The following is a 144,179-nucleotide window of genomic DNA, read 5'->3' as shown; positions in this document are numbered from 1 at the left end:
CGGCGGGGGACACATTTTGTGCCCATGTCGGGAATCGAACCTGAGTTTTCGGCGTGACGAGCGAACGCTTTAACCACTAGGCTACCCGACCGCCCCACATAGCAATAAGGGAGGTAACTCAACCACAATATAACTTGACGTCCTGTAATGGATTCTATGTCTGAACTATAGCTGATGAAAAATACTTCCGTCTAGAGTTTCTCCCACGCCCCATCAGAGCTAATTGATCCCAGTTCCTCACCACTACATCAAGAGACCTCGTTTGTGTGTGGTCTTGAATCTGACATGTGGATGGTTCGTGATTCCTCCCTGTGAGGTTTTGCTATGGGATGCCTACTGAATGGTTCTACAGACATCGCTGGTAGCCAGAAGGACTTTGTATCAATTGTAAATAAGTCTTTCAGGACATCGATTTTAAACTTTCTCAGTGCACATGACGTGCATCTGACACACCATTATTCTCAATACACATCTGACATTTAAGAATCTGGATTATTGTCTTACGTGATTTCTCATCATGGTAATGTCTTCGCCCGCACATCAGACAGAGAGACAGAGAGCCATCGGTATGGTCGAAACGGGGGCAACACAGGTCCAAATTGCCAGAAGGTTTGATTGTACACCATTGACAGTAGCCAGGCTGATGCAACGGCACAGGCAGACAGGGAGGACACAGGACAGACCTAGAACCGGACGACCCCGAGTGACTGGAAGACGGTCAGATACGGCTCATTCACCTGCGAAACAGATTCGTAACGGCGACGGCGACGGCAGCAACAGCGTTGGGACATCCCATTAGCCAACGTACAGTACTACGACGACTTCGTGCTGCTGGAATCCGAGCGTATCGTCCTTTCCGAGGAATGGTACTGACTGCTCAACATCGACGCCTGAGACTGCGATGGGCGAGGCAGGTTCGACGCTGGCAAGTGAGAATTTGGCGTCGAGTGCTGATTACTGATGAAAGTCGGTTTTACTTGTTTCGAACGAGTTCATCGACGCAGAGGGAAACGTTTGGCCCCGGCGTGTATTCGAGAGGTCCATCCATTCGGCGGGGGAGGTGTCATGGTGTGGCGCGGTATTTGTGGAGATCAGTAGACTGATTTGGTGATTATACAGGGAAACCTGAACGCTGTGCAGTACAGAGACCAAGTGTTGCAGCCAGTTGTGCTTCCGTTCCTACAAAACCAACAGCAGGGGACATTGTTTCAACATGACAATGCCAGGCCCCATACTGCAAGACTGACTCGGAACCAGCAGAACGTTGACGTTTTGCCCTGGCCTGCCCACCTCCCGATATGAATCCTATTGAACATCTGTGGGACCATCTTGACAGACAGATTAGAGCACGCCATCAGCCTCCCGTCAACAGACAAGAATTGCGGCAGGCCCTCAGAGACGAGTGGCAACGGATTCCAGTCCACGTCACCAGAAGACTGACGTCATCGATGAGGCGGCGTATCACAGCATGCATTGAGGCAGCTGGAGGTCATACACGCTATTGAAGGCAACTGTGTCGACAATGAACTTGTAGTGTGTCTGACAATTGTTTGGTGACATGTCAGACAACTTTTGAAAATGAAATTTCTTACCCCACCATTGTTGACATTGAGCTTACATTACCTGTGATTGCACCATTTCATTCCAACTGTGGTTAATCAAGCATTTGTTACCCCTCCCTAGATTATATTATAATTCACAACAAAACCTCTTCTTGTTATTTTCTTATCGACCATGGAACGCGACCTATACTTTCTTTTGTCGCCCAGTTTATAAAATGTCAACACCAGTGAAAGAATAATCAGACTCGATTATCTGCAGAAACAGAACTCACTGAGCGTAACACTCGTAATGACGAGATCGTGGGATGGATTTGTTAAAAAACACGAGCCTGCAGAGAGGGGCGTCTGTGGCTGTCGATATAAAGCTGCTATTCCAATGAAAACGATCTACTCGTACTCATGACATACACGCACTTCGTGACAACCAGTGTAAACCGGATACGGAAAACGACGAATTGGGACGAAGATTGCACAGTTATTTCCATGTACTGCAGATGCATGGTCATACTGTAACACTTTATTGTAAATAAATTGCAACCGATTTCGTGGCATTTGAAATGAAAAATGAAAGCAAATGCCATCTGAAGTTTAGTGAGAAAATAATATGTGAAATGCTGTACTTCCTCATTGATGACATCTATGTCAATGTTGGGAGTAAGACGTTTGGGCAAGAAGTAGAGGTCCCCATTGGCACCAACTGTGCTCACCTCCTTGCTGGTCTGTTTCTTCATGCATATGAATCAGAATTTCTGCTCGGATTGGCAAAGGTAACAAGGTAATTTGGCCAAGATGTTTTACTTAAGTTTCAGGTATTTCGATGGTCTTATATCGTTCAATGCCCACTTATTCACCCACCTGAACTAGAAATACAGGAGACCAGTGTGACCGCCTCATTTGTTTCATATTTAGATCTATGCATGACAGTCTCCACAAGTGATTCATAAACAAATGCTCATGATATAGTCGGAATCGTACAATTGACTCTGCTTTTGGCAGAGATTTCTAACGTCACTTTTTTGTATTGGCTAGCCAAACATTTCTTTTGGCTTTTATGTTTTCAGAAACTGAAATAAATAGGCCATGCCTATTATTGCGCCGTACGATGTCATTGATTTCGTACTGTTGAGTACCCTAGTGTTAATGAATAAAGAAGCAGTCTGTGAAGTTGTTATTGTTGAAGGGCGGTCGGGTAGCCTAGTGGTTAAAGCGTTACCTCGTCACGCCGAAGACCCTGGTTCGATTCCCCGACATGGGTAAAATGTGTGAAGCCCATGTTTGGTGTCCCCCGCCGTGATATTGCTGGAATATTGCTAAAAGCGGTGTAAAACCTCATTCACTCACACACTATTATTGTTCACGTATTCATTGATAAGAATTGACTTCATTATGTTTTTGCGTTTATGGAGGTATAAACGCATATCTACCTCAACAGCAAAACATAATGAAGGTAATTCTTACGTAACATTTTGTAACGGTGCATGGAAAATGAGGTGATGCTATACAAGTATAAGAGTGACGATCTGTACCATTAAGTAACATTATATTATTTGTGCAGAAATTCTGTATTAAAAACCGCAATTCTCCGTTTACTGTAATTATTTGTATGCATTGATGGATGTTATGTCCAGAAATATGACGGCTTTTCAAACAGATACTTTCAGCGCGAACACACGCAATTCTTCCGATTCGATTCAAATTAATTTATTCGAATCTTTAAAACAAATTTAGTACTGGAGGAGCATTTGCGCCATGTTCCATACACCGATGACCACGTAACTATCTGCTATGAGCCATAAATTATAGTTTAATACCAATGCATTGCTTATAGATCTGATGAATATAGTTTGAAGCAAAGCAGTGATGTACATGTCCGAGTGGATCACTACCAATCGCCATTCCTAGCATCTCCTTTTCTCTTCTGTTTATTATTATTATTTTCATTTTTATAAAAAGACATACAGAATCAACTTCATATATTCATTGAAGATTACTTAGATTTACCCGGCCGTCAGCAATATTACAGCTATATCATTGCGCCCTGTAAATGATCGAGTTTGGATCAGGCAAACCAGTATCTAACAACACCCACAGGGATCTAAGCTGTTGGTACGATGACATACAGCCAGCCAGGTTGCACATTGCAATATAACTGTAGTCGGCTCATACCTAAACATCTGGTACTGGTGATGGTCTCAGGCCGTGAACCCCTACTTCTATCTTGAATGCCTACAGGAGTCGCAGCAGTATGAATGCAGCATGTGGTTAGCATGTTTGTTGCGTGAGTGCGGCGTGAGTGCAGAATGGATGTGACGTGAGTGCGACGTGAGTGTAACTTGAGTGCGACGTGAGTGTAGCGTGAGTGCGACGTGAGTATAGCGTGAGTGCGACGTGAGTGCGACGTGAGTGTAACTTGAGTGCGACGTGAGTGTAGCGTGAGTGCGACGTGAGTGTAGCGTGAGTGCGACGTGAGTGCGACGTGAGTGTAACTTGAGTGCGACGTGAGTGTAGCGTGAGTGCGACGTGAGTGCGACGTGAGTGTAGCGTGAGTGCGACGTGAGTGTAACTTGAGTGCGACGTGAGTGTAGCGTGAGTGCGACGTGAGTGTAGCGTGAGTGCGACGTGAGTGCGACGTGAGTGTAACTTGAGTGCGACGTGAGTGTAGCGTGAGTGCGACGTGAGTATAGCGTGAGTGCGACGTGAGTGCGACGTGAGTGTAGCGTGAGTGCGACGTGAGTGCGACGTGAGTGTAGCGTGAGTGCGACGTGAATGTAACTTGAGTGCGACGTGAGTGTAGCGTGAATGCGACGTGAGTATAGCGTGAGTGCGACGTGAGTGCGACGTGAGTGTAACTTGAGTGCGACGTGAGTGTAGCGTGAGTGCGACGTGAGTGTAGCGTGAGTGCGACGTGAGTGCGATGTAACTGCGGCATGGGTTTAGCTTGAGAGCGACATGTGTGTAGCGTGAGTGTAGCGTGAATGCGACGTGAGTATAGCGTGAGTGCGACGTGAGTGCGACGTGAGTGTAACTTGAGTGCGACGTGAGCGTAGCGTGAGTGCGACGTGAGTGTAACTTGAGTGCGACGTGAGTGTAGCGTGAGTGCAACGTGAGTGTAGCGTGAGTGCGACGTGAGTGTAGCGTGAGTGCGACGTGAGTGTAGCATGAGTGTCATGTGAGTGTAGCATGAGCGTCACGTGAGTGTAGCATGAGTGTCACGTGAGTGTAGCGTGAGTGCGACGTGAGTGTAACATGAGTGCGACGTGAGAGCCACGTGAATGAAGCGTGAGTGCGACGTGAGTGCCACGTGAATGAAGCGTGAGTGCGACGTGAGTGTAACTTGAGTGCGACGTGAGTGCCACGTGAGTGCGACGTGAGTGCAGCGTGAGTGCGGCATGGGTGTAACTTGAGAGTGACATTCGTGTGGCGTGAGTGCAGCATGGGTGCGACATGTGTGTAGCGTGAGTGCGACGTGATTGCGACGTGAGCGTAGCGTGAGTGCGACGTGAGTGCGATGTAACTGCGGCATGGGTTTAGCTTGAGAGCGACATGTGTGTAGCGTGAGTGCGACGTGAATGCGACGTGAGTGCGACGTGAGTGCGGCATGGGTTTAACTTGAGAGCGACGTGAGTGTGGCGTGAGTGCAGCATGCTTGCGGCATTCATGTGACGTGAGTACGACGCATGAGGGTGGCATCTGTGCGACACGTCTAATACGTGATTATTTGTAAACCTCCCGTACGTCATCCGTGTATGATTCTGCACTGTATAATGTACGAATCCAAACCCTTGGAGTGATATTGCCGGATTATGGCTAAAAGAGGCCAAAAAACCATCCCATCATGGTCTGGTCTGGCAATTCAAATGTTTACTGAAAAATGGATAAGAGCAAACAAACAAATCTCCACAAAACCCTAGTACATTTCTTCAGTAAGAATGTTTGAGCATGTATAGAATGGCTCCAAAATCAATTAAGAAACTCCTGCATAAAATCCAATCATTTCCGGAGATTGTATTTACATTTCTGAAGAAACTATTTGTCATAAGGTAAGAATAAAGCAACCTGTTTAAACTAAATACCAAGATTCTAGTTTATAATTTAATGTCTCCATTAGTTGATATCAGTGACTGACAATGATGATGACCTTGACCTACATGCAAGCACGGCCACGTTAAACGTCTTCTTGCGACTAATTCCTTTCCAAATACCTTCTCTCCGTGAACGTATTCCCTGTTAAGTGAAAGCAATACATCTGCAGTAGTTAATGGGTTATCAAATTAATCGTAGCTGTAATATTTCATGATGCCCTGTTCAAACATTCACTTTCGTTAAATCAAATCAAGTTGAAGATATTTGCTTTCGCCAAAGGCGTCAAAAAGAGGCAGATAACTCTAGTAAATTGGCGGGAATTGGTGTGAGTGGTTTTGGCGCGGATCCCCGTCGGGGGAACATCTCTTCCTAATGGAGTGAATGTCCAGCGAGAAATAAAGTAGGCCTCTGGTTTGGAGAATCATGGACCGTGCCATCGCATCGATAAAACACACACGGGAAGAAAGCGACTCCACTTTGTTAGAACATCAAATAGTTTACACCGATTTCACCACGGTATTTCGTTTCGTTTTAGATATCAATTTGATGCCAACCATAAAAATTGTCTGCGCATTAGCACATCAGTTGTCTAGGTAACCAATCAAAGGGCCTTCGCGTTATTTCCCATCATTTGATTAGCCTTCTAAAACAATACAACGCTGTTCCACCAATTTCGATTGAGTGTTTAGTTTCTGCCTGTTCCCTTGCTGTGTTCTAGCCACAAGTCCGGTTCAAGCGGAAAATTTAAGATTTGATTAAAAAAGTCAGCAAAAATGATGATATGTTTTTAATCCCGAGTTGAACTAATGGCATAAAAATGGTCGATGACGTAATATTAGGAAACGTATCTTAGGCTGACATTCTGAACCAGGCGATATAATCTCGCTCACAAACCACCACGGTAGGGAAATCTACTCTGTATTGATGACAACCAGTATTGCGTGTTAAGTCATTTAAGATCGAGTTGTTTTCACGTTTAGGCAGATGTATGAAGGATTTAGTTCAAGTATTAAAACATCTCTTAGACCAACACGAGCTCATAAATACTCATTTCCAGTCTTATCAAATTACACAGGTGACCAGTGCATCAGTTTAAAGTAATGACGCTCCTGCTGCCGGTGACGGATTGATGGGTGTTACTATATCTTTATATAAATAATGAAACACTTCAAATTCAATAAGGATGTTGTTTTGACTATGGGAATCATATACATTTAAGAAGGTAACAACGGGATGCTCACGTCGATGTGCATATTACCTTAATATTAATGCATAAAAACTATCTAAACATCGAAGAAAAAATAATCAGATAATCAGGTCGACATCAAATGATATTTGCTTGCATATGTCTTATCAGTAAAATCGGACAAACGCCTTTATCAGATTTAGATATCAATTGTGAAAAAGGACTCTTTGAAATTGAATGGCATTTTCAGAAAGATTTTTTGTGTGATTTCTATTTGTAACGCAAGTGCGTAATGCTTTGAATGTGGAGTATTAAAAACAGCGATCGAAATTCGATATACTTCTCCACTGATTGGTTCTGAGAATCAGTTAACGATATTCGAATATTGACAAAACACGAACGAAACATGTTTTTATTTGATAGTTTCTCGACTTCATTTTAATTTAGTTACGATCGACTAAATGCCCTTATATGGAAGTAAATTTGGCAAGGGAAGAAGAGAAGCTTGAAGCGAAAATGGCCATTGATCATCTGGTAACCAGTGATCTTTCATTTTATTCCCAAATAGTTTCCGCGTAACGCAACCTCTTGAAAGAAACAGAAGCAATCTCCAAACAAACTCCTAACTTTTTTCAATAACTTAAAAGGCGTTGATAAAATTTCCTGGCAAGTCAATATGTTTTAGTGATGTGGGTCCGCCATGAAAGTGAGGCCCAGAGAAGCGTTGATTTCATTGATTGGAGCTCTCTCAACTTATCCCAACTTTGATGTGATCATCACCACTTCGCCCCGCCATAAAATAAAGATAGCCTCTTCATAGGCATTGAGACGGTGTTAAAAGCAGCGTTCGTGTAACCCGTTACATTGCCGGCTGAAGAGGCTAGAGATTGACTGAGCCATCTACCGACTTTATTGTCGAAATACTTTTATCCCAACAACTATTCATTCTCTAGCATCTACACCGGATTGCCAGGAACGTGGTTACCATGGTACCGGGAGTACTCACAATCTGCCACCATCAAGCTCCCTTGTAATGTGTCACATACCATCAAAGCGACAATCATAAAATCCAGACACGTTTAAGTTTCTGGAGCTCTCATGAACCGCCCGCCCAAACATGTCTAAAGACGCTATATCGTTGCTAATGTGTACGGAATCTGTCACGAAGACTCCCGTGATGTAAATAATATCCAGATGAGCCCCAGAAGCTTCTATAGCATCGAAGTGTCCTCATCACCAACCCTTAGAATGCTAGGGAAGCTTTCATATTACTCGTAAGCTTCCGATAAGAATCAAAGCATACGACCGAAGCATTTAATTTAACTTTGTTTTTATGTTTGCCTACCACTGTAGCTTAAGGCGGAAGATTAGCCTTGCAAATTGTAGGAGAGATATAATTTTTCTGCGTACTCATTGATAATAGCTGCAAGCATCTTTAATTCAAACACATCTTATTTTTTTAACGCGTTTTTGTGTTGACGTAAATTCTTTCTTAAGGTCCGTGCAGCGTGACTCGTTCCCTACTGCGAGCCTAGCGACTGTGTCTTGCACGGGAGTGGGACCCTCCTTACACAGACTGGTGTTTGGCAGTATATGCGTTGCGAAACGTTTATGACGTGTGAAGTTAAGCAACGGTAACTATACATTTACAAACAAAACAGTCATTTGAAAATAAAAAATCGTATCCTGTAATTTCATGTGAAAACATTTTTTTATTCACAAAGTGATACTCATCTTGAAATACAGAAAGTATTTTTTAGGAAAGTGATTATCCGATGACATGTTTTGTATCTTCATCACGGCCTTGGTTATTTGAGGAGCCTCTAAGTTCCTTGCACTGCTTTCTCTCGTGGTGTGACCCAGTCTTTTTGGACTATCTGGAGGAAAATACTCTATTCCCGTACCATCTGCAGTAACATCACATTAATCTTGTACCATCTACGAGAACAACACGGTGTACTTGTACCATCTGCAGGAACAGCAAAGCGTTCTTGAACCATCTGCAGGAACGGCAGTGTTGTTGTACCATATGCAGGAACAACACGGTATTTTTGTACATCTGCAGGAACAACACAGTATTTTTGTACCATCTGCAAGAACAACACAGTGTTCTTGTACCATCTGCAGGAACAACACAGTATTGTTGTACCATCTGCAAGAACAACACAGTGTTCTTGTACCATCTGCAGGAACAGCACAGTGTTCTTGTTTCATCTGTAGGGACAACACAGTGCTCTTGTATCATCTGCAGGAACGGCACAATGTTGTTGTACCATCTGCAGGAACAAAACGGTTCTTTTTGTACATCTGCAGGAACAACACATTATTTTTGTACCATCTGCAGAACAATGCAGTGTTTTTGTACCATCTGCAGGAACAGCACGGTGTTCTTGTTTCATCTGTAGGGACAACACAGTGTTCTTGTATCATCTGCAGGAACGGCACAATGTTGTTGTACCATCTGCAGGAACAAAACGGTTCTTTTTGTACATCTGCAGGAACAACACATTATTATTGTACCATCTGCAGAACAATGCAGTGTTTTTGTACCATCTGCAGGAACAGCACAGTGTTCTTGTACCATCTGCCGGAACAACACAGTGTTCTTGTACTATCTGCAGAACAATGCAGTGTTCTTGTACCATCTGCAGGAACAGCACAGTGTTCTTGTACCATCTGCAGGAACAGCACAGTGTTATTGTACCATCTGCAGGAACAATACAGTGTTCTTGTACCATCTGCAGAAACAATACAGCATTCTTGTACCATCTGTAGGGACAACACAGCATTCTTGTACCATATGTAGGGACAACACAGTATTTTATTACATCTCCAGGAACAACACAGTGTTCTTGTACCATCTGCAGGAACAACACAGTATTATTGTACCATCTTCAGGAACAATACACTGTTCTTGTACAATCTGAAGGAACAATACAGCATTCTTGTACCATCTGTAGGGACAACACAGTATTTTTGTACATCTCCAAGAACAGCACAGTGTTCTTGTACCATCTGCAGGAACAGCACAGTGTTTTTGTACAGCTGCAGGAACAACACAGTGTTCTTGTACCAACTGTCCAGGAAGTATCGTCAAAATGAGTATCAGTGTCCAAAAGATGCATGGAAGTTCGAGATACATAAAACTATTAAAGCTGTGGTGCTAAGATTTTTCCCACGTGTATGTTTCTTATGAATCAATGTTCCAGCAAAAAGCTTAGAATTCCTTTCCAACTTTTCCTTGCAAAGGTATGGGCACTAAATGCCGTATAAAAATGATTTCAACACTTTTAGTACATGTCCGCCGTGATGAAAGAGAATATTACTAAAAGCGCGTAAAACCATATTCACTCGCTGATTTTTGTATATAACGAAGAAATAAATAAAACTGTAATGTTGGAGTATTAATGTGACTTGTCCCCAAAACTGGTGAATACTCTCTTTTTTTAATTTCACACAATATATTTTTTAAAATCCCAAAGAATTTTGTAATGTCCACATGTCCAGTTGTGTTTGTTTTTCTGTAGTAGCGGAGTAGTAGATTACAGTGGTGGGGGCTACCGGAAGAGCAGGTCATGCTTGCTCTTTTCACGAACACACGGTGACATCACTGGTTTTCCGTGATCCATTCATGGAGTTTTCAGTGCTGTTTACCCTTTACGCTCAATGGAATCTGTTTCAGCCGATGATCGAGACTGTTTGATCTCTGGCATTAACGTTTTATATTTACACAGAAATCAGCTATTCATCAGCTACATCGCGGCGGTCCGTATGCTACGTACAATGTATCATCAAGTCTGGCATCTTCAAGTGCCATTAGAAGCAGTAGCATGACAGAAGACAAGAGGGACTTATGGATTTCAACTTATTTATTCTTTTAATGCAACAGAACAGAACAGAACGGAACAGAACTTTATTCTCTCAAGGCTACATAGAATAGCATAATGATGTAATCATCAGAGATCAATATACAGGTATATGGCGGCAGATTACACATTACTTAAACTGATTATTTCATAGCAAAATCTGGAAAGTTTCTTTTATATAAATGGTATTGTTACTTTTAAATACATTTATCATATTGAACATAAAGGGCGCTTTTGACAGTATAATGGCAATAATTACTCTCGTATTTCTAAATATTCGAATACACATAAACAGTGATACTGGTCTCCAATAGCATTAACTGGCAGAAGATATATTCAGGTACAGACGCTGGTACCTGTACCCGTATCAAGCAAGTGTCAACAACTGGGTAGGACATGGTTATAAGCAACTGGGTAGGATATGGTTATAAGCAACTGGGTAGGACATGGTTATAAGCAACTGGGTAGGATATGGTTATAAGCAACTGGGTAGGACATGGTTATAAGCAACTGGGTAGGACATGGTTACAAGCAACTGGGTAGGACATGGTTATAAGCAACTGGGTAGGACATGGTTATAAACAACTGGGTAGGACATGGTTATAAGCAACTGGATAGGACATGGTTATAAGCAACTGGGTAGGATATGGTTATAAGCAAGTGGGTAGGACATGGTTATAAGCAAGTGGGTAGGACATGGTTATAAGCAACTGGGTAGGACATGGTTATAAGCAACTGGGTAGGACATGGTTATAAGCAACTGGGTAGGACATGGTTATAAGCAACTGGGTAGGACATGGTTATAAGCAGCTGGGTAGGACATGGTTACAAGCAACTGGGTAGGACATGGTTATAAGCAGCTGGGTAGGACACGGTTATAAGCAACTGGGTAGGACATGGTTATAAGCAACTGGGTAGGACATGGTTATAAGCAAATGGGTAGGACATGGTTATAAGCAGCTGGGTAGGACATGGTTATAAGCAACTGGGTAGGACATGGTTATAAAGCTGAGATTTAACACACACAGAGATTATGAACACAAACAACAATAGGGGCCACATGATGACGGGAACGGAACATGTAACGACAATGTTGTTTTGATTGTTGTGTGTTGTCAGTGTGTTGTTACATAGTGGTACCAGCGAATCTAGCTGATGAGGTGGTAGTTGGCTGAGGGGATGAAGTGCCACCTGTCTCTGTTGTCAAGTCTGGGCCAGGTGGCGGGCTGGATGAGTTACTATCCCTGCAGGCAGGACAGGATAGCATTCATTAGTAACCTTTAGCTTTCCAGCTCATCAGAATAGACAACATACAGTAAGACAATATTGCTTATTACTGGAAGTATAGCAATGGTAACAGTATAAGTATGAACTTTCCATGTTACAATGGGGAATACAGTTACTTGTTTAACTCAGCTCTACGTTCACTTAACTTGCTTTATATAGAAATGTTCCTATGTTAAACAATTGCTTGACATTCTGTAACATGAAAATGTGGACCAGTTAAAATACCGATGACAACCACATGACAACCAGATGGCAACCTGATGACAACCCGTGACGACCCCATGACAATCCGTGACAACCCCATGACAACAAGTTGACAACCCGATGGTAACCCTGTGACATCCACATAACAACCCGTGACAACCCCATGACAACCCGTGACAACCCAATGACAACCCGATGACAATCCGTGACAACCCCATGACAACCAGATGACAACCCGATGACAATCCGTGACAACCCCATGACAACCCGTGACAACCCTATGACAAGGCCATGACAACCAGATCCTCATCAGTCGACAACACGCATGAGATACTGGGGACCGATAATTCTACACCCGTATCCCCACGTGGTCGTTTCAAACCCGAGATCATATTCGACATGTATGTAACTTATTCCCTCTTCACTGGACCCGTGAGCATCCGGGGTAGAAAAAGTCTTCAGCAACCAATACTTGCCGTAAAAAGCGACTATTCTTGTCGTGGTCAGGCTTGGTGACTTGGTTGATACTCATGATATTAATCACTGGATTGTCTGGTCCAGACACGATTATTTACAGACCGCGGCGTTAAACAAAAAAACAAACCAACAACCAACCAGCCTTCTTCACGGAGAGTACAAGCCAACAAGTGGTTAACGCGTTCGCTCGTCACACCGAAGGCCCGGGTTCGATTCCCCACATGGGTACAGTGTGACAAAACCCATGTTTGGTGTCCTCTGTCGTGATTTTGCTGGACTATTGCTTAAAGCGGCACCCCAACTCACTCACTCACTAACCAACAGACTAACCAACAGAGTAACTCTACAATGCTGCACACTCCATCATTTACCAAGAAACGTGAAGTCCGCGCTGTTAGGAATATTTCCTATCTTGTGATTGGGGGTGTCAGTTTAGTTTTATGTCACTTTCAACAGTATTTCAGTAATGCCACAGCGTGTCCAGGATTGTAGCGGGTATTTTAACAAAACCCGCAGCTCCACTCGCAGAACATGGAAACGGGATTTGCACATACATAGGTTATGCCGAGTTCGTGTCCTCGTGGAGTTGATTACATTCTCATTTGTATTCTCTGAACATTTCAATAACATAAGCGTTTTGCAAAACAGGTTTGGAATTATTTTGTTATTAGAACAAAAGTTTATTAGAACAGGTCGACAGTAAGTGTCAGCAGACAGCGAGACAGGACTAGGTATTGCATGGCAACAGCTAAAACTGTTAAAACTTAATTTAAGTGAGTGAGTAAGTGAGTGAGTGAGTGAGTTGGGTTTAACGCCGCTTTTAACAGTAGTACAGCTATATCGCGGCGTGTCAGCTTAATGTGGGAGGAAAGCCCGAAGTGATGGAGGTCTCCGACGTTTACCACTTAAGGGAAACCCAAGAGCACAGGTATGGTGCTGACAAACCTAGAAACATAATCGGGGCGAACCGGGATTCGAACCCACAATCATAGGTTTCTGGCGTGCCTAAGGGACGCAACTGGGCGGCGCCTTAGACGACTGGGCCACCCGTGCCCCCACTTAATTTAAGTATTTAGTTGATGGTTTAATGATGGTATGATGAAATATATCATACTTTATGATACATAAACAGTAGGGGCACTGAAGGAGGAGAAGTAAGAATACTGGGCCCCGTTCCACAAAGCTATCTTAGCGCTAAGTCGATCGTATCTCCCATTCTTTAACACTGACTTACGACAATCGAAGCGCTAAGATCGCTTTGTGGAACGGGGCCCTGTACGATATTTGTTCCAGGCTCCTTGCAGTGTTTGTCAAGGGTTCCCTGCAGAGAGTAGTAATATACTCAGAGAGACATCACCTCTTGCACCTCTTGCGCCTGCGCACACAGAGACGACTCAACACGGACCTGGAATCATCCTAAATCGACATTTTTACTAGGGTGAAAAACATTTTTTGGTCAATCCTCTCCGTTCCGGGGTAGTGCAGCCATACGTCATTAATCCCTTAATGACCGACGTTAGGGGTCGACAGAATCATAACGGCCCTGAAACTGCCAAACTCGCCGGGCGGTTTCGGTCGTTCGGTGTGGCATTATTCTATTAAATTGCAGTACACGGGGCAACGCAGGGTAACTGTTGCATAGTTAGGGAATGTGATCTTCCGCAGTGAATAAAACCAGTTCTTATTGCTGCACTCCTGTGGTGATGCACGTTACAAGAGTATTGAAGGTTGTCAGATAGTTGTGCGGGCAGCTACACGCGATACAGAAGGTAGAACATAAACCGCCCAAATATGTAAGTGTACTGCCATCAATCACCAGGGACTCTAGAGCGTACTGCTTTTTAACCATTATGATGACGTCATGCTATTGTTGTAGCAGTTGATTCTGAGCCAGGAATCAATCCACTGACCTTTCTGAACGTACATTTAAACAAGTATATCTGACGCAACTATAGGTCATTATGCAAAATTGTAGAGAAATTATATTCCAACCATTATATGTTTCACCACAGTTTTGCCTTTTGTCCAATGGAATCTGTTTAGGCAGGTCATCGAGACTCGTTATCCTGGCGTTAACGTTTTATATCGACGTCGGAGAAATCAGCACAAGTTTTACCATGACCCGGAAGGAAAATAGGAGAATAAATAGGCTGTTCAGTCTGTACAATTGTTTTAGAGTGACATGTCAAAGCTTAAATGAAATATTAGAAATTGTATTTTGTTGCATTTTTTTCTGTATAATTGCGTGGATCGATGGTCATTATGTCAATCACTGGATTGTCTGGTCCAGACTCGATTTTTTACAGACCGCCTTTCATATAGCTGGAATATTGCCGCGTTAAACAAGAAACAAACATGGTATTGGCTCTAGCTTCCCATGATTTGACACCAAGTTCAAGGCCGTTGTGTGTTTTGGTTTAGGTGACAAGTGGCGGGTTGGTCAGCATGCAACAGGAGAACAGCCTGCGACCAATTTAATTATGGTGGCCTGTCAAGTCACTGTAGATATCAAAACAGGAAAATAATTGTGGTTTAAGGCCATCTGTTGATTCGTTGCTCGTTGATTCTACTCCCGGGATCAACAGATACGAGTTATTTCTCCTTTTTGTAGTGTGTTGTGAAAATAGAGAAAGAACGAGGGTATCTTTGATCGGCGCAGGATTCATTTTGAATCAGATTCTTCATGTACGCCCAGTGCCATCCGTCATACGGTTTGTGTCATCTTACGTTGTGACGTACACACATTTGTACCGCCCTTCAGATGTTGGGACGTACACTCACGTTTGTGCCATCATACATTTTGACGTACACTCTTGACGCATGTCTTGTGCAGTTGTCTCTCCAACCATACGGTGTGACTAGCATACGTTTGTTTCGCCCACCATACGTTGTGACGTTCATACGTTTGAGCCATCATACGTCCTGACGTACACACGTTTGAGCGATCATACGTCCTGACGTTCACACGTTTGAGCGATCATACGTCCTCACGTACAGACGTTTGAGCCATCATACGTTCTCACGTACAGACGTTTGAGCCATCATACGTTCTCACGTACGGACGTTTGAGCCATCATACGTTCTCGCGTACAGACGTTTGAGCCATCATACGTTCTCATGTACAGACGTTTGAGCCATCATACGTTCTCACGTACAGACGTTTGAGCCATCATACGTTTCAACGCACACACGTTTGAACCATCATACGTTCTCACGTACAGACGTTTGAGCCATCGAACGTTCTGACGCACACACGTTTGAGCCATCATACGTTCTGACGCACACACGTTCGAGCCATCATACGTTCTGACGCACACACGTTTGAGCCATCATACGTTCCCACGCACACACACGTTTGAGCCATCATGCATTCTCTCGTACAGACGTTTAAGCATCATACATTCTCACGTACGGATGTTTGAGTCATCATACTTTCTCACGTACACACGATTGAGCCAACATACGTTCTGACGTACACACGTTTGAGCCATCATACATTCTCACGTACACACGTTTGAGCCATCATACATTCTCACGTACACACGTTTGAGCCATCATACCTTCTCTAGTACAGACGATTGAGCCAACATACGTTCTGACGTACAGACGTTTGAGCCAACATACATTCTGACGTACACACGTTTAAGCCATCATACGTCCTGACGTTCACACGTTTGATCCATCATACGTCCTGACTAGCATACGTTTGTTTCGCCCACCATACGTTGTGACGTTCATACGTTTCAGCCATCATACGTCCCGACATACACACGTTTGAGCGATCATACGTCCTGACGTTCACACGTTTGAGCCATCATACGTCCTCACGTACAGACGTTTTAGCCATCATACGTCCTCACGTACAGACGATTGAGCCAACATACGTTCTGACGTACACACGTTTGAGCCATCATACGTTCTGACGTACACACGTTTAAGCCATCATTCGGTCTCACGTACAGACGTTTGAGCCAACATACGTTCCCACGCACACACGTTTAAGCCATCATACGTTCTCACGCACACACGTTTGAGCCATCATACGTACCCAGGCACACACACGTTTGAGCCATCATACGTTCCCACGCTCACGCGCGTTTGAGCCATCATACGTTCCCACGCACACACACGTTTGAGCCATCATACGTTCCCACGCACACACACGTTTGAGCCATCATAAGTTCCCCCCCCCACACACGTTTGAGCCATCATACGTTCCCACGCACACACACGTTTGAGCCACCATACGTTCCCACGCACACACACGTTTGAGCCATCATACGTTACCACGCACACACACGTTTGAGCCACCATACGTTCCCCCCCCCCACACACGTTTGAGCCATCATACGTTCTGACGGACACACGTTTAAGCCATCATACGTCCCAACGCACACACAAGTTTGAACCATTATACGTTCCCACGCACACACACGTTTGAACCATCATACGTTCCCACGCACACACGTTTGAGCCATCATACGTTCTCACGCACACACGTTTGAGCCATCATACGTTCTCACCCACACACGTTTGAGCCATCATACGTTCCCACGCACACACACGTTTGAGCCATCATACGTTCCCACGCACACACACGTTTGAACCATCATACGTTCCCACGCACACACACGTTTGAACCATCATACGTTCTCACGCACACACACGTTTGAGCCATCCTACTTTCTCACGTACACACGTTTGAGCCATCATACGTTCACCCGTGCCCTCTACAATATAAAGACACCCTGAAGGGCATATTGCTGTTTAAATACGTTAACAATCACAGATGGTAATATTTTTGTTCATATTATTTCCAACCACTCAACATTATTACAAAGACAAGTAAGATAATCATTTGATATCTGAAGGCTATTTGAATAAAAACATTATCTTTGATTGTGTCCACATTATCGCCAAACGTCTTTACTTTGCATTTGGTCGTGATTAATGTTCATCGATACAAAAAGGACACTTTCACAAAGAACGTCTTCAGGCTGCGACCTATAAAGGAAGTAATTTGTTTCTTTCAATCACAATAAGAAAGTAATGACATAATTCTACGAGACGTTTTACTCGCTCACTTGTTGTGAACAAAGGACTATGAAGAGTCGAGCAACAGAAAAATCATTGGCCCCAACAACCCTGCCAATTTCACGTTCAAAAGAGGTGCACGCGGGGTCTAGAGGCTGTCAGTATTGCTCCATCAACCATAGACATTCGATCTCGTCAAAATAACACGCTGTTGAAGAAAATAGCCGCACCTCCGCGGGACTGGCCCCGGTAATCGATGTTCTGTGTGACCAGTGGTGTTATTAATACGCAGCCCTGGCCATGTGTAATAGTCAACGTTTCAATTTGGCTGAAAATAATGTTTTCGTCGGGCCTGAATCAAATTAGTGCAGCCGTCTTTCTCCTTTCCCTTCGCATATTATTTAATATTGAATCATAAATCAGTTTTTTATTGGGCAAAAAATAACTTTATTGGATTTATTTTAGCAAATGCTAGTGGGAGTTTTTTAGAGGATCGGGTTAAAGGATGTCCACGAAGTCTATGATCATTACTAGATTAGACAATGGAGGTATTTCTGTGTTTTGGGTAGACCTACGTCTGTTTATTTAGGAAAGGCCAACTTAAGCCAAGCTTGAGTGGGCTAGCTTGTGGTATACAGCCACCCTCACAACCTTCCTTGTTGACGGACGATAAGATAACGCGTGTCCTGTTGTGGTGGGACGTTTGTAGCAGTGTCAGCTTTCAATACACCCGTGAAGGAAGACGGCTGGAACATCACGCATTACCTTCCTGTATGAAACCTATAGCACGAATCCCGGGTGGTATTTCTGATTAGTATTGGTTATACCGTAAAATTTAGTTTAATTTAAAAAAAACAAAACCCAAAGACATGGATAATCTTTTTTTTCATTATGACTCCACGCAGTTTTACCAACGTGAAACTTTAGCCGGAAAATGTGATATAAATATTACAACAGGAAAATATGATTTGTATGTGAATGCAGTAAGGAAAGCTGTTGAGCAAATGTCCTTCCTAAATAAAATAATTTACCTCTTGAAGTTAAATGATTACACACACACACACGCACGCACGCACGCACGCACGCACGCACGCACGCACATACATATATATATATATATATATATATATATATATATATATATATATATATATATATATATATATATATATATTACACTTGCCAAATCGAAAGATTGGTTTTATATTATACATGTTGTAACACTTGACTGTAGACATTAAAGTACTGTAAGCTCTACACAACACGGTTACTGAAAAATACTGACATCACCGTTTGAAAATTCATACCGTAAAACTTACAGTAAACAGTAAGCGTAAACTAACTGTAAGATCTTAATATATCATAATTGAACAATGTAATTACCGATTGCATGACTGCCAAGATAATGCGGTACGTTACAATTCATAGTTAACATGTGCGTTCAGACTACCATATATGTACTGTAGAATTATTGGCAACATGGTTTAATACCAAGACGACACTGCAAAAAGGACCATATACGTTAGTGTGTACTGTATACAACGTTAATGCCATGGACTGGTTTGGATATATGCAACACATTGGCTAATATATGATAAACCACTACAAGACCTACCAAAAATGTTTTTAATATAACCATAACAGAGACATGCGTAAGGGAATATTCACAATTACATACCTTTCTTAGAATTTTACTAAAGTCGAAATATCAGTGATAGTAATGCTTCTTCATTGCAGCTGGGATTCATTGAGTTGTATCCCTTAGGAGAACAGTAGTCGCTGATAACTGATCTTGGGTTCGAATCAGAGATTAGTTTTAGTTTGTAAGCTCTGAACCTGTGGCAAATGTCCACGTGATATAACTGAAACACTTTTCAAAGCGGCGTTAAACATATCTCCCCGTGAAGATCCGGATTAGAATTAGTCTTCAACAACCCATGCTTGTCCAAAGAGGCGACTGACGGGATCGGGTGATCAGGCTCGCTGACTTGGTCGATGCATATCATCGTATCCGAATTGCGTAGATCGATGCTCATTATGGTAATCACTGGCGTGTCTGGTCCAAATTCGATTATTTACAGACGGCAGTCATATAGCTGAGTCCGCGTGCGTGCGTGCGTGCGTGTGCTGGTCCTAAACCGGAAATGTGACTCCGAGCTGACCACTACTCTTTTTAGCCCCTTTATGTCGAACGAACGTCTAGGTAACACCAAGTACAATCATTTGAAGTCTTTTGGTATGACGCAGCCAGGGATTCGAAGCACCGACCTTCCGTTTTGGGGGCAGACGCTTTATTCACGATACCATGGAGACGGTCTGTTCATTTGAAAACTTTGAAATGATAAAAGTTACATTATGCAGTTACATATTCATTGAAGCTTAATATTACAATGAAAAGAGAATTAAAAAATGAAATGATCAAAAATGATTCCTTGAAAAACTCACGAAAAGCCCCTTTTTTAATTAATTATTCGTGATCACTCGTGTCAGTTCGGGACAAGCCGGTACTTCACGGAAAGACGGTGCCAAATTCCCGAGGCAAGGGAGGTAACTCACTACATAAGTCCAGTTTCCATCCTTGGCGAACAAGACCGGAATTTCTTGGCTCGACAGTAGCGCTACCAGTGGATTTAACGAGTTATGTCCCTTCTTTGTCCCTCCCATTAATCAACAAGCTTCCAACTATCACTCAAATTACATTTTCTTCAAAGAAAAAAGCAGCGCCTAGTAAAGACGATCTGGTCGATGTTCAATATCTATATTGTAATAAAACGGATATTACCTCGCAAAGTGCATCAAATTACTTGAGTACCGTGATAAAAAGCATGAAAAGATTTGGAAAATATCTGTCGACGCCCGGTTGACGGTAAATACGCTTTGCAAGTCCTGCAATCGACCAAACTCTGCACATCAGTTTACAAAGCGGATGCCGATTTTGACTGGACTGTGCATAGACTCGTTATTCCAGTCAAAACATTACTCCGAAATTCCAGCCTAGTTTGGTAAGGGTGGAAACTGGACTTTCATAGACAGTTAACTCCCTTGCCTCGGGAAGATGGACGAACGCACGAGTATCCGGGGAGAACTGAATGTGGTGCTGGATGAGGCACCAAATTATCACCATGCACAGTTGTTCAACAGCTCTCATCAGACAACATATTAAGAACAGCTAAACGTTCTGAAATAAAAATGTCTTGTTTCACTCCGAGATACACGAAATTGCTTCCCCAAAGTGCATTTTTGTTTTTCAGATTGATTTATATTGGAATTAGCTTCTTTATCACTATTTCCACGCAGGCCGAAACACATAATCGATAGATGTGGAAAATACATCTTAATTCTTTACTTAAACATGGTGTAAAAACATAGACGGTTAACGTATTTGACATTTTGAATCCGAAAAAAATTGTATCTATTAAAAAAAGACGCCATGACTTTCAATACACACGTTTTAGAGAACAACGAAGAGGATTAAGTAATAATTTCAATTTACTGTTCGTGTATCCAGTGAGATTAAGTCAACACAAGCGCTTTTGAGCAGTTGTTTCAACTGGATTGTAATGATAATGATTATTATAATAATAATAACAATAATAACAAAAACAACAACAACAACAACAACAATAATAATAATATGTCGAGGGCGTCATGAAAATGATAAATACAACATTCTTTGGAATAGGCCCATATGCAGGCCAATAAACCCGATCTTTTTGATAAATCCAATGAAATATTTTATATCTTTGAATCTTCTGTCCCCTTTGACGCTAATGTGATTGACAAGATTGAGGAAAAACATGGCAAATATGCGGACCTCGCTTTCGAAATGTCACGCTTGAATCACAAGTACCAAGTTGTCCGACTCCCCATTGTTCTCGGTGCCTTAGGTTTGGTACCTCCCAATCTGTTGACTGACATTGGGAGATTACCCGGGTTTGCTACCAGGAATACATCCCTTCTGACAATCTGGGTAATGTAGAAGGCTGCAGTGTTGGGGAGTTCTGGGTGGGTTTGACTAGGCAGCGCTTCCTGGGAGAAGTCCCATTCGCTGTCTGGGCTGCGTGTAGAGGGGGCAAGGGCCCTGAGCTGATGATGAGCCTAACCAGCCTAACTGTGCCAGGATCACCCTTTGCTGCATTTTTTATTTTGATCTAATAATAATAATAATACAAAAATTCAAAGCAAAACGATTCAAATAAAAAAACAATTACCCCATCCCGTCACGTGACTAAGTGGTCTATATAAAAATAAATGCGACAACATTTTCCTTGACGTGAGTCCCTAAAGCCCCATTCACATGGACATTTTTACTTACGTGAGTATATATACTTACATAAGTAAATTTACTTATGGTGGCGGCATGTGAACGCATTTGCTTACGTGAGTAAATATACTCCAGGAGTAAAGAGACATGAGTAAAAGTATATTTGCTACACCTGATGAGGTCTAGTAAAAGTATATGTACTCATAAGTATAAATGCTCCTGGAGTATTTCTGGTCATGTGAACAGATTCTATATTTGCTTACGTAAGCATATTAAATCCAAGATACTGATAATCAGTAAAGAATTCCGAAAGAAACTAAACTCCGCAGAGGACGCAAGCCAGTAAATTGTTATGGCCACCTTGTGATCCAGCTCCAATGGTTCCGTCACATACATTTCCTGTGCAGGAAAATACGGCTGTAGTTCCTTGCAAAGAACATAAAATGTTTCGCGTGTCATGCGAAAGTTATCGATCCACAGTTTATCATCAAATGATCGTTTGACGACATTGTTCCACCAGTGTTGAGAACGTTCTCTCTTCCACAGTTCTCTTTCCTGGCATAATCCTAAGACTAATCCCATACTAAGAAAGTATGGAAAGTCTCTCTTTCGCCTCTGGTTGACTATCTTCGACAGCGACATGGCCTCAAATGATAAAAGTCCTCAATTTATTTATGAAATGATGTTTACTTCTGCCTTGTATAAACATCATGTGAACGCAATGTAAATATACTTTTGCTTACATGAGTAAATATACTCCATGAGTAAATTTGCTTACATGAGTAAATATACTCCATGAGTAAATTTGCTTACATGAGTAAATATACTCAATGAGTAAATTTGCTTACATGAGTAAATATACTCCATGAGTTACTTTGCTTACATTAGTAAATATACTCCATGAGTAAATTTGCTTACATGAGTAAATATACTCCATGAGTAAATCTGCTTACATTAGTAAATTTTGTCCATGTGAATGGGGCTTAAGCCGTCCTGGTGATAGATGTCTAAGCCCAACATCACCCTGTCTCTCCTACAACATTAGAGCAGCACGTATTGACTAACATGCTGTCGAAGTCGACGATATGCCAAATTCATTCCCCACTCAAACCGAAGGAAAAGTTAACATGAAGTCAAAGATGGTCGAACTCTTTACAAATGGCGGCATTTGGCGCAACCCTTTTATTGGCAAACCAGTTTATGGGCACATCGAATACTCGATAGTATGATCTAAGATGACACTCTTCGATTCCCCACTGTGAGTGAGTGAGTAGGGTTTTACGCCGCTTTTAGCAATATTCCAGCAATATCACGGCGGGGGACACCAGAAATGGGCTTCACACATTGTACCCATGTCGGGAATCGAATCCTGGTCTTCGGCGTGACGAGCGAACGCTTTAACCACTAGGCTACCCGACCTCCCCTGATTCCCCACTGTGACACGGTTATGGGTCGGGAACGCCAGGTTAGAATATCAGATAGTCCCGGGAAAGCCGAACACCGGTTCCGCTTTTGGTACTGCGAGCGCAAAATCGATGGATTGGCCGTGAATTTATACCACTTTATGATATATATGAGGCATACCGAAATACATTAGTAGAAATACGCTTTATAATTAAACGAATTATTCAGTAAGAATACAAATACATAAAATGCATAAAACATAATAAAGTTAATTTAAACAGATCCCGAGATTATCAACTTACAGGCAGTGAGTCTACTCAGGATGCGGAAGTGTTGACAGATAAAGCGCTTGTTGTAGAAGATCAAACATACCGAACAGCTTTAATTTGATATGCTGAGTTGTAATACTTGTAAAACATCGTTACGTCTACAGAAGGAATGACTGGCTATCACTTTCAGTTTCAGTTTCAGTTTTATTTCTCTGAAAAAGCACCAACGGTGGTACAAGAGTATATACATATATATATATATATACAACGTATAATATACAATGCCGATCAAGAACGTAATAAGCCTCAATAAAAAAAAATACATAAATAAAAAAAATAAAAAAGAGAAGAAAATTAGACATCTTAACGTAATAATATGTTCAAATGTACGATGAATCTGGACAGATGTTTCAAAGTGGATATATTTTTAGGTGATAACGTTTTACGCAATTTACACATATTTGGCCAGAAATAACAATTCTTTGGGATGTAAAGAAGGCGTCGTTGGAGAAGTGCTTCACACCTAAAAGATAATGAAATTCGTCTCCAACAGCAGATGAATTGCATAGTGAGCAGACACGGTCTTCTCTCAGTAACCCTCTCCATCGGCCGGTTTCAATGGGCAAATGATGATTGGATGTGCGGAATTGTAAAATTGGCAAGTAGATAGTTTTGTGAAGTAATAGAATTTTTCGAATTTTGGTAATTCTTTTAAATGTTGGTAGTATAAACCTTTTGAACTTGATAATATACATTCTCGCCAATGTTGAATGAATTGGTCTTTAAGAGTTCTCTCGACCTTTGAAACCAGCCATGAAATAGAGCAAATAGACGGGTTTATGAATACTTCTGACAGTCCGACATCATTTAGTATTTTTTTTACTGTAGCTATCCACTTAAACGATTTTGCGTTTGCATCATAGTCTTTTATCAAATAATTATACAAAATATTAGATAACTTTGTGGGTCCGTTATAATTCGTTAATTTATGCCAGAAGGAAATCATCCGTTTAAATACTTTAATTTTGATGGGTTCCCTGCCAAGTTCCCCTTAAACCATAAAATTGGGTGTTGAATTCCTCAGACCAGTTACTATTTAAAAAAAATTCAATTGCATTTTCTCTATTATTTCTAAAACCCCATATTTCGGAGCAGTAGAGAAGGATTGGCACAACCATCACATCAAACGCCTTCAATAAACAATCTAATGGTAGGTTAACATTTTGTGCTCTTTTTATTAGGCAGTACATTGTTTTTGTCGCTCTTAGTGATTTCATACAAAACACATTTTTTTATTTCTGTGCAGATTTATACCTAAATATGTAAAATTATCTACAATCTCGAGTATCTTTCCCCCAAAATGAAATATTGATTTGGTTGATTTGGCTGGACCCCTTCCAAAGATTATTATTTTTGTTTTTGAGATATTTACGTTTAGCTTCCATTGTAAGCAATACTGATTAAAGGAATCTAATGATTTTTGTAATCCAGATTGGGTATCGCTAAATATGACTGTATCGTCTGCATAGAGTTATACTAAAATATGTAACCATACTGTATATACAATCAAATGAGATCCCTTGGCATCCTTGTTTTGTAAGACACGATTCAAGATCATTTAAAAATATTGAAAACAGTAGTGGTGATAGATTTTCGCCCTGTCTTACACCTGATTGACAAGAGAAGTACTCCGATTCTGCATTATTTGATTGTACCATTGATTTATTCTTACTGTACATATTTTTAACTAAAGTTAGAAATCGGCCCTTAATTCCACTGTGCATTTTAGACAACAATCCTACTCTCCAGACAGTATCAAATGCTTTTGTAAAATCTATGCACGCACAATAAAGGTCTTTTTGACAGTTTCAAAATATGCATCAGCGAATGGATAACGAATATATTATCAGCAGTTTGAAATTGTTTCCTAAATTCCGACTGTGCTGGAGTTATGATAGTATTGGCCTCTAGAAATTTTGACAGTCGTTCGTTTAGGATACTTGTGAATAGTTTTCCGAAACAGCTTCAAGGGAGACCCTGAGGTGAAGAAGGGCCGCCACCCTGTGGCACATGCGTAGGCCTAATCCTGATGTCCTCGACTATTTCTGGACTTTTGAACAGTGACGTAAACCTAACAGTCACGTGAACCTAACAATCACGTGAACCATAATCAAACCCCTGACGATCCGGGGTGGAACAGGTCCCCAGCAACCCATGCTTGCCGTAAGAGGCGGCTATGCTATTCGTAAGAGGCGACTAACGGGATCGGGTGGTCAGGCTCGCTGAACTGGTTGATGCATGTCATCGTATCCCAATTGTGTAGATCGATGCGCATGGTGTCAATCACTGGATTGTCTGGTCCAGACTCGTAAGAAGCGACTGGCGGGATCGGGTGGTCAGGCTCGCTAACTTGGTTGATGCATGTCATCGTATCCTAATTGCGTAGATCGATGCTCATGATGTCAATCGCTGGATTGTCTGGTTCGGACTCGATTATTTACAGACCGCCGTTATATAGCGCTTTGAGAGCGGCGTTTAACCACAAACAAACACCCATCGAATCAGCGCCCTAGTTCAGCTACCCTATGGCCGTACTCATTATGCATTAAATAATAGGATCAAGGGTGGCTCAGTCGTCTAATGCGCCGCGATTCGCCGTGCAGGGTTGCGTTCCTAGTGCACGCCACAAACCTATGATTGTTGGTTCGAATCCCGGCTCGACCTGATTATGCTTCTAGGTTTGTGAGCACCATACACATGTTTGGGGGTTTCACCAAAGTGGCAACCGTCTGCGACCTCCATCACTTCGGGCTTTCCTCCCACATTGAAGCTGACACGCCTTGATGTCACTGGAATACTGTTCAAAGCAGCGTTAAACCTAACTCACTCACTCATTAAATATAATTATCATTTAGTTTAGCGTCCATTGTTCGTTTACATCTTACAGCTGAGTTGAAGAGCTATGCCGGTTCTTATCGTGGACATGCAGACATTATTTTACCTTCATGTCAAAGAGAACATCTTGCACATCACCCTCCTTTCATCGTTGCCACTATTCGATCTTCAGCAACATATCACTTTGGACATCCCTTTCATAGCAGCAATGCCCAATGCCCCCTTTCGTATTCACCTAATGAATCATGTTTACCCATTTCTATGTTATTACCGTTCCTTTGCAGTTTTGGACATTGATATTCATTATATACATCTCAACTGCAGCAACGGCTCAAGTAATGCATGAAATGCAAAATCGTTGTCTTTACTTGAAAGGTGAATTTCATCCTGTCTGCTTCATTGGCCACAGACACAAATCTTTATCCCCGATGCTGATCTAATAAAACAATTTCGATTTCATATCTGAAGTGTAAATCTATTGCGATGCCAGTTGCTTGTGTCTTCCTCGTCGTTCTTGCGTGATAGGTTTGGATGGGTATCAATGAAACTCAGAGGACGTAGTGGATCACATACACCGCCCACAGGATGTTGCGTGAGTGAGTGAGTGAGTGAGTGAGTGAGTGAGTTGGGTTCGACGCCGCTTTTAACATTATTTCAGTTATATCATGGCGTGTCAGTTTTATATGGGAGGAAAGCCCGAAGTGATGCAGGTCTCAGACGTTTACCACTTCGGTGAAACCCCGGAGCATGGGTATCCTGCTGACAAACCTAGAAACATAATCGAGTTGAACCGGGATTCGAACGCACAATAATAGGTTTCTGGCGTGCCCAAGGGACGCAACCCTGCAACACAGCGAATCACGGCGCCTCAGACGACTGAGCCACCCGTGCTCCGACAGGATGTCGAGGACAGTCAGGTTTGCTAGCCAATCCTTCTTCGATACTGAATTATACGCGAACACACATCCGTGTTGAAGAGGTATAGGATTTAAAGTTTGTTCGCACTTTAATCACACTTGCAAACCTCGTGTAACATCATCTATTGTTTCGAAGGTTTCTTTTGTTCGTGTAACGTGTGTATTGCCTGGTTGAAGAATGCTCAATGACCGAATGAAGTCCACGTCATCACTTATGGGTTTTTTAAATCTTTTTAAAGATTTCCATAATGATAAAGTGAATTTCCCACCTGATGTTCATGACATTTCAAGGCAACTTACTTGTATACTGCGCGTCTCCTTGTAACCTTTAGTATTTCGCGGACGCCTGGGCCCGTTTGCACAAAGCCATCTTAGCGCTAAGATGATCTCAAGCCTATGTTAAAGTATGGGAGTTACGATCATCTTATCACTAAGATCGCTTTGTGCAAGTAGGCTCTGGCGTCATCACTGCTTTTCACTGATCCATTCCTATGATTATCACCGCTTTTTTGCCTTTTGCCCAATGGAATTTCTTTCTGCAGATAATCGAGACTGGCGTTGACGCTTTATATTAAGCCACTGGTCGAGGTTCGAACCCCAGATTCGTCTGATTGTGATATTCGGCCTGTTACTATTTTACGGAGCGGTCGGGTAGCCTAGTGGTTAAAGCGTTCGCTCGTCACGCCGAAGACCCGGGTTCGATTCTCGACATGGGTACAATGTGTGAAGCCCATTTCTGGTGTCCCCCGCCGTGATATTGCTGGAATATTGCTAAAAGCGGCGTTAAACCATACTCACTCACTCACAACTATTATACTGGTTTCACCAAAGTGTCAAACGTCTTCGACCTGTGCTGGTTTAGGCTTTCAGCCTACAAGGGGCTGACAAGCTGTGAACTTAAATACTGTAGAAAAAATAGCTTTAAACCCAACACATAAGAGCACTAAATCGAACGCTGTAGCAGCATCCTGAGGCCTGAGCTTACAGCCCAGTTTGTTGCCTTAATGGTGGGATCTCGATTGAAAAGACATTTTTCAGGAACACCACTCATACATTTCTCAGATTTTATAGTGTTCCTGTGCCATCGCTAAGATGAAATTACCGTCGCTTCGAAAACGTCATGCGTGGAATGGGATATGAAGTAAATTAAATACCAGTTGTGATACATTACTTCATACTCATCCAATGTCTGGTGGTGTTATAAAAAATTAATCTTCAATGCACACCTTAAGGGGTGATCTGTATTAATACACTGAAACCGCGTTGTAAAATGACGACTGTTGTCATCAGACATGTACAGATATCTCCGTCTCAAGTAAACAGTGGGAGAGCGATGTTGTTCAACACTGCAGTCAACAACATTCGAGGCTTATCACGGCATCTTGTAGTGAGTGGGTGAGTTGAGTTTAACGCCGCTTTTAAAAGTATTCCAGTTATGTCGCGGCGTGTCAGCTTAATGTGGGAGGAAAGCCCGAAGTGATGCATGTCTCGGACGTTTACCTCTTCGGTGAAACCCACGAGCACAGGTATGGTGCTGACAAACCTAGAAACATAATCGGGGCGAACCGGGATTCGAACCCACAATCATAGGTTTCTGGCGTGCCCAAGGGACGTAATTCTGCACAGCAAATCGCGGCGCCTCAGACGACTGGGCCACCCGTGCCCCCCGGCATCTTGTAAATGTTCCAGTCTTGGATTGGCCGAACAGAGACTGAAGGCGTGCGCGATGATGTGGACGATGACACGCAATCAACAATGTCATCTTTCGATAAGCATAGGTTGATGTTAATCAATTCAACCCCGGAATCCCAACGGGGAGTCAACATTATATGGCGCATATAACACAAAGTTGCATAAACTTATATATCTATTAAATTAAATAACATTAACACCACACATTATGTGGGCGTACTTGCATTTTGGGGGTATTTACAGGCGCACCTGCATTTCAGGATACTCGCAGCATCATTATATATGATCTAATATGCGGATTTAAACAAGTTGATATGCACAGACAAACATGAACATCTTCAAAGACCCGTTTGTTTCATGATCTGCACAGACAAACATGAACCCCGTTAGTGTCCTGAATATGAACATCTGTATAGTACATCTTTCATGATCTGCACAAACATTAACAATTATGTTTACTACGGTGTTTCATGATCTGCACGGACAAACACGAACATGTTCATATCCCCGTTAGTTTCATAACCTGCAGAAACACGAACATCTTTTATATCCCCGTAAGTTTCATGACCTGCACGGAAAAGTTCATATCCCCGTACGTTTCATGACCTGCACAGACAAACACGAACAAGTTCATACTCTGTAAGTTTCATGATCTACACAGACAAACATGAACAAGTTCATAGCCCCTTTAGTTTCATGATCTGCACAGACAAACATGAACAAGTTCATAGCCCCCTCAGTTTCATGATCTGCACGGACAAACACGAACATGTTCATATCCCCGTAAGTTTCATAACCTGTACAGACAAACACGAACAAGTTCATAGCCCCGTAAGTTTCATGATCTACACAGACAAACAAGAACATGTTCATAGCCCCTTTAGTTTCATGATCTGCACAGACAAACACGAACATGTTCATAGCCCCCTCAGTTTCATGATCTGCACGGACAAACACGAACATGTTCATATCCCTGTAAGTTTCATAACCTGCAGAAACACGAACAACTTTTATATCCCCGTAAGTTTCATAACCTGCACGGACAAGTTCATATCCCCGTAAGTTTCATGATCTAAACAGACAAACATGAACAAGTTCATATCCCCTTTAGTTTCATGATCTGCACAGACAAACACGAACATCTTCATACACAAAAAACATGAACATCTGTAAAATACCCACAGCTACATAAGCACGGTCAAAAATCCACAATAAACGTAAGTTTATTGTGGACAAATGGCAAAGTACAATCCATCATGACCTACGTTTTTCACATACCGCACAGCTAATTACATGTCAAAATTGAACCTTCAATATATAAGTCTACAATCACAGCTATGTTTGAGACTGGATCGGAGTTTCCGCTTAGGAGTTGCGTGTCCTCAATGAGCAATGTCCCCGTGAAGATCCGGGTAGACAATAGGTGATAGCTTATCGTGAGAGGCGACTATGCTCTCGTAAGAGGCGACTAACGGTATCAGGTGTTCAGGCTCGCTGAATTGATTGATGCATGTCACCGTATCCCAATCGCGTAGATCGGTGCTCATGATATCAATCATTGGATTGTCGGTTCCAGACTCGATTTTTACAGACCGCCGTCATATAGCTGGAATATTGCTGATAGCGGCGTTAAACAACAAACAAACAAAATCAATGAGTAAAATAGTCAGTACATGTAACAGATAGGGCGTGCTAGTTCCGATCTCAACTGCTTGAGACAGTTCACGAGGCTTCGTGTGCATGTCATGTCGTCTGCTCTCATGCATAGGGAGAACAGCGGACACAGTGAACATATGACTTTTGGTTTGGTGTGTGAACTGTGAGCGTCACGACATTGTATCGGATATTATAGGGTTAGGGTTATTATAAGTTGTAGTGTAGCGTTTTCCATTTAAAACGAACACGTTGAAGCGTAATACATGGAGACGGCCGTCTCTTGTGAATGTTTACACATACACATTGGCAGAAATTCTGAAAGACGGGAATCGAATAGGGTAAGGAATAGTTAGTTTAGTCTATACATATTTTATTCAGTTAAATGGATTGGGGATACGTTATTACGCCTCAGAAAACTCCATTTCATAGAAATGACATAATAAATATATAACGTCAACGGCAGAGACTGAACAGAGTCCATTGGGCGTAAAAGGCGAAATAGTGGTAAAATTTAGTGTGGATCAGTGAAAATCTGTGATGACACCTGGGCACACTTGCACAGAGCTATCTTAGTGCTACAACTATTGTAAGCCTATGTTCAAGTATGGGAGTTACGATCATCTTAGCGCTAAGATTGCTTTGTGCAAGTGGGCCCTGGTGTTCGCGAAAAGGGTAAGTACATCCTGCAACACACAAAGAAACAGAGACTGAAAATGATGGGTGATAGTGACATGAAACTGTGGAATGAGGTTCACAGTTACACAATTTATTTAGTCTTAGCGATATAGTGATGTACAGCTTAAACATCAGCTTCCATGAATAGTTCCAATTATTTCCTTGAAATGAGTCACAAATTATAATCCCTGACAGCATGCTTACACTGATTACCTATGGGATAACATGCAACGATGACGTCATCATTCATGAATAACCAAAGAGAGCATTTGAAGATAACATATTTAGAATCGTGACATTTGCATGTCAAAGTAATACGTTCCTTCAGAGATCACTCCAGTCTAAATCGGAGGCTTGATACGAGAACGACGCTCTTAAAAAAAAAGGCTCATAAAAACACTCTTTGAACATTTATTACGGTCGTTTTTTGGCGATTCTTCTCGTGGTGATTCGTGCAGTAAACCGAGGTCGTATGTAAATCGTCGTCCTAATGACGGAAGAGGGTTTTGCCATAAGTCAATGGGAAATGCTAAGGAATACGCTTATCGTCAATACGCTTCAACATACAGAGCCGATAGTGGACTAATTCAGCACCAGAGAGGACCGGTAGATACAAGAGAACATCTTTCATTCTCGGTTTTTGTGAGTTAGGATCCCTTCCCAATTATCATCAGCTAAATAAGCTTAATCGGTGAGAATGATAGATGGCTGTGTGTCGCGAGTTTTACAGAGTCAGACAGCTATCATGGTGATGAAAGGTTGAAATGTAAGAAAGAATTCCTAGCGTTTTCTAGATGGTTGAAACATCGCGTGAATCAATGAACAGAAGCGAGAGAGGTATAGCATTGACTGCATAAGAACGAGGTCTTGCCCTGCTTGAAACATTGACGGTAATGACTACGCTTACCCTATCGGATCTATGCCCTCCCCTGATAGCGGCGCGGACTAATTTCCCTAAGTGGTGTGAAAACGGGTTCTTCTAATTACTGGATCGTGATGTGAATTCGGATTTGAAACCACGACTGCGTCTCCAGAGTCGGAAACAGAGTGGTAACACAATGAACTTATGTCCCAGGATTAGCTGTTGGAAAAGACGAGGGTTTTCAAATATTGATGGATTCTGCTCGTGATATTAGAAGCTTCTCCATGAATATGCCCCTTCCTCTTGAGGGTACACAATACGGGCATTAGCGATATCGGCAAGTGGATGTCCTCTAGCCCCAAGACGCATGTGCCATATGCCTGATTTGTCGGTCCTTTATTATTGATACAACATGATAAGAGATAGAAGTACCCTCGTAGAAGACAAGCGGCACGTACAGACTCTCCATAGGCGAGGTTCCAGGAAGGAATAATTTCATTTCATAACGGGCGTCTCACTGTTCTGAGACCGTAAATCTAATTCCACACCTCTCTCAGTAAAATCACATGGTATGATGGAAAACGTATTATTTGATTTGACACGAACATATTTACATGACTCGTACCTCTGGTTCCCATCTCCTAACTGCACGTGAAGATATAAAAGGTGGAACTGAATACAGATAGCCACCGGGATCAAAGGGAACTTCGATTTTGTTTTTCTAATTGTGTGATTTTGCAAATAAGTTGACTTAGCGAGAATAAGTTTTATTTTGTTGATTGTATAACTGTGCTGAACGAATCCTGGTGTCTGGCGCTGGAACAATCAGAACCTAGCCAAGGCTAAAGTTGTATATATCAATACCTGCCTTTGATAAAGACACAGTGAAGGCGTGTCTTTATCATCCATTACAACACAACACATTGCATATATGCGTTTATGGGGCGTGTCTGTATCCCGCAATGCAATACTCTGAATACAGGCGTTGTCAGGGCGTGTCTGTATCATCTAACAAAAACACACCAGCGACAAAAGCATTTCCATAATCAGAAGACATCTCTACTGACAGAGTCCATTGTATAACTCCGACTTCAGTATAAGCGCGGGATGAAAAAAATATTAAATGTAATTTGGCCAAGAAGTGTAACTTGTTCTTCAGGTATATCGATGATCTGATGTCGTTCAATATAACATAGCTACGCAATAAATCACAAATAAAACGAAGAACGAAGCGTGGTTTATTTCACGATAAAACATTGTTCTATCATGACGTCATTTCTTGAAATTCGAACATACGCTCGCTAGTTGATAGCGTCGTAAATTGAACGACGGTTTTTTTAGAGGGAGGTATCTAGTAAGTTGTTCCCCGTAGATATAGCTGGGCAACGTCGATAAACGCAATGGCCGAACAGCCGCATCCAAAAGTGGGAGAAGTATGACAATCGGGAGGATAGGTACAGAAAATCGACGGGCAAATAATAAGAATATAAATTGGAAAGACCAAATATGCACCCACCTGAACTAGAAAAGGAGGCGACCACTATGACCGCCTCACATGTTATGTAGTTAGATATATGCATAAATATTAATATATAGTGACAAAACACTCACCACAAGACTGTATGACAAGAGGGATGACTTCAACTTTCCAACAGTCAACGTATCCGTGCAGCTCCATCCCTTGGTGTCTACATTTCACAACTTTTGAGGTACAATCAAGCATGATCGTTCTACCAATATTTCAAATAGCGTCATACGCCTCTTGCTCAGAAGTTATTTGATCAAGGTTACGACATTAAGACCTCAGTAAAGCTTTCACAAAGTTTTATGGTAGACATGTGGAGGACATTTCCAAATTTGACACATCAGTGACAAAAGTGATGTCCGATGCAATTCCCTATTTTGACTTGTACGCGGTTCTTTCAGGCGAACAATTCACTTGCCTTAGCATGTGTTCGTGACGAGTGCCACCAAACACCTGTTATCATCACTATTTGATAGTGATTCATGAACACATGCTCATGATATAGTCGGAATCGTACAATCGACTCTGCTTTTGTCAGAGATTTCTAATGAAAATTGAAATAGTTTTGTCACTTTCATTATTATCCCAATAATATCCCAAATTTGACATAGATGTTATCAAAGACGAAGTCCATCATTCACATATCAATCAATCATATTTTATTTTTCAGTTGATTTTATGAAATTATTAATATGATTAGACGATTTACCATCCGAAGAGAATGTTATACCGTGATCCTTATGAGCACTTACAGTTTGTATTTCTTTAGAATATAATATCAGTCTCGAGCTTGTAGTAGCTTGTTTCAGAATGACGAGTATCGCTTCTGTTTTGTCTGGATCGCATGATATAGGCCATTTTTTAGCCAAATCGTTTATGTTGTCAATATTTCTGTTCTAAATGGTTTCTATAACATGATGCTCAGTAGAAGAGAAGTGGCATCTGCAAACAATCGTGTTGCACGGTCAAGACGATCCGCAATATCATTTACACATATAACAAATAAGAAAGGCCCAATGACCAAGTCTTTCGCACTCCAGTGGTAAAATATTGAAGACTTGACAATGCCCGATTTAAAAATATCTTTTGATGTCTATGGCCTCAATAATTTTCCAGCCAGTTTTACACGTTACCTGGTATACCATATGCTTTAAGTTTGCACAACAGTCCCCTGTGGAATACACGATCAAAGGTCTTTGAGACATTATAAAATATCATACCATTATATTCTCGTTTTTCTTAAACATAGGTAGAACGCTTTGAAAAGTGCACACAATTCTCAACTTGTAATTTACACGACTTTTACGAACAACTTTATGGAAACTCACAGTGGCAAAACGATGCTGAACTACATCATGACCCAGGTACCCCGGTTGTCTGCTTTGTTTACAGGCCACCATCGCATGGCAGGAGTACCGCTATGTGGCTTCCGGCAATAAATACTTCAGTTTTTAAAGGAAATTGTGTGAATGGCGGGTGCTGCCAGTTGGGCGGGACATGTTTACCCCTTCCGGTCAACTGTTTTGTTTGTTTGTTGTTTAACGCCTCACTCAGCAATATTCCAGTTATATGACGGCGGTCTGTAAATAATCGAGTCTGGACCAGACAATTCAGTGATTGACATCATGAGCATCGATCAACACAATTGGGATCAATGACATGCATCAACCAAGTCAGCGAGCCTGACCACCCGATCTTGTTAGTCGCCTCTTACGACAAGCAGAGTCGCCTTTTACAGCAAGCGTGGGTTGCTGAAGACCTATTCTACCCCGGATCTTCACGGGTCGGGACAACTGGTGTCATCACTGATTTTCAGTTGTTCATTCAGCTATTTTGTCCTTTGCACCAAATTTTATTCTGTTTCGGCGAATGATCAAGACAGGTTATACTCTTGCATTGCCAATCTATGTTTAGTACGGATGGATTTAATACAAAAACGTTGGAGGCAGATATGAAGTAGCAAAATAGATTTTTTATCACATTGAGTATTCAATATTTCCAGACATACATAATTGTTTGTTGACAAAAAATATCTGTTTTCCTGCTGCTAATACATAAGTGAGACAAAATAACGTCATTGCTATATCCATGGGTAGAATGAAAGATACAATTTTTTATTTCTCGCTCATTGAAGATTCCAATGATTAATAACAATAAGCTGACGTTTCAGTTTTAATATCAAATGTCTCCAGCAAATACCCAACAACGCGAATAGGTATGGTATCTGACGAGCAAAAGCGGACTACTCACTCGTTTAATAAAATTAGTAATACACGGGAGCGAGTTTAGTAGTCTTTATAACAAGTGTATGCATGGATAGAATATTTGATACAATCTTAACAGCGAGTTTAGTAGTCTTTATAACAAGTGTATGCATGGATAGAATATTTGATACAATCTTAACAGCTATCTATATACATGGATAGAATGATTGATACAATCTTAAAGCTATCTATATACATGGATAGAATGATTGATACAATCTTAACAGCTATCTATATACATGGATAAAATGATTGATACAATATTAACAGTTATCTATACACATGGATAAAATGATTGATGCAGTCCTGCTCCTTTCAGTTCACTCCTGTACTGGGTAACATCCTTATTGATGTAAAAATCCCACTGTTCATAATTCGCCTGTTTGTCCTCACCATATTTCTATTCCAGTAGCTGACAAACTACACCATAATCTGTCTTGTGTTCCCGGGTACTTCTCACCCACACGATGGCACCAGTCGATGTCTGAAAAAGAAAGGGTGGATAGCCCCAAAGCTTTAATTAGAGTGCTCGCTATTTCTTCCTGATAAGGATGTAACTATTTCTATGGTCGCCACGTTTATTGACATATATTCATTGATCAAGGAAAGAAGTTTTTCCTTAGAGTTGAAATGTTTCGGCATAATTGGACATGGTCATTAACTGAGATGGCAAAAACGCAATTAAATCCTTTAAGTTTTTGAAATGAATTAATTCCACGTGTTTCAAATACTTTATGTGAATATACAAAAAGTCATTCCTTGATTGAAGTTATGATTATGCTTAGTCTTTGAGACAGGGATTTGGTGTTACATTTGCTGGACCCAGCAATATATCTCTCTCCGTACGGTGTGTGAGTGAGTAAGTATGGTTTACGCCGCTTTTAGCAGTATTCCAGCAATATCACGGCGGGGGACACCAGAAATGGGCTTCACACAATGAACCCATGTCGGGAATCGATCCCGGGTCTTCGGCGTGACGAGCGAACGCTTTAACCACTAGGCTACCCGACCGCCCCTCTCTCCGTACGGAGTTTTATGGGGCTTTGTCACTGCGAAAAACTACAAATATTTTATTTAGCAGCCAGACTTTGGATGGCAGCTGGCTGGGAGAGAATGGGTTGATTCCAGTTCTGTTTCCTCTTTTTTCAGTTGTGCATTCCACCAATGACAACATCACGCACAGACTTCAAAAATATCGTGTTTTCCTATTGTTTGTAGATCCACCAGAACCAGTTGCTGAGTCGTTTCATTTCTCAAGGACACATGGTACAGCCTTTTGCAGTCCTACCCTACTGACAAGAGGAAACACATCAATACAGGTGTTGACTGGGCGTATCTATATCACACAACACAACACAACACAACACAACACACTGAATACAGGCGTTGCCAGGGCGTGTCTGTATCACACAACACAACACATCACAACACAACACACTGAATGCAGGCGTTGTCAGGGCGTGTCTGTATCACACAACACAACGCACTTAATGCAGGCTTTGTCAGGGCGTGACTGTATCCCACAATACAACCCACTGAATGCAGGCGCTGTGAGGGCGTGTCTATATCGCACAACACAACACACTTAATGCAGGTGTTGTCAGGGCGTGTCTGTATTAAACAACATGACACACTGAATACAGGTGTTGCCAGCGCGTGTCTGTATCGCAAAACAGAACACACTGAATACAGGTGTTTTCAGGTGGTGTCTGTATCACACAACACAACACATTGAATAAAGGTGTTGTCGGGGCGTGTCTGTATCACACAACACAACACACTGAATACAGGCGTTGTCAGGGCGTGTCTGTATCAAACAACACAACACACTGAATACAGGTGTTGTCAGGGCGTGTCTGTATCAAACAGCACAACACAACACACTGAATACAGGTGTTGTCAGGGCATGTCTGTATCACACAACACAACACATTGAATATAGGTGTTGTCGGGGCGTGTCTGTATCACACAACACAACACACTGAATACAGGCGTTGTCAGGGCGTGTCTGTATCAAACAACACAACACACTGAATACAGGTGTTGTCAGGGCGTGTCTGTATCAAACAGCACAACACAACACACTGAATACAGGCGTTGTCAGGGCATGTCTGTATCACACAACACAACACTACACACTGGACACAGGCGTTGTCAGGGCATGTCTTTATCACACAACACAACACAATACACTGAATACAGGCGCTGTCAGGGCATGTCTGTATCAAACAACACAACACACTGAATACAGGTGTTGTCAGGGCGTGTCTGTATCAAACAGCACAACACAACACACTGGACACAGGCGTTGTCAGGGCATGTCTGTATCACACAACACAACACAATACACTGAATACAGGCGCTGCCAGGGCATGTCTGTATCACACAACACAACACACTGAATACAGGCGTTGTCAGGGCGTGTCTTTATTAAACAACACAACACACTGAATACAGGCGCTGTCAGGGCGTGTCTTTATCAAACAACACAACACAATTCACTGAATACAGGCGCTGTCAGGGCGTGTCTGTATCGCACGTCGGTGTTGCCACATGGGCAACGATAAACGTTATGACTCTCGCGGCGCCTATTTGTAAGCAGACTAATTTAACGCTACTCTGTGCCGGAGACGAGTCACGAGTACCGGACAGATTACCGTCTAGGAGACATCATTGACACTTTGCCGGTCATATAGCTGGTGGAGACACGCACATTGACTTGCATCCAGATGTGACCGCTCTCCAACGGCACTGTTGATATCTGAAGAGTTGCTTTTGAAAAAAAAACCTCAACCATTGCAACCCAAGGCTTTATTGTATACGGTATTCAGAATACTTATCTTGGCATCTCCCGCTTTGGCGATGACATAAAGTGCGTATTGGTCACACGCAATTCCTGAAATTATGGTTGAAATCTTGTTGCAGACATGTAAATAAGGGCCAACCTCTCGTGTTGGTATGTACGTTAGGTTACTGGATAACTCTCTACACCATACATGTATGTGCATGCATGTGAATACCTAACCTTTGAATGCCCCTATTACCCCAGACATGAATACCTCAGATTTGTTAATCCAGATTACCCTACTGCCGAATACCTCAGAATAACACGCACTTTATTACCCTACACAGAACACCCCACATCTGAATACCTCACACATATTACCCAGAGTATCCTATACCTAAATACCTCAGATTATCTCCCCACTTCATTACACAGAATACCTCATGATTGATTACCCAATCCCACACCTGTTTAGCACGTGCTTCATTACTCAGAATACCTCCGTCATGAACACCCTACACTTTTTACCCAGAATACCCAACACATAAAAACCTCAGAATACAGCGCACTTGATTACCCTAAATACCCCAGAATAACTCACACGTCATCAGTATAAACACAGTACATATGCCACATCTGAATGTCGTGCACTTGATCAACCAGACTAATCCACACCTGAATACCCTACAGCATCGCGAACTTGATTACTCAGGTCACCCCATACCTAAATACCCCAGAATACCACATACTTGAATACCACAGAAACCGTCACACTTGAACACATGACGCCAGAGTACAGTTATGCCCGCGCACTTGAATACCCCAGAATACCATACTTGTCAGCACCTCCCACTTGAATTCCCCAGAATACCATACTTGTCAGCACCTCCCACTTGAATACCCCAGAATACCATACTTGTCAGCACCTCCCACGTGAATACCCAAGAATACCATACTTGTCAGCACCTCCCACTTGAATACCCCAGAATACCATACTTGTCAGCACCTCCCACTTGAATACCCCAGAATACCATACTTGTCAGCACCTCCCGCTTGGATACCCCAGAATACCATACTTGTCAGCACCTCCCTCTTGAATACCCGAGAATACCATACTTGTCAGCAACTCCCACTTGAATACCCCAGAATACCATACTTGTCAGCACCTCCCACTTGAATACCCCAGAATACCATACTTGTCAGCACCTCCCTCTTGAATACCCCAGAATACCATACTTGTCAGCACCTCCCACTTGAATACCCCAGAATACCATACTTGTCAGCACCTCCCTCTTGAATACCCCAGAATACCATACTTGTCAGCACCTCCCACTTGAATACCCCAGAATACCATACTTGTCAGCACCTCCCACTTAGATACCCCAGAATACCATACTTGTCAGCACCTCCCGCTTGGATACCCCAGAATACCATACTTGTCAGCACCTCCCACTTGAATACCCCAGAATACCATACTTGTCAGCACCTCCCGCTTGGATACCCCAGAATACCATACTTGTCAGCACCTCCCACTTGAATACCCCAGAATACCATACTTGTCAGCACCTCCCACTTGAATACCCCAGAATACCATACTTGTCAGCACCTCCCACTTGAATTCCCCAGAATACCATACTTGTCAGCACCTCCCACTGGAATACCCCAGAATACCATACTTGTCAGCACCTCCCACGTGAATACCCAAGAATACCATACTTGTCAGCACCTCCCACTTGAATACCCCAGAATACCATACTTGTCAGCACCTCCCACTTGAATACCCCAGAATACCATACTTGTCAGCACCTCCCGCTTGGATACCCCAGAATACCATACTTGTCAGCACCTCCCTCTTGAATACCCCAGAATACCATACTTGTCAGCAACTCCCACTTGAATACCCCAGAATACCATACTTGTCAGCACCTCCCACTTGAATACCCCAGAATACCATACTTGTCAGCACCTCCCACTTGAATACCCCAGAATACCATACTTATCAGCACCTCCCGCTTGAATACCCCAGAATACCATACTTGTCAGCACCTCCCTCTTGAATACCCCAGAATACCATACTTGTCAGCACCTCCCACTTGAATACCCCAGAATACCATACTTGTCAGCACCTCCCACTTAGATACCCCAGAATACCATACTTGTCAGCACCTCCCGCTTGGATACCCCAGAATACCATACTTGTCAGCACCTCCCACTTGAATACCCCAGAATACCATACTTGTCAGCACCTCCCGCTTGGATACCCCAGAATACCATACTTGTCAGCACCTCCCACTTGAATACCCCAGAATACCATACTTGTCAGCACCTCCCACTTGAATACCCCAGAATACCATACTTGTCAGCACCTCCCTCTTGAATACCCCAGAATACCATACTTGTCAGCACCTCCCACTTGAATACGTGTGGTTGTTCTGTATCCAGGACAAAGATTAATGCATCGGGGACCATAATCAGTAGCCCTGGGAATCACGACAGACCAGTGTCAGTATGGCGAGATGACATCCAAGCTGACTCCTGGATGTAATGCAGCATGTGTCGTTTTATGTCTACCAGGGGAGCTTAAGTAGCCTGAAACATTTGATTTGTCTCAGCTTCTGCTTGGAGACGGCCCCAAGTCACAATCTCATGGCCACGTATTCTAGTCACAGCCACTACGTCAATCCTGCACCAAGTAGGGGATATTATGTGCGGTGATGTTAAGGATGGCATCCGTTATGTGCGGTGATGTTAAGGATGGCAATCATTATGTGCAGTGATGTTAAGGATGGCATCCGATATGTGCAGTGATGTTAAGGATGGCATCTGTTATGTGCGGTGATGTTAAGGATGACAATCATTATGTGCAGTGATGTTAAGGATGGCATCCGATATTTGCAGTGATGTTAAGGATGGCATCCGTTATGTGCAGTGATGTTAAGGATGACAATCATTATGTGCAGTGATGTTAAGGATGGCATCCGATATGTGCAGTGATGTTAAGGATGACAATCATTATGTGCAGTGATGTTAAGGATGGCATCTGTTATGTGCGGTGATGTTAAGGATGGCAATCATTATGTGCATTGACGTTAAGGATGACAATCATTATGTGCAGTGATGTTAAGGATGGCATCCGATATGTGCAGTGATGTTAAGGATGGCATCCGTTATGTGCGGTGATGTTCAGGATGACAATCATTATGTGCAGTGATGTTAAGGATGGCATCAGTTATGTGCGGTGATGTTAAGGATGGCATCCGTTATGTGCGATGATGTTAAGGATGGCATCTGTTATGTGCAGTGATGTTAAGGATGGCATCTGTTATGTGCGGTGATGTAAAGGATGGCATCTGTTATGTACGGTGATGTTAAGGATGACAATCATTATGTGCAGTGATGTTAAGGATGACAATCATTTTGTGCAGTGATGTCAAGGATGCCAGTCATTATGTGCATTGATGTTAAGGATGACAATCATTATATGCTGTGATATCAAGGATGACAATCATTATGTGCAGTGATGTTGCTGATGACATTCAATATGTGTAGTCATTAGCCATGTACAGTGATGTTAAGGACATTCGCCATGCACTGTAATGTTAAGGACATTTACCATGCACAGTAATGTTAAGGACATTCGCCATTCACAGCAATGCTAAGGACACACGCTAGTGTTATATCATAGTACATCTTCTACAAGTCAAGGGAGTTAACTGACTTTACAGTTTCAACCCTTGCCGAAAAAGGTTAAAATTTCGTATTTATGTTTTGGTTCTACTAACGAGGCCAATAAATATCGCGTAACGAAATCAGCATCCGGTTCGATTGACAGGATTTGCGAAGCATGTATACCGCCACTTGGGCGTCGACGGATATTTTCCAATTTTTTTGCGTGTTGTTAATCAAGGTGCTCAAGTAATTTCATACACTTCGCGAAGTAAGACCCGTTTTATTACAATATAGATATTAAGATAAGATCTCGATAAGACCGTCTTCACTGGTCTTTTGTTTGAAGCAAATGGAATTATATGATAGGTGGATTCTGATTGGTTCATAGGAGGGACATATTTCGGAATAGCCTAGTTTGGCAAGGGTGGTAACGGGACTTTACAGACAGGGATCCCTTGCCTCGGGAAGATGATCAGAGTAAGCCCGTTTTGTGTTCTCCAGATACACTCAGACACAGTAAACTGACTCATAGCCGACCAGTCCTTCGTTTAGCCCCCTAATGCTTGTACCATCTTTTAACGTTTTTTGGTATGACGCGGCCGGGGATAGAAGCCCCGACCTTCCACTTTCCTGACGGACACTCTACCGCTAGACCACGGAGGCGGTATTACACTACACTACACTATACTACACCACGCCACACCACACCACTGACAAATGTCGACCAAAATAAAAAGAATACGTTTGCATTATAAGATTTCCGGTGATCAAATGTGTTGTGGTGATGGTAATATTCCTTCTGCGGACAGTCAGTTATAGCGGAAATAGGCGCAGCATTGACATATTATCAGGTCAAGTGCAAAGACACAAGTTTTATGTGTTTGTCCTTTTCAAAACACAACAATGCCCTTGATAAAACCAGGTACTACCGGTCGTGAAGAGAAGGCAGAACTCCAGCTGAGTGGGGGAGGTTATATCAACAGGGGTAGCCTTTAAAAAGACAGGGTAGGTGTTCAATACCCGATAAATGACGTTTATTTACGGTTTGGACTTATTGACTTATGTTGTGGCGTGTCGGACGAATATGTAAGGAAGGTCCTACGCAGTTGCCTGACTTTGATAACTTTAGCGAAACAAACCAAGGACCATAATCTGTGCGAATTTGGGATTGGAACACATAATCTGTGGATGTTATTGCGTCTAAAGACTAACTAAAGCACGATTGACCAATCGTTTCATTGTCGCGCTTTGAATAATATTTTCCTCAGAAGGACGACAATGCGACAACGCGACACTTGGTCAAATTTTGACATATTTTGAATGCTTTTGTAAAGGCAACTTGACTGAATCCTTTCTAGGACACACCAAATTAATGGGCAGTTTATAAAACACACATTACTCACAAAACCTTTCAAAATACCATATTGTGTGTCCAAGAGTATTTCAAACAAATGGTACAATACATTTAGACAGAGAAAGTGAGTGAGTATGGTTTTACGCTGCTTTATGCAATAGTCCAGCAATATCACGGCGGGGGAAACCAGACATTCTGACAGTGTCCCCATGTGGGGAACTGAACCCAAATGCAACCTAATCGTCCTCATATAGACAGAAAACAGATGACAGTTCACTTATACAAACACACTCACACATACATACATAGAAAACAACTCAGAATGGACTCACCATTTCATATATTCTGTCACTGCTTCAAAGCGTGCAATTTTGTTCTGTCAAAACACAACATATTTCTTTTCACCACACATTTTGGGGGGATATCAGTATATCCAGGAAACAGTTTCGTCTTGTTCAAAAACTGAGAAAGCAAGCTCTTTCAAATCCGTTTTTGTGACTAATTATTTAACAGAAAAACGAGACGCCTAGGTCCCTGAGCAAACCACTCATATCATATCTAAATCTGATGGGTGAATCTGAAAGCTATAGGGTATCTTCGAATTCACAACACTCACTTTTCTCTGGACGTGTCTTACAATAAATACCAAGCAGTGCATATTTTTTAAGGTTTCTCTTTCAACATCACAAGAAAGCTGCTCGCAGTACTAACATGTTTAAGTGGTATTGATGTTGCACTGAGGTGACCTCAGATACCGGAGAAGGGAGATATGCAGCAAGTCTAGACATTGACGACCATGATTTAAAACTTGAAGGCAGGGGTGTTTTATATCAGCACTCCTTTCATCATGTCCAGTGAGAATGGTCATCACAGTAATGGGATCCAATTAGTTTAATTTACATGGTCAGTTTGCTGACCAGTCCTCTCATCGCCCGCTCGTCGCTCACTGACAATGGACACTGATATTTGGATAATTGATGTTTTCATCTCACGAGTGCTGGACAGAAGCCAACATACACAACCGACGGGTCAGTGTTGTGGACATGCAGGGCGCTGTGCCTGACAAGAAGGGACAACGAAGTGAGTCTTAAAATAGGTATTGTTAGGCCCTGGTATGAGGAGATACTGGAGGGTGTGGTGGAGGGGAAATTGTAGGGCGTGTTGGGAGGGATATTGTAAGGTGTGGTGGGAGGGATATTGTAAGCCGTGGTGGTGGGAGGGATATTGTAAGGCGTGGTGGGAGGGATATTGTAAGGTGTGGTGGGAGGGATATTGTAAGCCGCGGTGGGAGAATATATCGTGAGGCTCTGGTGGAAGGGGATATTGTAAGCCGTGGTGGTGGGCATATTGTAAGGCGTGGTGGGAGGGATATTGTAAGGCGTGGTGGGGGGTATATTGTAAGCCGTGGTGGTGGGAGGGATAATGTAAGGCGTGGTGGGGGGCATATTGTAAGGCCTGGTGGGAGGGATATTGTAAGGTGTGGTGGGAGGGATATTGTAAGGTGTGGTGGTGGGAGGGATATTGTAAGGTGTGGTGGGAGGGATATTGTAAGCCGTGGTGGTGGGAGGGATATTGTAAGGTGTGGTGGGAGGGATATTGTAAGGTGTGGTGGGAGGGATATTGTAAGCCGTGGTGGTGGGAGGGATATTGTAAGGTGTGGTGGGAGGGATATTGTAAGCCGTGGTGGTGGGAGGGATATTGTAAGGTGTGGTGGGAGGGATATTGTAAGCCGTGGTGGTGGGAGGGATATTGTAAGGCGTGGTGGGAGGGATATTGTAAGGCGTGGTGGGAGGGATATTGTAAGGTGTGGTGGGAGGGATATTGTAAGGCGTGGTGGGAGGGATATTGTAAGCCGTGGTGGTGGGAGGGATATTGTAAGGTGTGGTGGTGGGAGGGATATTGTAAGTCGTGGTGGTGGGAGGGATATTGTAAGGTGTGGTGGGAGGGATATTGTAAGCCGTGGTGGTGGGAGGGATATTGTAAGGTGTGGTGGGAGGGATATTGTAAGCCGTGGTGGTGGGAGGGATATTGTAAGGTGTGGTGGAGGGGATATTGTAAGTCGTGGTGGTGGGAGGGATATTGTAAGGTGTGGTGGAGGGGATATTGTAAGGCGTGGTGGTGGGAGGGATATTGTAAGGTGTGGTGGAGGGGATATTGTAAGTCGTGGTGGTGGGAGGGATATTGTAAGGTGTGGTGGAGGGGATATTGTAAGGCGTGGTGGGAGGGATATTGTAAGGCGTGGTGGTGGGAGGGATATTGTAAGCCGTGGTGGTGGGAGGGATATTGTAAGGTGTGGTGGGAGGGATATTGTAAGCCGTGGTGGTGGGAGGGATATTGTAAGGCGTGGTGGGAGGGATGTTGTAAGGTGTGGTGGGAGGGATATTGTAAGCCGTGGTGGTGGGAGGGATATTGTAAGCCGTGGTGGTGGGAGGGATGTTGTAAGGCGTGGTGGGGGGGATATTGTAAGTCGTGGTGGTGGGAGGGATATTGAAAGTCGTGGTGGTGGGAGGGATGTTGTAAGGCGTGGTGGGGGGGATATTGTAAGTCGTGGTGGTGGGAGGGATATTGTAAGCCGTGGTGGTGGGAGGGATATTGTAAGGCGTGGTGGTGGGAGGGATATTGTAAGGCGTGGTGGTGGGAGGGATATTGTAAGTCGTGGTGGTGGGAGGGATGTTGTAAGGTGTGGTGGGAGGGATATTGTAAGTCGTGGTGGTGGGAGGGATGTTGTAAGGCGTGGTGGGGGGGATATTGTAAGTCGTGGTGGTGGGAGGGATATTGTAAGCCGTGGTGGTGGGAGGGATATTGTAAGCCGTGGTGGTGGGAGGGATATTGTAAGGTGTGGTGGGAGGGATATTGTAAGGCGTGGTGGGAGGGATATTGTAAGGCGTGGTGGGAGGGATATTGTAAGCCGTGGTGGTGGGAGGGATATTGTAAGGCGTGGTGGGAGGGATATTGTAAGGTGTGGTGGGAGGGATATTGTAAGGTGTGGTGGGAGGGATATTGTAAGTCGTGGTGGGAGAGGATATTGTAAGTCCAATTAACGGGAGGAGATAACGCAGCGTTCCTGGCGGGAGGAGATACCTCTGTATCGCCCGAAGTGAGAAGAACTGTACGCCCGAGAAGGAGATATTGCTGTAGCATGACTGTATCGCCTGAAGTGAGTCGATATATTCTCCTGACAGGAAGAAATATGACGATATGCCCTATGGAGGGAGAAACAGCAGTACTCTTAACAAGAGGAGATACGACTGTATGCCTAACGGGAGGAGATACCACTGTACGCCTAGCAAGAGGAGATACGACTGTATGCCTAACAAGAGGAGATACGAATGTATGCCTAACAAGAGCAGATACCACTGTATGCCTAAGAAGAGGAGATACGATTATATGCCTAACAAGAGGAGATTCGACTGTATGCCCAACAAGAGGAGATACGACTGTATGCCTAACAAGAGGAGATACGGTTATATGCCTAACAAGAGGAGATACGACTGTATGCCTAACAAGGGGATATACGAATGTATGCCTACCAAGGGGATATACGACTGTATGCCTAACAAGGGGATATACGACTATGCCTAACAAGGGGATATACGACTGTATGCCTAACAAGGGGATATACGATTGTATGCCTAACAAGGGGAGATACCACTGTAAGCCTGACGGGAGGATATATCACTGTGCGCCAAACTGGGGGTACACGCAGCTGTCTGTGCTTAATGTCCAGACACATGGGGATTGCGTGACCTTTTCTCACACACAACCAGCTGCAGTACCGTCTAAAAACGTTAATTTAGAAAAAAAACGAAATCAAAAGAACATTAGTTTCAATATGAACATTGGGATTATGCCTTGTGTAGTTGTGTTTTGCAAAAAGGAGCCTGTTTCAGTGAGAACTTTTCAAATTCTATAAATCTAAGAAAACAAATCTTAAAATGCCACAAACAATCTCAGTATCATTGTGGTACTTTTCAGTACACCATAGCTTCAGGATTCCTGAGAGTGTGGCTTCTGAGAAGATACAATATTCAGTTCTACAATTTCATTTGTTGCTGGACGCCTTACTTAAGTTTCCATTTTCAATGTCATCCTTCAGGGGCCGCCGACGACCATTGATGCTCTTGGGGGATGGGAGGGTTAGGTGAGTGGGTGGAAGATTGTGAGTGAGTTTGGTTTTACGCCGCTTTTGGCAATATTCCAGCAAAATCACGACGGGGGACACCAGTAATGGGCTTCACACATTGTACCCATGTCGGGATTCGGCGTGACGAGCGAACCCTTTAACCACTAGGCTACCCGACCGCCCCGGTGGAAGAGAGAGGGTGTCTCACAGCGCACAGTACCTGAAGCTCAATTGAACCTGTGGTCTTTGTCATGACGGACTGCAAAAATAAACAACATGACCATACACTTTATTAACACTCGACGTGCGAGGGCTCCTATAAGAGTTTATCCCATAATAAAAATTATAAAAATAACAGGAACGTTCATGAAATTGTTCCCGTTCACAGAAATAATCACAGCAATAAACTGTTAGGCTGATCTTCAAAAACGATGATTGCAGGTTGTTTATTTAGAATGTCATCCTGTATATCTGGTTGTTTTACTTTACGATCTTCATTCAATAAAACCATTATTCGTGTCCAGATCCTGTTTGTAATAAAACGACCCCGCACAATTTGTTTGTAGCAAATCACGTTCAAATTACAAACAGAACATGTAAAACCGCTCCGATTTCCATATAGATTAGAGAATGTTATGGGCGTTCAAAGCTCCACCTAATGGTTACAACCCTGAACATGGATGTAGCATTAGGAGCGCGTATGGTTAAGACTGATGTAGTGTCACAAGCAAGATGAGGTCATCGGTTTGAGCTTGTCAAGCGTGCATCGACTGCCTTGGGGCGTTTAATCCCGCAAAATGACATTCTTTAAAGGCTCCTGATAAAAAGCCTTGAAATAGGGATGTAATCCTCCACTGGGAGTACGGCAAAACAAACGCTAAGACTGTCGACCGTTCCATAGGCTGGCGATACCGCGATTTCTTGTGTTCTTTCTCGATACTTCACTGGCGATTGTTGGCTGCAGGGCAGTGTGATAACTGTGTATTGATCTTCATCTTAATTATAGCGCAGTGACTACAGCTTTCCAAACTCTTAACAACTATACTTCTTATACAATAGCTTCATGTTAATTGAGGTGATATGCTCATTTTTATTGATGGTTTATCAATATAGTGCTGTGATGATTTTTATTGCTCTTCATTCCTTGATTAACTAGAAATATAAAAAAGCAACATTAAAAGAACAGATTATGTCTTTTGGAACATTCTAAACCTGGAACGTTTAATAGTTCAGGTTCTTTGAACTAAAGGAACAGAAAATATAGGAGCAATGTCGAAGATCTTAATGGAAGGTTCCTTTTTCTTAGCCGTGTAGCCAGAAGAGCTATACATCTGATACGTCTGTTCGTTTCATGTGAATTTAATGGATCCTTATTCAATAAATATGCAAGAGAGGCTGACTTTTTAAACAAAAACAAGCAAACTGTAAACAAAAAACACATCAGTTTATAATGTTTAAACCATTTCAGCTTTAATTTCCATGCTAGCCTAAAGATGGACGGTTATTTCCCTCTTTTAGTGAGAACAACTGCACGTCACGCTAAGTCAGCAGTGACGGGATTGCTCCGCGATTCCCACAGGTCCGAGAGACGCTGATAAATACATACTCCGTGTGTCATGGCCGGGCCTAATTGACTTCTTGCTACCTAACAAAGTACATTTTCCATCACTGAGAACAATAGTTCTCGCTCAAAAGACCAATGATAAACAAGGTGTGAAGCACAGCGAGGCTTGAAGTTTGGGACTTCAGCTACATTGGAACTGACAAGCACTATAGGTCGAAGTGATTGCAAAATCGATCAACGACGTGCAAGTGACAATAGAGAGTGGGGAGGGAAACAGCACAAGAAGGGGAGCAGTCATTGTACCAAGAGAATACTTATCTTAATTGTGCACCTAAATTTGCAATGGTTTTTTAAAATCAGTGGTCTAGACCAGGCGACGTGGGAGCGTTTTTGTTTGTTCCTGAATTAAGGCACAGAACACGGGATTCTGGGTAAAAAGGTGAGGAGATTAGGACTTCGTGGAGTTTTATCTCATCACACAGCGAAACATGTATGTGTATAGAAGGCTCTCTTGTTTGGTATCTGATACCATGCATTTATAAACAAGGGTCCCTTTCAACACAGTTATGCTAGTACTCTGAGTGATGTTGGTCGACCATTAAGTAGGAGTTATAATAGGCAGCCAATTGCTCTGCAGAGCGTGGCCCAACACGACCAAGATTACCACAAAGTGTCTAAGACATCGATATATACATATGGTGGTGAATTATAGAACATGACCCTTTTCATATAAAATGTTCTTGAAACTTTAACATTATATCACATTAACATTATAACTTTAAGTTATATCTGCAATATACCTAATTTCAAATATTGTAAGCTACATGTTAAAGTGGTTCGAAACTTGATCATGTCAATAATCAATTAATCGATACATGTTGCAAATTTGAAACAAAACACAACGCCAAATACTTCCTCCGACATGTTTCATTCATATCATCTGGGAGAATTTTCATCAAATTGTTTTACATTTTAAACATATTGGACTGTACAATCGAACTGCAAGTACTTTTATATATAAACACACATATTTCTATATGCGGGTATAAAACGTGGCAGTCCTGTAAAGGACAGTTAATGTCCATCGAGTAAACTGGAGTCTGTTTCCTGCCTCGGAATACTCTCTTTCTCCTGGCTTCCAGATAATCAGGTCTAATGACTCCAATGTTGCCAGATTAGGCCAGGACATTCGTTCATTGGCATGGGTTGGCAGTCGATTGCTGCAACACTGGACCGTCCGGCCACGTCGGGCAACCAGCTCTCTCTGCTCTGATTATATGGCGTAAATACTATGGCAGTCTGGAATATCACGTCTCTGCATTCTATGTCCGCTTTACGGCGGCACGTTTTGAGAGTCCGAGTAATGGGGATTACCAACCCATTCAGTTCTCGACTTACTCTTACGTCTGTTGTGCAAAGTAAAGCAAACCTTGGCTGTATTAGCATTGTGGTGCTCGTGCCAGTTGCCTTAGACGAGTTGTACCCTGGGGAGGACTTCCTGTCATCTCGTAGTCTCTTCTCGTGAGTTTGTTTCCCGCTTTCCTCTTCATCTTCATTGATTGATGACTGGAGCAGACGACACCAAGATTACTGTTATCAAATTCCATGGATGGTGTTGAGTCCGTCGCGGTGATTGTGGCACACTACAAAGCCGAGAGGCTGGTCTGGAGCTGTTTCAGCGTTAGGATGGAGCTTGAGGGATCCTTTTGGTGAAAGAACTAAGGAGCTGGCTGGATCTATAGTTGGCATCGTATGCCGTGTCATGGTCCAGGGTGATTGATCGTCTTCCATGGGAAAACAGTGGCAATATCAGGCTTCCGTTAATACAAGCATATGTTTGTAGGATGAACAGCACCTGTCGCCACTAACAGCATCACGCAATCCATCACGAACACACCGTCCTGTCAATAGAGCATTAGGAGGAAAAGGGTTGTATTTACCGACATAAGCAGCGTGTTCTGATGTGAGATAACCACCTTTTCAACTTGGAGTCCTATGGTTAATGCACTTAGACATACCAGACACACTGAGCAAAATCTTAAAGAACTTATCGATAAAAACCTACATGGAAGTAATTACTCTTGCATTAAACTGTCAGGAACCAATCTCTTCATAGGACAGAAAAGTGAAATGGCCTATCACAAACACGTATTACACATTTTTGTGGAGTAAATTCCAAGTACAATGAAACAAAAGATAACTCCAATTACGACTTTGACAAAAGTTAAGCGCCATGCATCTGAAATTCAGTCTGAAAATATGACGTGGGCTACGAGGGGTGGTTCTGAGCCTAACTACTACTACTAACTATGTATAGTGACCCATTAATATTTTGCGTGTATTTAATACATTACTGGCCATGATTACATGCTGCATTTGAACCAAATTCACAACCACGCAGCATATTTCTGCTGACATCAAAGTGACAAGGTATTCTTTGTTGATAACGAAAAAAAATGTCTATCAACAAGTATCTCAATATGAAAGCCTTAGGGCTAACTCCAACAGCCATGCATGCGGACATGTTTTCAACTTTAGGGGATGTGTGAGTGAGTATGGTTTTACGCCACTTTTAGCAATATTCCAGCAATATGGGCTTCACACATTGTACCCATGTCGGGAATCGAACCCGGGTCTTCGGCGTGACGAGCGAACGCTTTAACCACAAGGCTACCCGACCGCCCCCTTTAGAGGACGATGCTCCTTCCTTTCCCACTGCAGTTCATGATAGGAATAGACAGCCTCGGAGATGAAAAGATCAGGAAGAACTTCAACTGCCGCTTACTGGATGAAAATGTTGATAAAATACATGGTATGATTATAGATGACAGACGACTTACCACACGTCACATAGCCAATACAGTATGCATCTCTCAAGAGAGAGTTGAAAACATTCTGAGGAATGAACTTTGCATAACAAGGTTTCAAATAAAAAACGCTCTAGGCTCACCATCTCTCACGCTGTTTTGAAGCGGACCCATCTGATTTTGTTAAGCGATTTGTACCCATGGATAAGGTTTGGTTGACCACTATCAGCCAGAGACGAAACAGCAGTCAAATTCCCCTCATCAGCGTTGTGGAAACTCACTGAAGGTGCGTTGTTTCACCAGCTTCTGTGCATGGGTCTGTTGTTCCCATGGCTGCGTGACTGTGGCTTTCAACTCATTGAACATCCTCCGTTTTCACCAGATTTCCACTGCTTCCAAAAACTGGAAGAATGTACTGTGCAAATGATGATAACATCATTTCTGCTATGTAAGACTTTTTTATACCACCAGGAGGAATCTACACCAGTGGGATCCAGGCAGGATGTAGGTTGTGTTGAAACATAATAAGCAGCCAACTCCATCAACCAAGTCCATCATACTTCGGCTCAGACGTTTTCAGCCACTCCTCGCATTAGGATGTCTCGACCCAATTTGAAAACAAAACACTGCTATTATTCTGTTGCTGAAAGTGTCAGTTCTCTTGGCGAAATACTTTCTGTGAAGAAGATAAAAATTGATTGTTTCTTTTTATGCTGTAATGGTGAGTTTTATTATTGATAAATAACATCTGCGGTTAGTCATTATGTTTAAAGGTGGGGTGAAATGGGGTTTAACGTCGCGTCCAAGATGATTGTACTTACATCGAGACGCGTGCGTGCGTGCATGCGTGTGTGTGTGTGAGCGCGCGTATGTGTGGGTGTGGCTGCTTCCACCAGTCCGGACCTATACCGACTGTAAAGTGCTAGCCCTCTGACATAACATGACGCAGGTTAACTTCAATACACCACTGAGACACGGTATACTACTCAGAGCCGACCTGACCTTGTTTTGGCGAGCGCCTGGCAGGGTGGCAACAAGTACCATCTTTGGACGTCTAAACCACGACCTTCTGCTCTCCGGACAGACGCTGTCTCCACTGAACCACAGAGGTCCTACAACTTCTTTATTACAATTAAGAACGGCGTTTTCGGTGTAGGTTCTAACACCGTTATCAAGCAAGTCATCACTTGCTTGATAACGTGTAGAACCTACACCGAAACGTCGCTCTTAATTGCAATAAAGAAGTTGGTCATCCATAAATTCGTATCCTTACTTACATAAAGAAAGTTCTTTCTTAATTGTATATTATGTATCACTGCTAATAGGACAATGGGATATATTTACAATGATATAAAGAAAGACCTTTCTTAATTGCATATCATGTGCCTCTGCCAATATGATATATTTACAATGATATAAAACAATAGGTTAGGATAGAAGAGTGAAACATTTGCAGTGGTGATAAACCCATTCATTCTGCTTTGCAACGTGTCCCAAGCGTATCCCGCCCACTAGCCAGTAAGCAGATTCAATCAGTTCCAGTTGACTAGCCTCTCTGTCATCACCTCTGCTGCTTGGCCGACACCATTAAATATCACACTAAGTCTCCTACATCAAGATGTGATGTATTCCAACTATCACATTAACTTATGCGTGACAGAAAGCCAAGGAGGTTTAAATGAAAGACAGTCGACGGAACGATGCCCAGTGTGTTGGGCATTTAAATTACATAGTTCTCCATGACCCAATCTATAAATGCGCACTTGTGTATGGAATTCAGGTTTGAATTGATCACCTGAATTCAGAATCAGTGAAAGAATGTAAAAAAAATCAAACCAGAACTAGATATTTATTGGCTAGCTTGATCGAACATCGCGGGGTCTCTTCCGGTATGTAATACAAACGTCTACGCACTTTGACACCTCGTGTCCCGAGCACGTCTTGGAATATTCATTTGGGAATAGTCAGTAGACATGGCCCTTCACTGTAGTCCGCACGTGTCTGGTGGAAAGTCTGCAACAGTAACAAGACATAAAAAACACCATTTATGATCATGTGCCTTTAAAAACTTTGTTTCTTATTACAACTGAGGGTCTTGTTTACATTAACACAGGATTTTGATATACACATCCATCACTGTGCTCATGAACCTTTTTGAAAAAAAACCCTGTTCCACAAAAATAACCTCATCCGCTTCTATTAGGATTTTGATCAATTTCATTTTTTACCGCTGGGAAGCTGGAGAGTAACCAGCTTAGACATTTTGTTTTTCTTTGAAGAAAACTGCTCGCTTTAGTGACATATTTTTCATTTTAATAACGAACAGTCGAGTCCCACCACTCGTGGGTATGCTCACTCGATCTGAGAATCAACAGCACATCTCTTATGATTTGGCTAGAAAAAATAATTTCCCTGGCGTTGACGTTTTATATTTAGGAAATAATGAAATAACTAATATTATGACATGCATGTATATAGTACTATTGGAAATGTAAGATTTATTTCGTAAACCATTGTAACCATTGAAGGTGGGTGGGTGGTTGTATATTTAAAAAAAAAAATCAAACCCCTGTTTCACTGAAATATAATATTACATATGCCTTGTATTGTTGGAATAGAAATATTGCTGCTTGGGACGGTGTTGAGTGTTTCTTAAAACGATAAACCATCAAGCAGGGTGATCGGTTGACGTCAATGCTGAGAAATCAAGGGATGCAAACAGGGTCGAGGGGGCATCAAAGGTAAGATGTGGTAGGCCATACATACAACGAAAATAAACTGAAGATAAAACTTGATATTCATGGCTTGCCGTGACTTCATCTGAATGGACAGCGTCGCTTTACGTTGAGCTGTGTGCAGGCCAAGGAAACGTGTGCTTCAACCCTCATGTAGCACATAGTTTCGCACCTCTTGGTTTGCTTACTGTTCACCGGGTCCCACGGGACGTATCCTCCATTATGTTGCTGTCTGTTAGTTGACACTTACACAAATCTCTGTTCCCAGTTGTCATGACAACAGGCACATGGGGGCACGGGATGCTCAGTTCGTGGTGTGAAGCTTTTCTGTTTTCACGAAATGAAAGCTCGTCTAGCAAGTGTGGAACACTTACCCTCAATCAGACCAGGAATTTGTGGACGTTTGAGTATATTGTGCCAAATCACAAGGGAAAAGACCGAAGTCCAGTCACTTGAAGACGATTTGGCCTGCGCCATAAACTTCTCCAAACGTCAGCTGTCAGACTGAACTACTCAAAACCTCACGTCTTGGAAGAGGTGAAGTGGTCGTTATACTCATGCTTACACGTATCCTGAAGGATGACATATTTGTCTCATTGTATCAATCGTAATCTGTTGTAATGGTACATTTATATGGAGGTGAGGTGGAATTGTGTTTAACGACGCGTCCAAGATTATTGCACTTATATAGTGCGTGTGTGTGTGTGTGTGTCTTGTATAGTATTTATAGTGCTAGCTCACTGAGATACCATGCCGCGGTTTATCATGAATACCACACTCAGACACAGTATACTTACGCCGAGCCGACCAGTCCTTGTTTTAGCTCCTTAAAGTCGAGCTCCAGACAGGATAACAACAAGTACCATCTTTTAACGTTTTTTTTGATCGATCCCCGGACCTTCCGCTCTCCGGGCTGACGCTCTACCACTAGACCACGGAGGTGGTCTACATTTATATGGAGGTCAAATATAGACATGATGTAGAAGGTTGTAGAAGGTTATAGTGATAATGTGTGAAGCCCATTTCTGGTGTCCCCCGCCGTGATATTGCTGGAATATTGCTAAAAGCGGCGTAAAACCAAACTCACTCACTCACTATTGTGATAAAAATACATGTATTCACGATATGCAGAGTCTCTGCATGTTAGGGGTGATCCCCACATCTTCTACAGGTAGTTTTCCTTTGCAGGCAGGACATTGCGGCCCACACTGTGTTATCACGCAACAACTGCTACTATAGACAATATCTCAGGCTATTGTCATGCCTTTATATACTACGCAAAAGAAGTTAAGGACCGTCCGGTACTTTCATATTACTATACTTAATCTGTCCCAGCGTTGTGCTTATTGTGAGTAGTATATTTAGAATATAGGTAACTGTATGTGACAAATAACTTCGAAGATATCAATCGGGGGTATTAATGCAAATATGTTAATTATTATTTGTTTCTTTGTTTTTAAAGGCACTTATCAATATTCCAGCTATATGACAGCGGTCTGTAAATAATCGAGTTCGCACCAGACAGCCCAGTGAAAGACATCATAAACATCGATCCATGCAGTTATACGATGACATGCATCAACCAAGTCAGCGAGCCTGACCACCCGATCCCGTAAGTCGCCTTTTACGGCGAGCATGGGTTGCTTAAGATCTATTCTTCCCCGGGTCCTCACGGGTCCTTTAATTTGCGTTGGTCAGTGGCAGGTGATACCGGTAGGGTAGGACATGCTTACCCTTTTCGCGAACATCTGTGTCATCACTGATTTTCCCTTTTAGCCCTAATGGAATCTGTTTCGTTATTGATAATGATTATTCTCTTGCGTTGACGTTATATATTTCTGTGTGCCTCAGTATTCAAATAACCACTGCAGACATTTAGACCATGCAAATAATTCATTTTCTTTAGGGTGCACACCATATCACCATGTCATATGTTTGTACCAGTAGAAATAAGTAATGGCCACTCTCAAATATACACGGGCTTCAATAATGAAGACATACATTAGAGGTTCTACTCCACCAAACCTGAATCAGTCTCTCGGCCATCAGTCTTTAGTGCAGACTGACTCATCTGGCAGGTATGGTTGGGTGATTTTGTGTAAGATTTTTATGTCTCTTAAATGTACATCCATCCAGTAATTAAACCATGTTTTTCTATATTTATTTCTGTGTTTTTTTTACACGATGACTTATGCTGAATGTGAACACAGATATATTTTTAAGCAAGTGACATTTGGTGCGGAACTGGAGTGGTGTGTTTAGCTTCCTGTACTGGGAAAAGAAGCTGGCTAAACTAATCAATATTTTGGATGTACATGTAATTGCTGTTAAATGCTTAGTTATTTTAATTTCTTTTATAACGTTACTATAGAACCCTATGGCAAAGCTTTGGTTGTGTGTGTAACCTGCCACCCAGAACGTCTTGATTATGTACATAATCTTCTTTGTTGCTTGAAGTGATGGAACGACAAAATTGAAAGATGTATTTGCCACTTTCAATGCAATATACTTACTCAGGATTATGTGCTCAAATGTCCCTATACCCTATCAATAGCAGTGTCGGCCACGACAAGTAAATGTATGTGAACTTTCAAAATATGCCAGTAGTATCCACTGGGTATTCCTACCGCTCCCCGGGAAACTTAGGTACAAATGTGACCCCAGCACTAGTCGTTAGGGGCGACTAAACTGGGAACCTGTGTGAAAGCCTCATTCAAAGCTATCGCTCCCGTGGGGATTCTAGATGAGGAATGGTCCCCATCAACCTATGTGGATCATAAAAGGCGAGAACATATTGGTCGGTTGTCGGGATCGGTGGCTTTGTTCATGGTATGTCAACGTACCCCAACGTACCCCAACGTACCCAAGGGCGAGGATTGTTGTTCATAATATCAATCTCTGGGTTGTCTGGTCCAGATTCGATTTGTATAGGTCGCCGACATATAGTTGGATTGTTGCTGTGTGTGGCGGTAATCAAATACACGTCTGAATGTGCAGTGGCTCCATAATCTAATGTATTCATTGATCAATTCTGTACCTCATTAAAATGAATTAAACGTGGTAAATCACAGCCGTTTCCTTGGAGGTGGATGTTGTATGGTGAACAGAACAAACGTCTTGCGATAAGAGGCAGTTACACCTCGCCTGTCATGTGCTTAAGATGTCGCAACATAAGGGAAAACAACCCGAAAACATTATCACTCAGGATATAATATTATTTAAGAAAGACACTTAATATTATGTGAAGTACTGAAACATTAAAAACAGGATAATATGTTCTGTAGAATAGACACACAGAAAGATGCCTTTGCGTGTGGTTTTGACGGGTGCCACCGATGGAGCAGGATACGCTCAACCTTACGCGAACACCTGGTATCATCACTGTTTGATATTGATTCATACACACATGTACATGATAAAGTCTGAATAGTACAATCGACACTGCTTTTAGCATAGGTTTCTTTTGAATATGGAAGGGCTTTTGTCGTCACGCCGAAGACCCGGGTATAAAATGTGAAGTCCTTTTTCCGGTGTCCCTCGCCGTGATATTGCTGGAATATTGCTAAAAGCGGCGTAAAACCATACTCACTCATTTTAGGAACATAACTAGGTAGACGAGAATGAAGATAGATAGATAGACATTGAGGTCGTTATATGATCATTGCCGTCATATTTCCACTCAGACAGAAACAATCAGACTATCAGACATGATAACATGATGCCCACCGCTTCTCGCCTCATCACTCTTGTCTGTCAACGAGGATGCGAAGGTAGTTACACCTCTACACAAGATAACGACCCTTTTATGTTATTACGTGGTTGTGAATGTTGCAGACATCATTAGTCTGGGAGTAAGACTGTCCAGACATGTCCAGAATTTGTCCATCAAACTCCCATCTGCTCCGAATACAGACACCAGTCCACAGGGGATTGGTGTTGCGTATTTAGGAAGCAAGTGATTAAATCTGTTACAAGGTAGAGTGATCAAACTGTTTATAGTTTAAATGAAACATGACGTGTCTAGACGAGAAGGTGTTTGCTATATATCTGGTATGAATTATATCACAGCCATATTAATCCTGTTGGGTGATTTTGGCCTGGATGTAGGAAAGGCTGTTTTTTTCGGATGAGGAATCAATCGATGTGGAGTCGATTCTGGACATAGTTTGATAACACAGAACGTGCTCATTGTAGGTAAGGTGTACCCATGTGCCTCTCTGCACGTACAACACGTACAAAAATGTTCAGTAGGTTCACTCTGAAGTTTGATTACCTAATGTCCTCACTGATTTTCTGCGCTAGTTTGCCTTTTACGGACAGTGAAATCTGTTTCGTTAGATAATTGAGACTGATTATTTTCTGGCGTTGACAATACAATCATTACCGGAAAGAACACACCGAGAACTGTCGGATCAATTGGACTGTATATAATGTACACACGATCTTACATCAGTGGTGTCAATGAAGTGTTTTCATTTGATGCAACATTGTTGACAGAGAGTTCCAGACTTTTGGTTGGTGGTAGAAGAAAGAAGAAAGACCCGTTGATTCGCCCACATAGCGGTACAACATATTCGGGTTTCTATTCTACTGATATGTCATCAACAATGTGTGGAGACTTCGACAGTATCTATTGAAATCATGGAATAGTGTCTGCCCTCAATCCCAATGTTATGAATATCACCGTGTACATGGGACACCTTCTGCATATTCAAGACATGTCGTGGCCATTTGGATTGTTTTACAAAATATTTCCAATAACTGAGTTATCTCCCTTTCTTTCTATCGTCAAGGCAATCACGTGTTATGATGTGGGTACGTGGTACGTGTTCTCAAACAATGGACTGTGCAGTCACAAGTGAGATTAAGCTTCTCAACATTGTTGACGAAAGGGAATCTTAGAGAAAACTATTTTTATACTATTTAACTGTTTGACAGCCTATAAAATCACATTTCAGCATTCGTTATCCAATTTAGGGTAGCACGTTTTGTGATTTTAGCGGAATCGGGAAAACTGCCGCACTCGATTTGGTGCCATGTCCAGAGATCAGTGCCCAAGAAACCTCGAGTATCTTGGTTGTGTGTGACCCGTCACAGATGGTTTGAAGGAGTCGTACCCTGCAGAAGTGAGTCTGTTTCCCGCTTTCTCTTCATCCGCTCTGATTGATGACTGGAGCAGACGATACTGAAATAATTGTCCTCTGAATGGTGTTGAGTCCGTCGCGGTGATCGGTACAAAAAAGCCAGATGCTGGCCTGGGACTGTTTCAGCGTTAGAATGAAGCTTCATGGTTCTCTTGGTGAGAGAACTCAGACAAATTATCGAACCACGCACATGTTGGACTTACAGAAGAGTCATGGTCCTCGGGGGTGGAAAACGTCCACCAGAAAATCGCTGACATCCGTTAATACCAACATTTACCAAAATGTATTTAAAAAACGATTCGTAATCTGCTACAATTTGATGTCCATTATTGTTCTACAAGTTGTCATATAAAGAAAAGGTTTCATGCTTCAGCTTCATTAACCCAAATTAGGATTCAACAAAATGACAAAAAATATATGGCACTTTTAATCATTTACATTAGTTTCTTGGGGAAAAAAATTGCTTCTTGCGCCATTGAGAACTATTGATGGACATATATAGATGTATGCTACTCATGGGTCCTCAAATCAACTTGAAACAAATACTGTCATTATCATTTACTGCTTTCTGTGAATAAGTTGATTGATTTTAAGTTAACAAACATTGTTAATGCTAATTTGAACGACTTTCCACAAAGGAACCTTATTGTAGTTTCAAATAAAAGCGACAAAACCCTTTCCATATTCATAAGAAACCTCTGTCATAACACCCGTCACAAACACGTACAAAGGCAAGTCAATTGTTCGCCGGGAACATGTCTACCATTAAACTTTTTGAAAGCTTTACTGAGGCCTTGAATATTATAACCTTGATCAAACAACTTCTGAGCAAGATATGTATGACGCTCATGGTATGAATCTTGACAGAAAGATTGTGCCTCAAAAGTTGTGAAATGTAGACACCATTTTTTATTGCTCGACATAAAGGGAAAGGTGACAGTTTGAAGTCATCCATCTTGTCATAAAGTCTTGTGGAGAGTTATTGTCATTCTTAATCTTTATGCAAAGATCTAAATATGAAACAAATGAAGCGGTCTCACTGGTCTCCTTATTTTAAGTTCAGATGTGTAAATCAATCAAAAGAAAATTGGCTATTTGGTGGTTATCGAATTTCTAGTATATCAGATTACCGGTATACCCGAAGATTAAGTTAAACGTCTTGGCCAAATTACCTTGTTTTGCCGAGCCAAGCAGACATTGTTATTCATATGTATAAAGAAATAGATCTGCAAGAAGGGGAGCACAATTTGCCTAAATGTCTTCATGAGGAAGTCCAGCATTGTTTTCTCAGATGGCATTTGCTTTCATTTTTGACAGATTGACCTGAACCTCCGAAGATGGATATGTAACTATATCTATGGTCACCATGATTTGTAACAAAAGCCCCATGGATCAAAAAATGAATTTTTCATGCTGAGGTATATGGATCTGAAATGCAGATTCTGAGAAAAAGGAGAAAGATATCTTGTGCAAAACTGTTTCGAAGTTGATTGGCACATAACTCATGATGCCTTCGGTGAAACTATATTCGAAGAGGTTGTAACTTTTCATATGATGTGAATGATGGACAACACACTTTAAATAGTATCGTCACTGGTGAGCACAAGCATCCATTTTACTTGCATCAGTCCAGGCTTTCAGTGCAGAAGTTGCACACACACGAATGCAGTTTGAGAAAACTTGAATGCAAATGATAAATATGGGTCAATTTTAAAAACAAGAAACACCCCCTCACCTACCACTCACCCCATTTATGTAACCCTTGCTACTTCATTCGAACTTCTTTAAATTCAGGTGTCATCATTGGTTGAAAAAGTAGAGCAAGGGTGATCCAGTAGTATTTACACCGCCAGAGACAACGACATGACGGACAATTTAGGAGACAAAAAAAAACATCAGCGAGAGTGCCACCCAGTTGAATTGATAGACAATGAGCGTAATAATTGTTTCTTCTTTACAAACATAGGCAGGTCCTTTATATGTATATTTACTCTATAAAAAACCGTCAGAAGCGGCAGAATAATGGATATTCGCATTGAAAACGTAAATGACTTCAATGTATGAACATAACACGTTTATATTAGTTATATACGTATAATATTATATATATTTTTAATATAATATGGGCTTCACTATATCCTTGGTTAGGTTTGGTTTGGTTTGTTCATTTAAACGCCAAACTCAGCGATATTGTAGATATATGACTGCAGCCTGTATTTAATCGTGTTCGAATCAGACAATCAAGTGATTGCTATTATGAGCAACGATCCACACCGTCCGGGTACACTGACAACAATTAACCAAGTCACCGAACATGGTCACCCGAACCATTACATTGTCTCTTACGACCAGCGTAGGTTACTTGGCTGATAGATTATGCACAGGGATAGCTAAAGTAGCTAAAGTAGATATGATATAAAGAAATAAGTACGGATGGAAAGGTGAAACAGTTGCTATGATAATTGCCTTAAAGTCTCCTCGACTCCCAGGCCTATCCTGGTCTCTAGCCAGTAGGCAGCTTCAATCAGTTCCAGTTGGCCAGCCGCTCTGTCATCGCCTCCGCTGATTGGCCCAAGCTATTAGATACGCCATTAAGTCTCCCGTATAAAGATGTGATGTATTCCCCATTGGCCGAGCATCACTCTCACATTAACTAATTGGTGATGGAAAGCTGAAGAGGTTTAAATGAAAGACAGTCCACAGAAATACATCGGTGTGTATGGCATTTAATTACATGGTCTTCCATGGACCAATATATTAATGCAAACTATCAAACAATTCTGAATATCTGAGTTTTGAATTCAGATGTTTTAAAAATCCAGCGGGGAGAAGATTTTAATCAACCAGTTCGGCTATGTCTGTTACTGTACGTAAAACAAATGTCTACCTACCAACTCGCACTTCGTAGATACTTGTAGTTACTGAGTAATGGTTTGAAGACAGATACATACATCACCCACAACATATATAGCTCGGACTTTATTATATTCCATTCGGAACAGCCCGTTTATGATCGTTTTCGAGATGCAGAAATAAGATAAACTGCACTGAATGATTCATTCATACCCATAATTTATTTGTCTCTGGCAGATTAGAAACGCTTCTTCGTCGTAGTCTAAAATGTATGTATCATTATATAAACTTTTCCACAGTCGAGCTCAAGCACAAAACCGAAATGGTTCCTGAAATACAAATTCAGTTAACTTATTATCAAGTCGATGCTGTCTGTCATCAGAGGTGTTATTAATCACTTGTTTATACACGCGTACGTACAGCATCAACGTCTTCCCATCTCTGGTACAAGCTGAAGATGTCTTCTCAGTCAATCTGGTTTATTGTACAGGAAATTAGCTCTTATCCTTACACATTCATTCACTTTGGGAAAGACCTGCAGAGCATATTCCGGGGCAACCCTGACTCATTGGACAGATGAGATGCGAAGAGAAGCATTAAAACAAAATACGCTGCACTGTGTATCAGAAGCGTGTGGTTCACCACAATCCCTCACGACATATTTAAGAAAACTTCAGCAAAGAACGTCAACTCCAGAGAATAACCAGTCTCGATTATCCGCCGAAACAGATTCCACTTGGTGTTTCAGACAAAATAACGCAGAAATTTATATGAATGGATCACTGAAAATCAGTGATGACACAATGTGTTCGCGAAAAACATGCCCTGCCCTATCGGTACCAGACCGCCACTCACACACTTTGCATAAAAAAGGAAGTGCTTTTTGCCTGATGCCGCACAGCAGCATTCCTGTCAAGCAACGGAGGCCTGTAAGTAAACCACACAGTCAAATAATTGACCAGAAAATTCGGTGACACGATAGCCCATTTACTGATTTTGTTGAAAGTTAAAACGTTGTTAATTTTGAACAACGTCTGTTGTGTACAAATTTCCTTGATCCATGGGGCACCACAGAGCAGTGAGTGAGTGAGTGAGTGAGTTGGGTTTAACTCCGCTTTTAACATTATTCCAGTTATATCACGGCGTGTCAGAATAATGTGGGAGGAAAGCCCGATGTGATGCAGGTCTCAAACCTTCACTTCGGTGAAACCCACGAGCACGGGTATGGTGCTGACAAACCAAGAAACATAATCGGTGCGAACCGGGATTCGAACCCACAATCATAGGTTTCTGGAGTGCCCAAGGGACGCAACTCTGCACAGCGAATGGCGGCGCCTTAGACGACTGGGCCATCCATGCCCCCGCACCACAGAGTAAGATCACTATCTCCTCAGGTTCAAATCTGTCAAAATTGAAAGCAAATGTTATCTAAAGTTTAATGAGAAAACAATGTGTAATGGATGGACCTCCTCAAATAACATCAACGTGAAACTGGGGGATAGGACATGTAGACAAGGAGTAGACATCCCCATGGACACCAATATGCTCCTATCCTTGCTGATCTGTTTCTTTATGCACATAAATAGGAATTTCTGCTCAGATGAAAACATGCGGAATTGGCAAAGATTTGTTTGTTTTGTTTGCTTGTTGTTTAACGTCGCACTCAGCCATATTCAAGCCATAGGCGGTCCGCAAATAATCGAGTCTGAACCAGACAATCCAGTGATTGACATCAAGAGTATCGATCTACGCGATCGGGATACGAGGACATGCATCAACCAAGTCAGCGAGTCCGATACTGTTAGTCGCCACTTACAAGCATTGTCGCGTTTTAGGGTAAACATCATAACCCGGATCTTCACACGTTAAATTTGCAAAGATCAGCTATGTTGACAAGCTGCTTTCATTTAATAAACGTCAAATATCCATTTCCCTTCCTCTTATCTACCCACCTGAACTATACATAAAATAGATCACTTCATGGGTTTCATATTTAGATCAAAATGACAATGATGACATCTGTGAATTCATTTTTCATAGTAGACGTTACTATATGTCGAGCAATATTCCAGCAGTTCCAGCCTTGGGCTTCTAGATTTCACAACATTTGACGAACAATCGACCATGCTCTTTCTTCAAAGATTTCAATGATCGACGTAAGTTGTTTGATCAGGGTCACAGCTTTCAAATTCTTTTATGGAAGACATGTGGAGGACATTTCCAAATTTGACGCATTAGTGACCAAATGATGTCTGATGTAATTACCTATTTCCCTTATACCATATGTTCAGTGTTTCAGTGGTTGTCCAAGTGGACTCTTGTTTGCCCTTGCATGTGTTTGTGATGGGTGCCACAGGCAGGATACGCTCACCTTTCCGCGAATACCTGGTATCATCGCTAGTTAATAGGGATTCATAAATACATGCTTATGATATAGTCGGAATCATACACTGGACTCTGCCTTTAGCACAGGTTTGTTATGATTATCGAAATGGAATTTTTGTTTTGCCACTTTTATTAAATCTCCATGCATTTTATAGTTTCACAGGCCATGTTTAATGACGGTCACTGTGTTCCAACAGGACGTATCCTTCATTATAGTTATGTATGTTTCATGAGTGACTGACACTTACACAAAATCTATGTTCCGGGTTGCCTTGGCAACATGTACTTATGAACACGGAAGTTCTGTCTGTGGTGTGAAACCTTTCCAGTTCCACGACATTGACGCTCATCCAGCAAATACCGAACACTTACCGTATCTCGGTACACAAATTCTGCCCCGCCACAAGGGAAAAGGCCAAAGTCACATCAAGTGAAGACGATGCTCCACAAACATCTCCAAACGCCACCTGTCAGACTGAACTGCTAAAATCTCTCACACGTCTTGCAGGGGTGGTGAAGTGGTCGTTATACGCGAGCAGAGTGTGAGGGATGCGTCATGTGACCCAGCGAGGAATACATACGTCCCGACAGCGCTTCTAGGTCAGCTTCACCCGTTGTCACAACACGAAGCTGAAGAGGAAACCCTATTTCCCCATTGCACAAATGTGATTTATTGTAGTAGCACACATAGTACTGTCAGAAGTTGAGATGGTTATAGTATTGACAGGCATAATATCTAACGTGTGCAATACAACCCGGAACGCCTTAAATTGTGTGAATACCTTCCCTTAGATTCATGTGACAGACATATTTGCTTATATATAAGCCATAGTATGCTGAAAACACTAGTCATAGTTTTCTGTATTTTCCATTTACTGGTAAGGATACAGCTCTGCAGAATCTACCATGTAATTTTGTATTGTAGAATTATCAGTTTCTTTGTAGATTTTTTGACTATCTGTCCCCTGAAAAAGAAACACGGAGACACGTGGCTTTCGAGCATTTTCCTTTCTCGAAGTTTCTCAGAGGCGCCATATACTTCAACTTGACTTTTCAGGACCTGGCAGATTCTGTCAAACATCATCATCTCGACATGTTTTACGAAAGCAGTGGTGATGACTGCACAATTAGGCAAAGTATAACTCAATCGGTCCACCTGGTAACACCTATGCAGTGAATTCATTTTTAGCCCACCATGCCTCAAGAAACAAAAAAAATTAACAAATCTTCTTCTGAAGACATAAAGGGCCAAAGGCCTGGGTGATATGGTCATCATTGGTGGTAGTACCACATTTGTTCAAGACACTTGAATCCACGGCTTACTGTTGTCCTCTGATTCTAGCACACGCTCCACTTGCTGTGATTGGCTGCTGCTTAAATCTGGTCGCGACTGCATTCGATATTTTTACAAGGAGTTCAAACATTTTATGCAACTGACAATTACTACAAAATAACTTTCTACCGACACTAAAATTACTTACATATAACACTGTCTTTGTTCATAGTTTAACATTTTTACCACACATCTTGGCGAGCTACAGTGCCGTGGCACTATTTTCTTTCATGGATTGTTAGTTGTCATTGGGCTGATAGAAGCAGGTTACCCTGACCCCGCTACATTTTCCCACCGATTTTTTAATCAACAGATTTTCACAAGGAGAGGTTTTTTAAACCCCTTCAACATTTCCATACATACAGAGTACATACTGCGAAACTGAATTTAGAATATATCAATCAATTTAAATTTGTATAAGTGTGGGCACGTACAGATGTTTCTTTGGTTGTAATCTTCTCAGTAGACAGTAGCAACATCTGGCGATCAAAGGCAGCAACTCATTCGTATGTGATTCGTCTGTCAGCACCCCAATGTTAAGGGAACTACCAAAGTTTCAGATACCAGAACGTTGTGTTTTTCATAACACGGTAAATACGACACGGTTATAATTGTCAAACGTGAAGGATAAGGACATTCAATCGTGTTTTTCCTGGACACAATTTGCATCGTAGGAGAGAGTGAGTGAGCGAGTTAACAGTATTCCAGTAATATCACGGCGTGTCAGCTAAATGTTGAAGGAGAGGCCAAAACGATGCAGGTCTCAGATGTTTACCACTTCGGTGAAACCCACGAGCACGGGTATGGTGCTCACAAACCTAGAAACATTATTGGGGCGAACCGGGATTCGAATCCACCATCATAGGTTTCTGGCGTGCCCAAGGGACGCAACTCTGCACAGCGAATCGCGGCCCCTGGGCCACCCGTGCCCCTTACATCTTAGGAGAAAGTGAAAGAATGATTTTTTATATAACAGTATTTCGGTTTTAGTAACGCAGGTCGGTGACGCCATTTCGGCGAAACCCATGAGCATGGCATTGTTGCTGACAAATGATCAGCGGCTCCTTGAGCGACAAATGTGAATTATACACGTCGTTTGTGCCTGTTTAGGTACAGTTGAACGTAATTCTCTGTCGATTACAAGAACACAGAGCACAGTTAAAATCTATCAACAGTATCCCCACGTAACATGTTTTCGAGCCTCACCTTTTTTCGAGCCCCTAAACAATAAGTAACCCTGAACTTAATGACGTAATCAAAGTAGAAGCTTCAAAGTTCACTGAAGACATCAAGGTTATGTTGTCGCTGAAGTAATGTTACGAATTAAGCTACATGGAGTAAGATATTCAATTAGTAATGAACACATACCTCAAAACTTACTTTTTCAGTTATGTACATTTTAATCAAACTTGATCTGATGATAATTTTGCATCACAACAATCGTATGCACCAATGATGTATCGGCAGCTGTTTCTAAACTTCCTGTATGTAATGTCATGTGACTGATCATGTTGTACATCTATTTTTAACTTGACTGTCATGGAGGGGCTCAAAATCAGGTGACGGTAACAAGATGGCTCCTGACTGACTCGTCGTCTCGCTTGGGGAGGAATTAGCACGATGAAATTCACAAAATGTTGACTTTCCAATTGTAAATAAATGTATATGTTCTCAAAGGTAAGACTTAATTTTTTTTGTATTTTAGTGAAATACTTCTTATGGGCTAGAAAACACATTAGGCAAGGATATATGGTATAAGAAATGTATAGGAAGACTGGAAATTACTATTTAGACGATTGGAAGACAGTGACATATGTATATATAACATGATATCTTATTTTGCTCCTATCCTCAAGATAACTACGTGTGATGACCCCCATGCAGCCAGACTAGGCCAGGATATAAGCCCACTGGTGTGGGTTGGCAGCAGATTTCTCAAACACTTTGAACAATCAGCCACGAAAGGGACGGCTTCTTGATATTGTTGAAGTAAAAGAAGATCTTCTTATGTGTTGTAAATGCTCTGGCAGCCTGTAACATCACGTCTCTGTATTCCATGTCTTCTTTATGGCAGCACGTTTGGAGAGTTTAGCTGAATGGAGAATACTATCCGACTCGGCTTTGACCAAATCCTCCACACATCGATAATCCTCTTGGTTGTTCGTAGCTGGTCAGAGAGATAAGTCTGTTTCCTTCTTTACTCTTCATCCTAATTGATTAAAGACTGGGGAGCGGCCGACACCAGGATTACAGTTATCAAATTCCATGGATGGTGTAGAGTCTGTCGCGGTGATTGGTACATTCTACAAAGCCGGGAGGCAGGTCTGGGACTGTTTCAGTGTACGAGTGGAGCATGAAGGATCCTTTTGGTGAGAGAACTAAGAAGCTGGCTGGATCCATAGTGGAAATATCACGGTGGGAATCATTGAACCGTATGCTTGACTTCTGGCAGGATCAGGATACAGATGATTTATCGACGACCATGTTGAAACAGGGGAACTATCGAGCTTCTTTTGAGACACACATATGTTTGTTGAATGACAGGCACAAGTCGATAGTCTGGCGTAATCATTGTAGAACAAAGGTCCTTTCAGTGGAGCACGAGGAGGATACCCGTGGTATTAATCATACATTTGCAATATGTTCATTTGTGAGATATCTGACTCATCAACGGAATGGCTGTGGCTAAACCAACAAGATAAACTGCCGGGCAAAAGAAAGTATACACTTGAACATTCCTTCTTCACTCTCTGTTCATTACTGGCTTCTGTGAAATTGAGTTCCTTGAGACGCCATGTGCATGTCACCTGTTGTGACATATCGCCCGTGATACCTGTATCGGATGCATCACCATCGAATAACCATTTCTTGTTTGCTTCATTCTTAGCCATCATTAAACTTGGTTTATACTTTCTTTTGCCCTGCAGTTTAAGTAAGAGTTAAAGCCTTCAAAACATTTATAAGAGGTTAAACGGAAACGTGTTGTGGATCCACAGTAGGCTCCAGCTCTGCACAGTGGATTGGTACAGACAAGGGCGACTAGAAAGGATCCACCCCGTGGGGTTTCCAGGTTAAAATAGGTCACAGCTCTGTACAGTGGATTGGTACAGACACGGGCGACTAGAAAGGATCCACCACGCGGGGTTTCCAGGTTAAAATAGGTCACAGCTCTGTACAGTGGATTGGTACAGACACGGGCGACTAGAAAGGATCCACCCCGTGGGGTTTCCAGGTTAAAATAGGTCACAGCTCTGTACAGTGGATTGGTACAGACAAGGGCGACTCGAAAGGACCCACCCCGTGGGGTTTCCGGGTTAAAATAGGTCCTAGCTCTGTCTTGGTGATTGGTAAAGGCAAGGGCGACTCGAAAGGACCTATCCCGTGGGGTTTCCAGGTTAAAATAGGTCCTAGCTCTGTATAGGTGATTGGTACAGACACGGGCGACTAGAAAGGACCTATACCGTGGGGTTTCCGGAAAAAAATAGGCCCCAGCTCTGTACAGTGGATTGGTACAGACAAGGGCGACTAGGAAGGATCCACCCCGTGGGGTTTCCAGGTTAAAATAGGCCCCAGCTCTGTACAGTGGATTGGTAAAGACAAGGGCGACTAGAAAGGATCCACCCCGTGGGGTTTCCAGGTTAAAATAGGCCCCAGCTCTGTACAGTGGATTGGTAAAGACAAGGGCGACTAGAAAGGATCCACCCCGTGGGGTTTCCAGGTTAAAATAGGCTCCAGCTCTGTACAGTGGATGGTAAAGACAAGGGCGACTAGAAAGGATCCACCCCGTGGGGTTTCCAGGTTAAAATAGGCCCCAGCTCTGTACAGTGGATTGGTAAAGACAAGGGCGACTAGAAAGGATCCACCCCGTGAGGTTTCCAGGTTAAAATAGGTCACAGTTCTGTACAGTGGATTGGTAAAGGCAAGGGCGACTAGAAAGGACCCACCCCGTGGGATTTGGGGTCAGTGGATCGGCTACATGAGTGTCATCGTACCCCTGGATTGTTTGGTCCAGACTCTTAGTTGCAGTCTGCCACCATACACCATTACTGTTGGGTGTGGCGTTAAACAACCAGATGTGATCCACAGCATCATTTTGTGACACTTTGTCCAGCTTGATGCTCTGCTTCAGTCAGAGTTGTTTGTGATTTGGATATATTCAAATGTTAACCATTGATACTTATTCAAATTACCCTTCATAAAGGTATCTCCAGCATATAATACAATATAGGTTTTCCAGCATTGAAACACATTTTACAATGTACACATACCGCTAGTGTTTAACATTTACTGATTTGTACAACACCAATACACCAGTAATCCATAACATAAGCCATTCATTCCTGTAAGTATGAAATAAGAGTATGCAAATTATACGTTACTGTATATTAGTCATTATACCAACAGAAGCCATTGTAGTATAACAAATATGTAGATATTACCTCACAGCACGCTTAATAGATTGTTTAATATGAACAGATGTAAACTGAGGGGCTGAAGAAACGATACCGCTCGGTTGATTTTATCATATATTTAAAATATCTTAAGTTAGCGATATTATAAAATACAAATGAACAGTACTGGCACTTAGTGCTCAAAGAATACTTCTACATGGCTTTATTTTTTAAAATATAATTTTATTTAAACTTTTGCAAATTAATACACGGCTACTAATGGGTATCTGAAAATCAATAATCAAAAATCAAAATAATTTTTTCGGCACAAAATTTACATTTCAAACAGGGGTCATCTGGTCGCAAATTCAATTCTTACCCCAGTCTTCACTGAACCAGTCTATTTTTACACAAAGTTATCCTGCCACACATTTCTTTTAACAAACTGTTGCAGGAATGAGTGATGGTTGACTAGACATAATCAAATTTAGAAATACCTCTTTCAATGTTTGATTACATAAAAAAAACAAATTCGGTATACTTTCTTCCCCCCCTCAGTGTATTTCGATACTTTGCCAACAGTTTCTAACCAAGATGAGTCTAGTAATGTATTTATCATCAAAACAGCCCCTTACGTATTCAAACAATTAAACAAATAACATATAGAGGAACTATACCACATGAATAGAAAGCAAATAAATTGGGCGTCGATCGTTTCCCTCGACAACCAAACTAGAAAATGAGTGCAGTGTTGTTACGAGTCATGATGAGAAAAACAATGTTTCAAATTACCATTCGCGTTTAGAAAAAAAATATATAATTAGCTGACACAACAGAAGTAAAATGTCAAACTAGAGAGTTCGGGCGCGAGAGAAACTTGTAAAATCTCAATAGGCCATTTGTCCATGAGCACCAACTTATGATTCTTGACAGCCAAGGTTTTCATTGTTGTTGGTAATGTTAATAGTATCACCACAGCGCCAGAGTCAACGAGGTATGCCAGTTGACATTTAGAGGAAACCAAATATCAATAGCTATAGTAGGCCCAGCGGTCGGCTTCATTGAAAGCACTACAGCGATGAATGCTGTCGCCTTTTTTCCTGATTAAGTGAAATGTTTGGGAGTATGTTCCAGAACAAGGGTTTTTTATTATTCATTTGTATATTCGAAACTCGTGACTCCAGTATAGATTGTTATTTGTCTGAAACTAAATTAGTTATCTGATGTTCTCACACTGTTTGTTTGTTTGTTTGTTTGGTGTTAAATCCCGCACTCAGCCATATTCTAGCTTTATGAAGGGGTGTAAAATAATTACATCTGGATCAGATAAATCAATGATTGATATTATGAGCAATGATCCACGCCGTGGGGGTATGATGACGCGCAGCCAAGTTACCGATCCAGACCACCCGATCCACTGAGTCAACCCTTGGAACAAGCATAGCTTACTGGGGATCTACTCTTACCCGGATCCCCCGCGGGGGCGTAACACTGTCATTACCGGTAACGTGACTTAAGGTACACAAACGTAAGAAGTGACTGATCTTGTCAAATTGTCCGCTGGTGCAGACATAATAGTACCGTCCCAGGTGATAATATGGGATCATTATTAACTGGGTACCTGTAAATACTACGTCCCTGAAAGCCATTTCTAATATCTTGCATTGCTGAAAAGGCAGACTTGCACAAGTCTCTAAAGCAATTATTATTAGTTAACTTTTATTTCTAGATCTTTAAGCAGAGATGTCTTGTGATTATGGAAATTATTTTCATTCCGGTCTTAAAAGACATGTAATATGCAAAGGTTGTTTGACATCCTTTGGATCTAACTTATTAGTTCAGCGGAAACAGCGCAATGTGAAGGTCGTTACAGTAAAATATTAATTAATTAAATGGATTTTGGGTTGCAGGGTTACCTACAGAGGAGAACATTATATCAAATATGTTTTAGTTGCAAAGTAGATAAAAATATAGATAACGTTTTCTTTATATCGACGTTTCGGTATAGATCCTTATACGGTTGTCAAGCAAGACATTTTTGTGTAGATTGTCATCCGTCAATTTCTAAATGCATATATATCCGGACATCTCTCACAAAAAACAGTACAATATATACGTATTATACGTAATTTGTTTAAATTATTCTCGGCAACAAATTATTCTAGAAAACTAAGCCCAAATCAAGTGGTGGTCCCTGAACCAATAGTAAATGGCAATGGCTAAAACATCTCCATATGCGTCGAAGGAGAATAAACTGAAAATGGAGGCGAGAAATTGAAGAACTAACACTGTTGAGTTACTATGATGACACTAGTTGATCGCAAAATGTCGAGAGTGAAGGTCGGGGCAGGATATTGGGATCCCTCTACCGCTTGCGTACGGTTCCGCCGCTAATTGGTCTCAACCCAGGTATTGTCCGGGCTTCTAGTGTGACACTTTGGTATCGATTCCATAGATGTCACTGTGTGCTATTTACATTCATAAACCACGTGAGTTCCATGCTCACAGCAAACACGCAAACATCCACAGTGTGCGCCGTGCATTAACATGCACGTGAAAATTATAAATCACGACCTTAAGGTCGAGGAGATGTCTTCATGAATATGTATTGAAAGGCGCATTGTTTAATTTCAGAATAAATTATTTTCATTAAACTTCACATGAAGCATAGTTACGTTTTTACGTTAGCATATACACAACATGAAGCTTCCGTCAGGTGTCACACTGAAGAGTAAGTGAGTGAGTATGGTTTTACGCCGCTTTTAGCAATATTCCAGCAATATCACGGCGGGGCACACCAGAAATGGGCTTCACACATTGTACCCATGTCGGGAATCGAACCCGGGTCTTCGGGGTGACGAGCGAACGCTTTAACCACTAGGCTACCCGACCGCCCCTCACACTGAAGATGATGTGCATATTTCATTGCAGAAGGAAAGCTGAAACTTGTCTACACTTGTCTACAATTGCACTTACACCATTCCGGTGTGTTTGAAACATAAAATGCGCTCAACACTCACATACGTTGAGACATACGATGCAATGTCATGACAAAACAAACTGAACTAACAGGTAATAATATATGCTGATGGTTACAAGTCAATACAACAAACACCAACCATTACATTGATCAAGCATGAAGTGACATCACGTTGTGGTATAATTGTCACAGGGCAACTTAATTTCGAAACTTTCGAAACTGGATACTTCAAATACAAGGGGAAATTCACGCATTGGACATAGTGAGAAAAAGTTTATTATGTTAATGAAGAAAGTGGAAGATAAGAATGAAAATATGCGCCCAAAGTAACCATGCCAGTAACTCGAAATTCGCGTTCTCATTCGGTCAGTCTAAGAGCCCTTGAACCACGTCACCACGAGAGACCACCACTTGATTTGGGCATAGTGAAATAAAATATACTATTTTGATGAAGAAAGTGGAAGAAAAGAATGACAATATGCGCACAAAGTAACCTTGATAGTAACTCGAAATTCGCTTTCTTATTCGGTCAGACTGAGAGCCCTTGAACCACGTCACCATGAGTGGATGTAATGAGTACGTGTGTGAATGACTTCGAGACACTCTCTCCTCTGTGAAACAACCAGTTTCTTTTAAAGTGCCATACGTATAGCTTTTCATTCCGCAAACAACGTCGTGTCGGAGTTCATTTAGGGTGTGAATCGGCTGACGTCGTCGAGAAAGACGTCATTCAATCTCGCCCCAGTCTGGTTCGTTGGGGCTTAGCCAATCCATATCTTGAACGTCTCAAGCACGATGGGAATGACATTGTTGATACAAATGTGGGATCTGTATGCATGGAAGGGCCTAATTCTCTCTGCCCCCTGCGATGGAGTTCTTCCCAGGGAGCACGTCGAACACGTCCACGTCAACGTACACATTGTAACACAATGAGTCATCAGACCAAATAATGAATCGCCAATTCCGAACATTCCATTATTTTCGATGCAGTGTCCATTGCAGACGATATTGCTTGTGTCTATCCTTTCTGGGTTCGTCAAGCTCTCAGACCTCCAGCTTCGAGACGCTTGTCACGTTAAACGTTTATACCAGCTGTAGCCTGTTGCCAATACTGGCGAAGTTGGCTCGTTGAGTGGAATGGATTACAGCGTGTAATACCCAACAGATGATGATCCTGTATGGGCGAAGACATCTTTAGGCGGCATTGACGAGTTGATCCTTGACGTCACCTGTTTTACAATGTTTCAGCATCAATCTATGGCTGACGGTTTGGTCACAATTCATCTTTCTCAATGACAACCCAGCATCTCTCATGCCTTTAATCTGCTATCGGGTACCGTGTGGTTTTAATTCCGTTTAATGTGAACACCAGGTCAAGACCTTACAAACGCGAATAATCACACCGTCGATTCTCAGACATGTAACACGAGCTGCACGTTGCGCACGTGAAAATGGCGTTGTTGTACTGGTAACATTGAGACAATTGATCATATATTGATAATATATTTAGATCATGTATCATATCTGTGTCCACATTGGTGTAGTGTAATTTTCAAGTATATATTGTTTAACTTTATTATCAGACTATATAATTGTACCGGTGGGGTCAGTGGTAGGGGTAGAGGTAGTGCTACCGGTAGGGTCAGTGGTAGGGGTGGAGGTAGTGCTGCCGGTGGGGTCAGTGGTAGGGGTAGAGGTAGTTTTACCGGTGGGATCGGTGGTAGGGGCAGTGGTAGTGCCACCGGCGGGCAGGATTACGCTCACCTTTTCCGGAACACCTGGTATCATCACATTTTGATAGTGATTCAAAAACACAGCCATGCTCATGATATAATCAGAATCGAACAATCCACTCTGATTTTGGCAGAGATTTTTGTAATGAATATGGAAAGAGTTTTGTCGCTTCTTTTGTATAATTGTATCATGGTGTCAAGATGAACTCTATTGGTCAGAGACCGGTTATAGTGATATTTCTGAAATATTCCATTAATGAAGTTGACTGTACCAATAACTTTTTGTGAGACTATGAGTAAAATTTTATGCTCTTATTTCTAGCCGTGGAAAACGTTTGATTAGATTTTTGTTAGAACGCGACCAGAGGGAATCAAAACGGTGGCAATAGAAGTTTCCCGTCGACTAACTGTACCAGGAATCGCCATTATCTAAACGGCACGTGATCACGCGCAACGCGTCTGTTATACACATTACTTGTTTATTATCTCTGGTATCGAACTCAATAATTTTATTCATTAAACTTAATAAGAAATGCTTTTCTTAATTTGTCGTCTGCCAAACTGACGTAAGACAATATTATCCACATTCAATCTGTTCATGCTCATCCATAAAACTATGTACTGTTTTGCGATATATTCATTTCATACATTTTTGGAAATATAGATAAATTAGGTTTTAGAATTGTATTTTGGGGAAGAAACGACAAACAGATAGTAAACAATGATACAACTCTATGTGTATCATCGTGGTGTTGAATTTTTGTTTACGCGTGAATTAGGCATGTGGCCACCCGTGTGTCTTTTCTAAAGTTGTATTTGAGCAAGGTGCTTATATGGTGTTTTTTTTATATTCCCTAACAAGAGTCAGTTTTGTAGATCATTTCGGACAAATATTTCTCTTGTCTAATGAAAACGAGCAAAAGTAAAACGAGGTGCGATCACCTGGCTTGGAGGTAATTGGTCCTCGGCGGCAACTGGTCACCACCAATATGGAGTACCAGTTACTAGATGTGCTTGTGTCTTCGAGGAGCTCATATGTTTCCAAGCCTAGGCTTACCGGCTGTTTTCCCGTTATCCTGTTATCTTACTGTCGACACTTTCACACGTTTCTGTTCTCGGTTGCCATGACAACAAACACATATGTCCACTGGAACCTGTGGTGTTGGTGTGAAACCTTTCTAGTTTCAAGGCAGAGACAATTGTCCAGCAAATGTCGGACATAAAACTTCAATCAGAGTTAGTCAATTTGTCCACCCCGCAAGGAAAAAAGACTGAAGTCCTGTCAAGTGAAGACGATGCTGCTGCTCCATAAACGTCTCCAAACGCCACCTGTCAGAATGAACTGCTAGAACCATCACACGTCTTGTGAAGTGGTAATGAGAGTGTGGGATGGTTCGCCATAGTGTTCCAGCAGTAGTTCTAGGTCATCTTCATCCGTTGTTTCATCACTAAGCAGATGGGTACAGGTTGTCTCTTGTTCTCATATATAACCTGCCTGTACCATTGTATTAAGCTCTTGTGTGTATTGTCCACATTCGGCGTCACCAAGGGAAACAAAGTTCCGGCTGATATCCAGGCCTCAAGGACAGAGACTCTCCATCGAACATGATTAGATGTTGGACAAGCGTATTGTCATATCTTTAAGTGGTATTTTAAAAGTTGCTGTAACAAATGAAAACAGGGTTGGGTACAGATGCTGGTATCTTTATCAAGCAAGCGAGTGCCTCATAAATGTACCATTATCTGGACCGAAACGTCGCATTCAATGAGTAAAGTCAGCTTAGCCTTCAGTGTATTGTGTCGACAAAACTAAAGCATTCACTCTTGAAGTTTGTAACATGTAGATTTTGTTTGCAATAATATTCCATGTGAACATAACATACATCAAAACAAAATACATATGTTCCTTTGAAATGTTTCAAACAAGTGGAAGAAGTTAATGAAACAACGTGTTCTTTCCGGCCACATTTGCAAAGTTTTTCAAGACATTCCCATAAATATTTCTCATAATAGAATTTTGTATAATTGCTTACATTGTTTCCGAAGGCAAAACCATCAATGGAGATAAAGAATGGCTTAAAATTGATACAATCAAGGTCTCCAGTTTCCTTAATTTGATTAATTTCGTTCTTGCTCTACGCTCATTATTTTAAAGGCATTTTGCAAAAAATGAAACATTTGTCACACTCCTTCAGAATCTATCTGCCAATCTAATTGGTTTAGTTGTGTTTCCGACTGAAATAAGCATCCAGCTAGCTGGTCTAAGAAAACCGGGACGTAAAAAGCAGGTTGACACTGGCCCAATCATCATGCTTAAACTAATCTATATAGAATGTGTTGTTGTTTTACAAATGTTTATCTTGTCGGTCAAAGTGTCAATTTGCAAAAGGAAACCTGAAAAGGCCTTTCGAGTGGTTTGTAAACAAAATGAATTTACATGTATTGTTATATGTTGATTCTCAAATTGAAACGCGAAGGTAACGCAGAAATCGGTACGTATGGAACCAAATTGTGAAATCCGTAAATACGAGGTAATGGAACAATCAACAAATTATTTTGAAACACCCATGATCAGGTTTTCAATAATACAAGCAAATACAATGTGTCAAATTATGTGTCAGCAGCAGTTAGATAATAAGCCCTGTTCCGTAAGTCATTGAACTCATGAGTGAAAAGTATTTGTCACTCTTGGATGTCTTGAAAGAGACATGCGCTCCGTTCATAAATCCAAGAATCACGTTGGAAACAGGCAGAATAAAACAGGTCTTTTCCGATAAGTATCCAGTCTACACAGACAAATAGACGGGTCGCAAGTCAAGTCGTAGAATGAAGGCACCCATGAATTGCCCTCGTCTCACACTTACAGCCAACCTTCCAGGAAGTACTGCCTCGGAGGGTCTGATAGCTGTAAACTCCTCACAGCGGAATTCTCAATACCGGGAGGTTTTGTTTAGGATATAAACAACCAAGGAATGTCCCTCTAAATCAAGGTCACTACCAACTCAACATTGTACGATCGCCTCAATCAAACTGCTGCCACTTACTTTCATCAGTAATAAAGTTACAATATACAGTGCCATGTAACAATAGACCGCACACAAAAAAGACTTGGCTTGTTTCCTTGGATATCACCTTGGAAACCCCAATATAATAGCTGAAAATAGTCGTGTTACTTTCTATTTCTACCAAGATTTCAAAGAGCGTCATACGACTGTTGCTCAGAAGTTGTTTGATCAATGTAACAACATTCAAGGCCTCAGTAAAGCTTTCAAAATGTTTCATTGTAGACACGTGGAAGACATTATATATGTTCCCGTGGTTTTATTTTCAGTTGAACAATTGACTTGCCTTTGCATGTGTTTGTGACGGGTGCCAACGGTGGGACAGTATACGCTCACCTTTTCGCGAAAACCTGGTATCATTACTATTTCATAGTGATTCATAAAACACATGCTCATGATATAGACGGAATCGTACAATCGACTCTGCTTTTAGCAGAGATTTCTATTGAATATGGATAGGGTTTTGTCGCTTTTATTTACAAGTTCTTATATTTGTTGATTAATGATGCAATACCTTGTCCTGTTAAACACAATACGAGGTAGTAAATGCCATCTATTAATATTATTACTTGGAAAGTATCTTGGATTCAATGAAGAAACATTTCCCCGAGGATCAACTTGGATTTCCACCAAAGCATCATAAATATCAACTAATCGTTATGAATGTCATCGTAGCAGTGCAGCTATATACAAAGTTGCGGACATGTAAGAAAGACAGATTGATGCGAGGGATGTTATGTCAAGATACATAACACAAGCAGACTATCACATATATGACACCTATTGCCCTCTGTTCTGTCTAGGAGGACGCGAATCTAGTTACACCTCCACACAAGATAACGACAAGCTGCGTTATTACATTGGGAATGCTGAAGGCGTCGTCGGTCTGGGAGTAAAACTGACCAGACATCAAACTCCAATCTGCATCGAATTAAGACACGGATGTCATCTACCTTGTATGTCTGATGCATACAGAACATGTGACTGAATACATTTATTAGCGGTGCAGTCAAATTGTGTAATGTGTCCAGACGACATTTTTTTGCAATTTCGGACATGAATAATATTCGCACATAGGCAAGACTCATTTTGAGGTAAATACTACATTTGGTGTTATATACTGGAGCGTACACACGTTGTGAGTTACAAGCTTATCCTGAAACTGATCTATACCTAAGCTAGAATTACACTTCAGCAAATTTCACAAGATGGACAAAATTCCCATGCTAAACAGTGTTACCACGTGGGTTACTTTATAGAACAGGGTATGGGTGTCAACTTGTCTGAGTCTACTGGTCAGTTACGCTACAGCTCTCAGCTACAAAACTATAATTTGTTTCATTTAAAGCCATGAGCCTGAATTTTTAAAAAGGAAGACAGGTTGTAACAATTATTCCATTAGTGATAGAATATTTTTAACAGTCTGAAAGATGATTATTATGTTAAGAATTTTCGGGGACAATTTATCGTTGCGGTGGGTGGCCGTCTAAGGCGCAATGTTGCATCCCTTGTACACGCCAGAAACCTTTGATTGTGTGTTCGAATCACGATTCGCCCAGATTATGTTTCTACGTTTGTCATCACTATACAAGTGAGTTTCACAAAAAAGGTAAAAGTCTGAGACCTGCATTTCTTCGTGCTTTCTTCCCCCACTAAGCTGACACGCCGTAATATAACTGGAATACTGTTGAAAGTGGCGTTAAAAACCCAACTCACTCACTCACATGTTCCTGTGAAGTAAATAACAATTTCGTCAATCTAACTGCTCTTCGTATCGCTATTGATCCAGCTATTACATAATACATTAAACCAAAAATGTCGGAGTGTTGTATCTCATTCAAATCTTTTCTTTTCCCAGTCTCAACATAATCAAAGGACGCCAATGTGACCAGGACAATACATGCAGCTCATTGGTGCGGATTTGAAGCAGACTCTCACAAACACTTGATGTTTGTTGGCGAGAGGATATGTCCGGCTGTGTAAGTTCTATCTCTCTGGCATTTCTGCTCAAAGAGATGCTCACCGTCAGACTGTTGATATGTTGTAAATGTTGTGTCAGACATCACGTCTTTGCATTGAATAACTACTTTACGGCGGCATGTCTTGATGGCTGTAGTGATTGAGATCACTACCCAACTCAGTTCTCAGTCTTAGCCGGAGGCAAACTTTGATTTTTTTTAATAACGTGTAGCTCCTGAGAAGAGGTTTAGAGGAGATGTAGCGTGGGGATGACTCCTGTCAATCCTCCCTTCAGTTTGTTTTCCGCTTTTCTCTTCAGCCCCGCCGACTGACGACTGGAGCAGACGACACCAAGTGTGTTACCATATAATATCAAATTCCATGGATGATGTAGGGTCCGTCACGGTGAAGCATTTGATAAAACCACAAGACAGGTTTGGGCTCTTCATGCTTTGGATGTAGCTTGAGGGAGACTATTGGAGAGAGAACTCAGGAACTTGCTCGTTCTGTGGTTGGATTCATGTAGAGAAAGGCGACAAACTCCTTTCCATGATCATATGAAATCTCCATTGTACGATTCTCGTTATATCATGATCATGTGTTTATGAATCACTACACAAATAATTTCTCTTGATGAGGTCAATATGAGAAAACAAGGACCCGAGGATCAAACCCCTGAGGTGGTCTGACCGGACCGAGGCTGCAGCGAAGGCGAACGTTTCTTGGTCCACCTGTGGCACGAATCACACACGCATGCAAAATCAAGACAATTACTCAGCTGAAAAAACACGGGAACATGATGTTACAAGTTAAAAAATGGAACCGAATCACACACATTTCTGTCACTGATGCATCAAATTTGGAAATGCCCTCCCCATGTTTACTCCGAAACATTTTGAAAACTTTACTTAACCCATGAATGTTGCAGATCAAACAACTTTTGAGCAAGAGTCATATGACGCTCTTTGATGTCTCCGGAGAAAGGGCATGTCCGATTGTACCTCAGAAGTTGTGAAATGCAGGCACCAAAGGCTGAAGCTGCTCGAATATTGCTCGACAAGGGAAAGCTGGCTATTAGAAAGTGTTGTCATACAGTCTTGTGGAGAGCTTTTTGTCTCTCTGTATCGCCATGAAACAGATGATGTAGTCTCATCGGTTTCCTTTATTTCTAGCTCAGGGGGGTAAATAAAGTTGAAGGGAATTGGGTATTTTGACAGTAATTATATATGTCAGATCACTTATATACCTGAAGCTAATTAATAAGTTTAACCTTTGACTTTGCCAATCCGAGCAGAGTTTCTGATTCATATGCACAAAGAAACAGATCAGCAAGACGGTGAGCAGAATTTATGTCTTTGGGGATGCCTACTTCTTACCTAGATGTCCTGCCCCCAAATTTCACATTGATCTATGAGGATTGATTCAATTTGGTTTGTTGTTTTACTCAGCAATATTCCAGCTGTATGACGGCGGTCTGTAAATAATCGAGTCTGGACCAGACAATCCAGTAATTGATATCATGAGCATCGATCCACGCAACTGAGATACAGTGACATGCATCGACCAAGTCAGCGAGTCTGACCACCCGATCCCGTTAGTCGCCTTTTACGACAAGCATAGTCGCCTTTTACAGCAAACATGGTTGCTGAAGACCTATTCTACCCCGGATCTTCACAGGTCGATGTATGAGGAAGTCCTGCATTTTGCACGAATAGTTTTCTCAGTATGTTTCAGAGGACATTGCTTTAATGTTTGACAAATTGTCTTGAGCCTTTGAAACAAAGATGAAAACATCATATCTGTTAGGTCAGATAATGGCCAGAATCAACCAAACCTACCAGTTATTTTATATGGTCGTCAAAACATATCAGGTGCATTTCCAGTTGGGAATATATTGCCATTGATAAGAATCAGTTCGACAACACCAAGAAAGGTTTGACACGTACCTTGCAGTGTTTGTGTTTAGATCTGGCAAACCCGATTGCCAGATAATCAGGTTTTATACAATGTCTCCGTTTGCTTGTTGTTGTTTGTTGTTTAACGCCGCACTTAGCAATATTCCAGCTATATGACGGCGGTCTGTAAATAATCGAGTCTGGACCAGACAGTTCAGTGATTGATATCATGAGCATCGATCCAACCAATTGCGATCGATGACATGCATCAACAAAGTCAACGAGCCTGACCACCCGATCCCGTTAGTCGCCTCTTACGACAAGCATGGTCGCCTCTTACAACAAGCATGGGTTGCTAAAGACCTATTCTACACCGAATCTTCTAGGGTCGATTGTACTTGTGAAAGTATCAAATAGACAGGTTCAAACAACAAATAATTCAACAAAATAACATGATATAATCCGTTATCAGTCATTCCGTCATCCTAGCTCTCATAAATTCTAGCTATCCCCAAGGACCAATTTCTGACAAACATCTTGTTTAAATCATACAAATATGTAATGCTCCCAAGATATATATCAAATTCCCTCATACCAAAAGATAAATAAGCTGGAGTTTCAGTGGAAATATTGTCAAACAGTTAACATTCATGCATGTTTGGTTGAGAGATGTTGGATAGCTGTGTCATAAGTGTATACAGGAGTGCTTCGTAATTCTTGTAGAAGGGGAAGATGCTGCAATCGTGGTGGGGTTCGTGTGTTGATCTTTGCAGACTTCTTTACAGACTTGATACGATCAGTGGTTTGTAGCGTTACACAAGAGTATTTAATTATTTATCTCGCGGCTCTTCAATAACATAAGTACAATTTGATAGATGTGCTTTAATCACCAAGTAACTCATTGATCACAAGCTAAGGTTTACCGACTATTCTCCAGTTCACATGGGACCTGTCCTAATGTATCTTACTGTCTGTGTTTGTGAAGGAGCAACACCTTCACACGTTGCTGTTCTTGGTTGTCATGACAACAAGCACATATGGACACAGGAACCTCAGTTTGGGGTGTGAAACCTTTCTTGTTTCAGGACAGTGAGAACTGCAGAGAAAATGTCCAACACATATTTCCAATCAGAGTTTGTCAATACTGCCAAATCGTGAGTGAAAAATGAAAAGAGGGAAGTTCCTGAAGCTAAAACTTCTCCAAGCCCGCCTGTATGTATGTTAAATTATGTTGTGTGGATGACCTACAAATTTGCACATGTCTGTTCCCAGATGCTCTGACAAGCACAGGTGGACCCTGGACACCCAACGAAAGATGTCTATCCTCAAGTTCCCATGGGGTATATGCCGACGTATGTTAACCTCAAACAAACCATGAGTAAAGCTTAAGCCAATTCTGACAGCCAGCCACGGAAAACGCCGAAGTCTGTCAAGACGATAGTTTCTACTCCACAAACTCCCCCTCCCCTCCCCATGTTAGACTGAACTGCTCGAACCCTCGCATGTCTTGGAGGAGGTGGTCAAGTCGTCGTCACACTTTACTAGCCTCTGCATTTGCTTGTGACGGGTGTCCCGTTGGGGCAGGATCTGCTGAAGGGGAAACACTATATATCAATCATTCTTCGAAATTGTGATGGTAAGTATGTGTGTTTGTCAAATGTAAACAGGTTACAAATAACCATAATTACTACTGAAAATGTTGCTAGACATTGGTTTTAGAAAACGATATGTGAAATTCTAGACTTCCTTATTGATAACAACAATGTAAAATTTGGGGAAATGACATTTAGACAAGAAGTAGGTATCCCAATGGGCACCCTTATGCTGATCAGTTTCTCAGTTTAACTATATGATGTTCCCGTTATGTTTTCATGTGAACAATTGACTTGCCTTCGCATGTGTTTGTGACGGATGCATTAACACATGCTTATCACATCGGAATCGTACAGTGGTCTCAGCCTTCAGGAGAAATTTGTTATGCAAGGGCAGGGGTTTTGTTACAATGTCGATGGCCCCACACTGTATATACATTGATAAAGACACAACATAACAATAGGCCCTATTCCCCTTCTCACTCGCCCCTATGTATTGTTTCCTGTAACGCCGCACTCAGCAATTCTCCAGCTATATGACGTCAGTCTGTAAATAATCTGGTCTTGACTAGACAATCCAGTGATTGACACCATGAGCATTGAACTACGCATTTGGGATACGATGACATGCATCAACCAAATCAGCGAGGCTGACCACCCGATCCTGTTAGTCGCCTCTTAGGACAAGTATAGTCACCTTTTACGTCAAGCATGGGTTCCTTAAGACCTGTTCTCTACCCGGATCTTGACGGGTCCACTCGCTCCTATGAACATACTTACATAACCTAACGCAAAATGTTTCCAAAGCAGGGAGTAAAATGTTAATAGAAGCAATACCAGTTCATGAGAGATCATGTTCTCTATGCAACAATCATAATATTGAAGATGAATTTATTCCATTACATGTTCTGATATTTATTTGTCTAATATTCAAATTAAAATTATATTTGATTGATCCCTTGTTTACTATTTTTTAAAATTTACATGTCAAAACATGTCTATATCAATAAGAATGTCTTAAAGATCAAATTGTTGTTTCATCGGCCATCAATTAGTTTACACTTATGTTTATAAATTCATATGCCGACCCACATGAAACGAAGGGAACAAACTTGAAACAGAAAGTTAGGCAAGTAACAAAACTAAACTTCGTTTCGTATTGAATACTGTTGGTGGTATCTGTTAAGTCGATAAAAAGGCATGAGCTTGCACTCGAATTAGCATATACCATTGTTCACTATTATTACATATAGGGGTAGACCCGTGAAGATCCGGGATACTTGTCGCCTCAGGCTCTGTGCTTGTCGTAAGAGGCGACTAACAGGATCGGGTGGTCAGCCTAGCTGACTTGGTTGATGCATGTCATCGTATCCCATTTGCGTAGATCGATGCTCACGATATCAATCAATGGATTGTCTGGCCCAGACTCGACTTACAGACCGCCACCATATAGCTGGAATATTGCTGAGTGCGGCGTTAAACAAAAAAACAACAAAACATAATGGGGTAGAACATGTGAGTGCACATGTCTGCGATGTCTGTACAGTGTGCCCTTATCACTTTTGGATCATTCTCAGCATCTGATTGGTCGATTGTGAATCTTGACCTTACAATACTGATTTTGCTATATTCTAATTCCGATCCAGCGAACATCACACTGAGATAATTATCCTCTGCCATTTACCTATCAACTAAATCAGCACAAGAGATAATCTTATGTAAACTGTTACACTTTCTGATCACATGCACATTCTTCTGAAAATCTTTTTGGTTGCAAGAACATTTGATCTTTCAGGCTTAACGTCGAATTTGGGATTATGCCAATCTGTTGGATTATTTCTCCTAGACATAATGCTACACTCGTTTTCCAGGGTTAGAATTGGTCTATAGCAGCCAATGTTTGTCGTAAGTGGCGAATAACGGGATCCTGTGGTCAGACTCTCAGACTTGGTTGAAATGTCATCACAATTGTGTCCAGTGTCTATCTAGATTGACCGTTTCAGATTCCATTATTTCCCAATGAACTCATTTTTCACTTAGGACAATTAATATACTTAATACTGTTTAAATTTGATATTAAGATGGAGGACGTGTAAATACTTCTCATAAATACACAATAAACAAGAACTTTTCGGCGAAGGAGGTATTACAAATTTTGTCATTCTTGATTATTAAAATTTGACAGCTTCTCTCATAACATGGCCATGCATGTTCTTAGCCGGCAAAAGAATCAATGAATACGTATTGTTAAACAATGTGTTTGGGGATTGTGTTTAAATCTTTTACGGAACAAAGGTTTGCATCTTAGAATGTAAACAAATAAAATGTGTTCAAAATCCAATCATTTTTTATAATCTAAATGTATGGTATCTAATATATGTTGCGATTGTATGGCCGTGCTTCTCACGTACTGTGCAACGCCTCCTCCGTTCAAATGTTTATCCCGCGAGAGCGAGAGATCGACGATTATTTGGACGGAATCAGCCGTATGGGCCGTAACTGTCGTTCGGAATACCCCGTGTTAACTTTTTCGAGGTTGCATGATTAGAAAACACATTCCGACTGTCACTTTTATGATCTGGTAAGCGACGCTTTGATTGGTCGGATGAAAGGTTGTTCTGACGTGACCCGTAATGGGATGTCCTCCGATCTTTGTTTAGCGATAACGAGAACTAAGGTCTAATTTAAATGAAATTGGTTTTGGAGCCAAATTAAACGAAATCTAAACGAAATCAGCTCACACATTGAGAGGTTCGTGCCCATTGTGCCTACCAAGAGTCCTTCTCTTCTTCGTCTGAAGATAATTACGTCTAATGTGGCAAGGTTACCATGGCAGGATAGGGAGCCCCTGTGCACGGGTCGTTTTCAGGCTCAACATAACATTTGGCCGGCTGTCACCTCGCTGACATTTCTGTTGAAAGGTAAATCACATCAGCAGACTCTGCTAATATGTTGTAAATCCTGTATCAGCAGCAGGTCTAAGCATTTTATATCTACCTCATATCGGCACCTTTTGATGACTGTAGTAATGGGGATCACTACCCAACTAGCTTCTCGACCAGCTCGATTACTGAGTAACCCGTTAGAAGTCGTTTGGAGGAGTCACACACATGGTAAGACTTGATGCCATCATGCAGTTTGTTTCCGCTTTCCTCTATCCTCGTTGGCTGATGCATGGGAGCAGACGACAACAAGACGATTGGTATATCATATGAACTTCTATGGATACTGTTGAGTTCGTCGCAGGGGTGTAGAATACTACAAAGCCGGGATGCAGAACTGGGCCGGGCGGGTGTTGGGTTGGGATGGAACTTGAGGGATCCTTTTGTGTGAGACACCTAACAAGCTGACCCGATTTTTACTCGGATTCAGATAGTATCAAGGAACCCTATAGCAGAATGATGGTCCGGGGCGATTGATCGACTTCACTGAACAAAATGAGAATATCAGACTTCCGTTAATACAAACACATGTCTGATGTATGATTGGCACCTGTTGCCATTTCTAGCCAATGTAAACCAGGAAGAACATATGGTCCTGTCAGTACATAGGCAGTGTGTGCTGATGTGATATTACCACCTTATCAACCTGGTCGCATATGGCTAGAAGGTATTAATCTAGATACTCTGTACAAAAGCCAAAAAAGAACGAACGTATTAACAAAACGAACGTCGGCGTGGCGTGGCGTGGCGTGGCTTGGCGTGGCGTGGCGTGTGTAGGTGGCGTGTTGCGTGGTGTCATGTGGAATGGTGTGTTGTGTGTATGCGTGTGTGTATATGTCAGCGTTTGAATTCCGTTTTATGCTGCTTGGGACAGTACTCCGATTCTTTCATGCTACTGCATTAGCAGGCTAATGTAGCGTAGGTCTAAGATATATGCTACTTAAGAACGCCATCGCTAGCAACGTGTAATGTCCATGACGAGCTGACGTCAAGACGGTCAGTTGGCGTTACCATGTTGAAAATCGATATTAGTGGTAATCAGCAGATGAATGTGGTCTACATCATGTATATCAACACGCGTTTCTGTAAATCTAACTACAGATGATACCAGTAGCAAGGTAACATTTCTTAATAATTGGAACAATAATCCCTAATCGATGAAACCTCAGCAAACTAATCAGTTCAGCAATAACGTCATATAACTCATGTCTCATTGATATAGTGTTGTTCAGTACACGGGTAAATCTTGAACCATATACAATGAAGACTGATAGGGCGTGAACTGCTATTCAGAAACTGTAGTTAATTAATTTTAAACCGTCCTGTTTAGGAAGATGCTACATTTACCTTAGGTAACAAAATGTTATAATTTCTTTGTTATCATTTTCGCTGAAAACAGCAAAAACTAATAAGAAGTGTGTATAAATTGTAAGACTAATGTAAAATTCTTGACACAGAGCCATCAATGTTTATCATCACTATGTTGCAGCGGCCTGTAAGTATTCGAGTGTAACCAGTGACTGATAAACTGAGCACAGATCACCAGGGAAAGAAAACACGCAGTTAGTAATGTGTAATGGTCACAATAGCAAAAAACTAAAATAACGATTAGCTTCATTTTATTGAGGGAGATACATCACCATTTGTGTATAAAAATTAACACATTTATAAAAAAGCGACAAACACATTCCTATAATTATATGAAATCTCAACTAAAAGCAGCGTCCACTGTATAGTTCCGACTATATCATAAGCATGTATTGATGAATCACTATTAGTAAGCGATGATGCCAAGTGTTCGCGAAGGTGAACATATCCTGCTCGACCGGTTGCACCCATCACAAACACATGCAAAGACAAGTGAATTGTTTACATAAACTATGTACTGAAATATGACACAATTACTCATTGACACAACTATTTGCTTTCACAAACGAAGATACCATCATACATTAGTGCACTTAAACAGCAAGAAGTTCGAACGAATGATCATCCAAAAAAGTGTCATTACAATCTTAATGAAGAAAACCCACATTGTCTTTAGGATGATATTAAGATCTTCACCGAATCTGCCGTATCTAAGGGCAACAAACTTCAGAGTATAGATGGCGACACAAACTATGTTAAGGTGACAAGTTGTACACTATGCAACGTCCTCCATGACACATAACCCTACAATGCCCCCATATTAAAGGTGAAGCGTGAAAATCGTTCTACTTCACAAATAGTCCTCACAGAGAAAAGTTCAAATTGATGATGTGTGTAATCCTGTGCTTCCAAGACGACCTCATTATGTAAACCGTTGTTACTATAACAGTGTACGTGGGTATGAAAGTCAGTGTTATAAAAGAACACATCAACACTGCATATCACTGGTAGATAACTGAAGGGACAGTTCCATCCGATCATGTCAACATCCTGTGTCCGGCACGTGCCTTGGAATAACAAGGTGAAATGAGGTGAGGTGAAATGGGGTTTAATGTCGCGTCCAAGATTATTGCACGTATATAGCGACGTGCATGTACCTGTGTGTGTTTGTGTGGCTGCTTGTACTAGTCCGGACTGATGCCGATGTATAGCGCTAGCTCACTGAGTTACCATGCCGCAGTTTAACATGAATACCCCACTAAGACACAGTATACTGACTCCGAGCCGGCCAGTCCTTGTTTTAGCCCCTCAATGCCGAGCGCCAGACAGGGTAGCAACAAGTACCATCTTTTAACGTCTTTTGGTATGACGCGGTCGGGGATCGAACCCCGGACCTTCCGCTCTCCGGGAGGACGCTCTACCACTAGACCACGGAGGCGGTCTTGGAATAACAAGATGGGAATGATTTGAATAGAGAATGTTTCAGGGCAATTCAACATGTCCGACGTATGTGCAGCCGTGTTACATGATACAATACCTTCCAACCTAATTATGTAGCTGAACAAACCCTTGCGTCAGATGTTTGTGCTCAGATCCTAATCTGCCAATTGTACTGTAAAAATACTACAGAAATAACTTGTGGTAATATCACCCAATGTCCATTAGGTTTAACACCAGTAAAAAGTGTAATTTCGCAATGTGTATTCTATTGCAGTGAGAAAAGCCGAGAGAAGCCTCCATTTAATAGGTAAACTCATTCTCTTCACAAGAGAAGAAATGATTTTTCGACATAGTTCTATGTATAATTGATGACAGTTCTAGGCGGCACAGCTCCGGCATCAGGCCGGAAAGTGATTGAATTGCAACATTGCTGGTATTCTCAAGCATATCACTCAGTTGACTTGTTACGTCGATCCCGTTACCTGTGCGCTCAATCTCCCCAGGGATGCACACACATGTAGCAAGAACCAAGTCGCGTACAAAGCAGTGTCTAGCGATAAATGAATACCTAATACATTTTAGCTGAATAAAAGCCTTCACCTCCACCAGATATACCTTACTGACACGACAAGAACATGCTCTCCCACATGTACCACAGAGTGCGATTACAATCAGTAGCTGATGTTAGAGATGGGGGACAGTTGCTGCCATTTGTGTATACATCAGTGGGTATTAGGAACTCAGTGTGTATATAAGTTGTTGATGTCCTCCAAGGCTATACATGCGCTTATGGCTACGTTTTGAATACATGAGTAGCTAATAACACTTGTGTATAAATGAGTGGCTAATAACACTTGTGTATAAATGAGTGGCTAATAACATTTGTGTATAAATGAGTGGCTAATAACATTTGTGTATAAATGAGTGGCTAATAACACTTGTGTATAAATGAGTGGCTAATAACGCTTGTGTACAAATGAGTGGCTAATAACATTTGTGTATAAATGAGTGGCTAATAACATTTGTGTATAAATGAGTGGCTAATAACATTTGTGTATAAATGAGCGGCTAATAACACTTGTGTATAAATGAGTGGCTAATAACACTTGTGTATAAATGGGTGGCTAAAAACACTTGTGTATAAATGAGTGGCTGATAACATTTGTGTATAAATGAGTGAGTGAGTGAGTTGGGTTTAACGCCGCTTTTAACATTATTCCAGTTATATCACGGCGTGTCAGCCTAATGTGGGAGGAAAGCCCAAAGTGATGCAGGTCTAAGACGTTTACCACTTCGGTGAAACCGGTGCTAACAAACCTAGAAACATAATTGGGGCGAACCGGGATTCGAACCCACAATCATAGGTTTCTGGCGTGCCCAAGGGACGCAACTCTGCAAAGTGAATCGCGGCGTCTTAGACGCCTGGGCCACACGTGCCCCCGTATAAATGAGTGGCTAATAACATATGTGTATAAATGAGTGGCTAATACCACATGTGTATAAATGATTGGCTAATAACATGTGTGTATAAATGAGTGGCTAATAACATTTACGTATAAATGAGTGGCTAAAAACACTTGTGTATAAATGAGTGGCTAATAACATTTATGTATTAATGAGTGGCTAATAACACTTGTGTATAAATGAATGGCTAATAACATTTGTGTATAAATGAGTGGCGAATACAACTTGTGTATAAATGAGTCACCATAAGTATAATACGTACATAACGAGTAGTTATTCGCTTAATATATGCAGGGGTATTGAATGACAACGTGGTGTGATTTACATCAATGAGTGGTTATTAGTAATTTAATATATAAATGAATGGTTAATAGCAACTTAGTGATTGGTTGATGTCAATTTCGTCTATTAAATGAGTGGGGACTAGATAGGTGTAAGTGAGTATATATATAAGTGGTTAATAGAAACAGAGTATATAAATTAATCGGTGATGGATAAATATATGCATAGGTAGTTGATGGCAACGTATTCCAGTTGTTGCTGTGTGAATAGGAGTGGTTGATGACAAATTATGTTATATATAGCTGGCTCGTTTTACCAATATTTGAGTTCTGGATGCGCGTCTTCTGGATGTTGGTGGGAACCAACTCAGAACCTAGCAGGTATGGTGTGAAAAAAAGATAGATCACAAGTGACTTGAATATTGGATTCGAACCCATGACTAGCTGTTCCAAGCTGATAAGGGCTGGAACTCCTCACATGGAAGACTCGTTACACCACCCACGTCCCATGTTCCACAATGGAGGTTGGCGGCAACATCTAAATGATTGGTTAATGCAAACTTGTTTAGAATCGTATTGAATGCATATGCATAGTGAAAAGGGAAGTGTACTCGCTACATAGCAGATATCATGAAACTGATAATACCCGTGAAGATCCGGGATAGAATAGGTCTTCAGCAACCCATGCTTGCCGTAACAGGCAACAATGTTTGCCGTAAGAGGCGTCTAACGGGAGTGGTTGGTCAGGCTCGCTGACTAGGTTGATGCATGTCATCGTAACCCAATTGTGTGAATCGATGCTCATGATGTCAATCACTGGATTGTCTTGTCCAGACTCGATTATTTACAGACTGCCGTCATATAACTGGAATATTGCTGGTTGTGGCGTTAAACAACAAACAAACTAAACTAGTAAGGACGGACCCTATTAATGCGGGGTACCCCACTTTCTGGACAATCGTGTTTGAATCGTTCATGAATATCAAAATGAACGTTACTAGTATCAATACTTCGTTAATCTTGGAATGTATTTATCAGGACAATTTCCCGGGGAACTGGGAAATGCAAGTCATCTCAAGTTGTATGAATTGATAACAAAAAGTCGGTTAGGTTTTATCTTAAATTTACACATGCGAGTCCGAGTAACAATGCAAGAGCCTGCTTAAGGCACCTGTTATCGTCGATTGAATGTTTTAGGGAGGGAAGCAAAATGGTTAAATGTAGCTCCGTATGGAGAGGAACGCTGATATGTTTGCATGGCGGTGGTGGTAAAAGCCGGATCAATACGGCTGACCAGTATTAAAAGGTTTAGTTGGTTTTGTCCGGTCACCTGATCTCAGAATCGATAAACGTATCCTTTCGTTTGAAATGAGACTCGGGTGAAAATTAAATCTCTTAAGCATCATGTACCTAATGTCATTGCCTCAGAGTGACTTAGTGATGGGTCTTGTTCTATCACAGTCACATAGCCTCTAAATTGGCGACACCCCCATCAGATAGAGTAAGCACTACTCCCGCAACAATCTGTTTTGGAGAAGGTTTCAGAATAATGAAAAGTAGAAACTAGGAGTCCTTGAAATTGAGAGTGTGAAGGCTGCTCCGGTGTTTGTTCACTTGACATGCCTTTGAGTGTGTTTTACAGGGGTGCCACAGGATAATTTCATTTTTTCGAAAACACTCAGTGTCACCAGTATTTGATATTGATTCATAAAAATGGTAATAATTTAGTTGGAGGTTTCTAATGATAATGGAACTAATTTTGTCGCTTTTGTGAGTGTGTGTTTTTGTTGTTTAACGCCGCACTCAGAAGTATTCCAGCTATATCGCGGCAGCCTGTAAATAATGAAGTATGGACCAGACAATCCAGTGATCGATATTGTGAGCAAAGACCCACGCCTTCGGGGTACGAAGACATGCCATCAATCAAGTCAGCCAGTCTGGCCACCCGATCCAATTGGTCCCCTTTTACGACCAGCATAAGTTGCTGGGAACCATTTCTAACCCGGAATCCCCACTGAGTTAGAGTGCCTGACGTTGCTGATTGTGCCCGGGTTAAGCGCATAGCCAATGATTCTCAAATTTGATGACGAGTAAAGGATATTTGCTGGTCTGTATTCCCAGCAAGTCATTGTTTTTTTTATAAAACAATGACCCCAGAATGAGTTAATCTAACACTTAAATTGGAATTGGATGCATCTCTAAAGTTCCAAGATCCAATCACATCAGTCCTGTCCTCAAAGCACTACATTGGCTTCCAGTCTCCTTTCGTATAAACTATAAGATATGTATCATCACTCACGACTGCCTCAACAATAGCGACTATCCAGACTATCTCAAAGATCTTATATCCCTGTACTCTCCAGAGCGTGCTCTCCGATCCTCTGGTGGAACTCTACTGTATCAGCCTCTGTCTACTTCTGCTATGTCTGACCGTGCCTTCTCCTTTTGCAGTCCACAGTTATGGAACTCTTTGCCTTTGAATCTGAGAAACTCTGCTTCTAAGGAAACGTTTAAGTCTCTCCTCAAAACCCACTTCTTCACTTTAGCTTTTCAATAGATCTCCTGATTGTTGGCATATGTACATAGACATTACATTTTAACTTTGTCACAGCGCCAGTGAGTAACTGTTGATGGATATTAGGCGCTTTACAAATCAATTATTATTTATTATTATTATTAGAGAAAGAAAACGATTCGTGCGCATTCTTTGTAACTACAAGGCCACATTCACACTTAGAGGCATCAGGTGAAATTACTGATGGCGTTAGCAGGAGCATTAAAGCATGTTAAATATTATTTAACATTTTACAATGTTTTAACAGCATATAGATAAAATGTTCATATATTAAGCAGAAAAAAATAATTATTTCTGAATAAAAGTGATAACCCTAAGATATTGTAAAACGGTTAAAGGTTCAGGGATGGTAAAAATGTGTGAGAATCAGAATTCAGGAAGTGTTTTGCTAATATAGGAATTGCATCGGACATCATTTTGGTCACTGAAGCGTCAAATTTCGAAATGCCCTCAACACATCTGCCACAAAACCCAAAATGTCGTAACCGTGATCAAACAACTTTAGAGCAAGAGACATATGGCAGTCTATAAAATCTTCATGTAAAGCGCATGTCGGATTGTACGTCGACAGTTGTGAAATGTAGACACCAAAGATGGGAGCAGCTGGAAAGTGCTGGCTATAAAGAGAAAATTGACTTCTTGAAAGTTGAAGTCTTGTCATATAGACTTTTGGAAAGTATTTTTGTCACTCTGAATCTTCATGCATATATCTAAATATGAAACAGATGAGGCGAACTCACTCTTATGTGTCCAGTTGTCTGATTATTATTGAACGATATCAGATTATAAATATACCTGAAGCTTAAGTTCAACGTTTTGGCCAATTGTCCGTGTTTTGATTTTGCCAATCGGAGCAAAACGCCCAAATTTCACATAGATGTTATCTAACATTCCACATAATGTGTTCTCAGTAAACAGATGACATTTGCTTCGTCTCAATAGGAATCTCATGTAATAAGACACGTGGTGTCTCCTTCGACAAGTGACTTCGCCCTCAAAATGTCTCGGCATCAGCTGGAGGAGTTGGTAATGTGAATATAAAACCGTGTAGCGCCTGATCCATTGACCGGGATTATAGTTATTAGAGCCATGCGCTTGCTTCAGGACATCAGTACGCTGCTATACTTTACTTCTACATCAATGTCAGTATATCAACTGTGGATCTACAGCGTTATTTTCCCAGAATCTGAACTTTTTTCCTCACTGTACTGTCGCATGTCTTGCAAAACGGACCAAGTGCTTTTATGAAATACAGAGATCAAGATACTGATACTGAAACGATTTTACGACATCGTTTGATAGGCCGGGTCTTTGCCCCGGTTGAAACGTCTCTGCGGTTACATCCAAAGGCATTTTCCAGATGGCATGACATCAATACAGATAATGTATGTTGAAACATATACAAGGGAACTGAGACTGCTGATATTAAGAAGGTGAACTGGACGTAGTAGAGACTATTACAGCCCATATGACAGTCTGTTTCTGTGTTTGAGGACAAGGGAGTTTTGCACCTGAGGATATGAAGCCATTCGGTAAATGAGCCTTGAACTGCGTCAGTGCAGAGGTTGTGTTGTAAACTCCCTGCAGGGGTTTAACACATGGTGAAGTTCCTCAGCATTCATAAGATCAAAAGAAGTCCTCGCAAATGAGGATTTCTTACACATGTGAATATTTTCTTTTCTCCCACCAAGGACACAAATGACTCATTTGCAGGGATCTACAAAGTCGGAGTGTTGACTGAAGAACACAGTATGTTTTTGTACAGATCATTGGTTTGTCGCTGTGGTCTGAATTCCATACGTTCGAAGTTTTCACTATACCAGTCATCTGTACACACAGAAAACGAACTGCACTTATGTTCAAATCACACGTTCAAACCTCGTTCGCAAAAGGCACGCAGTCGTGGAAACAACCCGTGCTGGATCATTTTCGCGAATCTCTTTACTTCTTTCTCAATCCCTTTACCATTAATGTCACCGATCCCAATTGCGTGGATCGATGCTCATGATGTCAATCACTGGACTGCCTTGTCCAGACTCAATTATTCACAGACCGCCGTCATCTAGCTGGAATGTTGCTGAGGGCGGCGTTAAACAACAAACAAACAAACAAACAAACAAACAAACAAACCATTTATGCACATATACTGACGGACAAAATAAGGGAACGGCTACAAAATCAAAGATGTTTGACAAAATATTATTTTTACCTTAATAATGTATCTCAAAGATAACCAGTGTTACTATGCCCATGTAATAAACACATTCTGTATAGATTGTTCACTCAGTTACTTCCTTTGTGGATATAAAGCATTTGATTAAGCACAGAAATCTTACATTATTTCGCAATTATTGTATTACTATGTTATGTTATAACTTTGTGTCCTAGTTTCTGCTATCATTACATACATAAAGTGTTACTGAATATCGTAGTAGGTAAAGGATATGCGCTTAATTACCAAAATAACTATTATCTGTGGGGCACATGTAAACGCGTATATTTCCAGCTACCACGGTGTCATTGAGATACTAAAAATATTTCATCGTTGGACAACATCTAATCAACTTAGAACTCAGTATGCTATACTCAGATAGATAAAAACTTTTACACTGAGGGTTTAACTCATTCACTCCAAATATGGATGTTTGTAGCTTGAAATAGCCGCGTACAGTTAGCAAGTGGGCTCAGGTTGTACATATGTACATTGCCATGAGACTGTCATGAGGGAAATCGTCTTATCCTTCACATATGACGGTGTTTACATGATGTTCCTCGCGTTCTCCGTTATACCGGTTTCCCTCAGGCAGCAGGCACAATCCAGGTCAAAGTTCGCATCCGGTCCAGAGGTTTCTCAAGAAGGAAGATACTGTCTTCGCTCTCGTTAACCTGAAATCCCGACCTACCACATATACCGTCTGTCACTATGATTATTGAATTATTGGAGGAGAAATAATCTCCCGCCGTGGGACATTTCATTTAAATGTAATTGCCTCATTAGCAGCTAAATATCAATATTCAAGTTGTTCAATGGCCCTACATTTGGCTTACTGTTATAACGACCTCTCTGCTCCACTTCACTACATTTCGACCTGGTCAACATAAAGGAGTTTCCGCCATGATATTTGAAAAAAGCTGGCAAAGTTAACGGCCCTGAATTTTGAGGATATGTGAAGTGAGTGCATGGTTCCTTCTTTCCATTAATGACTGCAGTTTGACGTCAGATGAGTTTGAGGTTTAAGTAGCCACACATAGTATACAAGACTACAATATCTTCACAATGTCGTTATCATGGGTGGAAGAGAGGCGAACAAAAACAGGTAGAGAGAAAGAGAGAGAGGGGGTGGGGCGGAGGGGGGGATGGGAGGGAGGGGGGGAGAGAGAGAGGGAGGGAGAGAGGGAGGGAGAAAGAGGGGAAGGAGGAGAGAGAGAAGGCGCAATTCGAACATAATTTCAGTTACATGGGGGCGTGTCAGCTCAATGTGGGTAGCACGGGTGACACCTATGAGCACAATCACAGGTAGAGAGAGAGAGAGAGAGAGAGAGAGAGAGAGAGCAGAGTGAGAGAGAGAGGCGGGTAGAGAGGGACGGAGAGAGGGAGGGAGAGAGAAAGAAAGAGGGGAAGCAGGAGAGAGAGAGAAGGCGCAATTTGAACATAATTTCAGTTACATGAGGGCATGTCAGCTTAATATGGGTGACACCCATTAGCACGAATGGGGCGCTGACAGACCAATGATCATGATCAGGTCGAATCTTGGATTCAAACCACGACAAACAGATCCTGACGCTAGTTGCAACCGAGAGAAAGGGAGGTTAATGAACGAATACCAACTACAGGCGTTGCTGATCAAATCAACACCATACTGACTGTCTGCCCAGATGGTGTATCTGCAGGCCTCCCTGACGTAGGTGGAAGAGTGCTGACTGAAGTGTAAAAAACAAACAAACAAGAATCCTACCTGTGATTACAACAGCATGTTGATCTGATGAAGGGGAAAGAAGTAGCCATGGAACATCATGACAAAGAATAAAGAAGTCGTTATCCATAAAAAGTGTCATGTATTCATGTATGATGATTCATCAAATAAACGAGCATTACACAACAGAAGCCTTAACGTGTGGTACACCTTTTCGCGAACACCTGCTATCGTCACTATTTAACAGTGATTCATAAAATACATATGAACCGTCAACGCCGGAGAATAATTCGTCTCGGTTACCTGCTGAAACAAATTCCATTAAGCGTAAAAGGTATAATCGTGGCGAAAAACATATTTATGATGCACTAGTAGTCTCGCACACTGGACCTCGTATTAGCCGAGGCTTCTTATGATTATGGAAATGATTATGTAGTTTTTATTCATATATTGGTATCGTTGCTGTGAGGATATTACTGTCCGGCTTTATTGATATCGCAAATGCTATCAGGCTTGTTACCTAGCTGAGAAATAATTTTGATAAAACGCATACAACAAAAGTGTATGTTCATTAAATAATACACACAAATGGCCTGCAAATTTGGAAGGTGTTGTCCACTGTGTCTAATTAGGAAATGTCTCTTCCTAGTCTCAAGATAATCACATCTGATGGTGCCAATGTTGCACGTGTTCTCCGTGGCGTTTGTTTGACGTAAATTTCTCAACCACTAGATCATTTTGAGCCTAAACAGAACAGCTCTCCGGCAGCGTCTCTGACATTTCTGCTGAAGGGGTAGAACATCACCTGACACTGCATCACGTCTATGCATTCTATATCTACTTTGTGACCACAATTTGTAATGACAGTAGGAATGGTGATTACTTCCAAGACATTGTCTTACGAGTATGTCTGAAGCAAACATCTATATTGATTGAAGACTGGAGCAGACGACACAAAGAGTACTGTTTTCAAATTCCATGGATCCTGGAGTCCGTCACGGACATATGGCGCAGCCCGGGGCTGGTTGTTGGATGTCACAGTGTTAGACTGTAGTCTGAAGGATCCTGTTGGTAACTGAAAAGATGGATGAATCTATAGTAGGAATCTCACAGATTCTTGACACTATTCAATTGATATGCTTGTTGAAACACATAATCGAATAAAAAATGTCCTGTGTTTTCAAACATTTCATTCAAATGCTTTCATTATCCGTGCACCCAGTATCCTTACAGACACTGCAAACACCAGATGACCATACAGAACTATTCTACACAAATAGATATGTAAAACTCACAAGATAGACGTTCCTCATCTCTGAACGATGGACCAGATTGGATACGAGGACAAATGATTTTTAGATTGGAAAAGTCAGAGAGTTAATATGTTGGCTGGTTTGGTGATATTTGTTGCCATTAGTATGATATTATAAATGATTCCTAACAACTCTGTAGAAGGGGACAATCGAGAGATGCTCCTACAACCTGCTCCAAGTTTTTGTGGTTTGATCCTTTCAAACTTCTAAACAGACGTACAGAAGTTTCTAGCCTTACATCATCGCGGTTCTTAAAAATAAGTATCATTTAATATATGTGCTCAATCACAATGTAACTAAATGTTTCACAAGCCAGGGTTTACTGGCTGTTTACTAGTTCGTATGGGACGTGCTAATGAATGTTACAGTATTTGTTTTGTAAATGGCCGACACATACACCCAGTCGATTCACGGTTACCTTGACAACAGACACAGAGGGACGCGGGAACCTCAGTTTGTGCCGTGAGACCTTTCCATTTTATCACTGTCAACTGTCCAGTAAATGTCAAACACTTAACCCTCAGTCAGGTGTAGTGAATTATGCCAAAGACAAGGGGACGAGCCAAAGTCCTGTCAAGTGAAGACGATGTTGCCGTCTCCACACACATCTCCAACACCACCTGTCATCTCAACCCTCCTTATAAATGTTGGGGTGGTGATGAAGTGGTAGTTATACACAGGCGGAATGTGGGGGGAGCCGCCATCTTGTTGCAGTGGGGAATACACACAGCCAGACAATGCTTCTAGGAAAATTGTATCCATTGCCACCACACCAAGCTGATGGGTGAACACAAAAGAGAACATTTCTCCATATGCATCAGATCACAGGCTGTCTGTCATTTCTGCTAGAGGAGAATCTCACACGCAGACTATGTAGTAGAAGTCCCTGTACTCTATGTCTACTTTTGGTAACATGTTGGAATGACTGTACCCCACTCAGTTCTTGTTGTTTGTTTGTTGTTTAACGCCGCGATCAGCAATATTCCAGCTATATGACGACAGTCTGTAAATAATCGAGTCTGGATCAGGCAATCTAGTGACTGACATTATGAGCTTCGATATACGCAATGTGGATGCGATGATATGCATCAACCAAGTCAACGAGTCTGACCACCCGATCCCGCTAGTCGCCTCTTTCGACAAGCATACGAAGAGCATAGGTTGCTGAAGACCAATTCTAACCCGGATCTTCACAGGTAACCCAGTTCTTGATTTATTCTCATGGGTGAAACAACATTGACTATCTCGATTATTACTTAACTCGAAACAACTGGTTCGGAGGAGTCACATCCTTGGGAAGACTTGATGTCATCACGCACACCTTCTCGGTGTTTGTTTCCCGCTTTCCCCTTCATCTCCATTGGTTGATGACTGGAGACACCAAGGTCATTGTTATCAATTTCCATCGATGGGTTCAGTCCATCACGGACAGCCTTGAACAGGTCTGCTGTGCAGAGTTGCGTCCCTTGGGCAGGCCAGAAACCTATGATTGTGGGTTCGAATCACGGTTCGCCCCGATTATGTTTCTAGGTTTGTCGGCACCATACCCGTGCTCGTGGGTTTCACTGAAGTGGTAATAAACGTCTTAGACCTGCATTACTTCGGGCTTTCCTCCCACATTAAGCTGACATGCCGCGATATAACTGGAATACTGTTAAAAGAGGCGTTAAACCCAACTCACTCACTGAACACGACTGCAAATCTTGGATTTGAAGACACTGTAATTGGATCCTGTCATGCTCAAGGGCCACAACAATACATACGCAAATGTGCCTTGGACGAAAACAGTAAGATTTTATAGATCTTTAATTAAGTACTGTGTGGTCATAGTGTCAACATAAACATCGCGTCGACAGTGTGTGGTGTGCATGTTTTCGCCCCCTTCACTATGATGGCTAGTGAATTTAAGGCCCCAGTGTCTAAAAGGAGTCAGCTGTTGTTTCGGCCAGGCTAGAGCGGTAAACAAGGAATCAACGTCAACCTGTGTGGTACTATTTTGGTGAACGTGACATTCACATCCAATAGATGTTAGTGAAGCTGTCAAAGGAAAAACTGAATTTCTCACTAAACTATGTTATAAATTTGTTCTAAAAAACCCAATCGTCACATCTGTCAGCACTTTTGCTGGAGCTTGCCAAAAGCATGCCTGGCAAGGAGAAAGAAAGTGAGAAGTTACTGGATGTATTAATGTGTTAAATATTACCACGGGAAAAAGCATCACGCTTTGGTAGGATCCAGAAGAACGAATATCTCTTTTGATATGAATAGATTTTATGTAATTTTGTTGCAATTTGACAAGATCAGCAGCACATTACTGACATACGAGCTGACTTCTATGGAGTCTACTTGGCGATATTGGAAGTAATCTAGCAGATGGTCTAAATCACATAAATCAACACTTTTATTTTGATGAATCTTTAAAGATTAACTACAGGATAGAGACTCGTGTCAGGATAACACACTGTAATAATGGTTTTGAAACAGTACACACTGACATGTCAGTAAACTCATCAGTTTACCCACACATATAAACACTCATATCCTATATTGATATACATTGCTTTTCAACCAACGGATAAATCTTGGAGAACATACATAAGTGACTATTAAGCTCATATGTCAGTTGAATGAATAGACCTCTCTTAATATTTATGCATGATCCCAAGATCAAACTCCAAAACGAGGTTTTCCATGCATGGCGGCAGAGCAAACATCCGGAAGTGATTTATCGCTCGTATCGCATGTCTCGTTCAGCTTCGTCAAGAATATTTTTCAAAGTCAATCTAAGAGCACGTGGAATTCCCCGTTGAACAAGGGATTCCATTATAACAGCGATGGGTTCATCAACAGTATTAAAAGTAGGTATATTGTGATTTTACACTAAATAACAATGACCACTTTGACAGGTCACGTTACCTTTCATGGCATATGCTGTTGTTTTGAACTGATTTTGATGGGCTTAGACAGCCATAATGATTGATAACCAGCCGTTTAAATGTGTGTAAGCACTATATCTTATTTATTTTAATTCTTGTGTTTCGGGGTATTACGGTAGTCAAAAGATCTAATTAATATGATTATTATTAAGGTTACAGTTTATACTGTGTCACGTATATTGCAACCGTAATAAATGCAACTGTTTTTGGCTATAGATAGTTTTTTGTATAAACCATAATCATCCACGATCATCCACTAAATTCAGTTCTGTTTCATAGTTGAATGTATGTATGTGGTAATTATTATATTTCCAGCGTCGTCCAAAGGATTCCTGTGGCCTGACTCAATCTATGGGGAAGAACGGAATCCCACATAACTAAGAGGTAAGGACTATGAAATAAATATGTCGTATGCGTGTTCAATTAATGAAATTAATTTGAATCAATGGGTATCGAAGTTACATTAAACTGCAACAATAATTCTGGGTAACTGACCATGCAGATTTTCCTGTTAATGTAAATTATATTAAATATATTTTTTTAAAAGTCAAAGTGACTCGGCACAATGTTTGAAGTGTTTAATAGTAGAACACTTATTAAATTGCATTCATACAGTTGACATCTGCATGTATTTCTTCACAACTTCAATGTATTTTCAGATCTTTCTGAAGTGAGGGTTTCTGCAACAAACTGTTTGTGTGCCGCCAGAAAGATCGAGCCAGTGCTGTGGACATCAGTTTAAATACAATGTATGTACATTGTGCAATAAAATATTTGCGTCTCAAACGATTTGACACTTTTATCTCTCACAGGCAATTTTAGCACAATTCTATAAGAGAGTGCAAGGGAAACCATAATCAAGCAACTGTCCACAGCTGATTGATAATTTTGAAAATTCTGCAACATGGACTCTCAAGGATGTTAAGGTTTGTATTTCTCCTACCTATTTATTCAGCTGAAAACTGACCACAGTTTAATAGGAAAGGGGGGGGGGGGGGGGATATTGAGATATTTCTTGTGTGCAAAGTAGTGGCAATAGTAAAGCCTTGGTCTGCCCCCACACTAACACCAGGTTGAACAAGATCAAGAAAAATACAAAACACTTCTTTGTTTTTTCGTCTCAACATCAGACATACCTACTGTAGACAAACATGATACAAAGTTCACAGCATCATGAGGGGCTATACCAGTCAGGCTTCAGAGTTGACAGCTAGTTTTGTAAAGTGTATACAACTTTGGGGCTGAGGACAAAGGACGATGGGATTTGAATTTTTATTTCAGTGCAGTCAACAGCATGGTCCTGGGTCTTCCAGCCAAGGAAACAGTGTCAGGACAAACATAATACATGCTACACATTTTGGTGGCACTGGGTTGATCAAAATAAAATGGTAGGGGGTGGGGGGGCGGGGGGGGGGGGGGGGGGGGCTTCCTTGGTGTTGTGGCCACAGTCCATGCAAATATGGATGGGATTGTCCTTGATTTTAGTATTTTTTTGCACAGGGGTGTACTTGTTTACAACACACAAATCAAGGACTGAAATAAAAAAACATTCAATTCATTTAAGTCCCCCAATTAATTTTCAATTTGTGTATGAATATAAATCGTGAAACTTAACCCATTAAAGCATAAAACAACTATAACTGTTTTATACATTATTTATTTATGTCTGTTTATGCATTCATATTAGCATTAGATGTGTAGTCCATTTCCAATCTAGAAATACGTATATTCTGACCAGAATAAATGTATTTGTTTGAAAGTTGATATGTAATCATCATGTGACTTACATTATTTTAAATATAAGTTCCCGGGTGCCGTTGTACAAAACAACCTTAGACCTAAGACCGACGTTAGTCTGTCTATTAGTTAAGGTATGAGAGTTACGATCACCTAAACGCTAATATCACTTTGTACAACGACACCCAGGGGAGATATGATATATATGTAGTATGTATGTGACGAGAATAGAAATCAATATTGTATTCAGAAAAAGCATGAGTATTTCGTCCTGAAACGTCATGAACGTCTGTGAACAACTTTCCTTTAACCTATCGAATGGCTGCCAGTCATCGTTTCCGCAAAGATAAATCGACCGGAACAACGATGAAAACTCCTATATTTATCGCAGATTCTACATTGTTAGGCTATCCATATTCGCGTCCGCTGCATTATGAGGTTTATTCTGTTATAAGTTCTCAGTCTCTGTTATCATAGGTGTATGGAAGCACGTATAGGTTCATTTACATTCCACAGCGAACCGATGTTTAATAGAAAATGTGTGTAAACAAGTCCGTATTATCTAAGAAACCATTAACAATGTATGTTACAAGTAGATAGCTAAAGTGCAAGTACGCGCATGCGTACCTAACGTACACTTGAATGAAGAATATTTTCAAACTAGTTATTTAAATTGACAAATCCTTACTTCAGAATGATACATTTCGACACATTTTGTACATGTCTGTACATGTTACTGCAACAATATGACGACAAAAATAACTGGAGCTCATATTCCTGAAGTGCAAATTAGGTTTAACACCAGTAAAAAGTGTAATTTCGCAATGTGTATTCTATTTGCAGTGAGAGAAGCCGAGAGAAGCCTCCATTTAATAAGTAAACTCATTCTCTTTACAAGAGAAGAAATACTTTTTTCGACATAGTCCTATGTATCATTGATGACAGTTCTAGGCGGCACAGCTCCGACATCAGGCCGGAATGTGATTGAATTGCAACATTGCTGGTATTATCAAGCATATCACTCAGTTGACTTGTTAAGTCGATCCCGTTACCTGTGCGCTCAATATCCCCAGGGATGCACACACATGTAGCAAGAACCAAGTCGCGTACAAAGCAGTGTCTAGAGATAAATAAATACCTAATACACTTAAGCTAAGTACAAGGCTTCACCTTCACACAGTACACCGTATTGACTTGACTAGGACAGGCTCTCTAGATGTTAGTGATGGTGGACGGTTGCTGCCATTAGAGTATAAATGAGTTAGTATTTGCAACTCAGTGTATTAGGAGTGTTTGATGTCAACCAAGTGTATTGATGAGTCGTGTTAGACATCTTTGTGCACCAATGAGTTAATAGCACCTTATGATGTAACTGATTGGTTAATAGCAACTTAGAACAGAAATGATTGGTTAATAGCAACTTAGAATAGAAATGATTGGTTAATGGCAACTTAAAGTTGCTATGATTGGTGAATAGCAACTTAGAATAGAAATGATTTATCGATGTCAACTTAGTATGTAAATGCGTTTGTTCCAGCTAAGTGTAAGTGAGTATATAAATAAATGGTTAACAGAGACACATGCTAGTATCACATGAATCTGTGGGCGATGGATAACTCCATGAGTAATTAATGGCAGCGTTTGTCTGTTGTTGCTGTGTAAATATGAGTTGATGATGGCAAATTATCATATTGTTGACTAGCTGTGATTAACACCATTTTAACAGTATTGTGGGCCTAGTGTTGGAGAAAGGTAACTCAGGAGAGTGACCCATAAGTGTGGTGCAAACAGAGAAAGGATTACAACCAAATCGTTTAGAAATCGAACCAGTGCCTAGCGGACCATGGCAGTCAAGGTACCCAACCCTGCGCAGCAAATACTGATGGACCAGCCCTCTCCCTCTAATGTATGTGCAAAGTTAATTTAGCAGAGTGTACAGAAGGGCTAATGGCAACTTGGTATCTAAATTTGTTAATGGCGACATAGCTTATGCAGTAAGTAACTTAATAATTACTTTAAAGTCACTAGTTAGTATACAAATGGTTGGTTAATGACAAAACAAAAATTAATGTGAAGTTTATACGATATACGGTTTTTTCATTAGATCAGAGGCCGGTAACATGATCGCGGTCACACATTTTGACGTTCATATGTTTTTCACGAGTCTATATTCTTGCAATTACGTAACCACTAACGGACTACATCCACATTCCTGGGGAATCGCCTGGGAAATCCCTAGCATAAATACAGAAGCGTTGATGATTGGCGTTTTGGCATACATTGAGATAAGGCAGTCAATTTATCTGAATGCCTAGAATCCGAGTGAACTCACAAGTGACAGTCTACCGCAAACTATTAATGTACCTTCGTTTCTATTTGGCAGATCTTTATAATCAGCTTCCGATGATCGGCCAATTGATCGATGATGACTAATACTTGTAATTGCCACAGGTTCATGAACAACTTCGGAAATATCTTCCGTCACGTTTATCATGTCAGCCGCTTTGATGTCCCGTATTTGACGTCAATGTATTACAGCGCGGTGGCATTGTGACTGACTTACTGGGGTAGTTTTTAACACCCTTTTCATTCAATGATGATATTATTTGAATACATTTGTTGCAAACAAACTACAACAGATCTTTTTGGGGAACTATTTTATTCCGCGATATAGCTGGTTGTTGTATGTCTGTCAGTGTAAACATGTAGTCACATGTACCACTTTAAATACAATTGTGTATCAGCCATGCTCCAAGTCAATTGGTGGTACACATGGTGTATACAAAGGGGCTAATTCACTTGATATAGCATAAAACCTGGTGAGGAACACCCTGTGAGCCTATGAATCTCGCCTTTCGGACAATCGTTGTTGGAACGTCTATGAACTTCAAAAAAATATATTACTCGTACCATTTAGTCGTTAATTTGTTTCACCAGTATTTCTCTGGGAATCGCACCGTGTGGATAAACGAAATTCAACTGTTCAATAATAAAAGACATTCCAAATTGCCTACACTGATAATTATAAGAGAGCAGTGCATGGTCTATATTATATAAGTCGTGTTTAAAATAAATAGGCATCTGCTTACGGCATCTGTTATCGTCGAGTGAGATCAGAGGAGGACTAAAAGTGGACGTAGATATGTGTGTGTATGTGTATGTGTGTGTGTGTGTGTGTGTGTGTGTGTGTGTGTGTGTGTGTGTGTGTGTGTGTGTTTCGCGATCACGTGGTGTCATCACTGATAATCAGTGATCCATTCATATAATAGTCACCCTTAATTTGCCTTTTACGCCCAATGAAATCTGTTTCGGCGGATAATGATTATTTTACAAACGTTAACTGTTCCTCCTTGTGAAGAGGAACGCTGATGCGTTTACATGGTGTTAAAACACGGATCAATAGAGCTGACCAGGATTTAGTTGGGTTTGCCTGGTCAACTGTTCTGAAAATCGATGCATGTGTTTCCTTTCAAGTGAAAATTGGATAAAAATGATATCTCTAAAGGGATATCTACCGATTTGAAGGAGGTGATTAATAGCTGCTATCATTGCATCAGAGTGACTTAGGGATGGGTGTTGTTCTATCACTGCCACAGATCCTCTAAATTGGGAACATCACCGATCACAGAGTGTAAGCATTACACCCGGGAACAATCTGTCTTGGAGTATGTTTCAGAGTAACGAGATCTCCAAGCTGGGAGTAAATGAAAGCGAGACAGTGTAGACGTTTGACGTCGCGGTCAGTAACGTTGCAACAATATTATTTCATGTGAATAATCCAATCTTAATAGGCCACACCAGTGGTTGGTAGTATGAGTAAAGCAGTAAGGTTATATTTTGTGGACGATGTAATATTTTGTATCCTTACATACAGCTATCCTTTTTCCCTTAGCTTCCTCTCGTGGAAATTCGGGACAGAATAGGTCACCAGTTCCCTCACATGTAAGAGAAGGGCAAAATGAGGACCACAATGTGACACCTGGAAGCCTTTGTCTTGGTGGAACGTGATCTTGTGCACGGTTCACAGTTCGTAAATCAAGTTTTTATTATAATCAAAGCCGGCGGCGGAGAGTATTGGGGTGGGTCAGTCCAGACTCGTTATAATTTCAGGGGCGTCAGTCCTGCCTCACACTGAAACACGGGTCATAAGACAAGAAGTGTCGCCTTAAGCAAGTGACTTTGTTTGAATTCTGGTTAAGCAGTGATGGTAATGTGCTTCTAAAACGTCTAGCTCCTACACAGCAGCATGTGTTTGCGGGATGATAAGAAGGTAATTTGAGCGCTCACTAATCCTTTGACCGGGTAATAATTGTGGAGCGCTATGGGAACAGCAATATAGATATGCGTTTATCGTTATTATTGTGCCTGAAAAGAAAACTAACAGAAGCAGTCCATATTCGCCGCCACAAGCCATCAATCAACAGAGATCTAGGCTATTTCATCCCATCCGCCTACTATGAACTCATCAACCAATAATCACCTGTTTATTGGCTTCATGCCCCTATTGGCTTCTAGCTATGTGTTTTCTGCCCATCGTGTTGTGTTAGCATAATCCCTTTGTTGTCACACCTACCTATGTTATCCCACTCATGTATGCCCTTGTTGTTACTGTTAATCCTCTATTGTTATCATCCACTTGCTATATATATTCTGCACTATGTCCCTCATTCAGTCTTGCTTGACAACGGTATAAGGATCTATACCGAAACGTCGCCTTTTACAGTATTAAAGAAGTTGTTATCCATAAAAAAATTGTGTCTAGCGACAAAACAATCTCTATGATCGTAAGAAATCACTGCCAAAAGCAGGGTTAATTACTATATCATGATCATGTGTTTATGAATCACTATCAAATATTGATGTTACCAGGTATTTGCGAAAAGGTGACTGCATCCTTACCCTGGTGGCACTCGTCACAAACACATACAAAGGCAAGACAAAAACAAGGGAACTTATCGTTATATGGTAACCGACAAAAGAAACGCGAATACCGCACATGTTGGTTAATATAGGAAGATTTACTCATATTCAAGAGATATTAGGTTTATTGGACGCGCAAACGAACACACTGATGTGTTGTGTGAATCGACGCTCATGAAAGCATCACTTGTGACGTCATAGACCCATGACTCGAGATGCACAATTTGTCTCGTGCAGGATTAGCGTGTAAAGTTTGGCAATCACGTGCAGCATATCGTGATAAGAATAAAGACACCCTGTGTTAACACTTGACTGATGGTTAGTTTTGTCATTTAGTGGTACACATTGGAAACATCTCTTCTTAATGTACATACTTATCTATATGTTTCTGTGGTTCGCGTTTCTTTTTGAGGTGAGTATGGTTATGTTAGGTTATATTACATTTTTGCTTTCATCGTGTTTTTTCAAATACTAATAACTCGGACGAATCCATGTGAATCTGTCAACTGTTCATATGCGGTCGTAGTACAACGTTATTTACACAATCCTGAACTATATTCCTCTGTGTTCTTGTGCGTGTCTGAAATAACGGACTAAGTGCTTTTCTGAAATTGAAAGAAAATGAGATTGAAACGATATCGTTTGATTGGCTGGGTCATGACCGCGGTTGAAACGTTTCCAAAAAATATTGAAAAGCCATTCTCCAGATGGGATGACAACAGTACCGCCAATGTATGAAGAACTATACCCAAGTTCAGGGCCTGTGTGACATTCAAGGATATTAAGTCTGCTGATAATGGACAAGGTGAACTGGTCGGATTGTGATCCCATTACAACCCATTATAAGGCTGCTGCTGTGTTTTAGGATAGGGTAGTTCTTGCACCTGAGGATATGAAACAATGCCACGGCTAAGGTGTGTTGTCAGCTCCCTACATAGTGTAGTTGCCCCGGGTTATAAATACATGGTGTGTTTAGTCACAAACGAGGGTTTGGTACACATATGAATATTTACTATTTCTACCACCAAGAACAAGAATGACCTCATTTGCAGGGTTCTACAAAGTCGTAGTGTTTACCTGTTTATAGTCTGAATTCCATCCCTTCGAATTGTTCACCACATGTAGACATTTATATGCATGAACACTACATAACCGTTTAAACAAACGTACCTCCGTTCACGCTACGAGGGCAATCGAGGGCACACCATGGTGGAACATTTATATATTTTTTTAACAATGGTGTACATATATTAATGGAAATAAATTCAGACACGACAACAATGTCAAACAGAGTTTGACATGACAGTTCGTTTAAATTGTGTGTGGGTTATTTGTCAATCCTTCACTACTTACTCAGTCACCTGTTTGTCTTTTCGCCTTGCCAACTAGTCTTGAAGTGCACACACACACACACACACACACACACACACACACACACACACACACACACACACACACACACACACACACACACACTTGGTGTGCACAACATGGCCATGACACTACCAAAGTGACGTTTCTTTCACACAAGTATGGCTGCAGCTGGCACGGTGCCTGTGGTGAGTTTTCACTGCAGATTCAATGACGTGGTTCCTCGTCCCCTTTCTTAGGTCCTCTAGGTGTTCAACTGGCACAGCAGACATAAACTAGGTCAAAGTTTAGAGAGGTCGCGTGCCAGTCTCCTTTTGGTTAACATGAACTTCGGATCTATACCATATACCGTCTGTCGCTACGATTATTGAATTATTGGAGAAGACCAAACGTAATTGACTCATTATCACTAAGTTATCAAGATCCAATTTTTTAATGGCCTCTACACTTGGCGTAGTCTTACAACGACCTCTCTCATACTCTTAACAACATCTCAACCTGGTCAACAACATAGAAGTTTCCGCCATGGTATTTTAAAAAGTTAATCAAAATTAACGGTCCTGAACTTTGAAGATATGTATAGTCAAGAACACACAATGCCATTTAAAAAGTGGTCAAATGTAACAAATGTAATATTTGGGATAACACTTTCTGTGTAAAGTACAGATTCTCGTACTTTTTGGGGCTGAGTCCAGTCCTGGATTCTGGCAGTGTGGGTTCGAATCCCGGAATGGCATGTTGTGTTCATAGCTTTTGGCCATGGGAGCCGTGCAAATTTACACATTTCAGACGGGTACACAAAGTACGTGATCTAGACTACCAGTTGTCGGACTTTCATTTTTGTGGAAGCCTCGGTGGCTGAGTGGGTTAGATCGCTGACTCTGTGCTGGCGATTAAGTGCCTCACTCTGGCAGTGTGGATTCGAATCCCGGACGGGACTCAACCCAAAAAAGTACGAGAATCTGTACTTTACTCCCAAATATAACATTTGTTATGTATGGTCAGTCCACACTTCTTTCAATTACTGACGTGAGTTGGATGTACTGTATTGAGCCTACACATCACAAAACAAGACTACAACATTGAAAGGACAATCTGTGTGGCGGGTGCTACCGGTAGAAGAGGACATGCTTAATCCGTTCGCGAACATCTGGTGGCAGATTCAGAAAAGTTTCACTACTATTTTGCGTTTAACGCCCACTGGAATCTGTTTCGGCAGATAATCGAGATTGATTATTCTCGGCCGTTTACGTTTATATTTACATCACTTGTATAAGACATTAGTCTATGGACGTGAGACGTTCCATTCTAAAGGACGAGGTACGAGTATGACAGTTAAACCTCTAAAGGAGCAAAACCAGGTTTGGTGATGTTTATATCCAGAAAAAAGGCAGCATGTAACTCGAGTCGTTAGACGTCCTCTGTACTGAAGATTAAAGCATTTGATGAAAGGTCCGGTTAGGAGACCATCATCAATACATAAAGACATCTGTCAAAACATTTGTAACATTCAATCTGTATTAATCAGTGGAAGATCGTTGGAACTATCCGTTTTCCTGTATAACTGCTCACATCATGATTTAATTGTATGTGACACAACCTTTTATTGGTTCTTATATTCAAGAATGTTTTTAGTGAAACTGCACATAACTATGTTCGGATGACGGGTAATTTCGCTTAATCTTCCTGGCTTTGAAATACAAGCACTTGTACATTAATTTATATTAACATAAAAAGAAGAATATGAAATATGAAACTCTTCGAAAGCAATTATAACTTATCGCCTCTTTTAAACTGAATTTATACAAGAAAAGTATCTAACTATCAGATCATGAGAAATTCGTTACTCATTAATACTAATATTGGAGATGACTTCTATGATATATGTATTTTAGCCTTTTCGAATAAAGTTAACAAACATTGTTTCACTTTAGTAAGATTAACATTGTGAGAACAAAAACATTCTAGAAAGCTCTACTCGCTGCTGTCGACTGTCGAATCAAGCACGTATATTATTTACTAGTAGTTCAATATTTTCCTGCAACTGACATTACTGGAAACACTTCAAACAGTTTCTACTGCCACTAAAATCGCTTGCACATTACACTGTACTATACGAATACGACCAATTGTGTCTAATTAGATTCGGTACGATGTGTGAAGCCCATTTCTGAAATACCCGCCGCGATATTGCTGGAACATTGCTAAAAGCGCCGTAACTACATACTCACTCGCTCTGAGCCGATTCCCTACTTAGCCCGAGGATGATCGCGTGGTTTGGAAGAGTTTATGCGTCAGCTCGCTCACCAGCTCTGTTACATTCCGCTGAAAGGGGCACGCATCAGCAGTCTCTAGTAATATGTTGTAAATACTGAGACGCCTATGCATTCTATAGCTACTTTACGGGGCATGTTTTGATGACTGTCGACATGGGGATTACTACCCGCTCACTTCACAACCTAGTTTCATGTCCTTTTTATTGAGTAACACGTCAGAGATGGTTTGGAGGATTCACACACTGGAAAAGACTTCCCTCCGTGGCGCAAACCCACGGGGGCTGTTTCAGCCCTGTTTCAGCCCTGTTTCAGCCCTGTTTCAGCATTAGGATGGAGCTTGACTTGTCTTTTTGGTGAGGGAACTAAGAAGCTGACCGGAAGTTAATCGAACTTTAAGCATAACCATAATCCAGCTTGATCGGCTTCTTGAGGACAAAAACTGGTAATACCCACATCCGCGCCCATTGCATTGTGAGATCAGCTATAGTTCTGTCAACCCTTTCCGTAGGTTTATGGAAGTCTCCACATGCTTAATATTTAGATCTTCCACAGCAAACCGATCTTTGAAAGTGTTGGTGGGTATAAAAGTCAATCTTAACTATGAAAACATCAACAGTGCACATAACTGGAAGATAGCAGAAGGGATAGTTGCGATCGCATTTATTCCCTCCGTCTAAATACCAAAACATCTCGTGTCTGGCACGTGCCGTGGAATAATATTCTGGGAATAATTGGAATGAAGAATGTTTCAGTGCAATTCAAACATGTCCGATCTGCTCTGGTGTTAGAATAGGACACAAAACCTTCCAAATTATGTAATTATGTAGCTGAACAAACCCTTGAGTGAGAATCCTGCATTTAGACACATTTCGTACTCAGATTCAAGTCTTCCAATTTTACTCTAAAATTACAATGACAAAAAACCTTGAACTCACATTACCCAATTTCCATTAGGCTTAACACCAGCAAAAAGTGTAATTTTGAATGCGTATTCTATTGCAGTGAGCAAAGCCGAGAGAAGCCTATATCTAATAGGTAAATCCATTCTGTTCACACTAGAAGAAATGCTTTTTTCGCTATAGTCCTATGTATAATTGATGCCAGGCCTCGACGTCAGAGCTCCGGCAACAGGCCGGAAAGTGATTGAATTACAGCATTGCTGGTATTCTCAAGCATATCACTCAGTTGACTTGATAAGTCGATCCTGTTACCTGTGCGCTTAATATCCCCAGGGATGCCCACATATATAGCAAGAACCAAGTCACGTACAAAGCAGTGTCTAGAGATAAATGAATACCTAATACACTTAAGCTAAGTACAAGACCTCACCTCAACGCAGGACAGCCTAGGACAGGCTCTCCAGATGTTAGTGATGGTGAACGGTTGCTGCAACTAGAGTATAAATGAGATGATATTAGCAACATACTCTATAAATGAGTTGTTGATGTCAACCATGTATATAAATGTTTCGTTTGTTTGTTGTTCAACGCCGCACTGAGTATTGTTGCCAGTCTGGTCCAGGGAATCCAGTGATTGGCATCATGAGCATGAGATCACATGAGCAACGATCTACGTAATTGGGGTCCGATAATATGCATTTACCAAGTTGCCTAGCTTTCCCACACTTTTACGACAAGCATGGGTTGCTGAAGATGCATTCTAGCCCGGATCTTCACGGGTTGTTTATACATATGTGGTTAATGGTAGCTGTGTGCACCAGTAGCATATTTATGATATATATGATTGGTTAATAGTAACTTAGTGTATAAACGAGTATGTAATAGCAACTTACTCCATACATGAGTTATTGTTGTTGTATTGTAGTTTAACGCCGCACTCAGCAATATTACAGCTATATGACGGCGGTTGTAAATAATCGAGTCTGGACCAGACAATCCAGTGATTGATATCGTGATCATCGATCCACGCAATTGGGATCGATGACATGCATCAACCAAGTCAGCGAGCCTGACCACCCGATCCCGTTAGTCGCCTTTTACGAAAAGCATACGATACATGAGTAGTTGGTTGATGTCAAGTACATAAAAAAGTGGCTGATATCAAATATATTGATATCTGGTTGATATCAAGTAAATAAATAAACAAGAGGTGTCATATCAAGTATATAAATAAGTGGTTGATATCAAGTATATAAAAAAGGTGGTTGATATCAAGTGTATAAATATTTGGTTGATATCAAGTAAATATATAAACAAGAGGTGTCATATCAAGTATATAAATAAGTGGTTGATATCAAGTAAATATGAATCTAAGTAAGAGGTGAGATGTCAAGTATATAAAAAAGTGGTTGATATAAAGTATATAAATAAGTGGTTGCTATCAAGTATATGAATAAAAGGCTGATATCAAATATATAAATAGTTGGTTGATATCAAGTAAATATATAAACAAGAGGTGTGATATCAAGTATATAAATACGTGGTTGATATCAAGTATATAAATAAGTGGCTGATATCAAGTATATAAATACGTTGTTGATATCAAGTATATGAAAAAGTGGTTGATATCAAGAATATGAACAAGTGGCTGATATCAAGTATATGATGAGTGAGTGAGTTAAAATTTTAAGTCACATCGGCAATATTTCAGCCGTATCGTGACTATCAATAGTTAAATATAATACATATAATGAAACTTATATAAAACACCTGCCAACGAGGGACAGTAAAATAACTAGACTTATCACAGAAATAAATTTAAAACTAGTATGTAATCATAAAATCAATAGCACTATACATAACATTACATTATAAAAACAGGCTATAGATCGCCAGCAACTGAAGGCAGACCACCATACTGGGGACCATGGGGACATACAGCACCTTTGCTACCTGCATGGACCCCAGCAGGATTTACATCATCCCTTCAGCAACTGGCGACTGTATGCAAAGTTAGCCACAAGTGAAAATACAAATATTCTACGTTTAAAAGAGTAGTAGGCAGAAATATTCTTTGAATGACATGGACTTACGATATCCTCTCAGGGGGACAATAATTTTACACTACGTCAACCCCCTTTGAGGATACGGCCAGTAACAAACTCAGATATAATTTCATTTTACCAATTGTAAAAAGTCATTCATTTTATACAAAACATATTATCAAAATTTATTGAACAATTCTATCTCTTTTAAAAACCCAATAACTAAATGAGAATAAATAGTATAAAAGATCCTTGAGAGATGATGATTTGAAATATTTATCCCTTGTGATGGAAAAATCAATACAGTCAAGTAGGACATGCTTGACCGTGATTCTCTCATCACAAGGGATACAAAATGGAGGATCTTCACCTTTCAACAAATATTCGTGAGTATATCTACTGTGGCCAATACGACACCGTCGTAAAATGACCTCTTCAAATCTGGACTGACAACCCAAGAAGGTATAACCGATATTTGGTTTAATTTCATGTAATTTATTGATACCTACTTGGGTGTCCCACTTCTTCTGCATCAGATCTCTGATATATGATCCAATCACTGGCTTATAGTCTGTGTATGGAATAAGAAGTGGTGTCACAGATTTGTTGAGGGCTGCTTTTGCAGCAGCAGCAGCCATTGTGTTCCCAGTAATTCCAACATGGCTGGGTAACCAACAGAAAACGATGTCGTATTGGCCAGTAGCAAGTTCATTATATAATTCAACAATTTCGATTAAAAGTGGATGTTTAGTGGACTGATTTGTAATTGCTTGAAGACAGGAAAGAGAATCGGAAAATATTATAAAATGTTTATGTTTTAATTGTTTACTGATGTATTCTAGTGCTGTTAATATGGCTTTTGATTCGGCTGTAAAAATGGAACAGTTATCAAGAATTCTAGATGATATAGTCCTGGATCCAATGATGGTGGCACTAGCAACTGCGGCACCATCCTTGGATCCATCTGTAAATATAGATTTGTAAGTATCATATTTGTTTCGTAGTTGATTATATTCCTGTTGATAAATAAGTTGATTTTTTTCAGATTTCTTTAGTTTAGTAAATGTCAGATCCACCACTGGCTTCACTAACTGCCATGGTGGAGAAGATCAAGTATATAAATACGTGGTTAATAACAAGTATATAATCAAGTAAATATATAAATGAGTCGTTGGTGTCAAGTATAAATGACTGCTGTAAGTCAAGTAAGTAAGTAAACGAGGAGTTGGTGGTGAGTAAGTATATGTATAAGTGACTGAATGCTACGTTCATACAGGTGAAGTAAATGACAACTTAGTCACTGTATGAATGTGAGTTGATGGTAGCAAATTATGATATAAGTAGTTAGTTGTGATTAACGCCGCGTTTATCAATATCTTGGCGTGAATGAAGCAGGAAAGTGACCCAGGGAAGTGAACCAGTCACGAATGAGGAGGATGCAGACAGAAAACGGATAACAACTCTATCGAACGTTAAACCCTAGCGGACTCCGGTAACCAAGGAGGGCAACTCTACACAGCGAAATGTGACAGCCAAGACCACCCATATCCACAACATGCGAAATTGAACCGTGAATGCAAGTCATTACAAGTTGCGTAAACTGATAATAACAATATGTCGATGAGGCCTGACGTATCGTGTTCACTTTCAAATCAGTTTAATAACACATAAGCCTGATTAAGACATCCATAATCGTCGCTGAAGATCAGAGGGTGATCAAAATAGAAGGGGCATTTTTCAATGGTTAAATGTAGCTCCGTATGTAGAGGAACGCTAATACGTTTGCAAGGCGACGGTAAAACCCGGATCAATACGGCTGACCAGGATTAAAGGGTTTAGTTGGTTTTGTCCAGTCACCTTATAGCAGAATCGATACGTGTATCCTATCCTTTCAAATGGGAATCAGACGAACATTAAATCTCCTTAGTGACATGTAAAGGTTTGAAGGCAGACGATTAGTGGCTAATATCATTGCATCAGAATGACTGAGTGATCACGGCAACAGATCCTATAAACAGGCGACATCACCAATCACACAGGGTAAGCATTATTCCCACCAAACAATCTGTCTTGGAGTAAGTTTTAGAGTAACGAGATCTTCAAGGTAGGCGTAAATCATTAGAAAGAGTGAAGGAGGTTGAGTAACGTCGGGTGCAGCTATCATTTACTTCACGTACATAATCGAATCTTGACGATGTAAACAGTTGGTTGCGTGCATCAGCCTCCTGTAAGGACCAAGATATATATTCTGAAAGGAATACGTTATATTTTTAATCTTTACATACAAGTATCCGCTTTGCCTTGCCTTCCTGGAAATTCTCAATTCAGGTGAATATAGAAAGCTCGCCGCTCTGTATTTTTTGAGTATTTATCTTTTTCTCTAAGAATGGCACTTCTTTAAATCTAGATGATTTACTGTAACGTTTCAAAGGAAAAAAACGAAAGTAGTTTGTGTACATTCTTTTACATTAGGCGCACATATTCACCACCACAAAGAAGCAGCATATAGCAAAACCATTGACCGCCTTAACAGTTTCGCATAAACGTTTTTTTTTGTTGCAATGTATTGACGTCAACAAATAAGGTTGCTGCGTTTTTTTTTATTGTCGCAAGCAATACGCTACCAGTTGTAAATTGAGAATCAATTATCTGTTGGTTTGATATCTCAGAACGTATTATTTTATCCGCGATACTCGACTAAATAGCTCCATTTTAGCGAAATGTCCCGAAATAGCTAAAGTCGGATGTAAGATACGTCGTTAAAGGACCCAAATACACGATAATTCGAGGCTCACTGTGAACACAAAACCATACCAACAGTTATCTCCATGCAACACTGGCGCCGGACAGTAGTTGGATGGGTAATCTCGCTCGGCAAGCTTGACTAGGTCTTGGGTCCTGCCCATACTGAATCACAGGTTATAAGACCTGGTGTCTCCTTAGACACGTGACTTTGTCCGAATTATGCCTAAGCATCAGTTGGATGAGATGGTAATGTAAATACAAACCTTCTTGCGGCTGATCTCTTAATCTTGGTAATAATTGTTAGTGCAATGAACTTGCTTTATGACATGGGCACGCCACAATATGTTATCCCCCGCATCCGTGTCATTTTTTCAACTGCTTCATATGGTGGAACTACATGTTATTTTCAAAAATCTGAACTACTTTTCCTCTTTCTCAAAACGGACCATGTGAAAAAGATAAAGAGATTCTTAGTCGTTTGATTGGCTGAGTCTTATCTGCATCTCGTATCTGCAAAATATATCGAAAAGTAAATTATCCGGATGAACACACCGTTGCAGCCAATGTATGATGAAACATATCCACGTTCAGGGCCTGATTTACATACAAGCGATCATTCGTTGGGCCCTATGGTTTGAATTCTATACGTTAGAACTGTTCACCACATGTAGTCATCTGTTAGTATACATGTATGTCCCCCCTTTTGCTCCCCGACCGCATTTTACACACATTTGTAGAAAGATGTATGGGGGTCTTTGAACAATAGTGAACATATACTAAACAAAAGAAGTTAAAGAACACCAGAATCTTTCATATTACTACAGTTAATCTGAAGATATAATCCGGTGTTCTTTAACTACTCTTTAGTTTGAGTAGTATATATTGAAGGAAAGAAATATGTGAACGGCTCCATAGTGAAAACAGTTCGACACGATTGTTCTTATATTTTGCATGTATCCCACATCCTAACCGATATTAGTTATACGACCCCTTTGAAATGGCTGTAGCGCTGAGTACCCTTAATGCTAAGTACATTTAATGACCTGCAATTCCTAGGGTGGTAGTCTAATGAAACACACATCTGATAACGGCAACGTTGCCAAGACAAGATGTTAGCGCACTGGTGTGATTTGGAAGCAGACGCCTCCTCAACCACGCGTCAGTCCGGCACAGGTCACAGACTGAAAAAGAAGCACACCTGCTGAATGTTAACATGTGGAAAATACTTATTAGAGTAGTAAAGTACTGCCCTACTCAATCCTCAACATTGGCTTATGTCTGGAGCAAACATTGACTATTGTAGTTGAGTGTAACTCCTGTCTGAGTTGGTTTAGAGGAGTTGCACTCTGGGGAGGACTTCCTGCCTTTTCGTAGTCTCTTCTGGTGAGTTTGTTTTCACCTATATCACAATCTTCATTGATTGAAAACTTGAGAAGACACCAAGGTTGCTCTTCTCAAACTCCATGGATGTTGTTGAGTCCGTAACGGACATGCCAGATGCCTGGGGCAGGTATGGGTCTGTTTTGTGTTGGAATGGAGCTTGGGGGATCCTCCATGTGCGACAACTAAGAAGGTGGATGGATCTATGGTCGGAAACTCACATGGAACTGATATTACTGACACTATTCCATTGACATATCTCATAACTATCCCCAATAGTCGAGCTCAATAGCAAATGATAACATGATATGTTCTTTAACATATCGAGCACATCACTTCATTATCCGTCCGCTGGATATCCCTGAGAAGATAGACGTATCAAGGAACAAATGCTCACAAAGCTCTTTCAAAAATATTTTTAATGGTTCTTTTCGGCATTTAGGCCAAAGTACAAAAACATGGAAGTATTTTCAAGAAAAGACAATTGTGAAGAAAAACATGACTTGCAAGCTCAAGACAAAACATTACATTCTCTCAGTGCTACACAATGAACCAGACTGGCTACGAGAGCATATACTTTACTAATAGACGTCAGAAGTCAGAGAGTTAATACTATCCTTCATACCTGGTTTATAGATGTTGGATAGTTTGTTTTGTGGTAACTGGTGCATTCGTTGAGAAGCTGTGAATTTTCCATTGCAGGTGGGAGACGTTTCCAAAACACACCTAAACATTTAAGTTTACCGTTAAAGAAATGCTCCTTTGCCTGTGTTATATTGACAAAAGTTCCCGAAGGTGGAGTTCAAACACATAATGTTTAAATTAAAGAAGTCTTTTCTGTTCTCTAAGAGCATCATCCAATTGATTATGTTACCCGTGTGTACAATATCCCCAAGAATAGACACGTAGCAAGGACCCAATTGCTCTATTCTTCATCACATAAATCGACAGAAGTAAACAGATGAGAACACAAGTCAGAGAGTCAAGACTATCCTTCATGGCTGGTTTAGATCTGTGGGATGTTTGTTGCAATAATTGTATAAATGAGTGATTCGTACTGACCTATGTAGAATGGGACATTTGGACGATGATGCTGGTACGATCCTCTCCAATATCAATGTATTGATCTTCTCAGACTTCTTAATAGACATACTATTTGTGGTTTCTATCACTGTATCAGAGTGTCTGTGGATGTTGAATTATTTAGCTTGCAGCTCTTCAATTACATAAGTACCATTTGATAGATTTTCTTGGCTCCTTATGTAATTCATTCAATTTGTTCCACACGCTTAGTTTGACTGCTCTTAGTGGCCTCGACAACATGAATAGATGGACGCAGGAACTCCAGTTCTCAGCGTGAGAACTTTCTATTTTCTCTAAGCAGAGGCAATTCTCCAGCAAATATCGGACAGTTATCCTCAATCAGGCCACGAGTTTGTGGAAGCCAAATGTGCCACCTCACAAGGGAAAAGACCCGTCAAGAGAAGACGATGTTGCCTGCTCCACACACTTCTTCAAACGACTCCCGCCAAGCTGAACTTCTAGAACCCTCACACGTCTTGGAGGAGATGGTCAAGGGGTAGTCCTACACAAGAGTTTGGGGAATGCGCTATGTCGTCACACTCGGAATACACACAGGCAGTGGTTCTGGGTCAACTTCATCCACTGTCACCGCACCTATGGAAGGGTGAAACGTATTTGAGTCAAATATTGTTCAAAACGGATTTGTAATGGTAAATGTGTGTGGTTGTATACTAGAGTAAATTGCAATGTAGGTCAAAATGTTGCTGGAAAGTGGTTGCTTTTGTTTTTAAACATGACTTTGTTGATGAAACACAGTACATACGGAGATTAAGACCATAATAATATAAACCCTTTCAATATTCAGAAGAAATATCTCCCCCAAACAGAGTTGATTGTACGAGTCCCACTATGATAAACATTTGTTTATGACTCACTATAAAATAGTAATGATACCAGGTGTTCGCGAAAAGGTGAGTGTATCCTGCCCCACCGGTGGCACCCGTCACAAAAACACATGCAAAGGCAAAGCAATTATATACATGAAAAAACACGGGAATATCATTTTTGTGAAATTTGGAAATGTCCTCTATCTGTCTATTTTTTAAGCTTTACCAAGGCTTGAACGGTGGACATGTAATCCTGATTAGAACAACTTTCAGCATGAGTCGTAAGACGCTCATTAAAATCTTCATAGAAAGAGTATGTACGAGTGAACCTCAAAATTTGTGAAATGGAGACACATATGGCTAGGGCTGAAGGAATAGTGCATGACATAAAGGGAAAGCTGACTATTGAAAAGTTGAAGTAATTCCTTTCTGTCACTTCACATGTCTACCGTAAAACGTTTTGAAAGATTTACTGCGGCCTTGAATGTTTTAACCTTGATCAAACAACTTCTGAGCAAGAGTCGTATGGCGCTCTTTGAAATATTGGTAGAAAGAGCATGCTCGATTGTATCTAGAAAGTTGTGTAATGTAAACTCCAAAGGCTGGAGCTGCTGGAAAAACTGCTCGACATGAAGGGAAAGTTGACCCTTGTTTTGTCATCCTGAATCTTTATGCATAGATCTAAGTATGAAACAGATGAAGCGGTCTCACTTGTCTTCTTTCTTTCTAGTTCAGGTGGGTATATCAGTAGAAGGGAATTTGCTATTTGATAGTTTTTGAACGTTATCAGATCATCGATCATCCTAGGTTAAACTTTTGGCCAAATTACCTTGTTTTGACTTTGCCACTCCGAGCACACATTCTGAAGGAGAAAGTTACATTCAACAAAATAATTCCATTCTAAACGACGAGGCATGAGAATCACTTTCACTCTTCTAGTCTGAAGCCTCAAAAATTGCGAAGAACAGTTGGATAATGTTCATATCTAGAAAAAGAGTCGTTAGTCAATCAGTTTAACTTCTTCTGTATTGAACACGAAAGCATTCGATGGAACCACAAAATCACTGGTTCAGTAAGGACCCCACTTTCGATATCAGTTGAAACGTATGGTTACATTTAACCTAAATAAATGTGTGAAAATCGTTTGAACTGTACTTTTTCCTACATAAAGGATATCAATATTGAATTGTGTGTGACCTAATCTTTTTTTGGTTCTCATACATGCAGAATGTTTTTGTGTGAAACTGGCAAATGCTCTGTATGGATGAGTACTAATTTTGTCTCATCCTTTTGGCCCCAAAACACCGTTGCATGGTAATTATGTTATATTATAATAGGAAATGTCACACTCTGCGAAAACAAATATGAATTATGTCTCTTTTAAACTACATTTTACCAAAAATTGTCAAACGAAACTGAACGGAGACAGGAAAATGATAGAAAATACTAGGTCATGAGAAATCCTGTACTCATTCATCCTATGAATGAATTTCATTATACAGTAAACTACGGTTATAACGAACACGCTTATAACGATTTGACCGATATAACGAACTTATATTTTAGTCCCGGCCTTTTGTTGTATATATGCTATATATCTTCTTATAACGAACTATGGTTATAACGAACTAATGTCATTGGCGTGTCTTGAAAGAAGATTCCCTTAACCATTTTCAGAGATAAACAGAACTTCTGTCTGACCACATCAGAATACTCTCTGACATTTCTCACCAAAGGTAACGCACACCAACAGACTGCTAATATGCTGAAAATGATATATCAGCATCACGTCTATGCATTCTATATCAACTTGTGGCGGTTTGATGAATGTATAAACGGTGAATACTACCTTACTCAGTTTTCAACATAGTCCGATGGCTGAAGCAAACATTGACGATCTTGATTATTGATTAACTCGTCAGACATGGTTTGGCGGTGTCACACCCTGGGGAAGGCTTCCTGCCATCACGGAAAGCATACCACGGAGTTTGTTTCCCACATTCCTAGTCCTCACTGATTGATGACTGTAGCAAACGACGCCAAGCTTAAGATTACCATTACAAAATCCATGGAGAGTGTCGAGACGGTCGCTTGATTGTAGTATATTATTAAGTCAGAAGGCAGGTCTAGCGCAGTTTCAGCATCAGGATGGAGCTTGAGGGATCATTTTGGTAAAAACACAAAGAAACATGCGGATATTTAGTTGGCCTCAGATTGAACAATTAAACAGAATCATGTACCAGGTTGAATGATCGGCGTCCGGCAATACAAACTGGACATATCAGACTTCTGTTGATATAAACACATGTCTAATGGATAATCGGCACCTGTCGCCACTTCTGCCCCCATGTAATCCATCAAGAACTCGCCGCCATGTCAGTAGAGCATTTCGAGGCTAAAGGGGATATTTACAGATATTCCCATTGTGTTGTGGTGTGAGATAACTGCCTAATCAACCTGGTATTATACCGCTATACAACCAAGATAGAATACCAGGCATACCAAACTGACGCCCCAAGTTTACGTTTACAACTGTGCATCATAGATGTGAACTGTTGTGATGGGGGTCCTAAGGGACGCCAGCTATACGACTGCACATGTACCTACTCCAAACACCCACCCACACCCACCTCAACACCTGTAGAAATGGCCAATATCATCGCGATGAGGAGGGGTTGGAGAGGTTTCCAAATTGTTCTAGCCGAACAAATGTTTATAAGATTCCCCATGTTCATCAATTACAAATAGATAGGTAACTCATTTTACGAACCTTAAATTTAATACTCTTGAGTGAACTGTCAAGGTAAATAGGGAATGCATCCAGTGAATGGATACTGTCAAAGACCCTGATTTTAAGAATAAAGAAATTCGCCATCGTTATTTAGACCAGACAACAAGATGTGCCTCCTGCCTTTACGGAAATCTGTTTTGCATCCATTACTGGACGCCAATGGAAACACACGTTATAAAGTAAATTGTACACTAAACTATGATATATATTTAATATCCAACGTTAGAATTCTCCCATCTTACAACGTTTTTTGTTTCAGTATTCCTGGATGACAAAGAGCTCATGTGGAATTGGACGAATACATTTACAATGATTTTCAGTGATCAATTCAAATAATTTTCACAACCATTTTGCCTTTTACGCGCAAAGGAATCTGTTCGGCAGACTGATTATTCTTTGACGTTGACGTCTTAAATTTACATACTGAACCTGGAGACACACCTTTGCAGTTTCCAGAAGAATGATTACTTCTTATAACCTACGTACAGTTTACGTAGTCTGTTACATGCTGAAATGATGAGCAGCACGCAACTTAGAAGAGGGGTCTGGTTGGCGCCTCGTTTTGGTGATGTCGACGTTGGTAGTCATCAAACGGATGAATGCAGTCTACAACATTAAAATCAACACGTTTATGTTGGGGAATCTTTCAGATCAACTACAGAGAGAAGATACCGGTCGTAAATAAAAGCGACAATACCCTTTCCATATTCATAAGAAATAGCTGACCCGTGAAGATCCGGGGTAGATTAGGTCTTCAGCAACTCATGCTTGCCGTAAAAGGCGACTGCGCTTGTCGTAAGAGGCAAATAACGGGATCGGGTGGTCAGGCTCGCTGACTTGGGTGATGCATGTCATCGTATCCCAAATGCGTGGATCGATGCTCATGATGTCAATCACAGGATTGTCTTGTCCAGACTCGATTATTTACAGACCGCCACCATATAGCTGGAATATTGCTGAGATCGGCGTTAACAACAAACAAACAAACAAACAAGAAATGTCTGCCCAAACAAAGGCGATTGTACGATTCCAACTATATCATGATCATATGTTTCTGAATCACTATCAAAGAGTGATGGTTCCAGTTGTTTGCGATAAGGCGAGCATGCTCAACTATCCCTCAAAAGTTGTGAAATGTGACACAAAGGACTGGAGTTGCAGGAATATTTAGAAAGTACAGAAATGAATCAATAAAAGGGGTATATCAGCATACAAATCAATTCAGCAGGATCACAGCTATATGCACTGTACCTTACACTTCATATTGATGTATTCTCCAACAAAAGCGTGGAGAGTGTCGAGACGGTCGCTTGATTGTAGTATATTATTAAGTCAGAAGGCAGGTCTAGCGCAGTTTCAGCATCAGGATGGAGCTTGAGGGATCATTTTGGTAAAAACACAAAGAAGCATGCGGATATTTAGTTGGCCTCAGATTGAACAATTAAACAGAATCATGTACCAGGTTGAATGATCGGCGTCCGGCAATACAAACTGGACATATCAGACTTCTGTTGATATAAACACATGTCTAATGGATAATCGGCACCTGTCGCCACTTCTGCCCCCATGTAATCCATCAAGAACTCGCCGCCATGTCAGTAGAGCATTTCGAGGCTAAAGGGGATATTTACAGATATTCCCATTGTGTTCTGGTGTGAGATAACTGCCTAATCAACCTGGTATTATACCGCTATACAACCAAGAAAGAATACCAGACATACCAAACTGACGCCCCAAGTTTACGTTTACAACTGTGCATCATAGATGTGAACTGTTGTGCTGGGGGTCCTAAGGGACGCCTGCTATACGACTGCACATGTACCTACTCCAAACACCCACCCACACCCACCTCAACACCTGTAGAAATGGCCAATATCATCGCGATGAGGAGGGGTTGGAGAGGTTTCCAAATTGTTCTAGCCGAACAAATGTTTATAAGATTCCCCATGTTCATCAATTACAAATAGATAGGTAACTCATTTTACGAACCTTAAATTTAATACTCTTGAGTGAACTGTCAAGGTAAATAGGGAATGCATCCAGTGAATGGATACTGTCAAAGACCCTGATTTTAAGAATAAAGAGATTCGTTATTTAGACCAGACAACAAGATGTGCCTCCTGCCTTTACGGAAATCTGTTTTGCATCCATTACTGGACGCCAATGGAAACACACGTTATAAAGTAAATTGTACACTAAACTATGATATATATTTAATATCCAACGTTAGAATTCTCCCATCTTACAACGTTTTTTGTTTCAGTATTCCTGGATGACAAAGAGCTCATGTGGAATTGGACGAATACATTTACAATGATTTTCAGTGATCAATTCAAATAATTTTCACAACCATTTTGCCTTTTTACGCGCAAAGGAATCTGTTCGGCAGACTGATTATTCTTTGACGTTGACGTCTTAAATTTACATATTGAACCTGGAGACACACCTTTGCAGTTTCCAGAAGAATGATTACTTCTTATAACCTACGTACAGTTTACGTAGTCTGTTACATGCTGAAATGATGAGCAGCACGCAACTTAGAAGAGGGGTCTGGTTGGCGCCTCGTTTTGGTGATGTCGACGTTGGTAGTCATCAAACGGATGAATGCAGTCTGCAACATTAAAATCAACACGTTTATGTTGGGGAATCTTTCAGATCAACTACAGAGAGAAGATACCGGTCGTAAATAAAAGCGACAATACCCTTTCCATATTCATAAGAAATAGCTGACCCGTGAAGATCCGGGGTAGATAAGGTCTTCAGCAACTCATGTTTGCCGTAAAAGGCGACTATGCTTGTCGTAAGAGGCAAATAACGGGTGGTCAGGCTCGCTGACTTGGGTGATGCATGTCATCGTATCCCAAATGCGTGGATCGATGCTCATGATGTCAATCAGCGTTAACAACAAACAAACAAGAAATATCTGCCCAAACAAAGGCGATTGTACGATTCCAACTATATCATGATCATATGTTTCTGAATCACTATCAAAGAGTGATGGTTCCAGTTGTTTGCGATAAGGCGAGCATGCTCAACTATCCCTCAAAAGTTGTGAAATGTGACACAAAGGACTGGAGTTGCAGGAATATTTAGAAAGTACAGAAATGAATCAATAAAAGGGGTATATCAGCATACAAATCAATTCAGCAGGATCACAGCTATATGCACTGTACCTTACACTTCATATTGATGTATTCTCCAACAAAAGCGTGGAGAGTGTCGAGACGGTCGCTTGATTGTAGTATATTATTAAGTCAGAAGGCAGGTCTAGCGCAGTTTCAGCATCAGGATGGAGCTTGAGGGATCATTTTGGTAAAAACACAAAGAAGCATGCGGATATTTAGTTGGCCTCAGATTGAACAATTAAACAGAATCATGTACCAGGTTGAATGATCGGCGTCCGGCAATACAAACTGGACATATCAGACTTCTGTTGATATAAACACATGTCTAATGGATAATCGGCACCTGTCGCCACTTCTGCCCCCATGTAATCCATCAAGAACTCGCCGCCATGTCAGTAGAGCATTTCGAGGCTAAAGGGGATATTTACAGATATTCCCATTGTGTTCTGGTGTGAGATAACTGCCTAATCAACCTGGTATTATACCGCTATACAACCAAGAAAGAATACCAGACATACCAAACTGACGCCCCAAGTTTACGTTTACAACTGTGCATCATAGATGTGAACTGTTGTGCTGGGGGTCCTAAGGGACGCCTGCTATACGACTGCACATGTACCTACTCCAAACACCCACCCACACCCACCTCAACACCTGTAGAAATGGCCAATATCATCGCGATGAGGAGGGGTTGGAGAGGTTTCCAAATTGTTCTAGCCGAACAAATGTTTATAAGATTCCCCATGTTCATCAATTACAAATAGATAGGTAACTCATTTTACGAACCTTAAATTTAATACTCTTGAGTGAACTGTCAAGGTAAATAGGGAATGCATCCAGTGAATGGATACTGTCAAAGACCCTGATTTTAAGAATAAAGAGATTCGTTATTTAGACCAGACAACAAGATGTGTCTCCTGCCTTTACGGAAATCTGTTTTGCATCCATTACTGGACGCCAATGGAAACACACGTTATAAAGTAAATTGTACACTAAACTATGATATATATTTAATATCCAACGTTAGAATTCTCCCATCTTACAACGTTTTTTGTTTCAGTATTCCTGGATGACAAAGAGCTCATGTGGAATTGGACGAATACATTTACAATGATTTTCAGTGATCAATTCAAATAATTTTCACAACCATTTTGCCTTTTTACGCGCAAAGGAATCTGTTCGGCAGACTGATTATTCTTTGACGTTGACGTCTTAAATTTACATATTGAACCTGGAGACACACCTTTGCAGTTTCCAGAAGAATGATTACTTCTTATAACCTACGTACAGTTTACGTAGTCTGTTACATGCTGAAATGATGAGTAGCACGCAACTTAGAAGAGGGGTCTGGTTGGCGCCTCGTTTTGGTGATGTCGACGTTGGTAGTCATCAAACGGATGAATGCAGTCTGCAACATTAAAATCAACACGTTTATGTTGGGGAATCTTTCAGATCAACTACAGAGAGAAGATACCGGTCGTAAATAAAAGCGACAATACCCTTTCCATATTCATAAGAAATAGCTGACCCGTGAAGATCCGGGGTAGATAAGGTCTTCAGCAACTCATGTTTGCCGTAAAAGGCGACTATGCTTGTCGTAAGAGGCAAATAACGGGTGGTCAGGCTCGCTGACTTGGCTGATGCATGTCATCGTATCCCAAATGCGTGGATCGATGCTCATGATGTCAATCAGCGTTAACAACAAACAAACAAGAAATATCTGCCCAAACAAAGGCGATTGTACGATTCCAACTATATCATGATCATATGTTTCTGAATCACTATCAAAGAGTGATGGTTCCAGTTGTTTGCGATAAGGCGAGCATGCTCAACTATCCCTCAAAAGTTGTGAAATGTGACACAAAGGACTGGAGTTGCAGGAATATTTAGAAAGTACAGAAATGAATCAATAAAAGGGGTATATCAGCATACAAATCAATTCAGCAGGATCACAGCTATATGCACTGTACCTTACACTTCATATTGATGTATTCTTCAACAAAAGCGTGAGTGAGTGAGTTGGGTTTAACACCGCTTTTAACAGTATTCCAGTTATATCACGGCGTGTCAGCTTAATGTGGAAGGAAAGCCCGAAGTGATGCAGGTTTAAGACGTTTACCACTTCGGGGAAACCCACGAGCACGGGTATGGTGCTGACAAACCTAGAAGCATAATCGGGGCGAACCGGGATTCGAACCCACCATCATAGGTTTCTGGCCTGCCCAAGGGACGCAACTCTGCACAGCGAATCGCGGCGCCTCAGACGACTGGGTCACCAGTGCCCCCTCAACAAAAGCGACAAAAACCATGGATAAATCTTGAACCACATACATGAGTGACTAGTGCGCCTGAAACTGCTTTGCAAGGATGTTATTAATTACTTTTCAACCTTTGTGGACACATTCATTTGCTTGGAGAAATCGAAGACCACAATGGCAAGATTGTACATGAAACGTCAACGTCAGAGAATAACAAGTCTAATAACAAGTCAAAATGTTTGGGCGTAAAAGGAGAAAACGCGGTGACAAATGATATGAATGGATCACTGAAAATCAGTCTTGACACAGGTGTAAGCTGTCCTGTCCTACCGGCAGCACACGCCACAACATAATTTGCGTGACGTGACGTGTCGTGACGTGATGTGATAAAGGTCAGTGTTTGCAATGATGACGTCGCCCTTATCTATCGGCTGTCGAGTCCGAATTGACCATCGGGGATCTAAGCAAATTACTGGGATAATTGTTATCATTTAATATCAAAATGATAGCCTAAGATACCGAAACTCAGCGTCTATCTAGGGCAATGCTCGTGTATTTGGGGATGGTAAGTATCCTGTATAAAGTATAAACACCATGTGTTTAGCTCGAAAAAGCTCACCAAAGCACGCTAAATACAATACAAAATACAACGGGATATTTACCATCCCAAAACATACTCGCGTGATAACCTATATTTATATACTGAAATAAGACATACCTGCTCAGGGTCATAATTGCCTAACAAATGAAGACAAGGGCACAGATAAGTTGATTAAAACATTGGTTAAACATTCGCAAACTCATAATTCAGTTGGCGGGTTATACCGACCCCTTCTGTGCGTTCAATGAACACATATGCAGCAAGAACCAAGTCAATTGAACAGTACTCCGTACTGGTAATCCGTATATCCGGAAATGTTTTAACGCAGACGATTTCACTGTGGAAGGTACAGTCCGGATCAAAACCGTATTACTCTAAATGGGTATCAAATGGTTAACTGTAAATAGGTATGGAGGGGTTTGCATTATAGCGGTGGTAAAATCCGGATCAATATGGCTGACCAGGATTCAAGGGTTCAGTTGTTTTGGTCCGGTCACCTGATCTACGGATCGATAAACGTATTCTCTCGTTTGAAATGAGACAAATGAAATAATTTGAAGGAAGGTGTATACATCGTAACATCTAATATCATTGCATCAGGGAGAGTTAGTGGTGGATGTTCTTCTACCACGGCAACAGATCCTATACACAGACGACTTCTCCCATCACATAGGATAAACATTACTCCCGCCAAACAATCTGTCTGGGAGAGGATTTCAGAGTAACGAGAGCTTCAAGGTAGGAGTCAATGAAAGTGAGAACGTTAAGACTCTTTACCGTTGCAGTTAGCAATGTTGCAGGGAAACCAGTGATTGAGAGCATGAGTGAAACCAAAGCCGTCGGCAACGATGACACACAATGACCGAGTCCCATTATTTTAGTCAGTTCTGATGTGACAAGCATTGGCACCCGTGAAGATTCCGGGGTAGAATAGGTCTTCAGCAACCCATGCTTGCCGTAAAAGGTGACTATGCTTGTCGTAAAATGCGACTAACGGGATCGGGTGATGCTGACTTGGTTGATGCATGTCATCGATCCCAATTGCGCGGATCGATGCTCATGATATCAATCACTGGATTGTCTGGTCCAGACTCGATTATTTCCAGACCGCCGTCATATAGCTGGAATATTTCTGAGAGCGGCGTTAAACAACAAACCAAACCAAAACCAAAGACAAGCATTGGATACATGATACCTATTTTGCCCCTGAACCCTCACGGGTTCTGTAACGTCAGATATGCTTGTATATTCTCTGTGTTTACACATAGCCGTGATGAAACCTGGATCAGTAGGGCCGACCGGACTATTCACTTGGTTTGGCCCGTTCACCTGGTCGTCGACTACGAACCGGGCGAAATTATAACTGAAATATTTTGAAAATTAAACATGAAATATATACATTGCAAACAGTGAATTCGGTTTGGTATGTGACACCTTTCCATCTTGTAGTCAGGATTACTTGTCTTATCTATCTCCACGAGGCGCGTTTGACCTATTCTACCACACCACAAGGGGAAAGACGGAAGTCCCGTCAAGTGAAGACGGTGTTGCCTACTCAACAAACATCTCCAAATGCCACCTGTCTAGCTGAACCCCTTACACGTCTTGGAGGAATCGGGATGTGAGAGATGCGGCATGAGTTCCAGTGGGGACTACACACATACTGACTGACAGTGGTTCTAGGTCAGCTTCATCCGTTGTCACCACGCCAGGTTGAATTGTGAAAGCTGTTGGATTTAAGTTTTGGAATTAAATTACATTCATCTATTTATAATTGATACATGATGTAATCAAATACATTTTACCATTGTAAAACACTAACCTTAGTGCTATCAAGACACCTTCTTGGTGCTGTCAAGACACCTTCTTAGTGCTGTTAAGACACCTTCTTAGTGCTGTCAAGAAACCTTCTTGGTGCTGTCAAGAACAAGGATAGCGAGGAAGCTATTGAGCACTTCTTCTCCATCTGTACCCTCATAATATCCCTAGGTGCATCTGAGCAGTAATATTCCCCTGGTAACAGGTGTTATGAACAAGTATCCGTTTTCTATTTTACTAAAAACCTGGTCCGATTACAGTAAGGTCACTTTACATTCAAATCTACTTTAGTATTAATTCAAAATATGTATACACTGTCTGTTGCACTTTGGTATTCGTAAAAGCTGGCATATGAAATATAGAATGCCAGTGGTATATATAGTCGCCTTTTACAGCAAGCATGGGTTGCTGAAGACCTTTTCTAACCCGGATCTTCACGGGTCTATTGCGTATTAAGTAAACATATTACGTCAACGCTAGAGATTAACCCGTCTCAACTTTACGACGAAACATGACTCCATGAGGCAAACTATCCAGGTATTCGCGGAAAGGGTACGTTTGTCTTGCCCTACCGGTAGCCACTTGATGCTTATAATGGATGATGTAAAGAGAATCATCAGTATCATGTACCTTCTCCAAATCTATTACTCGACCCTTTAAGATCCGGGTAAGAATAGGTTTTCAGCAACCCATACTTGCCGTAAAAGGCGACTATGCTTGCCGTAAGAGGCGACTAACAGGATCGGGTGGTCAGGTTCGCTAACTTGCTTGATGCATGTCATCGATCCCAGTTGCGTGGATCGATGCTCATGATATTAATCACTGGATTGTCTGGTTCAGACTCGATTATTTATAGCTGGAATATTGCTGAGTGCGGCGTTAAACAACAAACCAACCAACGAACCTGCTATCTGTACTCAGCTGTTGTATTGGCCTTGAACCAATTCTTGTCGCCATCAAAGACACACGTGGGGCGTTAGGGGAACAACCAACATTGAAATTGAAATTGAAAATCACGACAGTTTAGAGACTGAAGTACTTCCGACATTAAACCCAAACCAATTCGGAAACCCCTGTCTTTGATTGTTTTTCAATCGAATTTGGTGGTATTGAGGTTATAACATAAACTCGCGACATTTCGGTACGGAAACATTATCTCTGATGGTACACGTAGCACAGACACCATGGGTTCTGTTTCACAAAACGAGTTTAGTGTTACGACTGTAACGAATATCATTATGTATTATGCCAACTGTGTTACGATCGATAGTCACAGGGTTGTTCACGGACCGCAGTTGCAACACCAAGATCAGTATATTTGAACTGCAATATTTAAGCTCTGTAATTCCATGTGCCAATATTTAGACCAATGCAGTGTTGGGCCACTTTTATAAAACGCCTCCGTGATACAATCTTGTCTAGACACTTCGCGTTCTACTGACACTATAAACAGTTGCACCACACATCGTAACAGATTCACAGACTTGTTATCTAAATACGCAACACTCATCCAGTGAAGGCTTATGTCCGCATCTGTCTGGCATCTACAGGATATCATCACACCGAGATATCAATCTTGCCATAATTTCATTAGAGACTGTCACGGGGCGTTAAAAGTCGCCACCCTCTAATGCTTGTCTTCCCATGGAAATTCTGGGGTACAGAAGGTCCCCAGCACCTTATGGTTGTCTCCCCTGTGGGAATTCCATGCCATAATTGGTCCCCAGTATTTCATGCCTGTCTACTCTTGGGCATTCTAAGTAGAAAAGGTCCCAAATACTCCATGTATGTCTTGGAGGGGAAGGTCCTCTATCATAGTTGTGTCCCCTTAACACATCATCATAATACCCGACCGTGAGGGTCGTTGCTGACTCGACCAGCGGCAATATTGCTGTGTGCGCCATCAAAGTACGGTCACCCATCTGCTCCATCACACGGCAAGCTATCGGCATTCTTATAGTTTCCGTTGTTACATAACTGAAGTAGTACAGAGGTGATGCTCACTGATAACCCACACACTCTGACCGACCACTTCACGTTCCTGGGAGGTGACGGTAGAGGTGGGACGTAAGGTCTCTGTGTCCAATATTCGCGTCAACCGACATGGTGTAGCTTACAATGGCATAGAGTTTATGGTGTAGTTATCATGATACAGTCGGAATCTTACAATAGACTCGACTCTGCTCTCAGCAGAGATTTCTTGTGACTAGGGAAAGGGTTTTGTCGCTTGTATTTTATATTACACAAAATAATAGTTATAGGACCACCCGGTTCTTTCATATTATTATAGTTAATTTGTCATGCCATGACATATTAACTATCGTAGTATGAAACACTTTGGTAGTCCTTAACTTTGAGTAATTATATTTCTTTATGAATGTAACTTCCATGTAAGTGAAAGGGAACTATCACCGTAATATGAATGACGGACTCGCCGACTGATGACCCCTTGTACGAGAGTCGTCTGTGTTACGGAGAGGCCGTGTCTGGAAGAATTAAAGGACAATATTCTACTGGAAAGAGCAAGCAATCATCACAAACCTTAAACGACAGAATAAGTAGGCACTTCTTTGTGTACCAGATTGCACAGTCTTAGTTAAACCTCTAAACCCGTCTGTGTCAAATATAACCATGGTAGCATTAGCAATATACCATGAAGCATGATGTGGCTAGACTTATCTCCCTTGTCGGAAGTACGTCATGTCTATATGGCCCCGTGTACGTGTGTTAACGCTTGCGCCCTAACTCGGAACAATCCCGATCTTTGTTTGATGTACTGGAGTAATCACAAAACGTTTTCTTAAGCCCTGTCCTACGGTGAACTAACAGAAACATTGCACTCTGTCACGTTGAGAGCCTGAACACCACACGCGTCTGTAACCAAAACATCAAGCAAAACAAGAGGCCTATGTTTGTGAAGAGCGAGTGCGTCACTGTTATTTCATGCCACAGTCAATGATACAGCAGGCGATGTTGGTCAAGATATCTCAGAATAATGGAAGTTAATGACACTGAAATACATATTTTTGGAGAATCATAAAAAATGGCAACGTATGTATTTATAGTTGGTCTTATTTGTGTTATGATTAACATTGACAAGCAATTGTCGAGGGTCACAAATAAGTCTATTTTTTTCTGCATACTCATGGATGAACAATGATTGGTAATCGGTGAGTCGTGAGATACTCTATCTTCCTTTCTCTTGAATAAAACCCCTAAACCAATTAGAGCGCCACCGATAGTCTTTGTAAACCTTTCCTCTCTGCGACATGCGGACAATAATCCTCTGAGGGATAATGTTTATTTTTGTGATCGAATTGTTCATCATATTAAAGAAATGTTTCAAAGCTCCAATGACCTTGAATAATATCGTATTGATGGATTTCAAGCTTCAGTTTTCTCAGGAGTGGTTTTGTCCGAGGAAACAGTTTGACAGCACACTTTGTATTCCTAAAGGAATAATATTTGCTTGCATGTTTTGAATTACTTTTGGCTGCAGCAGTGTACCACTGGCGGTGGTTATAAAACTGCGCTGTAATCTCTTTGCATCATGGCTAGTTATGTCAGATAGCTTTCCGCTGACAAGTCACTAAGCAGAAAAAAAACATGTTTATTGCTTTAGATTTGAGACCGGTGTCATTCATTGTCAGGAATATGTCAAATAAGCTATCATACAATCAATGGCATAACTAATCATCTTTAAGCGATTGGAGATGGTCGCTCATTGTAAAGGAAAAATAAACTAAATTCTACGTCATACAGAAATAAACGCATTACATGAGGTCTCAGTCATATCAAAGATATCAGATGAGGAAATTGTTTTGCCCAAAACGGTTTGAAACAATATATCGCAGTGGAAATCACCAACACATTACTTTATTTATGGCACAGCGATAGATTCCCTGTAAATTTAGATTTACATTCAATTTCAAAGTTTATTTTCCCTTTGCAAGCATTCTTTATCTCGATTCAGAAAGAAAACACAGGAAAACTTATTGCTGCAACCACTGTTATACATCAAGACGGCCCTGGTATGTCGAAGGGAGGGATACGATTTCGTAAATTGGTATGAAATGTCTTCAAGAGAATAAAATATTTTGTTCTTAACCGACTGACGTCTTTCAGGTCTCAAAATATCCAACAGATCCTTGCTAGGAACTTAATGAAATCGCAACAAAGTACGTTACATTTATGCTTTGTTGAAATACGTTGTGTTTGTTGCATTCAGCAATATTCCAGCTATGTGACGTCAGGCTCTAAATAATCGAGTCTAGATCAGACATACCACTGACTGACATTATGAGCATCGATCCACGCAATTTGGATACAACATGCATCAGCCAAGTCACCGAGCCTGACGGGCGGTCGGGTAGCCTAGTGGTTAAAGCGTACGCTCGTCACGCCGAAGACCCGGGTTCGATTCCCGACATGGGTACAATGTGTGAAGCCCATTTCTGGTGTCCCCCGCCGTGATATTGCTGGAATATTGCCAAAAGCGGCGTAAAATCATACTCACTCACTCACTCACTCACTCACCAAGCCTGACCACCCGATCCCGTTAGTCGCCCCATACGACAAGCATCGTCGCCTCTTACAACAAGCATGGGTTGCTGAAGGCCTATTCGTCACGAGTCTGTATAAACACCAAATGACCTAGACTGATCTTAAAGGACTAATAATGTAAGGGACTAAAGGCTTTTATAGAATTAAAGAGACTGAAACGGTTTTACGACATTGTTTGATTGGCTGGGTCGTGACCGCAGTTGAAACGTCTCTGCGGTAATATGGGAAAGCTATTATCCAGAGAGGACAGTACAACCTGGGGCCTGTGTGACATTCAAGGGAGCTTAGTCTGCTGATGATGGGCAAGGTAATGTCGTCGCACTGTGAGACAATAACGGTACATTTAGACCGTCCGGTGTTTTAGTATAAGGGAGTTTTGCACCACGAGAAGTCGTGACAATGATTGCTTATTTTCTGATTTTTAGTGGTCCATTCATATAATTTTCACCGCTATTTGCCTTCTGCGCAGTGCCACAATGGAATCTGTTTCGTCGGATAATTAGGTGATAAACATACTGTGTGTTCAATATAGAGCTAGGTTACCTGTAGATTTAACCGCGCTAAATTGAATTTGGAACCGAACGCGAACTCCTGTGGTGTCAGCAAACAAATTGAGTGAAGCGGCATGGGTTGAATCCAGTGTTTTGAGTGGGTTGTCGATCTGAATTACGGAATCACCGACAAAAGCCTGTAAACATAATATGGCGCTGTATTTGCTGAAGCAGTTTGTTTACACCGTTTATTATTTTTTTTTTCAACAAGTTAAAATACATCATGCAAGAAACTGGTGGCAGGGGTGTCTATGTTTCACCTTCCTTTAAAGAGATGTTTGTTTTAATGTTTGCTGACGATGTGTCATCTATGGCAGATTCGTGTTTACAGTATGCCTTGGAACACTTTTGTGATGTAACGGGTATGAAAGTTAATTTGAATAAAACAAAGATAATGGTTTTTCGTAATGGAGGCCCTTTGCGTGCATATGAGAAGAGGTATTTTATGGGGAAACAGATTGATGTTGTATCGTCATATAGATATCTGGATCTGGTTTTTACGCCCAAACTTGTTTGGAGTAAGGCACATCTTTCACTTACCGCCCAAGCACAAAAGGCTTTATTGGCTATTTATGCATATTCCAGGAAATTTGGTATTTATTTTTATTTATCATGTAAAGATTTGTTTAAAATATTTGATGCTACAGTTGTACCCATGCTTTGTTAAGGTGCAGAGACATGGGGTGTGAATTACTGTAGGAGAGTTGAAAGTGTACAGATAAAGTTATGTAAATGGATACTTAAAGTTGGTAAAAGTACTACAAATAATATTTTAGGGGAATGTGGAAGAATTCCTCTCCAGTATATTTATATGACAAGAGCAGTTAAATATTGGACTAAACTTATTAATTTAAAATGACAATAGATTACCATTTCAATGTTACAGCATGATGTTATCAGAGGGATGAGAGTGGAAGAGTAAATTGGGTCACACATAACATATATTGTTTCAATTTGGATTTGGATTTGTTTGGGTTGCACAGGATGTGGGTCATATTGCTACATTTATTTCAACATTCAAGCAGAGATTGTTTGATAATCTCCATCAAAAATGGGTTGCAGAACTAGGTAGTTCTTCAAAGACATATTATTATAGGCAGTTTAAGTCATTACTCGATGTTGAATTGTATCTTTCCTATAATCTACCTTTATCTATCAGGACAGCCATGTCAAGATTTAGATGTGGTAATTATGGACTTGCAATAGAAACGGGACATTATAATAATATTGAATACTTAATGCGATTGTGCCCTTTTTGTCTCAAGGAAGGTCTTTCATCTATTGAAGATGAACATCATGTATTACTTGTGTGTAAACAGTATGATACCATAAGAAGTATGAACATTGTTAAGCACTTTAGATCAGCCTCATTACAGGCGTTTATAAGTATTATGTCATCAGATAATTATAATGTTATTCATAAATACTTGTCAGTATTTATATAAAGTTTATAAACACAGAATTGCATTCTTAAAGGAAGAGTGATATTTATAGTTCATTTAAACATAATGTTCAATGTTAAACAACTGTTGTCAACATTTGAAACATGTACCACACTTTCTTGCATAAGTATTCTGTCATCATATAATTATGTTATTCATGATACCTGTCAGTATTTACATAACGTTTATAAACACAGAGCTGCACTCTTAAAGGATGTGTGATATTTATAGTTCACTCAAACATACTATTTATAATGTTAAACAACTGTTGATTTGAAACATGTACAACACTTTCTTGCAAAAGTATTAGGTCATCAGATAACTATAATGTTATTCATGATATTTGTCAGTATTTACATAAAGTTTATAAACACGGAACTGCACCTTTTAATGGTGAGTGATATTTATAGTTCAATGAAACATAATGTCTCAATGTTAAACAACTGTTGGCAACATTTGAAACATGTACCACACTCTGCCTTTATATTAGCGTATGCGCAGTACATGTTTATAAAATCAAGCATGTATTATGGGCCTTTGGCCTTTATACTGTATCAAAGAATCTGAATTTGAATCTGTAATACTTCACGCGAACATACGACAGGCATTGAAAGCATATAAGCACGGCAACTTGGTAAGCTAGAATGAGGTGGGCATCCCTAAAGAAAACTAAGCAACCTTTGCATGCCTTTCGTTCTACACCGCGCGTCAACATTATGACGTCATATCGCTCATTGTGACACAAAAGATTTGATGTCACAGTCGAATATAGAAATGCGCCAAATTCCATGCTCTCTGTTGTCTCCAAAACTGAAATACATTCTCCTTGTAGATTTTTATTGTGTTTTCTACACGAAATTTATCGCCACATATCCCTTGACTGTTGTAGTAACCTCAACTTTGCATTTTGTAGCCTGTAATTGTAGATATAATTATATAGATATGTCTACCGACAATGGCGGAAAAAAGTACTATTCTATGAATATTAGCTTCCGCGGTGATGCGGCCGTCAAACCAGCTCTTTCAATCAGAGGCGGTTTATTGTGATTTAAAGCTAAAAAAGATAGAATTATCATTAAAGCGCTCGCATGTTATCAAAATGAGCGGGTCACTGTATCTTGATAATGCCCTTATATTGATTTGACGACGGGCCATTATCACACCGGTTGTTAGGTGACGTCATAGGTTAGGGAAAGGTGACGTCACGTTCAATAGTGACGTCATCTGGTTTGTTCTATGACGTTCCCATATTTGTATTATTTGCCCACGTGGGGAAGATACAGGTGGTAAGATACTAAATCCGTACGCCACACGTGTGTCGTACAAGGTTAATAAGGTACAAGGTTGAAGGTTTTATTCGTTTTGATCGGATAACCGTGACCTCTGTCACACCGGGACTACTTTTTTCATTTATAAAAAAATCGCGAGATGTCATTCAATTTGCTGCTACAAGGCAGAACTGAAGCAATCTCATGTGAGGGATGTATATAAACAAACACTTTATTAAACCAAACAAGATAGTCACACGCATCAAATTCTGTTTGCATCCTATAAGTTATGCATTGAGCTTCCACAGACATATAATCGAGCTATATCCATTTACAATGTTCGACTACCGTTCAATAGATCGAGGGTCCACATGAGCGTGACGCACCAGACTACTTTCACAACTTCCATTTTGATTTAACGTAAAAGCATAAGCGTCTTGAAATGTAGTCAGTTTAATCTACCTGGACAGATATCAAGACTTATTTGGGATGATTCGGTGTGTCCTCTTCGAAGGGTATTTTGTGGCACTGTTTCGGGAGTTGTTTGTTCACGACTGCACAACCAGATCACTCAAAGTGAACATTTCTGATACAAATCATTCGAAAGCTCCGTAGAAGTGTGCCTGATTTCTGATTATGTGGCCCAAAATATCCCAAAGGAGAACAATAACATTCCCTATCTCTAGCGTAAAACGCTGAGTAGATCACGGTTGTCTTTTCTTATTCCGGTGGTGACCTTGCCCTTCGTTCGAAGCTGTCACTGAATGCAAGCAGACTTAGCGTGTTGATTTTCACGTCTTCAGTAAAGGGTGGTACAGTAAACATGAATGTCTTTGGCGAACACTCTGATTTCCCTCTTCCAATATGGTACGGACATGATATAAATTCAAATGATAGATCAAGAAAACCGAACCATCTTGAATGCACAGACCCCGGCAGTGCGAGTGAGCGACTGTTGGTCCGATATTCAAAGCGCGTCGCTAATGTGACTTTTCAAATTTTCTTATAGGTGTCCTGCGTACTAACAACATGGCGCTTGTATTCTCATAAGTTGAAGAAATTCTTCCAAAAGGATCTTGAGCGTCGGTGCTGTTATGTTTGCAAACACAACTGCGGGCGCATGTTGTTAATCACTCTCCTACCCAGAGTTCCATGCGGCCGGCAGCCAGCCAGCATAGTACCTCTGCCACAGGCCAGCGCCATGTGACGATTCGTCACATCCTTCACAGTCCATTCAAGATATTCAATATGCTTTTCATCCGTTTCATGTATGACAGGTCAACACATTTTCATAATCAAACGTCAAAGAATGGTTACGGTTCATTTAGAAAGTATCATAATACGTGAAAATCTATTTGTTTTTGCGTAGTTATTCTTTGTTTACATTGGTTGTAAGGCTCCACGTGCTGTCATCGATAGTCTTTTTGATGCATAAATATATGTTGTCATGCAAATCACTGTCGCAGTTGTAGTAGCATATCTATATAATTATGCAAAACAATGTGTTAAGCGACCCCAAATACTTGCATTAGTCCGTTCTACATTGATTTCTGAAAAAGCGCGTTTGTTTACAAACAACAGAAAAGTCCGGTCACGTGATATGCAAATTAGCCTGTGGCAGTGGTGTTACGCTGAGTCACCACTGCGCCGGAGTTCGGTTGTTAATGCGTATGCATAGGAATGTAAACAAGGCCCATATTTGGGCATATATCAATATTCATGGGCAACCAGATTTTGCAACCGGTTTCAGTTTGATCTGTCAACGAACAAAAGTTGTTATGTATTTACACTTAAATACATATTTAACGTGGGTAATAAATAAAATACCACACTCATTCTCGTTAGAAAACATTTTTACGTAACTCGTGAACTTTCTTTCGCTCTGTCAGATACCATAGAAAGTCCACCCGTTTCGTAAAAATGGTATCTAACGAGAATGAGTGTAGTGTTCTCTATAAGTTGGTCAGTGACATTGGTGTCGATTGCAGTAAATGTTTCAAAACCGATAGTGTTGTTTCTTTTTATTTGATAACATATTCCATCCATTTTAGCTATAATAACGGTAACGCTTTTTAGATTTAATTCCTTCGTCGGGCAGTTAATTGAAGACCTCGGGCTTCTGCAAATGATAATGCCCTGAAAAATAGCGTTACCCTTATATTAATGGCGTCTGACTGACCAATGAAGATCAAGTAATTTCCAAATTCATGTTAGAATTGAGAATAGTTATACTCAACGTTGACAGTTTACATTTACACATGTGGAAATTTCCCCTCTCTACCAAGGAGGATTCGAATGCCTCACGTACAGGGATGTAACGTGTCGTAGTAGTGACTGAAGTGCAGGGTCAGCTCGGTTCGGATCAGTTGGTATTCCATACGGTCTCAAACTGCAAAATCGAATTGATCACCTAATAGTAGCAATCCTCGTGCACGGGAAGTACTCAACACTACTGTTTTAACCAGAGAATTCTCGCAATCGAGGGGACACGCAGCAAAACTGTTGACGCGACTGCTGTGGAACATTTTGGCTTTCAACAATAGTGTACATTTACTAATGGATAAGGGAACGGCTCCAACGTAAAAAAAATACTTTTTAATCTTGCGTACCCCAAAGATACTTACATATGTTATTTCAATGTAATGATATATTTATCTTGTCCCACACGTCGATTTAAGCACTTTGACACAGATTAACAATAGTTTCCCTGCCAAATGTGAAGTATTGCAGCTAGACCCGCGCATGTGAGTGAGTGAGTTTGATTTTACGCCGCTTTTAGCAATATTCCAGCAATATCACGGCGGGGAACACCAGAAATGGGCTTTACACATTATACCCATGTCGGGAATCGAGCCCGGGTTTTCGGCGTGACGAGCGAAAGCTTAAGCTTTAACCACTAGGCTACCCGACCGCCCCGACCATAATATGTCATAAAATATTCGTCTTCTGCCTCCATTCTTTAAAGGTTTTCCGGTCACGAACGGAACACTGAAATAGGTCAAAGTTTACGTCCGGTCCGGAAGTTGCTGCAGAAAAGCATGCGGAGATAGACCCTGCAATAATCGAGGCTGGCGTTTATTTGATTACCATGAAGTTTGACCTACCACATCTTCTGTCTGTCACTATGTTTATTGAATTATTGGAGAAGACACACAAAAAGTCACGGCCAACGTGACATCGTCGTTTATACTAATTTACTCATTAGCAGTAAGTCATCAATATTCAAGTTGTTCAATGGCCTCTACACTTGGCTTGGTCATATAACGACCTCTCTGCTCCACTACAGCATCTTCACCTGTCAACAAAAGAGGAATTTCCGCCACGATATTTTAAAATTTGGCAAAGTTAACAGCCCTGAATTTTGAAGATTTGTGCAGTGAGTTCACGCTTCGTTCTTTCAATTAATGACGCCAGATGAATGTAATGTAATGAGCTCTGTGTAGCCCACAGATTAGAAGACAAGATACAATATTGATACAGGCGACTCTGTGGTGAAATGGGGTCTAATGTCGCTTTCAAGATTATTGCACTTATATAGCGATGTGTGCGTGCGTGTGCATGTGCGTGTGCGTATGCGTGTGCGTGTGCGTGTGCTTATGCGTGCGTGTGCTTTTACAAGTCTTTTATGAATCTCCACTCGGACACAATGTACTTACTCCGAGTTGACCAGTCGTTATTTTAATGACGAGCGCCAGGCAGGGTAACAATAAGTTTAATCGTTTCACGCCCTTTATTATGACGCAATCGGGGATTGAACCAC

General features: G+C 41.1%; 1 protein-coding gene across 1 annotated transcript; it reads right to left on the bottom strand.

The window, feature by feature from the left end:
- Positions 1–44,913: 44,913 nt before the first annotated feature.
- LOC139467540 (mucin-2-like) lies at positions 44,914–116,605 on the bottom strand. Its single transcript, XM_071249073.1, has 4 exons — positions 116,477–116,605; positions 51,016–51,183; positions 48,274–48,312; positions 44,914–47,133 (listed from the first exon to the last, which is right to left on the bottom strand). The coding sequence occupies exons 1-4, from the start codon at positions 116,603–116,605 to the stop codon at positions 44,914–44,916; spliced, it is 2,556 nt and encodes an 851-aa protein (XP_071105174.1).
- Between the last annotated feature and the right edge of the window lie 27,574 nt (positions 116,606–144,179).

This window comes from Haliotis cracherodii, unplaced genomic scaffold, assembly GCF_022045235.1.
Source record: "Haliotis cracherodii isolate W230 unplaced genomic scaffold, xgHalCrac1.p SCAF_2, whole genome shotgun sequence".
Taxonomy (NCBI): domain Eukaryota; kingdom Metazoa; phylum Mollusca; class Gastropoda; order Lepetellida; family Haliotidae; genus Haliotis; species Haliotis cracherodii.
This window is presented reverse-complemented; position numbering and strand designations above follow the sequence as displayed.

Coding starts and splice junctions, on each gene's coding strand:
- LOC139467540 (XM_071249073.1), bottom strand. CDS start 116,605: ATGGCTGCTGCTGCTGCAAAAGCAGCCCTCAACAAATCTGTGACACCA. Junction 51,184..116,476: donor AGAAGAAGTGGGACACCCAA/GTAGGTATCAAT, acceptor CGTCTGCTCCAG/TCATCAATCAATGAAGATGA. Junction 48,313..51,015: donor TTTGCACAACAGACGTAAGA/GTAAGTCGAGAA, acceptor TTATTTTTGCAG/TCCGTCATGACAAAGACCAC.